General features: G+C 45.1%; 1 protein-coding gene across 1 annotated transcript; it reads right to left on the bottom strand.

Annotated features, from left to right (window-relative positions):
• Nucleotides 1–12,543: 12,543 nt before the first annotated feature.
• ASB1 (ankyrin repeat and SOCS box containing 1) lies at nucleotides 12,544–120,284 on the bottom strand. Its single transcript, XM_082260890.1, has 5 exons — nucleotides 120,148–120,284; nucleotides 69,908–70,049; nucleotides 37,711–38,013; nucleotides 15,534–15,913; nucleotides 12,544–12,957 (listed from the first exon to the last, which is right to left on the bottom strand). The coding sequence occupies exons 1-5, from the start codon at nucleotides 120,200–120,202 to the stop codon at nucleotides 12,821–12,823; spliced, it is 1,017 nt and encodes a 338-aa protein (XP_082117016.1). The 5' UTR covers nucleotides 120,203–120,284; the 3' UTR covers nucleotides 12,544–12,820.
• Nucleotides 120,285–123,289: the final 3,005 nt, after the last annotated feature.

Below are 123,289 nucleotides of genomic sequence, written 5' to 3'. Positions count from 1 at the left end.
TTTCTTGAAATTTACATTCAAGTATGTAGTACAAAGGCCTGCCTAATTGGATACAAGTGAAAGTGTTGTTTAGATTTGACCTCACATTATGTGGTTTGTGGTTAATCTATCAGAAAATTGTACAACAAAAATTGAACATGTAAGGCCAGCCTAAAGGTACATACACACTATAAAATTTTCTGAAGACTTTTTCCTTCAGATTTACCTTTTCTATGTAGTGCAAAGGCCTGCCAGATTGCATACAAATTGAAAGTGTTTAGGTTTGACCTCCTATTATCTGGTTTTGGTAAATCTAAAGGAAAAAGTCTTCAGAAAATCTTATAGTGTGTATGGCCCATTAGGCTGGCCATACATGTTCAACTTTTGTTGTACAATTTTCAGGTAGATCTACCACAAACCACATAATGTGAGGTCAAAGCTAAACAACACATTCACTTGTATCTAATTAGGCAGGCCTTTGTACTACATACTTGAAGGTAAATTTCAAGAAAATTTGACAGAAAAATGTAAGAAAATTGGATCATGTATGGCCAGCCTTAGTCTAAATGAAAAAGCCACTTTGTGCTCATGCTGAGATTATTGAAAGCATTTCTTATGTGTGTTGACTTGTAAGAAACTTGGATCATGTATGGCCAGCCAAACACTCATTCATTAGTGAACTGGTGATTTTGGTTTAGGACCCAACAGACCCAATTAATTACTTTGCTGGGCGTTTCCTATACTGGGTGGGTGTAGTTTAACCAAGGTTATATAAAGGGATGATTAAGAGCAGCTCATTTGGATTCTGGCAGCAGAGCCACATGTCTTTATGTCCGAATTTGCTTTTGGGGGTGGGGGTTTGCTGGCATGCCTACGGACCCATAGTGCAGTAAGTGTATTTTGTTGGATGAATACTTTTCATGCTCTAAATGTTTTGTATAGTTTTTGCAAAGTGTGTCTTTATGTACTCTATACATGTGTTTTTTTTATTTTTTTTTATTTTCATGCCTCTGTGTAGCTGTATGTTCTACTGATTTGATGGTATTTAAATGGAAAGGCAGGCTCATGCAAACAATAAACATAAAAGTATGTTGGGTATGTTTTATGCTTAATACTGAGGTGTCTACAACTTATTTTGCTTGACTTTTGGATATTGTAAGCTCTATTTATCCATCATATGTTGTATCTTTGCACTGTAATTTGAAAAAAAATTACTTGATTTGGGGTTTTTTTTTTGGGGGGGGGGGGGGGGCGCATTTCACATGCCTGCTTGAGTGATTACTGATGTTTTATACATGTTCAATAAAGCTTATTCATTTGTACACAGCTCCTGGTTTTTTGTTTTCTTATCTTCATATTTGTCTGGATGTAATTCAGATATCTTTTGTGTCTATTGAATGTAATCCATTTCTTGTATTTTTTGTGTGTGTGCAATGGCAGTACAGTATGAACATGGGTAGGGTTTCTCCCTTTACTCCAGCGAAGTGTATATGGGGGGGGGGTGTGTGGGGTGTGTGTGTGAGGGGGATGTGGGGGGTGTGTGTGTGTGTGTGTGGGGAGGAGTGTGTGGGGGGGAGGAGTGGGGGGGGTGTGGGGGGGCTAAATTGTAGGAAATAATTAAAGTGTGTATGTATATATTTAGCTAAAAATATATATAAATTAAGGAATAATACAACATTTCCATTCAGCCTCTGTGGATGAATGTAACTAATTACTAAAAATGATTATTAAATAAAAGATTGCTACAGCGCTCACTCACCTTTTTAGTTGGCCTAGGTCAGTGATGATGAACCTTGGCAACACAGGTGTTTTGTAACATTTCCCATGATGCTCACCTACACTGCAGAGTACATGAGCATTATGGGAAATGTAGGGCAAAAACATCTGGGGGGGGGGTAGGGTTACCATCACTGGCCTAGGTAAAACATTTTTAATACATTTTAGTTGTCTGTGTGCGCCATTTTTAAAATAAAGCAAAATCTCTTTACAATAAATTGCAAAAGGCACATTGGCGTTCGCCCTGGACCAGAAATGACACCAAATTGGCTTGCACACATTCCAGCAAGTGGTCACAATCAACTGGCTAATCATGGTGAGGGCCACTTTCAGCTGTGAAGAAATGGCATTCATATGCAAAGTAAGAGTGTGTGTGTGTGGGGGGTGGTCTGTGCTTGTAATCAGAGCATTGATTACCAGTGCAGACCCTTGGGGGATGCCACTAGAGCCACCAGGGATTGCTGACCCATGGCCACCAGGGATGCCCACCCATGCCACCATTGATGCCAATCAGTGCTCAGGGAACCTGTTAGTGCCCTCCTCATCAGTGCTGCCCATCATTACCATCTATCAGTGTTGCCCAGCAGTGCCAATCATTGCCCATCAGTGCCACCTATCAATGCCCATCAATGCTGCATATCAGTGTCTCATCAGTGCCTGCCAGCGCAGCCTCATCAATGCTCGTCAGTGCAACCAAAAACATATTGATTTACCAAATTTTATTACATAAACAAAAACACATTTTTTTAAGGGTCAAACATTTAGGTCTTCTTTTTGCCAATAAAAAAAAATTGCAGTGATCAAATACCACCAAAAGAAAGCAATATTTGTGTGAAAATAATGTCATACATTTGTGTTAGGTACAGGGTTGCATGACCGCGCAATTGTCATTCAAAATGCAACAGTATAAAAAGCTGAAAATTGGCCTGAGCAGGAAGGGGTGTAACTGCCCAGTAAGGAAGTGGTTAACTATTGAAACCTGGGAATAAATATTCCAGGGGTAATCATGCTCAGCTCAATGGTTTAGTGGTTAGTGTTCCTGTCTATAAACACTGAGAGCATGAGTTCAAATCCCAAGTGTGCCATCACCTCCTTAAATTTTAGACAGCTGTAAATAAATACTGAAACTTAGAAAATGTATAATTGCACCCTGCACATATGCATGTTTGTTTCTTGAATATACATGGCCATTGACATGCAATTTTAGGTGATGTAGTCCAGTGGTCCTCAACCCTGGTCCTCAGGGCCCACTAACAGGCCAGGTTTTAAAGATAACTGAAATACATCCCAGGTGATATCATTTGCTGCTCAGTGATTGCAATATTCTAGTCTGCATCTCCCCAAGGTAATACTTAAACTCTGGCCTGTTAGTGGGCCCTGAGGACTGGAGTTGAGGACCACTGATGTAGTCAATGTATTACTATGTGGCCAAAAAAAATAATGACACACAGCTGTGAGCAGACAAGGTGTTATCATAGTTGGGCCTTGAACTCATGACCTAGCAATCTTTGTCTATGAGCTTAGCCCACTACACCAAAGCGCTGAATACAATCAGATATGCCTGAAAATTTCAGATGAATAAAGAATGAAGATTGCTAATTAGACAGCTGTGTAGTCTGCTATTAGTAAATCTAAAGGTTAAAACACATAAGATACATAACTATACCTTAAAATTAAAATAAACCATAATAGATGACATTGCTGTGTAATAGTGATTCAGAATAGACAAATTTCCTTTTATGGAAAACACAAAGGTATTTTGGTTAACTCCAAACTCGAATTCAGCCTAAGTTAACTCCAAACCCGAATTCAGTCTAAGTTAACTCCAACTCCGAATTCACTAAAGCACCTAGTTGAAGGTTTAACTCCAGCCACTTACCTAATTAGGATGCTAATGAGTTTAGGCTGGAGTTATTTCTGGAGAAGTGAGCAGCTCTACTCCAAACTTATACTGAATTAGGCCCCCCGTCTCCAACCCCTATTATAATAATATCATCTATAGCCAGTTCCGGCCAAAATCAGCATTCTACCCCCATCATGTCAAAAGTGAGTTTATTAAAACTTACTATGCCATGGTATATGCTAATTTTTGTAAGATTTGTGCCCACCCTAGGGGGAAGATGAACATAAAAAAACCTATCCCAGGATGAGAGAGTAGCCCTGAGTTGCCTGAAGAAAAATGATATCACAATCCAGCTAGGTTGCTTTCTGATAACAAAACATATGAGGTGCTCAGTTACAATCCCCTACCGGAATACAAACTGGAACTACAGGAGCTTATCAACCATGCCTATACTAACAAGGTTATAAACAAATCTGAGAAACTGTTCTTTATCAACAACTACTTCAAAACCCCGTATTTTTACCACACGCCGAAGATCCACAAGGATCCGGTGTGCCCTCCGGGGAGACCGATTGTGGCAGCCATGGAGAGCATCACCAGCCAGCTCTCCCAGTATGTGGATCTCCATCTACAAGCACTGGTGACATCCCTACTGGCCTACATCAGGGACTCTACTCAGGTATTAGACATTTTACAAAAATATAAATGGGAACCCGGCTACCTGTGGTATCATTGTATGTTTGTTCACTATATACCTCTATCCCCCATGAGGGAGGACTGAGGGCAGTGGAGCATTTCTTGTCAGAAACAGACTACATGCATCCGTCCCAATCAGAGTTCATTTGCGCATGTACCAAATTTGCGCTAGAGAGGAACTATTTTGAATTCCAGGGAGCATATTACAGGCAAATATCAGGCACGGCTATGGGTGCACATTTTGCGCCCTGTTATGCAAATCTGTTTATGGGTTTTTGGGAAACATTCCATATATGGACCCAAAACCCTTTTGCCCAGCACTTAGTATATTACGGGCGTTGCATAGATGATGTGCTAATTATTTGGGATGGCACCCTTGAAATGGTTGACAAATTTTTCACATACTGTAATGCCAACCCATTCAGGATTAGGTTCACACATGTGGTAGATGCAAACTCATTGGTGTTCTTGGATTTGGAACTGTCCTGGAATCAGGAGGGAGACATAACACCAAGGACACACTTTAAGGAAACGGCTGGGAATTCCTATCTGCACTCGGAGAGCTGCCACCTCCCAAAGCGGAAGGAAAATATCCCTTATAGCCAGTTCTGCCGGTTACGCAGGAACCGCACGGACACAGTGGAGTACCTGTCACAGGCAGATATATTGGAGAGAAAATTTGTGGAAAAGGGGTACTCGAAAGAACATGTACACGGAGGTAGGGACCGCTACCTGGAAGGCTGCAAAAGGGTTGGAGAGGGCCCCTCGTGATATACTGTTTATCACCAGGTTTAACGACCTGCATTGGGCCATTAAAAGGGCTATCAATAAACATTGACAAATCTTGGGGCAAGACTCGGCACTTAGTCGAGTTCTACCCAAGAAACCTAAGATTGTCTTCAGGCGAGCCAACAATGTAAAGAGTATGGTGGCACCCAGTAAAATTAAGTCACACAAACGAACACAAAAAGTTGTCAATATCCTGATGTTTTTAAACATGATAGGATCATACAGGTGCAAGCAGAGTAGATGCTTGGCCTGTTCGTTTATGGAATATGGGAAAAGTAGCTTCACCTCCAAATAAGGTAGATCCTTTAAGATCCAACAATTTATTAGTTGTAGTACCCAGTTTGTGGTGTATTGCCTGAAGTGTCCATGTGGCCTGCTCTACATAGGGAGGACAGTCAGGCCCATGCGCACTAGATTTGGAGAACATCGTCACTATATAGAGCAGAGGAAGGATAAACAAAGCATACCCAGGCACTTCTGCAAAGCTCATGGTGGTTGTACTAAAGGCCTAGAATTGTTTGGCATTGAGGCCATACCGATGTCACTCCCTGAGGGGGAAAGATTCTCTAGACTATATAGGCAAGAGACCTTCTGGATATTTTTGCTCGGCTCTATGTCCCCAGGGGGGCTGAACGAGGAACTGGAGGTCAGTACGATCATCTAAGCACCTAAAAAAAAAATGATATATATATATATATATATATATATATATACAACTTTTAAGTACGATTCATGTATTTTTATAAATACTGCCATATACACATATATATATATATATATATATTTTTTTTTTTTAGGCTCTCCCTATGGTTAGTGATATTAAAGATTATAAGGTAAATCATCCCAAGGTTAACTTAAACTTTATTTTTATTTAAATTTAATTTATTTTCATTATTATAATTTTCAAATGATATCTTACTTTATTATAGTTGTCAATAAGTAATATTCAATTTGTTTTTATCGAATTTAACCTAAGGATTTGATGCCATCTATTTACCTATTTTATTTATTATATTAGGATATAGTAGATTTTAATATGTACCATTTTATAAGATATGCCCAGGCATGATTAATGGTTTATTTTATTTTATATCGATCAAATGTGGATACTAGGTTGTATATAAATCCCTTCCCCCTCCCCTCTCCTCCACAATGGGTTACATTACTTAAGTATTTGGCCCTTTAAATCAATTCGGTGATAATTGCGGCTGGATTGCATATAATAAGAGGTAGAAAGGTAGGAAGGGCGGGACCTGAAGAACGAGGCTCCATCTCCGAAACGCGTAGTCATGGCAACCATTCTGCAGTGCTGAATCCCTTTTCACACACCCTCCCATACACCCCCATGCCTGGAGGCAACTGAGCGGAACTTTGGACAAGGCTCCAGGCGCACTTGTGCAGTTGAGACTGTCGGCGGGCCAGTGCGCAAGCGCACTACGGTCCGTTTCACAGACGCTCGGCGGGGAGAAGTGGGAGGAATAGAAGGCGGTAGCAGCGTCCTAAGCTGACGATAGCTGCTGGGTGCACCGTAAACCTTCTAGGAGAGAGAGGAGGAGAAGGCCCTTGCAGATGTGCCTATCATTAAGAGAGAAAATGTGAGTGCAATTGTCTTATTGTGTATTGTGTCTTCTATTAAAACGATATTACCTGAGGTCAGCGTGCGCTGTTTCTCTCCTACCTTTGCAGCTGTAGCACTAGATGGGCAACCATGGGACGACCTCTAAAACAGGAATGGTTTAACAGGAGGAGGCCACTGACATTTTTTTCACTACTCATCTTTTCTGAATGTTTTTTACTAGTTTTGCATTTGGTTAGGGTCAGTATCACTACTGGTAGCATGAGGCAATACCTGGACCCTATAGAGATTGCACAGGCAGTCCAACTCCTCCAGGATGGCACATCAATTAGTGCCATTGCTAGAAGGTTTGCTGTGTCTGCCAGCACAGTCTCAAGAGCACAGAGGAGATTCCAGGAGACAGGCAGTTACTCTAGGAAAGCTGGACAGGGTTGTAGAAGGTCCTTAACCCATCAGTAGGACCAGTATCTGCTCCTTTGTGCATGGGGGAACAGGAGAAGCACTGCCAGAGCCCTACAAAATGACCTCCAGCCGGGCACTGGTGTTAATGTCTCTGACCAAACAAACAGACTTCATGAGGGTGGCCTGAGGGCCCGACGTCCTCTAGTTGGCCCTGTGTTTAATGCCCGGCACTGTGGAGCTCGACTGGCATTTGCCATTAAACAACAGAATTTGCAGGTCCGCCACTGGTGCCCTGTGCTTTTCACACATGAGAGCAGGTTCACCCTGAGCACATGTGATTAACGTGAAAGTATCTGGAGAAACCGTGGAGGACATTATGCTGCCTGTAACATCGTTCAGCATGACCAGTCTGGTGGTGGGTCAGTGATGGTCTGGAGAGATATATACATGGAGGGACGCACAGACCTCTACAGGCTAGACAATGGCACCCTGACTGATGAAATCCTTGGACCCATTGTCAGACCCTAAGCTGGTGCAGTGGGTCCTGGGTTCCTCTTGGTGCAGGACAATGCCCAGCCTTGTGGTGAGAGTATGCAGCCAGTTCCTGGAGGAATTGATACTATTGAATGGCCTCCACGCTCGTCTGACCTAAATCTATTAGAACACCTCTGGGACATTTTTTGGTCCATCTGACGCTACCAGGTTGCACCTCAGCCTGTTCAGGAGCTCAGTGATGCCCTGTTCCAGATCTGGAAGAAAATACCCCAGGACACCATCCATTGTCTCATTAGGAGCATGCCCCGACGTTGTCAGGCATGCATACAAGCACGTGGGGGGCCATATAAACTACTGAGTACCATTTTGAGTTGCTGCAATGAAATTTCAGCAAACTGGACTAGCCTGCTGCATCATTTTTTCACTTTGATTTTCTGGGTGTCTTTGAATTTAGCCCTCTGTAGGTTGATCATTTTCATTTCCATCAAATAGTGTGGCATTTTTTCATTCCTAACCAATCACTCAGTCCATATCAGTATAGATATTCAGCATGATATTTTTCCCTATTGGGATCTGATGTGTTTTCAAAGTGTTACTTTAATTTTTTGAGCAGTGTATATTGTAGACTTTATGAGACCATTAAGTCCATTACGACCCTGCTGATATCATAAATCATTTTAATTCTATTTAGCTACCCTTTCTCTCTCCCAAGCAAAGTAAATTCTAACATCAAGGAAGAGGAGATTTGACAGGCTCTCTCATCTATCTCTAAATAAAAAAACATGGCACATCCTATTGAGTGGTACTGACAATATATTACCTGGCCCAATATTTATTACTTTAAAAAGAGATACTTCAACAAAGTCTTTTCCCTCCCTTGATGAGAAAAGCTTTATTTTATTTAATTCCCAATCCTAATAAAGACCACTGTATCTTGGATATTTTACCAATCTCAATGATGATTCTTAGCACATTTAAATTGTGTTATGTCTATGGTTGTTAATTTGGACCAAACTAGGATCATCCCAGGGAGATCCACAAATATATCCATAAACCCATATTAGTCATTAATAGTGTCTCAGATACCCCAAATACACAGAGGGGTATGATGCAGGGCTGCTCTTTGCTCCTGCCCCTATTTGCCTTGGTTATAGAGTATCTTATAGGAATTTTCAGACAAACCTCTTTGATCACATTTGTCAAAGTGGGTACACTGGAAGAAAAAGTCTCTATATACGTTAATATATTTATCATATTTATGACAAACCATTGATAGAACCCATTGAGTTTATTTTTTTATATGAATACAGACACTAATTTGCTCCCCAATAAAATGCACAAATAAAATAAAATACTTAGGCATAAGATTTTATTGCCCCTAGCAACATATATATTGACAACAGTTTAGCTCCAGTTATCACAACCATTGAACATAAAATGTCTGTCTGGGCTAGGTCCCCACTTACTCTCTGGGGGAGATCTATATTCATCAAGATTTACAGGGAAGAGAGTGCCAACTCAAGGAAACACATCTCAATTTTTTTTTATGGGCTTTGGTTATCTGACAAGGGATCAGTCCATAGTGACCTTATGGTGTCTCAGCGGCTGCACATGCGTAGTAGCGCAACTGCATCTGCATCCTGGAAGTGACGTCAGATGCCAGCAGGATGGAAGGAGTATATATAGGAAGCATTTTCTTTGAGCCAAGGGACACCTGAATGGATTGTTACCAGTTGCTAAATCTGAGCGTTCACTTTCATTTTGCAATCTTCAATTGGAAGTTATTATTTATTACGGTAGTTATCATGGCCGTCCCTCTGGGGTTTTTTTTTTTTTTTTGCATTATTGCTGTGGCTGTCAGTTTCTTTTTTTTTTTTTTTTTTGATTTACTGGAGTGGTTAATTGTGTAGTAAAAAATGGGACTTCATATAAAAGTGTATATAATTTCTTGTAACTACTCTTTGGATTAACAGTCAAGTGATCAAAAAAACGGGGATCACTAGGCAGCTCTATGTGATTTGCACTTTAGTTTGAATTTTCATATTTATGTAAATTTCCCTTTGTTTGCCTCCTTAGGGACATTTCATCTGGGTGTTGACTTGGTTGATATTCAGGCACCCCCTAGTGGTGATTCTTTATTACTGATTTTAGTAAGTAAAAATCTCTAATATAGTGTAGTAACTAATAAGGTTTTGGGAATACCCTTTATTAATTAGTAATTTAAGGATATTTTTGCAGTCGTTATACACTTCCTTGTCTCCTCCTTTGGTCCCCTTGATGCTCCTCCCTTTTGGTTCAGCTGGGGTAGCCCACTCTTGGTGTGTTGTCTCCTGTAGGGTTTTGGGGGCTTCCGGAGGTGTACATGAGCATAGGCAGACAAGGTTGGTCTTTTCCTTTCCCTCTCAACCTTGTACACACACAATGCATTACAATACACAGAGGGTGCAGCCCCAACAAAGTGTTCATAAAAGTCCTAAAAAAACACTTCAAATAAAGTCCACCAACTGAAGATAAAGGTATAAATGATAGAAAATGTTCCCACACCAACTGTTGTAAAGAAGAATATGAAGGCACTCGTCCCCACTGTGAGGGAAGGGCCAATCCTGCTTACCAAATGGCATTGACCTTCAATTTATAGAAAGGTCAATGGTCAAATGTGTAAACACCAGGGTAGGATGCATTGACAGCTTGCACCCGCTATGATCATCACTATGATCAGGCACCCGCTATGATCATCACTATGCCTACCTAGGAATGATCTATTTTGCAAACATAAGACAGGAAGCTTGTGATCCAAGCGTGGCATGCATACACAATAGCATTTTACTTCAGAAGATACAAAGGACACAACAATGGTGCAGTATGTCTAAAAAGCTGTAACGCTACTATAATCCACTGAAATTTCACTCACAATCCTTAAAAAATAAACAAGCGTATCACAATGGAAATACAGATGGCCACGGCATTCCGTCCTGTCCCGTCTAATTTTTTTCCTTTACGCGTTTCATCATATTCTAATGTCATTATAGGCATAGCGGCTGGATGTAACCAGGCTATAAATATGACCGGTCGGAAATACCACATCCCCAGCTTGTGCTTCACGATGCGTGGCAAAAAACAGGAAGAAGAAATACAAATACTTAATGACCGCTAAGATATAAGGAACAGAAATAATTACTAAAGCCCAACCAAATCAAGGCTAGATTGTGATAGAAATGATCACTACACACAATGCATTAGTGATAATATGGATGTCAACATATAAGTTGTGATTCTCAACTATGTTTTTTTTTTTGTGCAGTTGTCTCCATTTAAAAGCAATGGTTTCCTGATAAAGCAAAAGGAGCAAAATATGTTAAAACCACAAGTAATACAATGGGTAAATGAAGTTCCTGTTTGGCATCTGGAGTCTATGAACTATTGTACAATGTTTCGCCAGTGTCTTTTATGACTGATTGTTTGAAATATAATTTTTGTATGATTTGTGTAATAAAATGTATTTTTAATTGTAATTTCTTGCTTGTGTTTAATGGCTCCTTAAAAGTCTCCACTTTCTTTGTTTGTAAATCTCTGGGGAAGAATTAACATATTTTAAATAGTGTTTCCTCCAAAGTTTTATCCATTTTCTCTGAGTGCTCAGTCTATTCCTAAACAAGAACTGAATCTGAATACTTATATTTGGCACTCCAAACCTATAGGTTGTCACTATCTACTCTACAACTCCAACATTCTCAGGGTGGACTTGTATTACCAGACCTACAGTGCAAAGATATTGCTATGCCTCCCAACTGATGTGTGTTGGTGGTAATAACATTTTCTCCAACCTCATACACTGGAAATCTCTCCAAATTTCTGAGGGCTCCAACATTTTGGCTACTGCCCTACAAATCTATTAAACCACAGACACTCCGGGCTGTCTCCCCAAATATTCCTATGTGGTGTAACCCCTGAACTCATTACTGTAGGATTGAAATGTGCATAAACTATATTGGCTGGGCTTCTTCAAGTCCTTTCCTGTGATGCAACAGGAATTGGTAGTAATGGTGGCTCCATTACTTTTTTTATTAGGTTTTTTCCCTCTGTTTTCACCTGGTGATGGCCAGTAACACACCCCCTACATTAGTGTAACTGTCCACTTATCACTTTAAATCTTTGTTCAGCACTTACTGCCAGGTGGAACCTTTCTGCCTTCCTCTTGTTTCCCTGGGGAATGTTTTAATCACCAGACCACTCCTCCTTTCTCTAAGTGTAGAGGGAAGGCTTTTTTGTGACTCAGATTTTATATGCAAAGCATGTCAGCAGAACCTCATGGGAAGGCGATTGCTATAGAGGATTTCGAAGGCTTAAAGTTGCACCCCTTGGCAAGCGGAGCGAGATATGCAGTAAAAGTGCATTATATATAAAAGTATATATGGTCTTAGACATAAATTGTGTCCATGCTGTTAGTTGAAAATATGCTATAGATAATCCAAATCATTTTACATGTAGTCATGTTTCCTTAGATGTTTAATGTAATTTAGATATGTGTGCAGACAACTGAAATCCACCTTGTAACTTCACATTTGTAATTAACCTTGTAACCCCCTTTTTTGGTGATCACTGTAAACAAATGTATTGTATGTCGTTTTACAGTTTTCACGGTGCTTGGTGCTATGGTGCACATGGTGCTACGGTGTTCATGGTTTACAGTGCTCAAGGTGTTAAAGAGATTAACGTTGGTGGTGTTTCAACCCTCCTGCACACCTTTGATGCAAAAGAATAAAAGTACTGCACCCGTCAGAAGCTCTCCTCTCATTATTTAATCAATGCCAAAGGGGCCGCTACAAATAGAGTGCCAACACTCTTTATGAAGGAGCACACAAACACCTTTGGACAGCAGCATTGCAGTCTGGGGGGGAGTGTTAGTTGGAATTTGGCTTCAATTTATTTGTGTAATTAAATCTAGTAGATCTAACACTTTTTAAGCAGTTACAGCAAAAACAATTTCCCCATTTTGGAAGCTCTTACCATAGCTCCACTGGAAATGTGCATAATAATTTATACTGGTTATCTTATTTACAGTATCAGTAGCCAGAAATGGACGTGTCTTTAGTGTAACACACAAACATGTTCAATTTGCCATTTATTCGCTTGCAACGTAAAATAAGGCACTGTTTTTATAATGACAATCCATCCTCCATAAAGGCTTGTTTTTCATGCAATGTGCAAGTAAGATACTTCCATATAGCAGAATTTTGGGTAAATGTAGAGATATATGGTAAAAGCTAGCATCCGTCCTCATAAAGTAGGTAGTGCAGAACACGGGATGGAACAGGGAGGCTATTAATACAGGACAATCTATGTTTTCCAATCGCTCTCCGCACAGCAATACGGCATAAACTTGATAGGGTTCGTGTACAACCTAAATAAGAATGGGCATAGTTAGTTTTTTCAGCTTTACATATAATGTTCACATCCAGTTCATAAAATAAGAATTTCCTACTTAAAGGGTAAGGAAACTTTTTTTCTCGTCCATTGAGCGAGCCACACAAGAAGTCTTTCAATTTACAGTTACACTGCCACCCACTGAATGATTGGATACTGGCAAATAAAAACAAATTGTAGGCCAGCCCTACAATATCCCCTATCACTAGCTACATGCTTCAGACTTTGTTTTTTTTTTTTTTTTTTACTAATGGTCTAGAGGAGGATGTATGTCTTTTATTTAGCTCTACTGTTAACACTACACTCATTTTTGCTAGCATTCCTTCCTTGTTTTTTTCTTTTTTGATCAGGACTCTTTATTTCAATGCTAAAGCTAGAGCCTACAATTTCCACTAGCCAGAGTGGCCTTTCTTCAGCATAGCTTTTGGAGTGCCATGTTTGGACCATGCTGGACTGGTTATTCCAGAGCTAGCTTGAAAGTGACTGTCTACTACTGGGTTTGACTCTTTCCTGCCATTCATCATCAGAGAAGTATCTAATTGCTGCTGCTTCTGCATTGCAAAGAGTCACATGACAGTCCCTGCACTAGGCTGGTCCTTATGTCAGCCTACAGTGACTGGCCAGATCCAGCCCCTACCTGTTACCAGCTGTCTGAATTTCAAGTAGCTAAAGGCATTGCTTCATTACTTGCGCTTAAGCTGATTTACTGCTATGGGACTGCAAATTGTCTGAATATAGACACAAAGGGGGCAATTATACTGCAATCGATGACCAGGGCTCACACTCCATTAACCGTTCCAGAGATGTTTCTTCCATGCTCTCTGAAGGTGCCAAAATCTGTCATCTCAAATCTTGTTACCCAGTAATACATCCCTAGCTCTTTGGATGAGACCAAGGACCTTGTCTTGTCGGCTGGGTCTCTACTACAGTCATGCAAGATTTTGTGACTAAATTCATCATGTTTCTGGCTGAGGTTGGCTGCCCCTTCCTTTGCATAATTGTTGCCCTGCAACTTTTTCAAATCAACCCCATTGTGGTAAACTAAGGCGGCCTCATGTAAAGAAAAAAACAGGCATTGACTTTTGGACTATTGGATATGGCATCTTGCTGTCGCCAAAAACAGCTTGGATCAGAGTACAGTATCATGCCTTTGTGACTCCTGAATTAAGCGACAGGCCTGAAGGACAAACACAAAAAAGGTTTGGGACTTTATATGAGGCACTTTATATGAGGCATCGCCTGACTAAAGCCCCGTACACACGTACCGATCGTCGGCCGACCGATCGGTCGTCTTTTGTCCCCGGGCTGTCGTGTCCGCTGAAAAGTGCAAAAGACTGCACACAAATTTTGTCCGCCGACTGCAGAAGTGAACCACCTCACCCAATGTTTTGAACAGCAAGCCCTCCCTGCCTCTATGTTCTATGTTGGATGCCCACATGTTACTACTCCTAAAACTGGGTAAGGACCCTATGGCTTGCTTGTCCTATAGTCCCATAGCGTTGCTTAAGATGGACTTAAAAATCCTAACCAAAGTACCAGCTACCCGTTTAGCCAAAGTCCTCCCCTCTCTAGTGGACATAGATCAAAGGGGGTTTATGCCCAGAAAAGCCACAGACAAACCTCAGGAGACGGTTTACACATCTTCAACTACCGGCTGTAGAATAGGCCACTAGGGTCATTGTATCCATTGACACAGAAAGCCTTCGATTCGGTAGATTGGCTGTATATGCTTCAGACCGAATTTCCGCAGGTGGATAAATATGTTGTACAGCTGTCCTTGGGCAGCGATCTGACTTGGGCTCTGTCTCTGAATACTTTGATATTGGTAGGGGCACTAGGCAGGGGTGCCTGTTGTTCCCCTCCCTGTTCGCTTTAATGATGGAGCCCCTAGCGATCGCACTTAGGTGATCACAGGCAGTGGGGGCTATTCAGGTGGGTTTAATGTCACTTTAAAGCGGAGTTCCACCCAAAAGTGGAGCTTCCACTTTAAGTGCTCCTGACCCCCTGACATGCCACAATGTCATTTTTTTTATGGGGAGGAGTGTGTACCAAGTTTTACCAGGTACCCGCTCCCACTTCCACTCGGGCTGCCTAGGCCGCTTGCGCGGAAGTTCTCTCCACCTCCCTCCCTGCAATCTTCTGGGACACGTCATAGGTCGCCCGGCCACTAAGGAAGCGCATGCGCGGTACGCACCAGGCTGTGAAGCCACAAGCTGTCACAGCTGGGTGCCCACACTTGTGAAGCCGGAACCGCAGAGAGAACCGAGACTGCCGCCGTGTGTGTGTATTAAGTCAGCAGCTACACTTTTTGTAGCTGCTGACTTTTAATAAACACAAAATCAGGTGGAACTCCACTTTAATGAAAGGAATGCATTAAGGTAAAAATGTTTAGGCTTTAGAACCACTTTAAATACATGGGGTTCTTTCCTGGCTGGTTTATATCTGTAAATCTTTCTGACTGAGTGGTTTTGCAAGAATAAGAAATAAAAATTACCTTTTCGAATGCCAGTGACACACATGCAAGCACCCACACGCACACGTATCAGGACTCACATCTTGCCTTCCTGAAGAGTTTTAGGGCCTCTTGGTTTACTTTTCTTCTGGAGCTTTCCTCAGCACTAGGCTCTTTGCGTACAAAACTCAGATTTGCCCCGTAGTCAATAAGCAGCTGAACAAATGGTTGATCACATCCATGCCGGAGAACTGCCTCCAGCAGACAGGATGGAGACGCCCGTGAAAAGTTTGTTTCGCATACCGTACTCCAGCTGTTATAGTCGGGGTTGGCACCAGCCTGAAGCAGGAGACGAAAGCAAGGTAAACTGTCATACGCTGCACTTATATACAACGGTGTGCACGACAATGATGTCAGACATCGAGGGGAAGATCCCCAACCACATGACAGCTGGTGATCAACATCCACATCTGCACCATATCTGGAAATAGAAGAGGGAAAAAAAAAAAAACGTTATTGTAAGAATACAGCAAAGACAGGATTGAATTCACATGTTTTAAATTATCTCAGCACATATCAAGTGTCTAAGAGCCCTCTCAGATACAGAATATATTTCACAAAAACATTGAACTCATTTCCTTCTAAGCCACGCATTGCCTCTGAACCCCTAATGGGTTTTTACAGCTATCTGGGGTTCTGTTTTCTTATCACTCACTTTCCTGTTGAATATGATTTTGCCAGTCAGGAAGAGAGGGAGAATGTCCAAACAGCAACATAAAAAAATAAAAATGCTTTAAAAATTTGGGAGTATGAGATGACTAGTGCCTTGTCAGCTTTTTATTGCAGTTTGTATTTCTGTTGCAGATTTTCTCTCATTTCTTACCTGATGAATTTGTTGTCCGCCAGCACAGTAAGAGCCTGTGCTAACAGCCTTTGTGCTTGTGTCAATGGCATCAGTTTGAGATCAGTCTAAGATCATTCAGAATTCATTAACAGGTACATTTGACAGTAACCTGTGCGTCTGCTTTTCACATGCTTTTTGGTGCATTATTAAAGTGTGTTTTTGATGTGTTTTCATACTTCATGCATTGTCTTTTTCTTTTTTTTTTTTGGAGAAGGCAGAGGAGACTGGTTGTTAAACATAAAACACTACCAAAAAAAAACACCAAAAATGCATGCACATCCGTTTTTCTATTTCAATAATGGTCACTGATTTTTCAAAAGAAAAGTACATCAGTGGTACAAAATACAAAAGATAGCTGGGAGTACGCTCAAGATTACATAAGTATACAGAATATAATCAATAGGAGAACAGCAGTCAGTTGACGATGGCTTAGCGCCGGTTCACATTGCAGCGACGCTACTTCCCACCGCGACCTCCAAGGTCGCGGTGCGAGCAGCGCGCCGCGACCTCGGAGCGGCCGCCACGGACTTCATAACATTGAAGTCTATGGCGGTCGCCTCCGGGTCGCCCCAAAGAAGCTCCGGACCCTTTTTCTAGGTCGGAGCGACTTGTGTCGCTCCTATTAGAACGGGTCCGCAGCTTCCCTATGGGAGGCGACCTGCGGCGACCTGTGAATCGGCACTTACTCTAAAAAACATTCTGTGCAAAATATCACAAAGTACATTCTTAGAAAAAGGGATAAACAATATCCTATGCTGAGCCAATCAAAAAGACCACAGCTGATCAGAGTTGAAAGTCAAATGGTTTTGTGTGCCATTGAGAAGGTGATTACCTACAACTGAGTTTATACGTCATTTTTAGGAGGGGGGATGTTTTTGAACTTAAAAAAAATGTTGGCTTTATATCTATCTTTCACTTGAATGTTTTAAGTTGCACAGCTGGATAAAACAAAAACTGTGCATCTTTATTTCAGGCTGCAAAACAACAAAATGTGATTATTTTAAAGGGGAGTGATTCTTTTCTATACCCACTGTATAACCTCCAATTGGCATATGAGTGTGAGCACAAGACTCAGAGTATAGAGTATAACAATGTTAACAAGAGAGAGAAACAAAAGTATAGGAAGGAGGATAATGAAAGAGCTAGGGAAGAAAACAGGGAAAAGATTGCATCTCCAAAGTTTGGTTTCTGCCACCCCCACAAGTCCGCAGTCATCCAGGCGGGAGTTGTAAATATGAAATCCAAGGGTTCCAGCACACTAACCATTTTTTCATTAAGCATTATCCAGTTTAATTTGTGCTTCATTAACTACTTGGCGTCTGCGCTATAGCCGAATGACGGCTACAGCGTGGACCTGAATTGCTGGGAGGGCGTACAATGACGTCCTCTTGGCAACGAGCGGCCTGTGCACTCCCTGCAGAGCGCGCCCGGTTTGCTCTGTGATCAGCGAGTCCATGAGACTCCAAAACGATATGGTGATGCCACCTTTCTCCTGCGCTTAGAATCCAAGCTCCCCGACTACACTACCCACGGGACTCACATATGGCGTCTCGGATGGCTAGAGTCTTGCTGCCCTAAAAGACTGGGGTAGTCCAACAGTACTACAAACAAAAGAAAACAAAGAAGGGCGCACCGACCTAGCGCATTATCCTCAATAGTATGGCTCGGGTCTGAGGAAGAGGCTGGGCCTCGAAACGCGTCAGCCGTCATCTCAACAGGATTATGGACATGGACTATTCCTGACACTCAAGCGATTGAGTCTGATATGATAATTTTTAACTTCTGTTTGTGAGTAGCCATTTTTATGATTTATTAATAAAGCCATACTATTGAGGATAATGCGCAAGGTCGGTGCGCCCTTCTTTGTTTTCTTTTGTTTGTAGTCCATGAGACTCGCCTGATCACAGATCGGAGATCGGGGTCGATCCCGCCCCCTTACCACGTGATCAGCTGTCAGCCAATGACAGCTGATCAGGTAAAGTAAACAGCAGGCGGCAATCAGCTGTTTTTTCTCCTCGCACGGTCAGTGTGAGGAGAAAAAAACAACAATCGCCGGCTGCTGTCAGAGGGACATTGGTCCCTGAAGAGGAGAGGGTTAATTTGTGCCCTCAGTGCCACCTACTAGTGCCCACAAGTGCCATCTGCCAGTGCCCACTAGTGCCACCTACCAGTGCCCACCAGCGCCACCTACCAGTGTCACCTATCAGTGCTCACCAGTGCCACCTATCAGTGCCCCATCATAAGTGTCCCCTACCAGTGCCTACCATTGCCCATCAGTGCCACCCATCAGTGCCACCATCAGTGTCGCCTATTAGTGCCCTTCAGTGCCGCCTACCAGTGACCTTCAGTGCGCCCATCATTGCCGCCTATCAGTGCAGCCTATCAGTGCCCAACAGTGCAGCCTATCAGTGCCGATCAGTGCTGCCTCATCAGCGCACATCAATGAAGGAGAAAAATTACCTGTTTGCAAAATTTTTTGTTTTTTTCAAAATTTTCAGTATTTTTTTGTTTGTTCAGCAAAAAATAACAATCCTAGTAGTGATTAAATACCACCAAAAGAAAGCTATTTTTGTTTGAAAAAAATGATAAAAATGTAATTTGGGTACAGTGTTGCATGACCGCGCAATTGTCATTTTTCAAAATTTTCAGTATTTTTTTTGTTTGTTCAGCAAAAAATAACAACCCTAGTAGTGATTAAATACCACCAAAGGAAAGCTCTATTTGTTTGAAAAAAATGATAAAAATTTAATTTGGGTACAGTGATGCATGACCGCGCAATTGTCATTCAAAGTACGACAGCGCTGAAAGCTGAAAATTGGCCTGGGCAGGAGGGGGTTTTAAGTGCCCAGTAGGCAAGTGGTTAAAGATAGGTCAACCACCATGGCCATCTAGACTGTTGTTCTCCCTATCTTAGCCCCTGGAACCATAAAATAAATCAACGTTTTTTATGCCTAGGAAGGCTGTCAACTGGCTTATTTAGAAAGGCAACCCTGACGATCTTAGTGATATTAACCATAGTTACTAAATTTATCAGGAAGTGAATTTGGTTTCAGAATCGCCTGACCTTGGGGAAAGTCCACCATATGTATAATACTGTTCCCACCTGACCACATCCACCAATGCAAGAGGTGCCAGTGTACATTTTAGAGAGCCTCTCAGAAACAACTGAATTTTTGTACTTACCGTAAAATCCTTTTCTCTGAAGTTCATCGACAGACGCAGCTCCATATCTTCTTTAGACCATTGGATTATTCTCCTCCCATCAGGAATAGGACACTAGGCAGGAAAAAGCTTTACCACGCCTATGGGGGTTGTCCCTGCAGGCATAACCCCACACACTCTGCTACAGCATCTAGTTTCTTTGCAAGCAGTGTTTAGAAGACAAAAATCCCGATTCACTCAGAAGCAGAGGGGCGTGTGCTGTGCCTGTCGAACTTCAGAGAAAAGGATTTTACGGTAAGTACAAAAATCCAGTTTTCTCTATTATTCATCAACAGACGCAGCTCCATATCTTCTTTAGACCATTGGGATGTCCCAAAGCAGTATTTTCATGAGGACTGAGAAGACAACGAAAAGAAGAACATAACTCCCCAAAGGCTAAACGTAGCCAACCAGGTAATATGAACTGGAGCTCACCTAGAAAAAACATACACCCTCAAGGAGAACAAAAAAATTCTCTTTAAACAGCAGCCTGCAAAACCTTGCGGCCAAAAGATGCCAACACATCAACTTTGTAGAATTGTGTGAACATAAATATGCACAGACGACCAAGTCGCCGCCTTGAAAAATTGCATCACTGACGCCTGATGGCTAAAAGCCCAAGAGGCACTTAGCGCTCTAGTAGAATGTGCCTTCACTGGGAAAGGAGGAACCTGACCCTTCAGCGAATAAGCCTGAACAATCATCTGCCTGATCCATCTGGAAATGGTCGCAGCAGACCCAGCAAATCCTTTTTGAGGTCCCTCAGTAAGGACAAAAAGAGCATCTGATTTTCTAAAAGCCTCAGTGGCCCCCAGGTAAAACCTGATCGCCCGAACCACATCCAAAGAAATGCATGGAAATTTCCTTGGGATGCATGGGCTTGTGACAGAGTGAAGGCAGCACAATGTCTTCATTCAAATGAAAATCGGAGACCACCTTAGGAAGAAAAGACTGATTTGGTCGGAGTACCACTTTATCTCTGTGGACCACCAAATAAGGCGAGCGGCATAACAACCCACCAATTCAGATACTCTGTGGGCAGAAGTGATAGCCACCAAAAAGGCAACCTTCTGAGACAATTGAAAGCAGAGGAATCTTCCGAATGTTCCCAAAAGGAGGCTTTTGAAGAACAGATAATACCAGATTTAGATCCCACGGAGGTAGCGGGGACCGCCTGGGAGGGGCCATATGGCGCACTCCCTGAATAAAGGTTACGAATAAAGGCATGCGTAGCTAGCGGACATTGAAAATATATAGCCAAAGCTGACACTTGACCTTGATAGTGCCCAACGCCAACCGCTGTTTCAATCCCTTCCTGCAGAAAGGCCAAAACCTCAGCAAATGAACACAAACGAGGTTGCACCTTCAGCGATTCACACCATGAAATGTACGCTTTCCACGTACAATGATATATCTTCCTGGAAGTCGACTTCCTAGCCTTTAATAGCATAGGAATCACAGAGTCAGAAAGACCTCTATCCCTCAACACCTGGCTTTCAACAGCAATGCCGTTAAAGCCAGCGACTGTAAAGAAGGATGGAAGATCGGACCAAGGAGCATCGGCAACCAACCTTACTAGGTCTGCATACCAAGACCGGCGAGGCCAGTCTGGAGCCACCAGAATAACCGGGATCCCTTTCACCTCTAGGCTGGCGTCTGTGGTTGAACAAAAAAATGCTATGCACCTTTCTCCTGCGCTCTGAGAAAAGACCTTCTGCCCAACCTAGACCACACACATGCGGCTACCAGAGACTGTGTAATTGGCTTCTCCTGGATGCTTCAGCCTTGCAGCCCCGTCAAGAACAGGATAGTCTGGGACCACTGCAAACAAAAAACATACACAAGGGCACACCAGCCTAGCGCATTATCCTCCATAAAAGGCTTTATTAATTTAAAAGCCTAGGCTCTGAGGAAGAGGCTCAGCCTCGAAACGCGTAAGCAATTTCCAGCCATCAAGGACGGTTCACCTTCCGTTTCTGACACTGATTCCAACTTATCATTGAGATATGCTTTTTTACCAAAAACTCGTTTATCCTCCACTTTTATGGAGGATAATGCACTTGGCCAGTGCGCCCTTGTAAGAGAACGTTTGCTGTACAAACACATGTTCCTGTCAGAAACCGGACAATGGCCAATGCGCATGCGCGAACTCTCGCAACCGCGTTCGCAAGTACACGAACGTGTACTGCGCATGCACGTTCGCGGGTACGCGAACGGACAGTAGACATTGGCGCCAAAGGGACTATTTAAACCCAGCCATTGCACTGCTCTAGTGCTGCTTTGTCTTCAGCCTTCGGATACCTGATACCTGTTACCTGTTTACCTGCATCTTGTTCCTAAGTTCCAGACCCGGCTTGTCCTGATGGTACTATCTCCACCTGCACCGACCTTGGCTTTTCCCGTGACCTCTCTTCCTGTCTACTCCTACTGGCTTCTACGTTACCGATTGGCTCCTGACCCGGCTTGTCTTACCACGCTTCTGTCATTTCCAGATCCATCCATCCTGCATAGGAAGCTCCTCCTTTTACCCAGGAACCCCTGCTTCCAGCACCTGCTGCCTGCTCAACACCCTGCTCATCGGACTTCTCTGACAACCTTCACCAGTAGCCATCGTCCACTCCAAGCAAGTCTCCAGGCACTCGTGCTACTCTACACTCAGGTGTCCCCTGTCTGCACTATCAGGGGTCCCGAGTCGGAGGCGCAAGGGAGGCCTTCCTCACAGTGTCAGGCTCATCTCCAGGTACGTGATAGCCCTTCTGTTTGTTTTTTGTTTGCAGTGGCGACTGTGGTTACCACCGTCCAAAACCGGAGGAAGGACTTGCCCTGGCATAGTGCTGGAGAATGAAGCCACCAAAACAGAGCAGATCTCGTGTTGTGGCTCAACCGAATCAAAGTGTCAAAGGACTTTGGATTCTTGTTCCATTTGACAAGAATCTCTCTTTGCAAAGGTCTGGTACGGAACTGAGCAAACAGAACTGCCTTGAAGGTTGATACCATCAGACCCAAGGCCCGCATGCAAGTTCGCAGAGAGGACAGATTATTTTCCAACAACAACCGGATCGCCCCCTGCAACTTCTGCAGCTTGCCAGGGGGAAGAAAGACCCCCGCCAAAGCTGAACCCAGAGTCAGGCCCAGATAATCCAGTCTCAAGGAGGGTATCGGAGGATCTTTCGAAATTGATGTTCCACCCGAACTCCTGCAGGGAGCTGCCTGTAATCATCAGGTCGGTCATCAGGGCTGAATGAGAGTCTGCTCTCAATAGGAGATCATCCAAATACCCTAGTACTGCAATCCCCCGTTGGCGCAACAATGCCAACACTGGGGCCAGCACTTTGGTAAACACCCTGGGAGTGGAGGCAACACCAAAGGGTAATGCCACAAATTGATAATGCTCTTCTGCTACGGCAAAGCGAAGAAACCGCTTGTGTCTAGCATATATAGGGATGTGTAGATATGCGTCCTTGATATCTATGGAGGCCAAAAAGTCTCCCTGGTGTAGTGACGCCACTACCGTTCGAATGGATTCCATGCGAAACCTCTAAACCCACACAAAGCGGTTCAGAGCCTTGAGATCCAGAATTGGACGCACTTTGCCTGGTAAAGCTTCTTCCTGCCTAGTGTCCTATTCCTGATGGGAGGACCATAACCCAACGGTCTAAAGATATGGAGCTGCGTCTGTCGATGGACGATAGAGAAAAGCCTTATGACCAGCTTCAATCAAAGGTCACATTTATAATACCTTTGTTGAATTTGAAACGTCCAGGCCCTCCAAGCATCTTCCTCAATCTCCTTGCCTAGATTCCTTTCCCATGCTAACTGATACGATAACTAGATATACATAGAAATGAACTTATTAAGCATTGAGATGCCAACCCCCTGTACTGTGTCTCAAACGCATCTACTTCAAAAAACAGTTCTCAGTGTAATATCAAAAGTAGATTTCTGTAATGAGTGCAAATAGTGCAAGATTTGTTGTATTCTGAACAGCTCCGAGGGTGGCATATCAAGTTTCTTAGAGAACTAGGAAGATTGGAGTATACCTTTGTGGTCAAGGAAATTTCCTATGCAATATAGACCTTTATTCAACCACCAGTGAAACTGATAATGCTGTGGGAGGTATGAGGTGATAGGAGGGGCCATCTCTTACAGTCCGAATTTTACAAATTCAGAGGGAGATAGCGTAAGGCTTAGAACTGCTTTACAGAGTTTAGGATAGACCCACAGTACTAGATCTAGAGGTAGTGGAATACAGACCTGAGCCTCCAAAGAAACAATCTGGAACATGCATTTTTCAGATACATCCACTGAATTCTATGGACCCAAAAATGCACCTTACGCCATGAAAAAAAAAGTGCCTGCACCTCTTCAAAAAAAAAAAAAAAAAAAAAACACTGGAGGATACTGCATAGATGTGAACGGGACATTTTCAAAAGAAACAAAATGGCTGAGGGTGTGATTGCCAACATTCCTTATTTTGTTATTATAAACCAACTCCTCTTTGAGTGGAGTTTTAGGGGCAATTATGCAACAATATGTATATAAAAAAAAATATATAATTTATTAATCACTAACAGTTAAAAGATTATTTCGCATATTCAGAAAGCTGTGAAGCTATACTGTGTTTCATAGAATCCATTGTGTATAAAGTGCCAAAACAAGACATAATATATTATATAAAATGAACAGAAATAGTGGTGTTTCCCAACCACTTAGGGCTTGGCTCCATTCATGAAGATAGCAGCCAAAAGGACTCAAAAGTAAGTGGGGAGTATCCAACGCATTTCAAGTACATACAAAAAAAAACCTTCTCGGCGAAACGCGCGTAAAAAAAAAAAAAAAAACCTTCTTAAGGGAATTCATCATAACCACTGTCTGTAACATAAAACAAACTGACTTTAGAAACAAAAAAAAAAAATATATATATACATTAACTTGAGCCATAACTTCCTGTGTCAGCAATGATATAGTCTCCAACATGGCACCCTTCAGGTCTCTGGATATTCTTGTCCGGGAAACCGGAAGGGACACATCCGTGTCTCTTCATTGTGGGTACGCATGACGTCATTATGACGCCATGACGTCATTACAACACGCATTCGCTATATGGTTGGGACGCCGGGGACCACACTCTGACGCCTTTTTCTCCACATACTTGCTGGGAGAAGACAGATATACTTTACTGGAGAGACCCTTTTTTTACAACATGGTGGGAACTTTACACTGAGGAATGGATTGTTTCTTTCCTTTACCAATTGATGGACAATGTGCATGTACTTCTACGGAAGTTTACCCACTTCTTTTCAAGCTTGTGGCTCTTCTTATGAGGACGCTTGGATTTAAATATTTATATTTCCTTCAAGTTAGTAATCTCCTTTTTCTTTTTTATAGTTAAGAGTGTCAAAACCTTTTTTGGATTAATATCCAGTTTTCCTGCATGGCAGGAACATCATTCTGCTTTGAGAAAATGCTGACTCTATAAGGCTCTGGAAACACTTTAGCTGGGGTCAGCACATACTGCAAAATAATCTGAAGTGAATGTATATTTTATTTTTTTGTTTTGTTTCTAAAGACAGTTTATTTTATGTTACAGACAGTGGTTATGATATCCCTGAAGAAGAGGTTTTTTTGTATGTACTGGAAACACGTTGGATACTCCCTACTTACTTGGGAGTCCTTTTGGCTGCTATCTTCATCGATGGAACCAAGCCTTAAATAGTTGGGAAACATATTACATAAAATGAACAGAAATAGTGATGTCATGTTTTGGCACATTATACACAATGGATTCTATGGAACACTGTATAGCTTCACAGCTTTCTGTATATGCGAAAGAATCTTTAAACTGTTAGTGATTAATAAATTATATATTTTTTCAATACATATTGTTGTATGGGCCAGGTATATAGATGACATCCTCCTCCTATGGGATGGAGCTGAATATGATTTGGTTTCTTTCCTTGATTCCCTTAATATCAATTCTAGGGGGTATCAATTTGAGTTATGACAAGAGTCAATCTGTCATTAACTTCTTGGATTTATCTATTGCCATCAAAGATGGTGTATTTGTCACTTCTACTTATTTCAAAGTGACTAATAGAAACGCATACATACCAGTGGATAGTTGCCACCACGACTCTTGGTTGCGCTCAGTTCCCAAGGGTCAATATATGCGTATCCAGCGCAATTGTACTGACCATGCAGAATTTGTGAATCAGGCCCAGGTTTTCATGGAGAGATTCATTGATAAGGGGTACAATCGTGACTTCCTCCGTGAGTCCCTGGAGCAGGTCAGTCAGGTAGATAGGACTCAGTTATTACAAATGCGTCCCCAGAATAAACGTGTGGACTCTTTATCTAGTCCTCCTTTCATTACCACATTCTCAAACCAATTTATGGGTGTTAAGAGATTGCTAATACGCCATTGGCATATCTTAAATAATGATCCAGTCCTTAAAAAGGTTTTACCAGATAAACCATAGGTTATATTTAAGGGTACCTCTACTTTACGTGACTTAGTGGCCCCTAATGTGATTGAGACACCTCAAGTTAAACCTACTTTTTTACACCAACTAAACGGCTTTTATAAATGTAATAGATGCCAAGTCTGTACTTTGAACCACATCAAGCAGAAAAATACTAAAACTTTTGTTTTAACCAGTACTGGGAAATCGCACAAAATGAATCCCTTTATTTCCTGCACCAGTGTTGGAGTCGTTTATCTCCTCCAATGCTCGTGCGGGTTCCAATACATAGGGAGAACGAAACGTCCACTGTATGTGCGACTTAATGAACATATTGCAAATATACGCAAAGGTTTTAAGAACCACTCAGTATCCAAACATTTTTTGGTATCCCATAATAAAGACCCCAAAAATATCACCTTTCTGGGTATAGATAAATTTAGTCCAAAATGGCGGGGAGAACCTCTAATAAGAGGTCTGTCCAAATTAGAGATGGCCTGGATATATAGGGTTAGGACATACACACCATTTGGACTCAACGTGGATGTTGATGTTAATGCGTTTATAGACAATGCGTAATAATTCATGTGCGTTGTCTGCCAGCACATTTTGCGTATTGTAGAATTATTTTGCAATGATGCTTGTTGGTATAACATTGTGACATGGTATATGATGTAAACTCTATGTGACATGTGGGTTCAATACTACATTTTTATTCGCCATATTAGTTGAATACATTCACCATAGACTTTTACAATTTAATATCTGGTCTCAATGATACTTTTACTTTCATAGGTAGACAGTTATGATATAGTCTCCTTAGTTTAACTTGCTTAATTATCCGTTACCTATTTGAGCCAATTTCGCTGAGCTTTGGGTAAATCAGCAGTTAATCCTATTCAGCATGGTTCATTTTACCTTCTTTTTAATATTTTGTCCAATATATTTAATATAGCTGTTGGCCGCAGCAGATTGTGATGTGCTATGGGCAAACCTGTAGCTATTCCTTCTCTAATATGGCCGAATCTGTTGGTCCCGGATGTCAGAATGGGTGGATCTTCTTTGTGTATGTAATTAAAGTTGTCGTCAGCACGCCGCCCGTACCTTGATAACGTCATTTCTGACGAAACGTACGTCGGTCACGGCGTGCTGACGTCACCAGAGTGAGACGAAGGGCGGGCGGAAGAGCTGGCCGGCCGGCGGCTTGTGTGTTATACTATATGCGCACTTCCTTTCTTCAGTTTGTAAGTGCTTTACCTCTTATTGCTTTTAATAAAATGATCAGTTTTACACTATGGGACCATTTATCTTTATTCACATGTATGCGGTTTGATGGTGGATGTTCCCAATATCTATGATCATGGCCAAAGCCCTGGAGGTGTAGTGGAGTTTTCATTCCTGGATTGCCATTGATGTCCTGAGATCCTGAGTGATACCCCCCCCCCCCTTTTTTGGCTTGCATTCATTTATTTCTGGTAAGCAGTTTGTACCACTGGTGGCAGTCACGTCACAATTGGTGAATTTTGGTGAATATCCGAATCTGCATTCACTATCCTTTGGGATCCTCTTGAATAAGAGACTTTATGGACTTTATTTCAATAATTATTTTTCACCTTATTTTTCGCACATCCATTATTCAGGATTGGGTGATATTATCTCATATATTTTGACATATTATTTATTCTATTATATGATTACTCTTTTTGGTGTTAAATCATTTGCACAATTTATATAAACATTTTTATTTTTTATTTATTGCTATCACTCATGATTGGGTGATATCATTTCACATAATTAGCGCAGCTTGTTTACAGTGCCTTGCGAAAGTATTCGGCCCCCATGAACTTTGCAACCTTTTGCCACATTTCAGGATTCAAACATAAAGATATAAAACTGTAATTTTTTGTGAAGAATCAACAAGTGGGACACAATCATGAAGTGATAAAATTTATTGGATATTTCAAACTTTTTTAACAAATAAAAAACTGAAAAATTGGGAGTGCAAAATTATTCAGCCCCTTTACTTTTAGTGCAGCAAACTCTCTCCAGAAGTTCAGTGAGGATCTCTGAATGATCCAATGTTGACCTAAATGACTAATGATGATAAATAGAATCCACCTGTGTGTAATCAAGTCTCCGTAAAAATGCACCTGCACTGTGATAGTCTCAGAGGTCCGTTTAAAGCGCAGAGAGCATCATGAAGAACAAGGAACACACCAGGCAGGTCTGATATAATGTTGTGGAGAAGTTTAAAGCTGGATTTGGATGCAAAAAGATTTCCCAAGCTTTAAACATCCCAAGGAGCACTGTGCAAGCGATAATATTGAAATGGAAAGAGTATCAGACCACTGCAAATCTATGAAGACCTGGCCGTCCCTCTAAACTTTCAGCTCATACAAGGAGAAGACTGATCAGAGATGCAGCCAAGAGGCCCATGATCACTCTGGGTGAACTGCAGAGATCTACATCATTTTATACATCTGCTGCATTTGTCAAAGCCCTGTCCCGCTTTCCCTATGTGTCACAGTGAAAAACAGCTGTCCAGCTGTGGTATACACACGGAACAAGTGGCTGGAAGCACATCCCTGCTGACACAAGGTAGGTATACTAAGATTTATATCCTCCATATACAGTTGTGCTCATAAGTTTACATACCCTGGCAGAATTTATGATTTCTTGGCCATTTTTCCCAAGAATATGAATGATAACACAAAAACTTTTCTTTCACTCATGGATAGTGTTTGGCTGAAACCATTTATTATCAAACAACTGTGTTTACTCTTTTTAAATCCTAATGACAACAGAAACTACCCAAATGACCCTGATCAAAAGTTTACATACCCCAGTTCTTAATACCGTGTATTGCCCTCTTTAACATCAATGACAGCTTGAAGTATTTTGTTGTATTTGTGGATGAGGCTCTTTATCTTTTCCTCAGATGGTAAAGCTGCCCATTCTTCCTGGCAAAAAGCCTCCAGTTCCTGTAAATTATTGGGCTGTCTTGCATGAACTGCACGTCTGAGAGTGACTCAATGATATTGAAGTCAGGAGACTGAGATGGCCACTCCAGAACCTTAACTTTATTCTGCTGTAGCCAATGACAGGTCAACTTGGCCTTGTGTTTAGGATCATTGTTATGTTGGAAAGTCCAAGTAAGTCCCATGTGCAGCTTCTGGGCTGATGAATGCAAATTTTCCTTCAGTATTTTTTGATAAAATACTGCATTTATCTTGCCATCAATTCTGGCCAAATTTCCTGTGCCTTTGTAGCTCACACATCCCCAAAACATCAGCAATCCACCTCTGTGTTTCACAGTAGGAATGGTGTACCTTTCATCATAGGCCTTGTTGACTCCTCTCCAAATGTAGCATTTATGGTTGTAGCCAAAAAGCTCAATTTTGGTCTCATCACTCCAAATGACTTTGTGCCAGAAGGTTTGAGGCTTGCCTCTGTGCTGTTTAGCGCATTGTAAATGGTATGCTTTGTGGCATTTGCGTAGTAATGCAGATCATGCAGCCCATCTTTCTTCAAGTCCCTCCTTATTGTACATCTTGAAACAGCCACACCACATGTTTTCAGAGAGTTCTGTATTTCACCTGAAGTTATTTGTGGGTTTTTCTTTGCATCCTGTACAATTTTCCTGGCAGTTGTGGCTGAAATTTTAGTTGGGTCTACCTGACCGTGGTTTGGTTTCAACAGAACCCCTCATTTTCCACTTCTTGATTAGAGTTTGAACACTGCTGATTGGCATTCAATTACCTTTTCCCGCAGATCCTTTGACAATTCTTTTGCTTTCCCCATGACTCAGAATCCAGAAACTTCAGTGCAGCACTGGATGAAAGATGCAAGGGTCGGTCAGGAGTCCAGAAACGTATTGACCTTTTATACACACACACTAAATTCACACTAAATTCAAGAAAACAGATCACAGGTGAGGATGATTACCTTTAATAGCCATTCAAACCTCTTTGTGTCAACTTGTGTGCATGTTATCAGGCCAAAATCACCAGGGTATATAAACTTTTGATCAGGGTCATTTGGATAGTCTCTGTTGTCATTATTTATGTCATTGTTATGATTTAAAATTAGTAAACATAGTTGATTGAGAATAAATGTCTTCAGCCAAACACTAACCATGAGTGAAAGAAAAGTTTTTGTGTGATCATTCATATTCTCTGGAAAAATGGCCAGGAAATCTAATTCTGCCAGGGTATGTAAACTTATGAGCTCAACTGTATGTAATCTCAACTATAAAGGAACACAGTATATTTTCCTTAACCTACCAAACCAATCCCATAAAAACCCCTCTTCTCTGCAAGAAAACCTGGAAACCTTTGCAGTAGTGTATTCTACATGCAAAAAAACTGGTTGATCCTGTTATTAGTCACTTACATTCCCTTTCTTCCCCACTAAGATGCGGTGTGAACCTCAGAAAGTTGTCTTCACCACATCTAGATGCCTAAATGCATTGAGTTGCTTCAACATGTTTGGCTGATGATTTGTGTTACCAAGCAATTAAACAGGTGTACCTAAAAAGTGGGCGGTGAGTGTATACTCTGAATAAATGGCAAAATTGTGTAGTCCTGGTGCTTATAATCCAAAGGACCCCTATTGGACAAAATAATCGATTGAACCAGTGGTCAGTTGAATAGGTCAACCACTACCAATGCTGCCAATCCCTAGCATGGGATGTGAATGCAAAACATTATAAACAAAAACGCGGATAGTGCACAGTAGTGGTATAGATGGAAAAAAACCCAAATCCATGCACAGTCAGCAAAAGGTAAAATGAAATTCACTCCTCACTCTACACGGGACTTGTATCCATCTATCTCGGGGGTCCTCATACCCCATCAGAGAGAGCAATAAGGGTGACAACCAGTTCAGTTGATGCATTCACTCAGGAACTCATCAACATCCTCGCCGGCATCCAGGACCATGTGGTAACCACCTACCTTTTTTATTGTTCCACCCTTTACTGTGAATAAACTAATTTCATTTTACACTTTGCTGACTGTGCATGGATTTTTTTTTTCCCCATCTATACCACTACTGTGCGCTATCTGCGTTCTTAATAAATGACAGCCCATTCCCTCCCTCCTCCTCCATGCCCAAAAAACAGCGAAACATAATGGGGGTGGGCTATTACAGGTTGATTGATGGAGGAATCGGTTCCCTGCGACACAGGCTGGAGGGGAGTGAAACAGGCTGTGATTGGCAGAATCTCACCCTAGATAGTTCACACCATGTTTTTGCATAAAAATAATAAAGATTTGAGTTCAAATATATGTTTCTATTTCTGATTTTTTGTTTTGTTTGTTTTTACATGTGACCAGAAGCAAAAGACTAGAAGCTCCTCCCGCCAATATTTCCCTGCAGATGGGCTGGGAAAGAGCTGGGACGCATGACAGCTGCATATCGATTATGAAAAAAGTTATAGTTTTTATTTAAAATAAATACAGTGCCATCATGCATATACATAATGAGAATATATATTCTAAATAAACAGTATGTGTTCAGTATAACTTTAAGTAGTCTGAAGGAAACCCCATTGTTCTTGTCCTAAGCTGCCAATGAGGAGGTTTCCCCCTTATGTTTCTGGCACACTATTGAAGAATGACTGTGGATTACATATTTTTCTTTAGACACTTTTGATCATCAAGGTTATAGTCGTCATCCCCTTATTCCCTACTGAAAACCATTAAAGTGGTATTAAATCCAAAAGCAAATATTTATTATATTGCAGCTTACCATATTTTAAACATGATGGCTGCATTCATTTACTTTTTTTTAGGATTTCTTTCTTCTATTTTCATCTGGTGATTCAGCCAGTTAGGGCTCTTTCACACGGCCGCTCCGTGTGAAAGCTCCGCTGCGGTCCTTTTTTTTTTCACGGAGCGGATGACATTTCTGTCATCCGCTCCGTGTGTCCGCATATCATCCCATCCATTTGCGGATGATATGCGGACCTAATGTAAGTCTATGGGGATTGCGGATGTCAGCGGATGACACCGCTGACATCCGATTTTCCTTCCTTTCCGTTTTTTGAATGGAGGAAAAATAGGGTTCTGTTCCGTTCCAAAAAACGGAACAGAACTGAAAGGAAGGAAATCGGATGTCAGCGGATGGTATTCCGCTGACATCCGCAATGCCATAGACTTACATTATGTCCGCAAATCATCCGCAAAAAAATAGGATGATTTGCTGACATACGGAAAGCTCGTGTGAAAGAGCCCAAAGTTTGTTTTTCAAAAGTACAAGCTCTCAGGCAGAATGTATCAGTTACATTCTGGTATCAGGTGGGACAAATTATTTAACACTAACAGGGATGCCTACAATGATCAGCTTTCATTTATTTATGTAAAATCTTTATCCTAAAAAGGGAAAGAAAACTGTTGCTGTAACTGCTTATAAAGTATTAGCTGGAGTTTGGATTCAATTGATTAGTGCATTTAAATCTGTTAGTATGTGTAACGCTTCTCTCCCCCCAGACTAACATTACTGCTGTCCAAAGGTGCCCCCTGTTCTCAATTACCCAGAGTGGGGGCACTCTAGTTCAGGAGGTGTGTTACTGTCTGGATCACCAGGGGAAAACAGAGGGGAAAAAAGCTCAAGAAAAGTAATGAATGCAGCCACCGCATCCAATGATTGGTAAGCTGCAATATATTACATTTTTGGTTTTGCTTTTATTATCACTTTAACCTCTTTATGCCTTTTCCTGCTTCTTATTCTGTTTCCGCTAACGTTATATTTTCTTCATTATGGTTGCTGCACATTATTCTAAATACACAAATGTTATAACTTCTTCATTTAAATCTGCAATTGTGTACATAATCTTTGCTCAATTTCCTGCATTAAATACCTTTTTAACAGCATGTCAATTCAGTGTAAAGTGTATGCAGTAGTTCCCCCTTAATTTAGTATTTCTCCAGATAACTTCCTGTCTCCCTTTTGTTTATTACATTTATCCTACTCATTCTGTTTAATAGTATCCTGTCCAAAGTCTAACTCCACTTTGAAACTGTGCAACATATTACACTCATATTTAGGGCGTAACATTTATCATGGTGATAAGTGGATCCCCTCCCACCCAAAAAAAAATGCCCCCTTCACTTGGCCAGCGTATAAGGATTCTTCCTGACCGCACAGATCTCGTGGCAGCAGATCTGTAGTTCCTAAACAGTGTGGTGATCAGTGTACTCATATTTACACTTTCTCCAGCTCTCTAACTGAAAGTGAAAGAAACTGAAGAGGGTGTAGATGACTCCAGGCCCAACAGGTCATAGAGCTCAAATATAACCGCTATTATATTTTCACTAGTATATATTTTGTGCAACCTCCCTCTAATGCTCCAGTGTGAAGATGAGGCTGCAACATATCAACACAATGGCATGCAATCTCAGATTTAGGGGTCATTTTTAAAGAAAGAAGGACTAATTTCTAGCAAGGATTGAGCTAGTTGGGTAGCTACACTGAACAAAATTATAAACGCACACTTGTTTTTGCCCCCATTTTTCATGAGCTGTACTCAAAGATCTAAGACTTTTTCTATGTACACAAAAGGCCTATTTATCTCAAATATTGTTCACAAATCTGTCTAAATCTGTGTTAGTGAGCACTTCTCTTTTGCCAAGATAATCCATCAACCTCACAGGTGTGGCATATCAAGATGCTGATAAGACAGCATGATTATTAAAAATTATTACAGGTGTGCCTTAGGCTGGGCACAATAAAAGGCCACTCTAAAATGTGCAGTTTTATCAAAGAGCACAACGCCACAGATGTCGTAAGTTTTGAGGGAGCGTGCAATTGGCATACTGATTGCAGGAATGTCCACCAGAGCTGTTGGCCGTGAATTGAATGTTCATTTCTCTACCATAAGCCGTCTCCAAAAGGCATTTCAGAGAATTTGGCAGTACATCCAGCCGACCTCACAACTGCAGACCACGTGTAACCACACCAGCCCAGGACCTCCACATCCAACATCTTTACCTCCAGGATCGTCTGAGACCAGCCACCCAGACAGCTGCTGCAACAATCGGTTTGCATAACCAAAGAATTTTTACACAAACTGTCAGAAACCGTCTCAGGGAAGCTCATCTGCATGCTCTCCATCCTCATCTGGGTCTCGACCTGACTGCAGTTTGTTGTCGTAATCGACTAGAGTGGTCAAATGCTCACATTCAATGGTCAAGCAAGGGCTTATTCAGCGCTATAATCCATAAGAATAAGAAAAAGCAGCTGAACACCGGTATTGGTCAATACTAACAAATCCAAAATAGGCAAAAAATATATAAAAAATGGTGCAGCGCTAAAATGTTAAAACCAATAAACAAGAGCAATGTCCATATTATTCAATATATCTGGGAAAGTCCATAATATCCAAAGCCAAGAATGAGGTAAAGGTGACCCGTGTTGAAAAGTTGAACAAATCACCAAACATGCGTGATTCCACCACCACAGTTAATGCCAGCCTCTCACCTCCATACACTGACCACAAAGGCCGTTGCGCTTTATCATAGACTCTGGTGAACTCCTCCTGTCCCAGTCTTACAATCATGGATACCTCAGCAGATCGATATTGGTAATCCACATGAAAGGATAACAAGGACATCTAGTGCTCTCCGTTTTAAAATGGTACATTTATTAGGAATAAAAGCATACTACTCACAAAGATGGCACTATTCCTAGTGCATCAGGAACAGCATATATTACATCTGAACGGTGTGCTCGAGCGTGTGGTCCTCTCGGAGCGTCGCGGGTGACGTCACAGCTCCTCCCCCGTACGCGTTGCGTCAATGGGCGTGACTTCTTCAGCGGGGTACGGAGAGGGCGGCACCCGCGCGCCTTAAATAGATAATGCCTAGCAACCGGACGATAATTCCCCAAGCGGAAATGGCGTTACGCCGATCTCCATCTTAGATGAGGGAAGACTCCCAGCTTCCGGGAGGCTCCGGAAGGCAGAAAAATAGAATAATAGAATCCAGACCGATACACAGAGGGCTCATGACACGGAACCAAGACCCTCCTGGTCTATAAATATAAGGCCTACAAATTGCACATATTCCAAATAGTGTAAAACAACATTATTAGAGATGGCAAATAGCCTAAAAATATAAATAAAAATAGAGGGAACAGAAATGGATAAACATCTCAATCTGCCCTCAATCAATAGTGACGTTTACCCACAAAGCTCCGAAGGTGTCTAGCACTTTGAAGAAATGTTCTCTTCATGGAAGAATCCCAGTTTTCTAAGATCTTGAGTTCAGCTCATGAAAAAAGGTGGCAAAAACAAGTGTTTTATTTATAATTTTGTTTAGTATATGTGTATAAATGAATGTCAGGAGTCAGGACCAAATGTAAGAGTTTTAGGTTTGTCTATGGATGTTCAAATAGATTTTTCACTCATTGGAAAATGAAAGCCTGCTACACACAATTTTCTTATAGTGTAGCTGCCTCTTATGGGCCCTCATGCTGTCCACCAAGAGTTCTGTCTGGACACATTGTTACTTGTCCCCTTTCCACCAGGTTCTTTGCTGTGTGTCCTGATTGGCACCACAGAACCTCTTCCTTAAAAGGCCAAGTTCACTTTTTTAGAAAAAATAATAAATGAACATATTTTTGCAGGAAAAAAATGTGCATTTATTATTTTTTCCTACAGGAAACTGGAAAGCTTTGCACTCATGATCAGTGGATCAGGGATGCATTGCATGGCTTCTGCAGACAAACCCCTGCAGCTTTTAGCCAGTACCTGCATACAGGCTGTCAGTTTGAAAGCTGCAGGGCTTCATTCAGAACTACAAGCCAGCAGCTGCAGTGGATGACGGTAGTTGTAGTTGCTCATTCACAGGAAACTGTGAATGAATAACATAGCCGTGTGGGCGGGCCCGCTGTCACACCAAGGTGGATCGGGAAAACTGACTGCCGAAACTGGAACATGTTACATATCAGAGGAACATGTAACATGTTCCAAAAGGTAAACGTACCCTTTATAAATTGTCCCAGTTAGGCTCTGTGCCTTCCACATCACAGTCTCTATTCATTTGCATTCAAACTGTACACCATCTTGAATGAAGTCAGGTGATGTATGGACATTATACTAAAATAAATACAGTCCAGGAGAAATGTTTGGATGTTGCATTGAAGTGAATAGGGTCCAGGAGGTGCATGGACATTCCAATGAATTAAATTAAGTTTAGGTGGTGTATGTTTCACTAGAATAAATGGAGTCCATGTGGTATATGGGTGTTCCATTGGAGAGAATAGGGTATGTGTCGTACATGCATGGAAGTTGTAGGGCTTGACTGAGATTATTTTAAAGGAGTTGTAAAGTCAGGTTTTTTTATCTTAATGCATTCTAAAATCATTACATTAAGAAGGGGTGAAAAATCAACAACCTACTTTTGTGACATCCTTAAATTTTTTTTATATGGGTTTAGAAACTGTCCAGCTGCAGTACAATTGGTACAAGTGACTGAATACATACATACATACATATACAATATATATATATACTGTACATACATATATACACACACACACACAGTATATACATACATACACCTATAATATACACACACACACACAGCTCAGAAAAATTAAAGGAACACTTTGAAAACACATCAGATCTCAATGGGGAAAAATATCATGCTGGATAGCTATACTGATATGGACGGGGTAATGTGTTACAAATGAAAGGATGCCACATCGTTTAATGGAATAGAAAAAATCAACCTACAGAGGGTTGAATTCAAGGACATTCCAAAAATCAAAGTGAAAAAATGATGCAGCAGGCTAATCCATTTTGCTGAAATGTCATTGCAGCAAATCAAAATATTACTCAGTAGTTTGTATGGCCCCCTCACGTGCTTGTATGTATGCCTGACAACATCGGGGCATGCTCCTTTCGAGATTACGGATAGTGTCCTGGGGTAATTTCCTCCCAGATCTGGACCAGGGCATCACTGAGCTTCTGAACAGACTGGAGGTCACACCAGTGGCTTGCTGGAGGTCATTTTGTAGGACTATGGCAGTGCTCATCCTGTTCCTCTTTGCACAAAGGAGCAGATACCAGCCCTACTGATGGGTTAGGGCCTTCTTTGGCCCTGTCCAGCTCTCCTAGAGTAACTGCCTGTCTCCTGGAATCTCCTCCATGCTCTTGAAACTATGGTGGGAGACACTGTAAACCTGGCAATGTCACATATTGCTGTGCCATCCTGGAGGTTGGAATGCCTGTGCAACCTCTATAGGGTCTAGGTATCGCCTCATGCTACCAGTAGTGACAAGGACCCTAGCCAAATGCAAAACTAGTGAAAAACAGTCAGAAAAGAAGGAGTAGGGAAAAAAGTCGGTGGCCTCCACCTGAAAAACCATTCTGTTTGAGGTTGTCTCATTGTTGCCAATCTAGTGCCCCTGTTCATTTCATTAACACCCAAGCACCTGACACTGATTAACTACCCCCTCTGCTACTTAACTGACCAGATCAATATCCAAGGAGTTTAATTGAATTGATGCCATACTCTGATTAAAAAGTGTTCCTTTACATTTTTTGAGTGGTGTATATATATTTATATTACACACACAAACACACACACACACACAGCTAATAGGCCCTTCCAAATATAAAAATAGACCAATCTGTTAACACCCCCATTCCACATCACACAGGACAGGCATAAGTTATCATAGACAGTGTGTATTAAAGGCTCTTACCTGATCAGTGCTTCTAATATATCAGCCCTGCCCATACGAGCCGCATGATATACTGGTGAACTCCGATTATGTGGGCTGCCATTAGGGTCTGCTCCAGCTTTCAGAAGAACCTGCACACATTCCAAGTGTCCATTTTCTGTGGCCACAAACAGAGGTGTTTGCCCTTTTACATCCACTAGTTCCAGCTCAGCCCCATGATGGATCAGGAGAGAGACACAATCTGCATGGCCAGCTGTTGCTGCAATGCGTAGGGGAGAGCAGGGGAGCCATCCGCTGCACCACACTGACTTCTCATTTATACGTCTGTGAGAGAAGGGAAAGGGGAATAAGACACTTATCAGACAGTCATTTTAGGAGAAACTGCTCGTCAAAAGGCAACTATGTCATCAAAACAACTAATTCAAATGAAAATTTAACAAATAGTAGGAATTGTACTTTCCTCACTAAAAGTGTGTTCCTGCCACAGTATGATCTTGTATAATTAGTTCAATTTTTGCTATTTAACATGCAGCCTGTCTTTACCTGTTATATTCACTTGGTTAACCACTTCCCAGTCACCCAAGGACATATCCGTACGACCTTGGGTTTCAGTAGTTATACCAACCCCTTCCCGCTGCCGCTTCTCCTGGGCTCTCCAGTCCCATTGCGGAGGCTGGGAGCGATGTGGCCGACGGCGATGGCTGCCTGGGACAGAGAAACAGGAACTGACGTCATTCCCCTTTCTGTAACCCTGGAAACCGGGAGCAACGAGGATTCGTCACTTCCAGTTTCACCCCTTTGTTTATCTGGCCACCAGGGGCCAGAGAAGCAGCCGATCAGGCCGATCTCGGTCTGATCGGCTGCATGGGGAAGCCAAAGAGATTTGGGGTCTAATAGACCCCAAATCTATCCATAAAGAGGATCTGTCATGGTCCATGCTATCACAAGGGATATAGTTCATCCCTTGTAAAAGCAATAAAGTTTGTACAAAAAAAAAATGTATAACATACATTTTTTAAAGCGCCACTGTCCCACCGTGCTTACGCACAAATGCGAATGCATAGGTTACTCCCGCAGGCATATGTAAACCGTGATCACACCACACGTGAGGTATTGTTGTGAATGTCAGAGTAAGAGCAATAATTCTAGAACCAGACCTCCTGTTCCACTCTAAACTGGTAACCTGTAAAAGGCGTTTAAAGCGTCGCCTATGGAGAATTTTAAGCACCGTAAATTTCGGCCATTCCACAGGCAATTTTAAAGCATGACATGTTAGGTATCTATTTACTCAACCTAACATCATCTTTCACAGTATAAAAAAAAAATTGGGCTAACTTTACTGTTTTGTTTTTTTTTATTCGTGAATGTGTTTTTTTTCCAAAAAAAATTTTGTTTGAAAAACTGCTGAGCAATTACTGTGTAACATAAAAAATTGCAACACACACCATTTTATTAATAAGGGTCTTCGCTAAAAAAAAAAAAATATACAGTTGGGCAAAAAAGTATTTAGTCAGCCACCAATTGTGCAAGTTCTCCCACTTAAAAAAAAAATGAGAGAGGCCTGTAATTATCATAATAGGTAAGGTATACTTCAACTATGAGAGACAAAATGAGAAAATAAAATCCAGGAAATCCCATTGTCTGATTTTTAAAGAATTTATTTGCAAATTCTGGTGGAAAAATAAGTATTTGGTAAATGACAAAAGTTCATCTCAATACTTTGTTATATACCCTTTGCTGGCAATGACAGAGGTAAAACATTTTCTGTAAGTCTTCACAAGGTTTTCACACACTGTTGCTGGTATTTTGGCCCATTCCTCCATGCAGATCTCCTCTAGAGCAGTGATGTTTTGGGGCTGTCGCTGGGCAACACGGACTTTCAACTCCCTCCAAAGGTTTTTTTATGGGGTTGAGATCTGGAGACTGGCTAGGCCACTCCAGGACCTTGACATGCTTCTTACGAAGCCACTCCTTCGTTGCCCATGATGTGTCTTTGGGATCATTGTCATGCTGAAAACCCAGCCACGTTTCATCTTCAATGCCCTTGCTGATGGAAGGAGATTTTCACTCAAAAGCTCACGATACATGGCCCCATTCTTTCTTTCCTTTGCACGGATCAGTCGTCCTGGTCCCTTTGCAGAAAAACAGCCCCAAAGCATGATGTTTCCATGTTACCATGCTTCACAGTAGGTATGTGTTCTTTTGATGCAACTCAGCATTCTTTCTCCTCCAAACACGATGAGTTGAGTTTTTACCAAAATTTTCTACTTTGGTTTCATCTGACCATATGACATTCTCCCAATCCTCTTCTGGATCATCCAAATGCTCTCTAGAAAACTTCAGATGGGCCCGGACATGTACTAGCTTAAGCAGGGGGACACATCTGGCACTGCAGGATTTGAGTCTCTGGCGGCGTAGTGTGTTACTGAGGTAGCCTTTGTTACTTTGGTCCCAGCTCTCTGCAGGTCATTCACTAGGTCCCCCCGTGTGGTTCTGGGATTTTTGCTTACCGTTCTTGTGATCATTTTGACCCCACGAGGTGAGATCTTGCGTCGAGCCCCAGATCGAGGGATATTATCAGTGGCCTTGTAGGTCTTCCATTTTCTAATAATTGCTCCCACAGTTGATTTCTTCACACCAAGCTGCTTGCCTATTGCAGATTCAGTCTTCCCAGCCTGGTGCAGGTCTACAGTTTTGTTTCTGGTGTCCTGCGACAGCTCTTTGGTATTGGCCATAGTGCAGTTTGGAGTGTGACTGTTTGAGGTTGTGGACAGGTGTCTTTTATACTGATAACAAGCCATCAATACAGGTAACGAGTGGAGGACAGAGGAGCCTCTTAAAGAAGAAGTTACAGGTCTGTGAGAGCCACAAATCGTGCTTGTTTGTAGGTGACCAAATACTTATTTTACCAAGGAATTTACCAATGAATTCATTAAAAATCCTACAATGTGATTTCCTAGATTCTTTCTCCTCATTCTGTCTCTCATAGTTAAAGTGTACCTATGATGAAAATTACAGGCCTCTCTCTCATCTTTTTAAGTGGGACAACTTACACAATTGGTGGCTGACTACCTTTTTTGCTCAACTGTATAATGTTTGGGGGTTTTAATTAATTTTCTAGCAAAAAAAAAAAAATGGATTTTTGTAGGAACTTACCTTAAAATCCTCTTCACTGAAGTTCAATGACAGACACAGCTCCACCTCTTCAGAGACCATTGGGTTATGCTCCTCCAATCAGGAATAGGCACTAGGCAGGAAAAAGTTTTATCCATGCCTATGGGGCTGTCCCTGTAGGCATAACCCCACACACTCTCTTAGCAATCAGTTTAGTTGCAAGCAGTGTTTAGAACACAATAAAACCCCATTCACTCAGAACCATAGGGCCGGGTTCTGCGTCTGTCGATGAACTTCAGAGAAAAGGATTTTACGGTAAGTTCTTACAAAAATCCAGTTTTCTCTATCGTTCATCGACAGACGCAGCTCCATCTCTTCAGAGACCATTGGGATGTCCCAAAGCAGTATATTCATGAGGGGTGGGAAGACAACACAAAGAAGCCATAAGTTCCCAAAGGCTAAACTCAGCCAACCAGGTAACATGGAGCTCAACCAGAAACAACTGGAGCTCACCTTGAAAAAACATATACCCTCAAAGAGAAACAAAAAAGATTCTCTTATGAAAAAGCAGCCTGCAAAACCTTGCGGCCAAATGCATCTGAAGATGCCAACACATCTACCTTGTAGAATTTTGTAAACGTATGCACAGACGACCAAGTTGCCGCCTTGCAAACTTGCAGCACTGACTCCTGATGTGGAAAAGCCCAAGAAGCACTTAGCGCTCTAGTAGAATGCTTCTTCACGGGGAAAGGAGCAACCTGACCCTTCAATGAACAAGCCTGAACTACCGTCTGGCTGATCCATCTGGGTATGGTCGCAGCAGACGCAGCCAATCCTTTACGAGGTCCTTCGGTAAGGACAAAAAGAGCATCTGACTTTCTAAAAGACTCAGTAGTCGCCAGGTAAACCCTGATCGCCCGAACCATATCCAAAGAATGCAAGGCAAATTCCTTTGAATGTTTGAGCTTAGGACAGAGTGAAGGTAGGACAATGTCTTCATTCAGATGGAAATCAGAAACCACCTTAGGAAGAAACAACTGATTAGGTTGAAGTACTACTTTTTCTCTGTGTGCCACCAGATAAGGTGAGCGGCATGACAACGCCTAAATTCAGATACTCTGCGATTAGAAGTAATAGCCACCAAAAAGGCAAACTTCTGCGACAATGAAAGCAGAGAAATCTCCCGAATGTTCTCAAAAGGAGGCTTTGGAAGAACAGACAACACTAAATTAAGATCCCACGGCGGTAGCGGGGACCGTCTCGGAGGCGCCATATGGCGCACTCCCTGAATGAAGGTATGAATCAAGGCATGCGTAGCTAATGGCCGTTGGAAATATATAGCCAAAGCTGACACTTGGCCTTTGATAGTGCCCAAAGCCAACCGCTGTTCAACCCCTTTCTGCAGGAAGGCCAAAACCCTAGCATACAAAACAAGCGAGGGTGTACCTTCAGTGATTCACAACATGAAATGTACGATTTCCACATACAATGATAAATCTTCCTGGAAGTCGACTTCCTAGCCTTCAAAAGCGTAGGAATCACTGAATCAGAAAGACCTCCATCTCTGAACACCTCACTTTCAACAGCCATGCCGTTAAAGCCAGCGACTGAAAAGCAGGAGGGAAGATCGGGCCTTGAGACCGCAGATCTTCCCTGAGAGGAAGTCTCCAAGGAACATCGGCGACCAACCTTATCAGGTCTGCGTACCAAGACCGGCGAGGCCAGTCTGGAGCCACCAGAATGACCGGAATGCATTCCACCTCTATCCTGTGTAGAAGCCTCGGCAGGAGTTTCAACGGAGGGAAGGCATAAATCAGTCGGTACCGACCCCAAGGAGCCACCAGAGCGTCTGTGGCGTTGGCCAGAGAATCCCGAGACCTGGCTACAAACCTCTGAACCTTCTAGTTGAGGCGAGAAGCAAACAGATCGACCTTGGGTGTCCCCCACCAAACACACAAGAGATGAAACACCTCCAGGTATAGGGACCAGTCCCCTTGATCCAACACCTGACAATTCAGGTAATCCGCCATGTCCTCCACACCTGGAATGTGCACAGCAGAGAGGGCTGGAACAAACCTTTCCACCTACGCCAGAATCTCGGTCACTTCTTTGGCCGCCAAGACACTCTTGGTGCCCCCCTGGTGATTGATGTAATCCACAGCCGTGGCATTGTCCGAATGAATCAAAACAGGCAAAGCTTTACTGCTCTGAGCTCCAAAATGTTTATCGGTAGTTTCCACTCCTCCACTGTCCAGGAACCCTGGGCACAGAGCTTCCCCAGTACCCTACCCAAGCCTGACAGGCTGGCGTCCATGGTTACCACGGTCCAAAACAACTGGAGGAAGGACTTGCCCCGGCATAGTGCTGGAGACTGAATCCACCACAACAGAGCAAACTTTGTGTTGTGGCTCATCTGATTCAGAGTCCAAAGAAGGGGGCGTGGCCGAGCAGCGGATGTAGCCGTACGTGTGCAGCTCTCGCTCCGCTGACTATCCTGTTCGTTCATCCTGGAGGACACCCGATCCGGTAACAATCTCACCTGTTATATCAGCTCCGTGGTCCCCTGCGCCTCCGGTTCCCTCGGTGAGTCCTCCATCCCTGCTGCCTTATGTCTTAAAGGCAGACGAACGGCCGCCAGGCTCCTGAGCCGCAGGCCCATGATGGCGCCCAGCCGCAGCGTGCATCTCAAAAGGAAACCTATAGAGAAGCGGCGCAGAAATTCTTCTCTAAACCTAATGCCAAGCCTGCCCCTGTAGCGGCGGCCACCCCTGCTACTTCTCCTGCCTCTCATTCGGACACTGACGATACTGCCCCGCTGGGGGATCTATATGCACAGCTTTCTGACTGGGACATTGCCTGCACTCTCCAACCCCCTCTCTCCGGTGCATAATGCTGAGCCCACTCTGAGAGACATAATGACTGCAGTTACTGCCTGTAACTCCATTACTGTGCTTACAGTGGAGTTGAAGGGGTAAAGACTGAAATTACATTCCTCAGACATGACATGCAAAAACTCAGAGAACGTACTTCTGCAGTGGAGGGCAGGGTTAGCTCTATTGAAGATGATATGCCTCCATTGCAGCGGGAGGTTAAGCATACAGCGCTCCTGGCTGCGCAGCAGGCAGCTAGGCTGGAAGATTTTGAGAACAGAATGAGGCGCAATAATGTCAGAGCCATTGGCATACCGGAGAGGGCTGAAGCTAAAAACCCTGTTCGCATTATTGAAAACTGGTTAATTGACACGTTTGGCCAAGAGTGGTTCACCCCTATGTTTTCTGTAGAGAGGGCGCATCGAGTTCCCATGCGTCCTCTCCCTCCAGGAGCACCGCCACGCACTTTCATTTTTAAACTGCTTAACTATAAGGATCGAGATGTCATCCTGACAAGGCCCCGGGCCTGCAAGGAAAACTGGTGGTGGATAATTCTAAGGTCTCCCTTTTTCCAGACTAGTCAGCGGAGGTACAGAAGCAGAGGGCAAAATTTGGAGAGGTGAAGAGGAGACAGAGAGTTAAATCTACAGTATGCCATTCTTTATCCTTCTAAACTTAGGGTGGTGGCACGGGATCGAGTTAAGTTCTTTGATAACCCTGCTGCGGCCCAATGGCTGGAAGTGGAGGGTCGGGCCCAGCGCCCCGCTCTGTCTCCGAGACGAGGGGTCCCTTGAATTGCTTGTTTGCTTTGTGACTTTGTTTTGCTGCTGTTCTTACAAGTTTTGGGATCGCGTGTTCCCTGAGACACCTTACTCGGGGCGGGGGGTGTTTTGCAAGTACAGCTTTCCTCACAACACGTTACTTGTTTTGTTGCACGCTGTTCCTGTGGAGATTGCTGAGTCAGCTGCGTCTCCCACCTTTTCCCCCGATGGGTCCTGGTCGGATGAACTTTGGCCACAGCCGACTCCCACCTAACCATGTTGGCGGTGGGTCTGCCGTGGATCCCCGCCTCCTGTGTATGGATATCCATGGACATGTTTGACTTTCTTATTTTTTTCTGGTTTTTTTTGCCCCCCCTTTTTCCACCGGAGGCTTGTTATACGCCCTTGTCTTCACCTGGGATGTCCTCCCCCATGAAGGATGGTGCTGCCTATGCGAGTGTCGGGAACTTGGACTGCTCTGCCTCTATGGATCCTCCTGGACTGACCCCCTCCCTACGTGTGCTTCCTCGCCCCCTCGGGGGGCACTGAGGTTTCTTGCCCATCTGCGAGCTGACTATCCTTACCCTTGCCCATTGTCCCAGGACCTGCTATGGCTGATACCTTAAGCATTGTTTCCTGGAATGTTCGTGGACTGAACAATCCGTTGAAGAGAGCTGCTGTACTTCGGAATCTCAAACGCTTACAAGCTGATGTGGTATGCCTGCAGGAGACTCATCTGTCCCCTGATCCTCCGCCTAGCCTGGCCCCTACTTTATATAGTCACCAGTATCATTCTACTTTTGCTACTTACTCCAGGGGGGTCTGTGTTTTGGTGCAGAGGGGGGTTAGATTTGCTTGCTCCTCCAGTTTCTTGGACCCAGAGGGTAGATTTGTACTTTTGCTATGCAATGTTGGGGGGTTGACTTGTGCACTGCTTACGGTCTATGTCCCACCTCCTTTCTCTGCTGGGGTGATTGGCTTGCTGGCGGAATGGATTGCCGGACTGCCGGCGGTCCCTCTACAATTTGATTGGGGATTATAATGCAATCCTGGACCCCTACTGGGATAGGTTTTCCCCTCGCTCTGGGTCCCCACCGCCGACCGGCAACGGGACTCCCTTTGCTCGGTTGATGGGGGAGCTTGGACTGATGGATGTCTGGAGGCTGGGTCACCTTGGTGACCGGGTGTACTCCTGCTTTTCGGCAGCGCAGGCAGGCCTCTCACGTATTGATATGGGGTTCGGTAATGAGGCCCTTTTGCCTCTTTTAGTGGGAGCGGAGTATGGCCAGAGACTGGTTTCGGACCATGCTCCGCTTTGGGTCAGACTGTAACTCCCGACTAGGTCGGGGAGGCCCCTCTGGAAACTAAATCCCTTCTGGTTAACACCCTTCCCTCAGCCAGATCTGATACCTGCTTTACTGTCCTCCTACTTTGCAACTAATCTGAATACGACTGATCTGGGGGTGGTTTGGGATGCGGCAAAGGCCTTCTTACGGGGACAATTTAGTTATCGGATTACCAATATTAAGTCCTCTACTAAATTGTGGGAGAACACCGTGTTAGCTGAAGTGACGAGGACAGAGGCAGCCTATGTGAATAACCCGTCTGATGACACCCAGCGTTCTTGGTTGGCTGCCCAATCCAATTCTAAGACAGTGGCGTTACAACTAGCTGAAAACAAACGTTTCTTTCTTCAACAAAAACATTTTGAGGAGGGTACGGGTCACATGCTGGCCATGTTGGTACGTACTCAACAACCGGCTGCATTTATTGCGGAGCTTCGGGACCCCTCGGGTGTTCAGTGGAGTACCACTCCTGAGATCTCTAGGGCTCTCCGGGACTTTTACTCGGACCTGTATTCGTCCAAGGTGTCGGCCGCCCCATGGGTGGTGGAGGACTTCTTGGATGCATGTGATTTGCCCGTGCTGTCTTCCTTGGAGGCCCGGGGTCTGAACGCTCCCTTGACTGAGGATGAACTGCTTCTGGCCTTAAAGACTGCTCCGAAAGGTAAATCACCGGGGGTAGACTGCTTGCCGTCTGAGGTATATGGACGCTACTCTGAACAACTGGTTCCTATCCTCTTACAAGTATTTAATGACGCTCTGCAGAGGGGGTCACTGCCCGACTCTGAATGAGGCTATTATTGTCCTGATTCCTAAGCCTGGTAAGGACCCATTGTTAGCTGACTCGTATAGGCCCATCTCCCTGCTGACGGCAGACGTAAAATTACTGGCCAAGATGCTGGCTTCCAGACTGTCCATGGTTATACAGACCCTTATCCACAGAGCCCAGTCGGGCTTTATCCCCACACGGGCTACGGCCCTTAATTTGCAACGTTTATTCCTTAACCTTCAGCTCCCTGTAGACAACCCCGGTAACAGAGCGATTTACTCATTGGATGCAGCTAAGGCCTTCGACAGTGTCGAGTGGCCTTATCTTTGGGCAGTGGTGAGGCGTTTTGGTGTGGGGGAGACCTTTATTAGCTGGGTTAAATTGTTATATGCCAATCTGCCAGCCAGATTAAGGGTCAATGGAGAACTGTCGGAAGCCTTCAGCTTGTTCCGGGGCACTAGGCCCAGCTGTTTGCCATAGCCTTGGAGCCGCTGGCGGGGCGTATCCGGGCATCTCCGGGGATTGTTGGCTTCCGACAGGGTCCCCATATGGATGTTATTTCTTTCTATGCAGATGACACCCTACTGTACCTGGGGGACACTGGGGAGTCGCTGAGCGAAGTCATGTCTCTTATTGACTTTTTCGGTTCCTTCTCCGGGTTCTCCATTAATTGGGACAAGTCGTTCCTTATGCCGTTGGACCCTATCTCTACCCCCCCTGCCAGAGAAAGCTATAGATGTGCGAGTGGTAGACCAGTTCAAATACTTGGGTATTCATGTGAACCCAGACGTAGGAAAATACCTGGAGCTTAATCTAGTGCCCCTTCTTCATAAATTTCGGCTCAAATGTACGGCTTGGTGTAAACTACCTCTGTCGGTGGCGGGCCGAGTTAACTTGGTTAAGATGATCTGGGCCCCCCAGCTCCTCTATGTGCTACACAACGCTCTCCTCTGGATCCCGAGGCGATGGTTCCTCCGTGTGGAATCCATATTTTGTGATCTAATTTGGAGGAGGAAGGTGGCTCGTATTCAAATTACCACACTCCAGATGAGTAAGGACAGTAGGGTGTATTTTGTTGCCTCCCAGGTTCCACACCTGGGCGGCTGGGAACTGCATGACCTTTCTGACCCTATCCGCGCCCTCCTAGTTCCCCCAGGCTCCCCATACACGGCGTTCACACACTTAGAGGCTGGGTTCACGCATTTAAAAGCCTCGCTCCCGACAGTCAGGCTCCTCATTACATTGTGGCAATGTGTAAGGCGAATGCTACGCATCAAGGGGTTCTTTCATGGTACTCTGCATTGGAGGAACTCCAACTGTCGAGAGTTGCTTCGATTGGAGGGAGTGGAGAGCTGGGAGTCGTGGGGCATTGGCCTTATGGCTCAGGTTTATGGAGGGGAGGGGGTACTGAAGTCCTTTCAGGAACTCCGGCAGGAGTTTGATCTTCCCAGGCATTACTTTTTTCGTTACCTGCAGCTGCGCCATGCTTTGACAGTCCAGGCACGGACGGTTCCACTTAGGCTGACTGAACATACTCTGACACTAGAGGTTTTTAAGACTACTGATAAACGAGGCATGATCTCTCGAATATATCTTATCCTGCTGGCTGCCTTCCAGGACCCGGCTTCTCTTCCGGCCCGGGCTGGCTGAGAGAGAGACCTGGGCCCTATTGATGGAGAGACTTGGGATTTGTGTCTTTCTTCTATACCATTGGTCTCGGTGTCCGCATCACAGAAAATCTTTCATTTATATCTCTTTCATAGGGCTTATCGCACCCCGGTTCAGCTGTTTAAATGGGGGAGTAGGGAAAATGACGTGTGTCCCAAATGTAATAGGGATCAGGGCCCTCATATATATGCTTTGGAGATGTCCCAAATTGTTCTGATATTGGAGCGAGGTTATTGAATCTATATCCAGGGTCTATAATTTTAGATTGCCCAGGGACCCGGTTGTGTGTCTGCTTGGCGCATTGGAGGAAGAGACCTTGACACCGCATGCTCAAACGGCGGTCCTCCGGTTGTTGTAGGTGGCTCGCAAATTGATAGCTAGATATTGGATTACCTCCGGTGTGCCGACGGTCGCGCAATGGGTCGAACAAGTTAATAATTTACTGATTAGAGAAAAAGTTACTTATCAACATCGTAAGGCACACAAAAAGTTCTATTCCCTGTGGCAACCATGGTTGGATGATCCATCCCAGGCACCTCCCCAGCTGGTGATGTACAGATTGCTGATGAGTTAGGCGTTATCTGGTCTCCTCATGTTATCTGAATTATTATCTGCTTCTTCCGGTGGAAATGTATTCCCTTTCCATTTTCCCTTTTGACCTGCTACTTGTTTTATTTCTTTCTCCTCTGTTAGGAGTGTTTAGTTTTCCTGAAACATTACATTGTGATTGAGCTCTGATATTACACATTTTTATTGTGTATTCAACACTCTATGATATTTATTGTTGAATCACTATATTTGTTTATATGCACTTGGTTTGCACATGGCACTTTAAGATTACTTATGTTATGTGATTATTATCATTTTTAGTATGCGCTGTATTTTGGCACTTTATATTGAGAATCTGGTTATCACCCAGTTTTTGCACAGCTGCACTTGGGTTATTGTATTACTTATTCTTATCCATAGCGCGGTATATACCTTATTTTTCTGATATTACACTGCTTATGCTGCCATACAGTTGCATTTCTTTCTGCATATGCTATGACCATATGTGATATTTCTTTTTTATTTTGCCTTGTATTGCGGCTGAGATATGTTTATTCATGAATCATTCCATTGTAGATTTTGCTTTATGTTTTGGATTATTGTCTTGTTGGAAGACAAATCTCCCTCCCAGTCTCAGGTCTTTTGCAGACTCCATCAGGTTTTCTTCCAGAATGGTCCTGTATTTGGCTCCATCCATCTTCCCATCATTTTTAACCATCTTCTCTGTCCCTGCTGAAGAAAAGCAGGCCCAAACCATGATGCTGCCACCACCATGTTTGACAGTGGGGATGGTGTGTTCAGGGTGATGAGCTGTGTTGCTTTTATGCCAAACATAACGTTTTGCATTGTTGGCAAAAAGTTTGATTTTGGTTTCATCTGACCAGAGCACCTTCTTGCACATGTTTGGTGTGTCTCCCAGGTGGCTTGTGGCAAACTTTAAATGACACTTTTTATGGATATATTTAAGAAATAGCTTTCTTGACACTCTTCCATAAAGGCCAGATTTGTGCAGTATATGATTGATTGTTGTCCTATGGACAGAGTCTCCCACCTCAGCTGTAGATCTCTGCAGTTCATCCAGAGTGATCATGGGCCTCTTGGCTGCATCTCTGATCAGTCTTCTCCTTGTATGAGCTGAAGGTTTAGAGGGCCATGCAGGTCTTTGTAGATTTGCAGTGGTCTGATACTCCTTCCATTTCAATATTATCGCTTGCACAGTGCTCTTAGGGATTTTTAAAGCTTGGGAAATCTTTTTGTATCCAAATCAGGCTTTAAACTTCTCCACAACAGTATCTCGGACCTGCCTGGTGTGTTCCTTGTTCTTCATGATGCTCTCTGCGCTTTAAACGGACCTCTGAGACTATCACAGTGCAGGGGCATTTATACGGAGACTAGATTACACACAGGTGGATTCTATTTATCATCATTAGTCATTTAGGTCAACATTGGATCATTCAGAGATCCTCACTGAACTTCTGGAGAGAGTTTGCTGCACTGAAAGTAAAGGGGCTGAATAATTTTGCACACCCAATTTTTCAGTTTTTTATTTGTTAACAAAGTTTGAAATATCCAATAAATTTCGTTCCACTTCATGATTGTGTCCCACTTGTTGATTCTTCACAAAAAATTACAGTTTTATATCTTTATGTTTGAAGCCTAAAATGTGGCAAAAGGTTGCAAAGTTCAAGGGGGCCGAATACTTTCGCAAGGCACTGTAGGTTAACTAGCTGGTAGTTGGTGTCTTTAGGTTCCATTATATATCTCTGCATCTAATATACATGCACTGGCACTTTAAATTATTACAGTTTGATTAAATTAGTCCATCCAAAGAATTATTTTAGCCAGAGTTGGTTCTAAATAGAATTTGCGCTAGTTTTATTTTCCTGGTTTTTATATATATGTAGTCTATCTACAGTTAACCAGCAGAATTTTTTATTGACCCCCACTTATATGTAAATTGATCTTATATGTGAATTGTCCTAAATTTTGTCCAAAGTTAACATCCAATGCGCTTGATTATATATTTCCCTATATAATGCTGATGTGGCCCGGGATGAAATTGAGTTTGACACCCCTGAACTAAACCATGGTACTACTATACAGGAATGAGGGGAGGTTGAGTAGCCATATATATCAAAGATAGCATAAAGGTAGGGCTCGACAAAGCCCAGAAGCCAGGTCGCCATGGGGACCAGAAATCGGGTCTCGGTGCCGGGCTCCCACCAGCCCATCCACCGCTGCCAGTGGAACCAGACACAAGCAACTCCTCGGGCAGCAGTCCACTCAGCGCCTCACCTTTTTTCTTCCCTTACGTGGGGAAGTGATGATTGGGCAGCCTGTCAGCCTCTCAGCCCCTCCCCTCTCCATCAGCCAGAGCTTCCCACTCCCTTTTGGCCCTCCCCCCAATCAGAAGGGGAGATGGGAACAGCGACTTCTGCGATTGGCTGGCTGGGAAGATGACGAGGACAATGTGTGGAGGAGCCTCATCATCTTCCCAGGTAAGATCTCACCCTGCCAGATGGCAGAGAGTGACCTGGCCGAGCCCTGCAGGGAGGGCAGCCCGAGATGGGGCGCAGCAGGTGAGAGGAGACACTCCATTTTCCCCACCCACAGTGTAAAAGGAGGGGGGATATGGTGTGAGAGGAATGTATGGGGGAGGGGGGGACAAGGTGTGTGAGGAATGTATGGGGGGAGGGGGGACACTGTGTGAGAGGAGTGTATGGGGGGAGGGGGGACACTGTGTGAGAGGAGTGTAAGGACTCTTACCACATTGTCCTAGCAATAGGTGTTCTCTGCCTGATTTGTCCTGCAATTCTAGGGCAGGCAGCTTAGAGACCCCTCCCCCTCCAATTAGATCAGAGTCCCTTTATACTAGCACCACCCTTAGAGACCCCCCCACGTTAGATCAGCACCCCCCTTAGATTAGTCCCTTCATATTAGCACCCCCCTTAGAGACCCCCCCCCCCCATTATATCAGAGTTGCCTTTTATCAGTGACCCCCTTTACCCCATTAGAGATCAATGGTTGGCCATCTCGGTTGTCGAAAACAAAGCCCTGCCAGTCAAAAAAAAAAAACGGCTCCTAACTTTTTTAGCTGGCTCCTGTATTCAAAGCAAATTTGTCAAGCCCTGGCATAAAGGTAATATTAATTCAAAAACGGGAAATACTTGAAACCTTCTGGGTTTGCCTGCCCACCAGAGAGTGATCTTCCCCTAGAATTGGTATAGTATAGAGACTCCCTGGTCAGTCTGAAGAATACAATAACTTGTTGATTAAGGAGATAACTAAAATGGCAATGAAAAATCCAATCCGAGGAGAATATATTCCAGATCTAGCACTGACAAACGGGGATAAATTGACTGATTTTGAGGTAGGAGAATGTTTGGGTTCTATCGATCACCTTTGTCTTTGGTTTAAAAAATCATATTCAAAAACTAAAAGTTTTATATTTCAAAAGGACACATTTTCCTAAAATAGGTGAATTACCAAAAAATAAAAGTTAAAGTAAAATAAACCAGTATGAGTAATCAGTGTGCACTGTTAAAGTCTACCATCCTGGAGGAAACTAGATTATATGTCAGTAAAACTAGCAAGACTAAACCGAAGAAACAAGTAATATGCTTCACTAAAGAAGTAGGATAGTAAAGGAGAAAGAAGAAAAAAAATCAGGATATAGGAGATTCAAGGAAACAGAAAGGTAGCTGATCAAAAAGAAAAAAGTACCAAAACCACAGAAAGTGGAGGAAATGGCTTTTTTTTTTTAGGTACATCAGTCATAAAAAGGAAAAACTACAATGGGATCACAAAAATGAAAACTGGGGCGTGTCTAAGATGGCCGACTGAGTGGACGTGCTTCCCGGAGCTCTGTTGGAGATAAATTGAATCCTTCATTTATATGGGCCCCCTTTCGTCCTGCTACAGCTTTACCCTAGCTCTACATGCCTTATAAGAGCTCCAGCAAACAGAGGAGGGGAAAGAAACTTAAATTTTCCCCAGGAGCAGACATGGCGGTGAGTCCTGGACCTCCCCCAGCAGAGTCTCCTACGCGCCATTCTAATATGGCATTGCCGTGTTGACTAATAGGATTTAGGCCGTCTAGTTAGATGTCGGGCTGACCTAGACAAGATGCACTGGCGGCTTGCATCGGAGGAGCAGCGGGTTGGCCATGTGGAAGATACTGTGGCAGAGGATACCTCCTCAATCCGCTCCCTGAAGACCAAGATGAGAGCCCTGGAATATCAGGCAGTGGATGTAGAGAATGGGAGTTGCAGAAACTATCTTCAGATCGTGGGGTTACCAGAGGGTGCTAAAGGCAGGAACCCTATTGTATTTGTGGGGGAAATGCTGCGCTCTTTGCTGCCTACGGCCCAGGTCTCTCCTCACTACACAGTAGAGCAGGCCCATCGGATTCCACCAAAGCCTGGGTCGGAAGGTTCCCCACCTCACACCCGGATACTAAGACTGCTGAATTTCCGAGATCATGATGAAGCATTGCAGGCAGCCAGAGCTACCAGGGATCTGTGTCATCAGAATGCCAAGCTTCTATTATTCCCTGATTATACCTTGGAGACACAGAAGATCTGATATTCCTTCAACGCCGTGAAAGCAGCCATGAGGGCCAAGGGCACAAAATATAGTATCCTCCTCCCTGCCAAGCTCCGAGTTGTGGATTTGTTTTTTCACCTCTCCTAAAGATGCAGCTAGCTGGCTGGAGACTCTGCCTCCTCATCGTTGAGGTCGGCTATGTGGTGAAGCTTCTTCTACCTTTTTAAGCTGTACTAATTCCTGTTGGGGATTTAGAGGGCCTGCCTGAATTCTCTGTTTTGTTACTGATTCCTGTCATTTTTTCTCAATGCCGGTTTTATTTTTACTAGAGGCCTATGCAATTATTTACAGTACATGCTAGCGCTTACCTCAGCCATGCAGCTTATACTGGTCACTTGCCTAATTAAGAACGTGTCCCTGACTTGCTCAGGTGATTCAGCAAATCCTTTGTGCAAGTATTGCTCCAGCATCCCCCTTTTGAGATGACGTACTTTAATATTTTTCCCTTATTTTTTCCATGTTTGTAACTGTTTCTGGATACACATGAAGTCTTGGGCATTTTGAAGGTTTTTTGACTTTATGCCCTCCACTTGTGTTGTGGCTCCTATGGGGACTAGTTTTGGGACTAAGCAATGCCTTAGGCTCCCCCCACTGCGGGGTGGGGGATGGGGAGGTTGACTACTGTCGACTCTGTTATGGATTTTTTATACAGTTTTAATTATTTTCAGTGGCGGCTGGCGCTCAAAATTTTTTTTTTTTGGGGGGGGGGGGGGGGGGCGCAAACAGAAAAATGTAATAGGCATTGCTTTGCGGCAAAAAAAGCTGCAAAAATTGCATGATTTTGAGGTCACAAAAGTGTGAAAGGGGCCTTCAGTAATCAAAGTATAGTGTGCCCCTTCAATGCAGAGTGACCACAGCGCGCCCCCTTCAATGCAGAGTGACCACAGCGTGCCCCCTTCAATGCAGAGTGACCACAGCGTGCCCCCTTCAATGCAGAGTGACCACAGCGTGCCCCCATTAATGCAGAGTGACCACAGCGTGCCCCCATCAATGCAGAGTGACCACAGTGTGCCCCCTTCAATGCAGAGTGACCACAGCGTGCCCCCTTCAATGCAGAGTGACCACAGCGTGCCCCCTTCAATGCAGAGTGACCACTGCGTGCCCCCTTCAATGTAGAGTGACCACAGAGTTCCCTCATCAATGCAGAGTGACCACAGCGTGCCCCCATCAATGCAGAGTGACCACAGCGTGCCCCCTTCAATGCAGAGTGACCACAGCATGCCCCCATCAATGTAGAGTGACCACAGCGTGCCCCCATCAATGCAGTGACCACAGCGTGCCCCCATCAATGCAGAGTGACCACAGCGTGCCCCCTTCAATGCAGAGTGACCACTGCATGCCCCCTTCAATGCAGAGTGACCACTGCGTGCCCCCTTCAATGCAGAGTGACCACAGCATGCCCCCATCAATGCAGAGTGACCACAGCATGCCCCCATCAATGCAGAGTGACCACGGTGTATCCCCATCAATGCAGAGTGACCACAGCGTGCAGAGTGACCAGTGCACTTACCTGATGCAGCTGCGGCTTCTCCTCAGTCCTCCGCGTCTCCCGAGTCCTCCTCCTTGGCCAATGACAAAGGTTCGCCTTTCGGCCAATCAGGAAACAGGTCTCGGATCCGCTTCCTGATTGGCCAGGAGGAGGATCCGTGTGACAATAGCGAATATTCATTCGCTATTGTCACACAATGGGTGGGCTCAGGGCGCACTGCTCTGTGCCCCGGGTCCACCCTTTTCTGAAGCCTATTAGAGCCTCTAGCTCTAATCACGTGCTTCAGAAGAAAAAAAAACCCATTGAACTCCATGCGTCCGGCGCCCCGCATGTAGATACGCATGGATAGAAGGGGCGGCACCCCTGCGCCCCCAAAGCACCGGCCGCCACTAGACTTATTTTAATTTTAGTCTTCTATGGATTGCTTCACTTCTATTAATATCTGCTGCTCATATTGTGTGTGGTACTTGATCATTGTACTGTGGGGATCTGGGAAGAGTTGCACTACACCCCCTCTAGGAATCTTGGTTGATGGCCTGCCTTTATTCATAATCCTTCCATCGTAGGTTATCTCATGGCTAACATTTCCCTTATATCATGGAATGTCCGTGATCTTATTTCAGCTGTAAAGATGTCTCTGGTATACAATTACCTCCATGAATTAAAGCCCCATCTCTGTATTCTTCAGGAAACTCATTTACTAAGCTTGGGTTGAGTGTGCATTACCAATCTACCTACTCCACCTTTGCTAGGGGGGTAAGTGTCCTCGTCCACAGATCTCTACAGTTTCACCTTATGGGAGTTCAAACTGACCCAGGGGCCAGATTTGTAATTCTTCATGCCTCAATATCAGATGTTGAATTTGTTATTGTGGTCCTTACCTTCCACCCCCTGTGGATACTGCATACAATATGGGGTCTCTAATGTGCTAGTCCTAGGTGACTTTAACTTAACACTCACTAGGGACATGGACAAACTCCACCACTCTGCCGCCTGGACGCCAACTCTCTCTCACTGGGCATCCTCCTTCTCCCTTAGTGGCGCGTGGTGTCAATTCCACCCGTCTGACAGAGACTTTATCTGCCACTCTACAACGTAACGTACAATCTCCCGTATTGATCTGTGTTATTCTTCCCCATCAGCATTACAATGGGGGCTCTCAACAGAAATACTATCCGGGGGGTGGGGGGTATCTGATCACACCCCACTTTTGGTAAAGTTACAGTTGGATACTCCGGGTGGTGGGGGCATGTGGAGACTGTCCAGGTTCTGACTCTCAGACCCTACTGTACAAGAGACTATTCCTGAGGCATTATGTAATTTCTGGTTAGTAAATGAAGACACTGCCAATTCCCTAATTGTGTGGGAAACCTTTAATTCTTGGCTAGGGGGTGAATATATTTCCTGCATCATAGCAGTTCGGAGGGAGTCTGGGTGCAACCTTGAGCATCTAGAAGAGAGCCTCCGCCAGGTGGAGGCTATTTAGGTAGTGAACCTTGAAGCTGGTCATGACGCTTGGAGGCATGCCCTGCGGGAGGTTTCCCTTTTTAGGGTTGAAGGGACGCAAAAATCTTCTCTCACTGCGGCCCAAAGGGTCTTTGATTTGGATGGTAAAAACAGCTGGCTGTTAGACTGGCTGGCTCGTGGCCAGTTTCTGGCCATGCACATTGGGAGGATAAGGAATTCTAATGGGCAATTGCTGTCGGCGCCGCAGGCCATCAATCAGCGTTTTTTAAGCTTTTATACCTTCTTCTACTACACTACAGCTAACTATGATGCCTCTGAGCTCTGCGCATACCTAAACAGAATCACTTTCCCTTCCCTTGACCTAGAGACTCGGGAGCACTTTGACAAAGACCTCACTCCTGAGGAAGTTCAGATTGCTCTTGGCCATATGCAGCCAAGTAAAGCCCTGGGTCCAGATGGGATCCACAATGAATTTTACTCTCAGTACCAAGAGCTGTTGGCACCCAGACTCACTGCCCTCTTTAAGCAGTTTACCTCCCAGAACTCTCTGCTGGCATCCATGTCAGAGGGACTTATTGTGCTGGTGCCCAAACTCTGCAAAAATCCTGAGGATTGTGCCTTGTACAGGCCAATCTCACTGCTTAATGTGAATGCAAAGTTGCTGGCAAAAATCTTGGCCCTCCGCCTTTCCACAGTAATTGAAGAGCTAATTTAGGTTGATCAAATCGGTTCATGTCATCGAAGGGCACTGATATCAATATTCGCTGCCTCTTCCTAATTTGACCACATCTCACGACAATGCTGGCACAAGGAGTTGTGACCTCCCTAGATGCAGAGAAGGCCTTCAACTCTGTCCAGTGGCCTTTTCTTTGGGAAGTGTTGCAGAGGTTTGGCTTTGGGTCTCAGTTCCTTCAATTCAAGTTGGGTAGGTTATATCATGCCCCCTGTGCCATGGTACGCACTAAATGATTGAACCTCGGAGTTGTTCTCCTTGGAACGGGGGACTCGCCAGGGATGCCCCTTTCTCCGAGTCTTTTTGCCCTGGCCCTTGAGCCCTTGGCTATATTAATACGGGGTTCTCTGCTTGTTGAGGGCTGGCGGGTTGGCCCCTTAGAGGAGAAAAAAAAAACTGGATTTTTGTGTTACCGTAAAATCCATTTCTCTGATGTTCATTGACGGACACAGCTCCTGGTATTCATAACCATTGGGCTATACTGACCCCTATAGGAATAGGACACTAGGCTACACCCATGGGCAGTCCCATGGGGTATACTCTCTCTCTCTGCTATACCCACTCAGTTTTGTAACAAGTAGCGTCAGGAGAATAACTCCACAGAGGGGTGGGTGCTGTGTCCGTCAATGAGCATCAGAGAAATGGATTTTACGGTAAGTCAAAAATTAAATTTTCTCTTTCGTTCATTGATGGACACAGCTCCTGTTATTCATAACCATTGGGACGTCCCAAAGCAGTGTTAAGCATGAGGGGTGGGAACAACCCAAAAATTCCCAAGGCTAAACAGCCAATCAGGCAACAGGGGCTCAACCAAACAACTGGAGCCCACCTGAACAAAATACACCCTCAAAGAGGATCAGGTCTTCTTAACAGCAGCTTGCAAAACCTTGTGGCCAATGGAAGCACACGCAGATGCCAACACATCCACTTTATAACACTTTGTAAAAGTGTGCACCGACGACCAGGTGGCCGCCCTGCAAACCAGCTTCACTGATGCCTGATAACGGAAGGCCCAGGAGGCACTAAGCGCTCTAGTAGTAAGTGCCTTGACAGGGAAAGGGGAAACCTGACCCCTGATGGAAGAGGCTTGAACCACTGTCTGTCTGATCCATCTGGATATGGTCACAGAGGAAGTGGACAACCTTTTTCAAGGTCCATCTGTGAGCACAAATAGAGAGTCTGACTTCCTGAAAGACTCCATAGCTGCCAGGTACACCCTAATTGCCCAGACTAGTTCCAAGGCATGCAAGGCAAATTCTTTCGGATGTTTAGGCCTGGGAAACAGGGAAGGCAACACAATGTCTTCATTCAAATGAAAGTCAGAGCCAACCTTAGGAAGGAACGATGGACAGGGGCGAAGAAACAACTTATCCCTGTGAATCACCAGGTTAGGTGAACGACAGGATAACGCAGCCAGTTCCGACACCCTGAGAGCAAAAGTGATAGCCACTAAAAAGGCCACCTTCTGGGACAACTTAAGCAGGGAATATCCCCCAGATATTTTCAAAAGGAGGCCTCTGCAGAGCTGAAAGCACCAAATTAAGATCCCAAGGTGGCAACAGAGCCTGCACTGGAACCAAATGTCAAACACCCTGGAGAAAGGTACGCACTAGAGAGTGTGTGGCCAAGGGTCATTGGAAGAAGACCGCAAAAGCCAACATCTGGCTCTTGACGGTACTCAAGGCCAATTTCTGTTCAACCCCCCGTTGAAGGAAGGTTAAGATCCGAGCCACCGAGAAGGAGCGAGGAGGAACCCCAGAGACTCACACCACACAATGTACGTCTTCCACGTACGATGGTAGATCTTCCTATCAGATTTTCTAGCTTTCAACAGGGTAGAAATCCCTGATTCAAATAAGCCCCTATCTTTAAGCACCTGGCGTTCAACAGCCAAGCCGTCAAAGCCAGCGACTGTAATGCAGGATGGAAGATTGGTCCTTGGGACAGCAGATCCTCCCTGAGAGAAAGCTGCCAAGGAACATCGGCGACCAGCCACATCAGATTGGCGTACCTGGCCTCGCTGGGCTTGTTCAGAGCCATTAAGATGACCGGAATCCCTTCTGCCTTGATCCTGTGTAGAAGTCTAGGCAGAAGCTTGAGAGGAGGTAAGGCGTAAATCAGCCGCATCTGTGGCTTCCGCCAGAGGATCCCTTGACCGAGCTAAAAACCTCTGAACCTTTCTGTTAAAGGCGAGACGCCAACAGATCCACCTTGGGGATGCCCCATCGGAGATACAGCTGATGAAACACCTCAGGATGAAGGGACCACTCCCCATGGTCCAACACCTGCCGACAGATAATCTGCTTGCCAATTTTCGAACCCCGGGAATGTGTACGGTGGAGAGGGCTTGAACGAACCGTTCTGCCCATCTTAGAATGCTGGACTACCTCCAGAGCCGCCAGGACACTTCTTGTGCCCCCTTGTTGATTGACATAAGCCACAGCCGTGGCATTGTCCGATTGAATGTGCACTGCACAACCCTGAAGACGATCCGTCCAATGATCTAGACACTGATCGCTCGGAGTTCCAAGACATTGATCGGTAGTCTGGACTCTTCCAGCGTCCAGATCCCCTGAGCAGAATGCTTGCTGAGGATGCCTCTCCAGCCGGACAGGCTGGGATCGGTGGTGACCACTGTCCAATACAAAGGAAGGAAGGATTTTCCCAGCCGAAGTTCCAGAGAACTAAGCCACCATATCAAGGACTCCCTCGTTCCCCGACTAAGCCGGATCTGATTTTCTAGAGACTGGGGAGTCTTGTCCCATTTGGTTAGAATCTCTATTTGCAGGGACCTCGTTTGGAACTGTGCAAATGGGACCGCCTTGAAGGTATACACCAGGGGTGTCCAAACTATGGCCCTCCAGCTATTGCAGAACTTCACATTCCATGAGGCATTGTAAATCTCTGACATTCACAGACATAACTTGGCATGATGGGAAATGTACTTCCTGAACAGCTGGAGGACCAGAGTTTGGACACCCCTGGTATACACCATCATGCCATGCACCCACATGCAAGTCAGAAGGGACGACCATCTGTTGGACAGCAGGAGGCAAATTGCAACCTACAATTTTTGGAGTTTTTCCAGAGTCAGGCCCAGATAGTCCAGCTTTGTGGACAGAACCAGATCAGACTTCTGAAAGTTCAGAATCCAGCAGAACTCCTGCAGAGGTCATATTGTGATCTCCACCCACCAGAGAAAAGGGAGACTCTGTTCGCAGAAGGAGATTGTCCAAGTAGCCCAGTACCGCGATCCCCATTGGCATAGCAAGGCTAGCACCGGGTCTAACACTTTTGTGAAGACCCGAGGAACAGGGGCGAGACCAAAGGGTAACGTCACAAACTGATAATGCTCCTATCCCACAGCAAAGCAGGGAAAAAACGCAGATGACACATATTGGAATGTGAAGGTAGGAATCCTTTATATCGATAGAGGCGAGGAAATCCCACTGACGCAGGATTGCCACCACTGTTCGAATGGACTCCATCCTGAACTTCTGTACCTGCACAAAGAAGGTTAGCGCCCTGAGGTCCAGGATTGGACAAACTTTGCCTTCCTTCCTGGGGACTGTGAACAGGTTTGAGTAAAAACCCTGAAAATGTTCCCGAAGTCGGAACCGGGACAATCACCCCTTGAAGGAACTGGTCTTGTACTATCCCAAACAGGCCCTGTAAGCGGTCTGGGGTCAAGCGCAAGTTAGAAGAAAAAAACCTTGCCGGAGGACAAAAGTGGAACTCGATCTTGTAGCCAGAACGAACAACTTTGTGGACTCACTTGTCCACGAGTCCAGAAACAAACAAAGACGTCCCCCCACCCGTGATTCGGGTGAGGGCACACCTTCATGCTGAAGGAACCTTGTCCACGGGTCTGGAGAAGCCCGATCTTGGCTTGCCAGACTAGGTTCGTTTGGATCCTCCTGAAGAGGCCCTGAAAGGCTTCAAGCCCTCATCAGTCGGCCCTAAGGGACGAAAAAACTTCTTATGAGCTGAGAAGGAGAGCCCACGTCTACGATGAGGTTCCTTGCCCTAAGTAGCCTGTGCAAGAAAAGTACCCCCCCCCCTGTAAGACCTTTAACAATGTCATCTGAGGTAGCTCCAAACAGGTGATCTCCTTGGAAAGGAAGACCAGTCAAGGCCTTTTTTTGAAGTCTGATCTGCAGACCAGCACTTGAGCCAAAAGATACACCAAAGGACCACTGTCAAATCAGAGAGGCGAGCCATCAGGGGAGCCGCATCCGAAGAGGCATCACAGATAAATTGCAGCCCCTGGAGTAGCTGTTCTGCCAGCTCAGTAAAGACAGAGGGGGCTGTTCCCCCTCCAGTTCACGGCGTATGAGCTTAGCCCACTTGGTCAGAGTTTGCGGTACTAGGGCAATGGTAAATACCGGCCTCATTGCCGAACCAGCCAGAGTGTACATATGGCGGGCCACAGCCTCCGCCTTCTGGTCAGCCAGATCCTTAAAGGTCAGGGACTCTTCAACCGGAATCATGGTTGCCTTGTTTATTCTGGAAACCGGAGTGTCCACCACTGGCAGCACAGTCCACTTCTTAAGAAGGAACTCATCATAGGGGTAGAGCCTAGTAAAGCGCTTAGGGACCCCACGGGGACGCTTCGGTCGTCCCCAGTCTTTAGCGACAATTCAGTCAAAATAGTCAGGGAAAGTAAACACCTTGGCCGCTCTGGATGGCTTGTGAGTGCCAAAGGGTACCTGCGCCTCAGTCGCAGCTTCAGTTGCGTCCTCCAATCCTCCGCATTATATTTAAAATTATTATATCCATGACAGTCTCAGATTTTAGTACTACTTTGATATAAAAATGTTATTTCCCCCCCCCTCCACCCTTCATGTTTGACTCCCAGTTAAAATATCCTGCATATCTGACTTCTGGGCATATTTTTTTTTTATATACAATACATGCATGATACAAGATATAATACTTTCACTGTTTCAGAGTAGAAATTATAATTATTACAGTAGCGATATCTGCTGTTTTTTTTTTACTATAAAGGGCTATTTTTTTTTCTTAAACCCATCATGACAGGTGATTAAAAAAAAAAAGCATGCTGCTGCTACTAAATGTTTTCTGCTGCTCATACATGTATTGGATTTTTGGACAAAAATATTTGCATCTATATTTGTACAAAAATTATTTGTATATGTGTTGAATGGACGAGAGTTGTTTAAAAATTCCACTTGCTTTTAATTTTAAAATGAATATAAATTCTGAGCAAAAACCACATACACTATTTGAAGAGTCGTTTGATCGAGAAGTTTTCTATTCTGCTCCTTCAAATTTTCCTGTCACTGTGGTTTACAATGAACACCGAAAAGACCCCACTAATGGTTAGAAAATCGGATGAATGTTTTTAAAAAATTTCTAAAAAAAAACGGAATTTTTGTAAAATCTTACCTGTAAAATTCCTTTCTCTGAGTCCTCCGACGGTCGCCGCCTCTTCATATTCGTCACATATGGGGTATTAGACTTTGCTCCGAAGGAGTAGCTAGGCAACAGAATATGTTAACATTAAAGCTTTTAACATATCCCACCCTCAAGGGGTGGTCCCCTCAGTCAATACCCTCCTACTTCCTGCAACCATATCTCAGTTTCAGTGGAAAAGCAGTAGAGTATACAACCAAACCCCAAAAGAGGGGCGTGGGCGGCGACTGTCGGAGGACTCAGAGAAAGGAATTTTACAGGTAAGATTTTACAAAAATTCCGTTTTCTCTTACGTCCTCCGACAGTCGCCGCCTCTTCATATTCGTCACATATGGGGACGTCCCAAAGCAGTGCAAACATGAGGGGTGGGAAACGCATCCGCGCCGAAAGGCAACGCAGTCTCCGCATCAAAGAAAGGAACCTTACCAAAGGAAGGAAACCAGCTGGGCTACAGGAAAAATAATTGCTCAACAGGAGCAACAACCCAGGAAAAGACAAAGAACCAGGGGATAAAAAAACTTATCCCAACAGCCAGAGGTCCCCAACAAGGGACCCTAGGGAATTGCCGCACTAAGAACCTTGCGGCCAAAAGAAGCATCCGCCGATGCCTGAACATCTACTTTGTAGAATTTTGTGAAAGTGTGTACGGTCGACCAGGTCGCCGCCTTACACACCTGGGCTACAGAAGCCCCATGACGACAGGCCCAAGACGTACTCAGACATCTAGTAGAGTGCGCCTTCACAGGCACAGGGGGAACCTTCCCCTGCAAGGCATACGCCTGTTCAATGGTCTGCCTGACCCATTTGGCGATGGTAGAGGCCGACGCCGCCATGCCCTTCCGAGGACCCTCAGGAAGAACAAACAAGGAGTCCGTCTTTCGAAAAGACTCAGTCGATTTAAGGTAAACCCTTATCGCCCGAACAACATCCAAAGAATGTAGTCTCACCTCTGGATGTTTAGGCTTCGCGCACAGCGAAGGCAAGACAATATCCTCATTAAGATGGAATTCCGAAACTCGCTTCGGAAGAAAAGAAGGATTAGGTCGTAAGACCACCTTATCCAAATTAATAACCAGACACGGAGACTTGTAGGACAAAGCCGCCAGCTCCAACACTCTGCGAGCCGAAGTGATCGCAACCAAAAAGGCGACCTTTTTGGACAACATAGACAACGAGATCTCCCTGATCTGTTCAAAAGGAGCACGTTGTAACACAGATAGAACGAGATTCAAGTCCCAAGGGGGCAGAGGATCCCTCCTAGGAGGAACCAGATGCCGCACTCCCTGAACAAAAGTGCCAACCAAGGAGTTGGAAGCCACGGGACGTTGAAACAGAACGGCCAGCGCAGACACCTGACCCTTTATCGTAGCCAGCGCTAAACGCTGATCGACACCTGTTTGAAGGAAGGACAGCACTCGGGAAACCGAGTACGTGCGGGGTGAAAACCCCCTGGACTCACACCAGGCAAAATAGGCCTTCCAAGTACGGTAATGAACCTTCCCCGAGGAAGACTTCCTCGCATTGATCAAGGTATGAACGACCTCTGGGGAGAGACCCTTCTCCTTCAGGACCTCGGTCTCAACAGCCAGGCCGTCAAAGCCAGCGACTGTAAAGCAGGATGGTATATCGGCCCTTGAGACAGGAGATCGTCTCGAAGAGGCAGACGCCACGGGGCGTCGACCGCCAGATTCACGAGGTCTGCGTACCAGGACCGGCGAGGCCAGTCCGGTGCCACAAGAATCACCGTGCTGCGTTCCGAGTGTAACCTGCGAAGGAACCTGGACAGCAACTGAATCGGTGGAAACGCGTACATTAGCTTGTACTGATGCCACGGGGCCACTAACGCGTCCGATGCGTCTGCCCAAGGGTCGCGCGTCCTTGCCACGAATCTTCTCACCTTGTTGTTGAGACGAGACGCGAACAGGTCCACATCTGGAAGACCCCACTTCGCGCACAACATCTGGAAGACAGCCGGGTGGAGAGACCATTCCCCCTGATCCAGGGTCTGGCGACTCAGATAGTCCGCCTGCCAGTTCTCCACCCCCGGAATGTGCACCGCCGTTATCGCCGGGACATGAGTCTCGGCCCATGACAGAATGTCGGCCACTTCTCGAGCCGCTCGGGCACTCCTGGTGCCCCCTTGGTGGTTGATGTAGGCCACCGCCGTGGCATTGTCCATCTGCACCCGAACCGGGCAGCCCTGCAGCCGGTCCGTCCAGCGATGAAGACAGAGATTTATCGCACGCAATTCCAGAATGTTGATCGGAAGGGAGGACTCCCCCTCCGACCAAGTTCCCTGGGCGGACAGGACGCCCAGAACACCACCCCAGCCCGACAGGCTGGCATCCGTGGTGATTACCGTCCACAAGATAGGACGAAACGACTTGCCCCCGGACACCATCGGGGACTGGAGCCACCACAGAAGGTCTCTTCTGGTGCGATGACTCAACGAGATTTGAAGATCCAGAGATTGAGGTCGCCCGTCCCACATGGACAGGATCTCCGCTTGGAGACCCCGCGTGTGAAACTGGGCGAAGGGAATCGCCTCGAAGGCCGAGACCATCAATCCCAGACATCTCATGCACGTCCGCAGAGACGAGTGCGGAACGTCCCTGAGGGACCTGACTTTCTCCTGAAGAGTTCTGAGTTTGTCTTCCGGCAGGAAGACCTTCGCCCGCACCGAGTCCAGGATCATTCCCAGGTAGGGAAGACGAACCGACGGACTCAGTGTCGACTTTGGAAAATTTATCGTCCAACCAAACTCCTGCAGAGTTTGCATCGTGACAGACAGGTCCTTCTCCAGACCCTGGCTGGTCGCAGACCGAACCAGAATGTCGTTCAGATACCCCAGGACAGAAATGCCCTGGGCTCTCAATAATGCCAGAACCGGTGCAAGCACCTTGGTGAAAATCCGCGGAGCCGAGGCGAGACCAAAAGGCAACGCCACGAACTGGTAGTGATCCTCCGCAATGGCGAATCGAAGGTACCTCTGGTGACCCTCGAAAATGGGGATGTGAAGATACGCATCCTTCAAATCGATGGAGGCCATGAATTCCCCCGGAACCAGGGCAGCCACCACCGACCGCAGGGATTCCATGCGGAACTTGCGAACCCGCACCGAGCGGTTTAGAGCCTTCAAGTCCAGAATTGGACGAACCTTGCCCTCCTTCCTGGGCACGGTGAACAGATTGGAATAAAACCCCCGAAATCTGTCCCGATGAGGCACCGGAACCACCACTCCCTGAGCCCTCAGGTCCCGCACCGCCAGGTGCAGGTCCCGTAAACGCTCTGGAGACAGTTGAAGATTTGAGGAAAAAATCTGCTCTCCGGCCGAGAGAGAAACTCGATCTTGTAACCAGATCGAACGAGCTCCTGAACCCATCTGTCCCGCACGCGGGCCAACCAGGGTTGAAGAAAACCGAGCAAGCGTCCCCCCACCCCAAAACTGGGTGAGGGCGCCCCTTCAGGCCGCACTGTTATGGGCTGCGGATCCGGATTGACCGGACTTCTGTTTCCCAGACCAGGGCTTCTTCTGAGAGCCTTGACCTTTGAACGGTTTGCCCTTGTAGTGCGACCGAAAGGCACGAAAGGACCCCTGAGGGGGCCGAAAATTAGCATGCTTCTTCCCAGAAGCCCCCTTAGCCTTGGGGAAATGGGGCAAGAGAGTGCTCTTACCTCCGGTGATCCCCTTAATCAACACATCCATGGACTCCCCAAAAAGGCGAGACCCATCATAAGGCAGATTGGCTAAGGTCTTACGTGAAGATTGGTCCACCGACCAACATTTCAACCAAACCAGGCGGCGAGACAACACCGCCACGCTGTGCACACGTGCAGCCAACAGGACTAAGTCCAAGTCCGCATCACACAGATACATGACACCCTGGTGGATTTGATCCACCATATCCAGGGTCGCCGGCGAGGCCGAATCGGCCACTAGGACGCGCCTAAGCATCTGCGTCCAACTTGCGACAGCCTGGGCCGCCATGAGAGAGGCAAACAGAGCCTTAAGCATAGAACCAGTAACAGAGTAAGTATGACGGGCAAGAGACTCCAATCTCCTATCCGTGGCATCACGGAACACTGGGGAATCCTCTGCAGGAATCGCAGTGGATTTGTTCAAAACCGCAATTGCGTGATCCACCGGGGGTAGCACACACCACCTTTCATCAGTGGAAGGCGAGAAAGGATAACGCAGCTTGAACCTACTTGGCACAGCAAAAGGTTTGCGTAGATTGCGCCATTGTTCCTTAACAGCGCGCTGAAAATCATCATTGCAGGGAAAAACCTGCGGCGTCCTGCGTTTTCTCTGCGTCCCATAAGCCGCCAAGGCAGCGGGGGGACACACTTCATCCTGCAAACGCAGCGTTTGTTTTATGGAAGCAATCAATTCATCCATGATTGCAAGCTCTTCAGGCGAGCCAGGGGGAGAATTATCAACCCCTTCAACTTCAGCCTCCACCTCGGACCCCACTAGATCCAGGGAGGAGCGGGACCCCGATAAGGAGACCCCCGCCATAACAGCCCCATCACCTTCACCCTCAGAATCAGAGGAAAGAGAAACTCTGGGTCTCTTAGTAGATTGAGCAGCCACCAGCATCTGCACCTGAGCAGCAAGGCCAGCCACAATAGTGGCTAAATCCCCCCCCTGAGGGGGAAACAGCGGTCCCCTGGCTTTCCACCAAGGCGGTAGGAAATTTGCCCTCCTGAGAATCCATTGCCCCAATATCAAATGCCGGATAATAAAGGGTTAACTGCCCCTTTAACCACACACACAAGCACAATGAGACCCCCACAGGGACAATAAAACTGACACAGGCAATGGATAAGAAGGATATAACCTGAGGAGACCCTCGCCGCTGCTGCTGCCTCGATCGGTGTTCCGGGAGAAGAGGAAGTGATGAGACATTGAAACTGAGATATGGTTGCAGGAAGTAGGAGGGTATTGACTGAGGGGACCACCCCTTGAGGGTGGGATATGTTAAAAGCTTTAATGTTAACATATTCTGTTGCCTAGCTACTCCTTCGGAGCAAAGTCTAATACCCCATATGTGACGAATATGAAGAGGCGGCGACTGTCGGAGGACGTAAGAGAAATTTAGTTTGTGTATGGCCAGTGACAGCAGACGCAGGTTGCTTGTATCAAACTACATGCCTGTTAATAAGGGAGTCTATTGTGAATATTATATATCAATCCGGTCTGAAAATTTGCAAAACAATGTTTTAGGTTTTTTAGAAATATTGATCTCTGATTCTGATGTACCACATTTAAACCTCCAAAAATACATATACCGTATATACTCGAGTATAAGCCGACCCGAGTATAAGCCGAGGCCCCTACTTTTACCACAAAAAGATGGGAAAAATGATTGACTCGAGTATAAGCGTAGGGTGAGAATGCAGGGTGGAGGGCATGGTACAGGAGAATGCAGGGTGGCTGGCATGGTACAGGAGAATGCAGGGTGGCTGGCATGGTACAGGAGAATGCAGGGTGGCTGGCATGGTACAAGAGAATGCAGGGTGGCTGGCATGGTACAGGAGAATGCAGTGTGGCTGGCATGTACAGGAGAATGCAGTGTGGCTGGCATGTACAGGAGAATTCAGGGTGGCAAGCATGGGGCACAAGAGGATGCAGGGTTGCGGGCATACTAGTGCGGCTGGGTTTCACTTAAATGTTCCAGAGGCGCCTTCATTTTAAAAATGGCGCCGCCTGGCGCCGACACGTCATTGCGCACGCGCCGCCGCCGCTCGGGAGAGCTGGTATACGTTCGGCTATTTCCGACCTGTCCCGAGCTGTGGCGGCGCATGCGCGGTGACATGTATATGCCGGGTGGCGCCATTTTTAAATCTTAAACACGTCAGAGCGGCCGGGAACTTTTTTTTTTTGTTGACTCGAGTATAAGCCTTGGGGTACGTTTCAGCACAAAAAAATGTGCTGAAAAACTCGGCTTATACTCGGGTATATACGGTTTCTGTCTCAGTGGATTAAATATCCAACTATATAGCTGGATATTTATATTTACCACTGCATATAGATATTCAAGAATATTAACTAAATTATACACCGACCGTTTTTTTTTTTTGAGGTTTTAATCCGATTAGTCGATTAATCGAAACAATCGGCCAACTAATCGATTATGAAAATAATCGTTAGTTGCAGCCCTAGTCACATGCTGATAGAAATTTGTCCAGTCCCTGCTGAACTGACCAATTTGCAAGCAGTGTATGGCCATTTTATAAAAACTGCAGTAGATAGAGTTCTCAGTCTTATCAGACAGACTGTACTGGGTCAAAAGACTTTGATGGGCAAATGCAGCAAGCTTTTCACATCAGCTTGTCGAACTTGCTTCGACTGCTTATGCATTCTCAGTCTTTTATGCGGAGATAAGCAGTTCTAGAGCAAAAAGGTCCATCGACACTGGCCCTAAAACACACTTTTCAAGTAAATGTAATACATACATCACGAGTGCTAGAAGCTATACAGGTCTACTTATATACACTATATTACCAAGAGTATTGGGACGCCTGTCTTTACACACACATGAACCTTAAAGCCATTCTAGTCTTAGTCTGTAGAGTTCAATATTGAGTTGGCCCAAACCTTTGCAGCTATAACAGCTTCAGCTCTTCTTGGAAGGGTGTCCACAGGAATGTTTAACCATTCTTCCAGAAGCGCATTTGTGATGTCAGGCACTGATGTTGGGACGAGAAGGCCTGGCTCGCAGTCTCCACTCTAATTCAGCCCAAAGGTGTTCTATAGGGTTTAGGTTAGGATTCTGTGCAGGCCAGTCAAGTTCCTCCACCCCCAGACTCGCTCATCCAGGTCTTTATGGATCTTGCTTTGTGCACTGGTCCAAATCATTTGGAGGGGGGGTATGGTGTGGGGATGTTTTTCAGGAGTTGGGTTTATGGCCCCTTAGTTCCAGGGAACATCAGGGAAAGCTTCAGCATACCAAAACATCTGGAAAAATGTCATGTTTCCAACTTTGTGGGAACAGTTTGGGAATGGCCCCTTCCTGTTCCTACATGACTGCGCAACAGTGCACAAACATGGTCCATAAAGACATGAATGAGCGAGTTTGTGTTGGGGGAACTTGACTGGCCTGCACAGAGTCCTGACCTCAACCCGATAGAACTGGAGCACTGGGCTGTGAAGGGGGCAGGAGCAGCCGGCTCCAGCACTCAGAGGATCACGGTAACATCAGCCAAAAACGGGTCAAAGGAGTGCAGAAGGAACTGCATTCCTTTGATCCATAGGAGAACTACAAATAAAACAAGCTTTGGCACAGAACCAAACTTCAACTTAAGATTTCAATAATAAAGAAAGCCACAGTCTTGTAGGGGGAACCACACCGCCAGTGTGTACAAATTCTCTGGCAGCTCATTTTACTTGTCTATACTGTCTCAGGCATACCTTAGAAATCTCTCCTCTTGCAATAGTGTCCTCAGTGTAACAATATCCCCCACACAGGCAGCATTATGTAGCAGTGTGTCCTGACACTGCTCCAGTTCATGGTCACAGTACTGGTCCTGCAGCCAGGCTTTTAAGTTGCGTCCTGCAAAAGGCCCAAATTATTAATTTAATTATTTTGATTAATGACAGTAAAAACACAAATCTTTTATACTCAAATGAGGAGCATTAGGGAATGTATACATAGACACGCATACAAAGACACACACATAGACACACACACACAGACAGTGCAAACATTTTGGGCAGGTGTGAAAAAAATGCTGTCAATTAAGAATGCTTTCAGAAATAGAAATGTTAACAGTTTTTTATTTATCCATTAACAAAATGGAAAGTATATGAACAGAGGGGAAATCAACATGGCAGACGGATTCCAGGAAGCAAATGCTACATGAATCATTTGCCTTACTCAAGATGGTTTTAGCCAGAAATGCTAGGGGAGTGTTTTTTAAAGTGATTCCTCAACTAAATAAAGCATTGAGACATGGATGGTTGGGGGTAGTTTGCTTTGAATATATAAAATGAATTAAATAGTGTTTTTGGTTTGTTGTGCTCAGATACAGTGAAGTCCCGCTTAAATTTACTGCATTTTTTCATACCTGCCTAAAACTTTGGCACAGTAGTGTGTGTGTGTATATACCGTATTTCCCCCAAAAAAAGACCAGGCCTTATATTATTTTGGCACCAAAAGACACAGTAGGGCTTATTTTCGGAGTAGGTCTTGTCGTGCAATGTGCTATCTTCTCTCTCTCCCTGTCTGTCAGGAATCCCCTGGGCGAACCTAGTAAAAGTGGTTGTAAAATCCTATAATCTACTCTATTACGGTTTTATATAATGTCCAGTGTGTTTCTGTAATATAATTGTGTGAAATACCTTCGGTACAGTGCCGCTCGGTGCTCAGCTGATCTCCCGCTGCTCTCCTTCTCTTCTCATAGCTCTCAGAGGGGGATATCAGCCCCTCCCCTCTGCAGTGCTCAGAGTGGGTCACGGAAGAGCCGAGTATTATATTATGAAAAAAGGGGAACCCCCAGGTTTGTGGGACTATAAATGCGACTGATCACTCAAAATGTTGACGTAAATAAAATTTTAAATGCTTTATTATTGTAATAAAATAACAAAAAACAAAATAAAAAATATATATATACACAGATATTTTCCATTAGATCGTCATAATGGTTTAATACATACCACTTAGTTCTTCAGTAAACCGAGAGGAGCTGTATATGACTAAAACCTGGTGGAGCACACCAGAGGAGAAGAGAATGCCTGGTTACAGGTCAACATGTGTTGTAGGCAGAGTATTTAGAAAATAGTGGAAACAAGCCGTGGTAGAGCACATCAGTGGGCACCACAATGATCACAAATGGTCCAGGTAAATTCCCGAAGGGGGATTGTTCAGGTAAGTAGTATATGGTAAAGTCAAGACCTGGGATATAAAAAGTATACATCAGTACACAAGCAGGATCAAAAGGATAGAAAAGAAGCCAAAGGAAAAGAAGGCGGGATACTAATATAGTCCAAAATTACCTGGATTGTACATAGGTTGCCAAGTGGAGAGAGGTTGTATAAATCAAAATTTGCGTATTCAAAGTCAATCCCGAGTAGTGGATATGTATATATTTAGGCCCCATGCACACGGGGCGTTAGAAAAAACGTGCGTCAAAGTTAGTTCTGACGCCGGAAAAAGCAGCTGTAAAAACGTGCTTTCAGTAGCTTTTTCCATTGGCGTTATTGCACATTTTGCCACGTTGCTTTTAGCAGCGTTTTTTTCTGCCTCCATTCAAAATCAATGGTTCCCTATGGGAGCCTATTGATTTGAATGGAAGTCGCACCGCAAGTGAGAATCTTAAGGGGGAACTCCACGCCAAAATGGGAAAAAAACGGCGTGGGGTCCCCCCCAGGTTTCAAACCAGGCCCTTCGGGTCTGGTATGGAATTTGAGGGTAGCCCCACGCCGAAAAAACGGTGTGGGGTCCCCCCCAAAATCCATACCAAACCCTTATCCGAGCATGCAGCCCGGCAGGCCAGGAAAGGGGAAGGGACGAGCGAGCGGCATGGGGGGGTGTTGGTGCTTTGGGGCAGGGGGGGGCTCTGCACCCCCCACCTCAAAGCACCTTGCCCCCATGTTGATGAGGACAAGGGCCTCATCCCCACAACCCTGGCCGGTGGTTGTGGGGGTCTGCGGGCAGGGGGCTCATCGGAATCCGGAAGCCCCCTTTAACAAGGGGGCCCCCCAGATCCCGGACCTCCTCCCTATGTGAATGGGTATGGGGTACACTGTACCCCTACCCATTCACCCCATAAAAGGCAGTGTGTGGAAATAACGACAGGAGACGTTTTGGAAAGTTTATTAAAAATCTTCATCTGTTCTTCTCTGGTCTTCTCCCTCTCCTGGTCTTCTGCTCTTTTGCTGTCCGTTCTTCTGCTCTTTTGCCCTCGGCTCTTCTCTTCTTCTTCTTCTTCAGTAAGGATATGTAGACTATCCTAACCAAAGTTTGTGAAACCAATTAGATGGAAAGTGTGAGTAGAATAAGGAGATGTACCACCACTCCCAAATCTCATCAGCGTCTATATGACCGTACTTAGATTAGAAAACCAGAATGATATAGAGGAGAGTCGGAATTCTCAACTGACAAGGAGTTGGAACAGTTTATTGTTGTATCAACCAAAGATAGGTAGCTATCCTTTGTAAAAGTATTATAAAGAGTACCAAAATTAGATATTATGTAGCAGGGAAAAGAAAACAAATTCAAATGGTCAGATGGTCAACGCTGTGAGATGAGAGGAATGTGTCCATGAATCTTACCACCCAATTATTTAACCATACTAGAGAGGGAGGAAGGAGAAAAGAAGTGTCCGCCAATGTGATCATAACTGAAAAGTATATAAGAGTACTGGAGGTAATGCTGAGAGTTGTAGATAAGCCTAGATTAAGTTACCTGTATATTGGTGTTGGGTACGGCATCCTCTGCATACATTGCAGGGACTCGCCGGTAAATAAGGCGTCCGATGGATGCCGGCGCATGCGCACCAGTGTAGGAAACACGGCGCATGCGTGTGCTGGAGCCAATCCGATCACTCGTCCGAGGAGCGCACGACACGCCCCCACAGGGTCGCTCCGACTTAGAAAAAGGGTCCTGTACTACTTTGGGGCGACCTGGAGGCGACTTGCATTGACTTCAATTATATGAAGTCCGTGCAAGTCGCGCCGAAGTCGCGGTGCACGCTGTGCACCGCAACTTCACAGGTCGCCCCACAAAGTCGGATCGCGCCAGTCTGAATGGGCTGTTAAGAGAGTATGATGTAAAAAGGTGAGACCAATACAGGAAAATATATATGTGTCCCAATAATCCACATCATAGAATGCAGTATTAAAAAAATTTTCCACCGAATCCTTGTGAATAACCAAGTAAGTAGAATGGCAAGACAACGCTGCCAGTTCTGATACTCTGCGAGCCGAAGTGATCGCCACTAAAAAGGCAACCTTCTAAGACAGCAGAGGCAACAATATCTCCCGGATGTTTTCAAAAGGGAGCACGCTGTAACACGGACAGAACCAAGTTCAAGTCTCATGGAGGCAAAGACTCCTACCTGGGAGGAGCCAAATGTCGCACACCTTGAATGAAGGTGCGAATTAAGGAATGAGACGCCACAGGGCGTTGGAAAAAGATAGCCAGTGCAGACACCTGGCCCTTTATTGCAGCCAGCGCCAGGCGCTGGTCCACCCCAGACTGGAGGAAAGCCAACACTCTCGACACCGAGTACGACCGAGGGGAGAACCCCCTGGACTCACACCAGGCGAACTAAGCTTTCCAGGTCCGGTAATAGATTTTACCAGAAGAAGTTTTCCTAGCCTTGATCAGGGTAGGGATGACCTCAGGGGAGAGACCCCTGTCCCTCAAGACCTGGGTCTCAACAGCCAGGCCGTTAAAGCCAACGACTGTAAAGCTGAATGGAAGATCGGACCCTGAGACAGTAGATCTTCCTGCATTGGCAGGCGCCACTGCCAGGTGAACAACGTCAGCGTACCAGGACTGGCGTGGCCAGTCCGGCGCCACCAAAATCACCAGGTGCGGTTCCGAGGCTAACCTGCGGAGGAACCTGGACAGCAACTGAATCGGAGGAAAGGCATACATCAGACGATACTGATGCCAAGGGGCCACTAACGCATCCGAGGCGTCCGCCAGCGGATCGCGTGTTCTTGTCACGAACCCTTCCCACCTTGCAGTTTAGACTAGATGCGAACAGATCCATGTCTGGGGATCCCCACTTCGCACACAGCATTCTAAAAACCTCCGGGTGCAGGGACCATTCCCCCTGGTCCAGGGTCTGGCGGCTCAGATAGTCGGCCTGACAATTCTCCACACCCGGAATGTGGACTGCCGAAATTGCCGGGACATGAGTCTCGGCCCAAGACAGAATGTCGGACACCTCCCTGGCTGCTCGAGCACTCCTGATGCCCCCTTGGTGGTTGATGTAAGCCACCGCGGTAGCATTGTCTGACTGTACCCGAACAGGACAGCCCCGAAGTCGTTCCGACCACTGGAAGAGACAGAGTCTTATCGCTCGCAATTCCAGCACATTTATCGGGAGGGAGGACTCCTCCTCCGACCAAGTGCCCCGGGCAGACAGGTTGCCCAGGACTCCACCCCAGCCCGACAGGCTGGCATCCGTGGTAATCACCGTCCACACCAACGGACGGAAGGACTTGCCTTCCGCCACCGAACGGGGACTGGAGCCACCACAGAAGAGCCAATCTGGTATGACGACTCAAGGAGACACTCAGATCCAGGGACTGAGGTAGTCTGTCCCACCTGTCCAGGATCTCCGCTTGGAGAGCCCGCGTGTGAAACTGTCCTCCGGAAAGAACACCTTTGCCTGAGCAGAGTCCAGAATCATTCCCAGATAGGGAAGATGAAACGATGGAGACAACGTTGATTTCTGAACGTTGATGGTCCACCCGAACTCCTGGAGCGTCTGTACTGTAGTGGACAGATCGCGCACTAGGTCCTGGCTGGCACGTGATCTCAGAAGTAGATCGTCCAGGTAACCCAAGACCGCAATGCCCCGAGCCCTCAGCAGGCCCAGAACCGGCGCCAGCACTTTGGTAAAAACCCTTGGTGCCGAAGCGAGACCGAAAAGTAACGCCACAAACTGGTAGTGGTCCTCTGCGATAGCAAACCGTAGGTACAGCTGATGACCCTCGAAAATGGGGATGTGCAGGTACGCATCTTTTAGATCTATCGAGGCCAGGAGTTCTCCTGGACCCAAGGAGGCCACCACCGAACGGAGAGACTCCATACGGAACTTCCGAACACGCACAAAGCGGTTCAGCGCTTTCAGGTCCAGAATAGGACGCACTTTGCCCTCCTTTCTGGGCACAGTGAACAGACTGGAATAAAACCCCCGAAACCTGTCCCGATGAGGCACCAAGACAATCACCCCCTGAGCAAGAAGGTCCTGTACCGCTTGGTGCAGGTCCTGCAGACGCCCCGGAGGCAAATGAAGATTTGAGGGAAAGAATCTGTCCCCGGCCGGGAAAGGAATTCGATCTTGTATCCCGATCGAATGATTTCCAGAACCCACCTGTCCGATATCCGGAGCAGCCAAGGTTGGAGGAAACCGCACAAACGTCCCCCCACCCCTAAAAACGGGTGAGGGCGCCCCTTCAGGCAGAGACGGACAGACCCGCCGAGCCAGCATTGCCTGACTTCTACTTACCCGCCCAGGGCTTCTTCTGACTGCCCTGGGCCTTGAAGGGCTTGCCCTTGGATTGGTTCCGAAAAGGCACGAAAGGACCCCTGAGTGGATCTAGGCGCAGAACCCTGCTTGCCTCGAAAGGACTTGTTCTTCGGGTTCTGGGGCAGCAAAGTGCTCTTGCCCCCCGTGACGCCTTTTACCAGGGTATCCAACGCCTCGCCAAAAAGGCGAGAGCCAGCATAGGGAAAATCAGCAACTGTTTTCCGCGAGGACTGGTCAGCCGACCAGTTCTTCAGCCACATCAGTCGCCGGTTAAGTACCGAGACACTAGAGAGGCGTGCTACTAAAGGGGCCTCATTCAAGGCCGCATCACACAGATACATGATTCCCTGGTGGATTTGATCCACCATTTCCAGCCGGGCAGGCGGAACATCATCAGACACGAGGTTGCTCCTAAGCACCTTAGTCCAATCAGCCACCGCCTGAGCCACCAAAACGGACGCAAAACCGGGTCTGAGCAACGAGTCCGCCACCGTATAGGTGGACCCCAACAGGTCCAAGGATGAGCGAGACCCTGAAAAGGGCACGCTCGCAGCAGCCATATCACCATCTGAATCAGAGGAGAGAGACAATCTGGGCCTCTTTTTAGCAGCACGTTCAGCCATAATCATTTCCATATTTGACACCAATACAGCGGCCAAATCAGGTCTCAGAGGGGCCACAGGAGAACTGGGGACCCCCACCAGAGCTGGGGGGAATTTGCTGCCCTGAGAATCCATTGCTCAAGGTGACAAAAAACAACAGTGCAATAAAGTTAGTACTGTACCTTTAAGATCGCTGCGGAGTGCGCAGCCCACCGCTTCAGCTACAGTGACAAAGACCCCCAAACAGGAGAGAAACTGAGCCAGAAATTACAATACAGAAAGATATTGAGAGCAATAACCTGCAGAGCCCCGCAGAGTGTTGCCACCGAGTGTCCTGCTTCAGAGGAAAAGGAAGCGCTGCTAGAGTAGGCTGAACTTATAGGCTGCATGACCCAGGGAAAATGGCTGCCCCATAGGATTGCATGGAAGGCTCCGCCAAAATGGCCGCCGGACATGCGGTCGGAACGATCGTTCGGCTACCGCAAAATGGCGGCGGATGGCGCCAAAAACAGCATGTAGATTGCCCATAGAGAAGTTAAACATGCCTGCCCATACCTAAAATGGCGGACCGCGCGGTTTTTCCCCGCCGCGGCCGCCACACACACAGTCTGCACCCCCAACAAGCACCGAAATGACACAGGGAAGGGGACCCCCAAAAACATACAGCACCGCAGCGCATGCACAAGCGATCCCCACAGGGACCGCATCAGGGAGTCACACAGGTACAGACATGGGGTACACACAGCAACACAGGACTGCCACCCCAGACAGAGGCCCCACACAGAAGTACTTACCTGTACCAGATGGCGTGGGGTGCCTCTATGAACGGAAAGCGACTGTCCTCATATGACAGGAAGTGCCGTTTGCCAGGGACATGACACTGCAGCATCGCAGATGTGTCCTGTGAGGTAGCCACCTCACGGCTGCATCCCTGCTGCGAACAGGGATGGGTCGTTCATAGTGCCAGGACGAACCATGGCTGAACACTCGATGGTGGGCTGGGGGTCCATCTGACCCTCTGCCCTGGAAAACCAGGGCGGTCAGTCCGAATCCCAGCACCGCAGGAATCCATCTTCTTCCGAGGAATCGACTAAAACTAAAGCTGATAAAATAAACAGCTAGCAAAGTAAGAGAAAACTGACATTTTCAAAAGAAAATCAAATAAAAAAGAAGATTAGATAGGCTGAGACTGTAGCCCCAGCACAGGGAAGCCTAACTACTCCTGACGCTAGGCAGATTAAAACTGAGTTGGGAGTGGTCACTGCAGGGGGGTATTGACCAGATGGGACAGCCCCCATGGGTGTGTATATGCAAATGCCTTTATTCTTTTGACTAAGTCTTTATGCCTAGCTACTCCTGCAGAGCGGAAGTCAATACCCAACAGTGATGACTGCAACACAGGACTGCCACCCCAGACAGAGGCTCCACACAGAAGTACTTACCTGTACCAGATGGCGTGGGGAGCCTCTCAGAACGGAAAGCAGCTGTCCTCATCTGACAGGGAATGCCGTTAGCCAGGGACATTACACTGCAGCACCTCAGATGTGTCCAGTGAGGTAGCCACCTCACGGCTGCATCCCTGCTGCGAGCAGGGATGGGTCATTCATAATGCCAGGACGAACCACGGCTGAACGCTCGATGGCGGGCTGGGGGTCCCTCTGACCCTCTGCCCTGGAGCCAGGGCGGTCAGTCCGAATCCCAGCACCGCATGATCCATCTTCATCCGAAGAAACGACTATAAACTAAAGCTGACAAAATAAACAGCTAGTATAATCAAAGAAAAAACTGACATTTTCAAAGAAAATCAAATAAAAAGATTAGAAAGGCTGAGACTGTAGCCCCAGCACAGGGAAGCCTAACTACTCCTGATGCTAGGCAGAAAGAAACTGAGTTGGGAGTGGTCACTGCAGGCGGGTATTGACCAGTTGGGACAGCCCCCATGGTTGTGTATATGCAAATGCCTTTGTTCTTTTGACTAAGTCTTTATGCCTAGCTACTCCTGCGGAGCGGAAGTCAATACCCAATAGTGATGACTTAGAGGAGGCGGCGACTGTCGGAGGACGTAAGAGAAATCTTGTTTAAAAGATGAAGATGAGATAGATGAGTTTAGGGAAGAGTTCGATCTGAATTGTTCCACTGAGTGTCTAAAACCCCTTTGGGTGTGGTAAGTTTGTCTATTTGACCATCTATATGCTAGATGGTCCCTGAACCCAACTCTATCTCTGCAAATTTTCCGTTCTTTTTTAATGATGTTTTCACATATTATTTTATCCAATTGGATTTTGATGTTATTTTCCAAATTCTTGAATCTAGAAGAATCCCCCTAAATCTATCAAATATAATTAAATATACAGGCATCTAACAAAAATATGTGCGTTCTTATGCTAATTAGATATATAGCAATGTACCCTTATTGTACCCTATTTACCTATGAGATATATATATATATATATATATATATATATATATAGCTAATATGCACCATACATTCTCCAATCATGCCCAATACCTAGATTGTAATCCTTCATTACGGCATCAGAGTATTACAAATACATCATATATAAATTAATTTTTCCATTGTCTTATGTTCTCTTCTTTTTTCCCTTATTTTTTATTTCAGCATTTTCCTGCTCTCATCTGTGCTTTTTCTTTGCCGTGGTTTGCGTTTAGTTGTGGGTTCCCGCGGCACGGGTAGGGGGCGCCAGCTTTTTCTGGCATCCCATCACTGACAGGACTCCACCTCACTAGGCACTATGTGCCTTCCGGGTTGGCTGGTTCTGTGGTTTTCCCGTGTTGGCGTCTGTGGAGCGCAGGGCGAGCCTCCCCTTTCTGTGGGAGCGTGTCGTGCGCTCCTCGGGCGAGTGATCAGATTGGCTCCAGCACACGCATGCGCCGTGCTTCCTACACTGGTGCACTGGCGTCCATCAGACGCCTTATTTACCGGCGAGTCCCTGCAATGTATGCAGAGGACGCCGTACCCAACACCAATATACAGTACAGGTAACTTAATCTAGGCTTATCTACAACTCTCAGCATTACCTCCAATACTCTTATATACTTCTCAGTTATGATCACATTGGCGGACACTTTTTTTCTCCTTCCTCCCTCTCTAGTATGGTTAAATAATTGGGTGGTAAGATTCATGGACAAATTCCTCTCATCTCACAGCGTTAACCATCTGACCATTTGAATTTGTTTTCTTTTCCCTGCTACATAATATCTAATTTTGGTACTCTAATACTTTTACAAAGGATAGCTACCTATCTTTGGTTGATACAACAATAAACTGTTCCAACTCCTTGTCAGTTGAGAATTCCGACTCTCTTCTATATCATTCTGGTTTTTTATCTAAGCATGGTCATATAGACGCTGATGAGATTTGGGAGTGGTGGCACATCTCCTTATTCTACTCACACTTTTCCATCTAATTGGTTTCACAAACTTTGGTTAGTATAGCCTACATATCCTTACTTTCAATTGGAGTTACCTCTCCTTGCCTTAGCATTCTTTATTGCTTTTTTTCATCCTTTTGAGATACTTTACATAATTTTGTCAATAATTATGTATGTGTGTTGGAATCTGATATATACATATATATGTATACTCTTCCCTTTCTTTTTTTTTTTTTTCTTACCCCATAATCCAGATGATCACACTACTAAGTATATACATATCCACTACTCGGGATTGACTTTGAATACGCGCATTTTGATTTATGCAACCTCTGGCCACTTGGCAACCTATATACAATCCAGGTAATTTTGGACTATATTAGTATCCCGCCTTCTTTTCCTTTGGCTTATTTACTATTCTTTGATCCTACTGGTGTACTGATGTATACTTTTTAAATCCCAGGTCTTGACTTTACCATATAATACTTACCTGAACAATCCCCCTTCAGGATTTTACCTGGACCAGTTGTGATCATTGTGGTGTCCACTGATGTGCTCTACCACGGCTTGTTTCCACTATTTTCTAAATACTCCTGCCTACAACACATGTTGACCTGTAACCAGGCACCCTCTCCTCCTCTGGTGTGCCCCACCAGGTTTTAGTCATATACAACTCCTCTCGGTATACTGAAGACCCAAGTGGTATGTATTAAACCATTATGATGATCTAAGGGAAAATATCTGTATATATATATATATATATATATATATATATATATATATATATATATATATATATATATATATATATATAGATTATAGTACTGTTTTTCTACCTATATAGGTGATACTACATGGTCTGAATCTTGTTTGACCCCTGAAGAAGGGTTCTTACCCGAAACGTGTAGGGTCTCTTTTTTCTGCACCATATGTACCCCGGAATCTTCTGTACCCTGTATGAGCTGTAATTTGCATGCAGATTTTTTAACGAACCATTGTGATTATGTTTGTTTTGTTTTTTGTTATTTTATTACAATAATAAAACATTTAAAATTTTATATACATATCAACATTTTTCTGAGTGATCAGTCGCATTTATAGTCCCACAAACCTGGGGGTTCCCCTTTTTTCCTATTGCATAGGGATAATGGCCACTGACACTTAGATACTAAGTGATGGGCAAATCTAAATATCGAGTATTATATTATAATTGTGTGAAATATCTTTGGTACAGTGCCGCTCGGCGCTCAGGTGATCTCCCGCTGCTCTTCTTCTCTTCTCCCCTGCTGACAGCTGGGGGTAACGGAGTGGCGCATTAACAAAGGTATTTCACACAATTATATTACAGAAACACACTGGACATTATATAAAACAGTAATCAATTGAATTCTAGGATTTTACAAACACTAAACCAGGGCTTATTTTCGGGGTAGGGCTTATATTGCAGCCCTCCCCGAAAATAACAGTAGGTCTTTTTTTCAGGGTAGGTCTTATTTTCAATTTTTTTTATTCTGTCATTACGAGAATTTTCGTAACTTTAGTAAACTCTTAATTTTCGATATGTAACTAGCATGCAAAGAAAAATGGACGATCTGTCGTCCGATTTTCGGATCGTGTGTGCAGGCCATTTGCAACAACACTTGAAATTTAGGTCAGGGGCCTCCCATTTCTTTTGATCATCGCTGAGATGTTTCTATACCTTGATTGGAGTTAGAGCTGCGCGATTCTGGATAAAATGAGAATCACAATTTCTTTTTTGCTTAAAATAAAGAACACGATTCTCGGCTTAACATCATCTTTCACATTATACAAAAAAACTGGGCTAACTTTACTGTTTTTTTTTTTTTTTCTCATTGAAGTGTATATTTTCCCAAAAAACTGCATTTGAAAGAGTGCTGCGCAAATACAGGGTGACATAAAATATTGCAACGACCGCCATTTTATTCTCTAGGGTCTCTAATAAAAATATAAATATATATTTTTATTATTTATTGCCAGATTCAGCCCCATGCCACCATGACCTCGGTTCATCCCGCTCTTGACCCCATGAAGGACATCCCTTACTAGACATAAAATGCCGTCAGTACCTGGAGTACCTGTTCTTTTTCTGTCCTGTCGGTCCCCGCAGTAGAAAGTCCTTTGTTGGGAGTAAATCCCCCTGAGAGTGGGCGTTCCTGGTGCCAGAGATAGCGCAGGCATAAGGTGCTGTAAAGCATGTTCATTCTGGGTTGGTCTTTTTCTCTCTTTCCCTCTCTGACTCTCTCTTCTCCCTTGGCCCAATTGTAGACTTCCTGGTTCACTTCTGTGGGTGCCGTCATCGCCAGGTGCCCTGCAGTCCTCCTGCGTTCAAGCAGCAGGGGCGCAGGCCGCTGGCAGTATCCGGCCCAATCAGATTGGCTGTTGGCTTCAGCTCAGCCGCGATTGGTCCAGGAACCGCCGCTGCTGATTGGGCGGTGGGAGGTGTCGGGTTTAAAAGCCTGGTCACTGCTGGGCACATTGTGGCCAACAGTACATGCTTTCCTTAGGCTTAAACAGTAAGCGACTGGATGGTGGTCTGTCTGGGGGGGGGGGGGGGGCTTTTGTGACCTTGGCATGGTTTTATCCCCTTTTGTTGCAGCTGCCTACCTGTCCTTCTGGTGGTCTCCTAGAGCTGGCTCTGCTTTTTTTCTCTGCTTGGACCACCCAGGATGATTTCGCTGATTTCTACTCAGAAGGCACCGTAGACTGCTTAAAGGTAAGGGACGCCTGATGGGTCTGCTGTTCCTTTTTATTTTCCAGGAGGTTTTATTATTTCCTCCTTATTTCAGGGGGAGAGGTCCTTTTCACAGAAGTTGCAAGAGGACAATTTCATTATCTGGCGATAATCGCTCCCCATCTTCTCAGATTCTTTTTTCTAAAGCAAAGGCTAAACGGCACCATATTCAGTCAAGCCCTTCCTCAGCCTCTGCAGGCCCATCTTCAAGACTATCCTGACATGTTCCAACCAGTCAAGATCCCTCTCTTCCTGTGGATATGGTCTCCAATACATGCTGGACTTGTGGCTCTGTGCCGTTACCATCTAAGTGCCTATGTGAGTTGTGCTTGAAAGAAGCTTTCCAAAACAGTCAAGCCATCAATGAGGACATCAAGTCTTATATTAAGAAGGTGGTAGAGGAGGGAGTAAAAGCTTTCTTGCTTGGGCCTTCTGGTCAAAGAGGTTCTGCTCGTCTGAAAAAAAAAAAAAACGGGAAGAAATTTTGCCGGAGCTGGGGGCGTAGGTTCAGGCTCAGAAGTGGAGTCTGATTACGGTCAGGAGGAATTGGAGATCTATTCTTTTGATTTTTCCTTAGTGCCCGCTTTCAGATCTGCAGTTTAGCAGGCCATTGACCCAGGAGCCAAGAAAGTATTACCCCAATCTTAAGAAAGAACTTCCAGGAGGAGGAGAGGAGAGGTCCAAGCCAGACAAGAGGCTGGCGCTGCAAAACAGGGTGAACAAATTGTATTAGTTTCGCCAGTCAGATGTGGAGACTTGGGATGTCCCTCAAAAGGTGGATGCATCTTTACAGTGCCTCGCGAGACATATCACTTTGCTGCTGGAGGAGACGGTGTCCCTTCGTGATTGCTATGGAGAGGAAGGGGGATTTAGAGCTTAAAAAGGTTTTCACTATGGCTGGAGCAGCATGCAGACTGGTGGTGGCCTCTATTGCTAAAACGATTAAAGTTTGGTCCTCAAATTTAGAGTCAACCTTAAGGTCCCGTTTCATCTTCAAGTCTTCAAGCCCTTAAGCTATCCACTGATTTTATTGCAGAGGCAGCAGTGGACCAAGTTAGATTTATGTCCCGCATTATGGCTCACTCAGTCAAGGCTAGGCGGGCTCTAGGGCTTAAGCATTGGTCCGTAGAGGGGGCCTCAAAGCAGGCTCTGTGTTTTATTCCCTTTTCAGGCAATACTCTCTTTGGCAAGACCCTCGAGGAAGCAATTTCGCCAGGTGACAGGAGGAAAATCTGGCGTTCTTCCCCAGGATCTGAAGCGTCGTCCCCAATCCTTTCGTCCCAGTAGAAGGTTTCGAGACCAGTCCAAGGATGTCCTATCCTATAGGCCTAGCAGGGAGTTCTCCTGCTTCGCATGGCAGCCTTGTGGATCCTACACAGATCAGTCCAAAGCCAAGAGCTCCCAGGTTTCCAAAGCTACAGCCAAGTCCTTCTGAACTTCGGCCCGCCCAGAAATAGCCAGGTGGAGCAAGGCTGGCTTTCTTTTACGATGTCTGGGTGGAGAAGACAAAGGATTCTTGGGTCTTGCAGGTGGTCCGCTTCGGCCTTCGCTTTCTAAGTTCCCCGTCAGGAAACTTCTGCATTGCAACCAAAGTTCCCGCTTCAGCAGAGAAGCAAGCATCGCTAAGTTCATACATTTCAGAATTGCTCGAGCTTCAAGCCATCGTGCCGGTACCGAAGTTGGAACAGGGCCAGGGGATGTATTCCCCTATTTTTCTCGTTCAAAAAGTCTCTGCCAAGTGGTGCCCAGTCTTGGATCTAAAAGGTCTAAATGCTTTTGTAAAGCCGCAACGCTTTCGGATGGATTCCCTCAAGACCATCGCAATGGTGATCCGTCGAGAAAACTGAATGATTTCAAAGCCTCGAAAATGCTTATTTTTATGTGCCAGTGAACGAAGCCCCATCAGCGTTTTCTAGGATTTTTATCAGTTCAGAGGTCTTCCTTTTGGCCACAGTTGGCTCCAAAGACCTTCTCGAAGGTACTAGTCACATTGGTCACATTCCTGCGTAGAAATGGCATTCGGATTTTTCACTACTTGGATGATGTTCTGGTTCTAGCCCAGTCCAGGGATCTTTTGTTACAGCACAGAGAGCAGGTCCTGCATACCTTGGCAAAGTTCAGATGGATGGTAAACCTGGGAAAAAGGCAGTAAAATCCGTGTCAATCCTTGTGTATTTGGGCATGCGTTTTGACACATTCCAATACAAAATATTCCCGAAGGCAAGGTAGATCGCATTTCGTCAGAAGCCGCGGAGATCAGGGCCTCGCCTTTTATCACAGTTCACAAGAGAATGAGTTTCCTAGGAAGCCTGACAGCTTTTATCTCAGTAGTCCCTTGGGCGCAGCGGCACACAAGATGGTTTCAATTTTTCCTTCTGAGCCAGTGGCGTCGTGGTTCCCTCCATCAGAAGATTCACTTGCCATTTTTAATTCGCAACAACCTTCGATGGTGGAGCAGAGCAGGCAATCTGTCTATAGGCAAGCCCACCAACCCTGAAGGCTGGATAACTATCATTTCCGATGCAAATCTCCAGGGTTGGGGGCCCATTGCCAGGGATTGAAGGCACAAGGAGTTTGATACCCTAAAGTTACGTGCTCTTCCAACCTGTTAGAGCTCAGGGCAGCCAGGGAAGCTTTGAGAATGTTCCTTCCAGTCATCCAGGGCAAGCGAGCTAGACTTCTGATGGACAACAGGACAGCGGTCTCTTATGTGATAAAGCAGGGAGGTACGAGGAGTTTGTGCCTTCAATTCTCTGGCAGACCAGGCAAATTCTCCAAACTCACAGAGTGGATGATGAACCCAAAGTATCTAAAAGAAATTTTCTCCTCATGGGGGCTACCCATGGTCTTCAAGCAATTGCCCCAAGTCCCTCGGTTCTTCTCCAGTTTTTTCTGCCCGCAAGCCCTGGGCCAGGATGCCCTCTCCCAGAGGTGGAACTTCTGTCGAGTTTACGTATTTCCTCCGACTGCCCTAATACTCAGAACCTTAAATAAGATTATGGAGGAGCAGAGCGAGCAATAATGATCGCTCCATTCTGGCCGAGGAGGCCGTGGTTTCCCCTCCTTTGTCACCTGGTGACTTGCCCTCTATTCAGGTTACCCCAGGCCCGGGATTTGCTTTTCCGAAACGGTCAGTTCCACTTCGACCTCTAGCCTTGACTGCATGGCTTTTGAAGGGGACAGGCTAAGTGATCTCAGCCTCTCTGAGTCGGTCATGTCAACCCTGTTGTCAACCAGGAAAACATCAACCAAGTCTACCTATCACTGGTTGTGGCAAATATTTAAATCATTTTCTTCTCAGCAAGGATTTTCCTTCCAAGCCCCCTCAGTAGCCAATATTCTTGGTTTTCTACAGTCCGGGCTGGCCTAAGCTTCAACACTCTTTAAGTCCAGGTCTCGGCACTGACAGCGTTAGCAGATCTCATGGGCCAAGAAACCACTGGTGATCAGGTTTCTTAAAGTAGCGATTAAGATTCGCCCTCCAATTCTTCCTTTTTTTTCCGAACTGGGACTATTAGTCCTGAGGGGACAATTAAAGTCGCCCTTCTTTCCAGGTACGACTAGTCCATTATTTCATCTTACCCTGAAGATTGCCTTCCTTACTGCAGTGGTCTCAGGTAGACGGGTCTCAGATATCACCGCATTCTGCTGCAATGAGCCTTATTGCATTTTTTTTCCACTCCACGGATGCAATGGTGCTTCGCCCTTCTCCAAATTTCCTACAGAAGGTATCCTCGGAGTTCCACTTTAACTGGCATTCAGTCCTCCCAGCTTTTCCGCCTTCAGAACCGGGTGTTGAGAAATCAGAATTGTGCAAGTTAGATATGAAATTAATTCTACAAACATATTTGGAAAGAACAGAGCCATTTCGCAAGTCTGAAGCTCTTTTTGTATATCCAAGAGGTCCTAGGATGGGCATGCCGGCATCCCCAAGGGTCATCTCAACATGGGTCGTGAAGGCAATCCAGATAGCTTACTTGCTAGAAGGGCTCCCCCCTCCTCAGGAGGTTCGTGCATGCTCTTTCCTGGGCAGCCTGGTCTAAGGTATCAGCAGACATGGTTTGTAGTCCAGCGAGTTGGAGCTCTCCGAATACTTTAAGGCATTACAAGCTTGACGTAGTATCTTCTCAATCCAAGTAGATGGGATCTTCCCTTCTGTCATCTGCTTTGTCTATTTGTAAATAAGTTTACTTAGCAGCAACTGGTTTTGGATTTTTTGTTCCCCCTGTTACTGTTTCTGGTCCAGTTAATTACAGAGGTCATGGTGGCATGGGGCTGAGCCAGGAAAAAACGGAAAATTGTTATCAATACTTGCCGTAAATTTTCCTTTCCTGGCTCTGCCTCAAGCCAGCAGACACCCTCCCTGGTCCATCTAGTTATAGAACAGTTATAGAACAGGTACTCCAGGTACTGACGGCATTTTATGTCTAGTAAGGGATGTCCTACATGGGATCAAGGGGCGGGATAACCCGAGGTCATGGTGGCATGGGGCAGAGCCAGGAAAGGTAAATTAAGGAAAATTACGATAAGTATTGATAACAGTTTTCCGATAGAGATATATATATAGGTTTGAGGGTTCTAAGTAATTTTCTAGCAAAAAATACAGATTTTTTCTTGTAAGCAACAAACGGCAGAAAAAGACTTAGTCTTTGAGTGGTTAAACTGACCTCATTTACAGACCGAAGTTCATCCCTTTGATCTAAAAGAGCGAAATTATACAATGTTTCTCTCTATCTCTAAACACTGAGCAATGTTGTGATAAACTTTTCCGGCTGATTTTTTTCTTTATCCGTTTGAAAACTCTGAGCAGAGAATGGCTCAGCACGGTTATATAATTAGTGGAAATGCCTGATTTAGATCCTGGGATGGGGGGGGGGGTGACAGCTTAGCGGTCCCTTGGGGCCTCAGAGTTGTCCCCTACCCCTGTTTTTTCTTACATGCAACAAACCTCCTCTACCAAGGGATTTATATCCACGTTATGCCATGCTTATGAGGGTATACTTGGAAAACTTCCCAAATTCTGCCTGAATTCGGCGTGTGAGAAATGGGAACGGGATGTGGGTGATATACCTAGTGAACGGTGGGAGGAGGCTTTGGAGGCGGTAAGGCTCTGCTCTCTTAACGTGGCACAGAGACTCTCCCAGTTGGATACTCTACAGAGACTTCATCGCACCCCATATAGGCTTCACTCAATGGGCCTGCGCCCTGATCCTATGTGTACAAGATGTAGGAGACCTAATTAATTTGCTGTGGAGATGGCCGAAGCTACACAAATATTGGGGCTTGGTTGCCTCCACGGTGAATACCGCCCTACAGGTGTCTATCCCCTTAGACCCTAAGCACTGCATTTTAAGTACGCTTGATGCCATAATCAATGACTGGTATGCTAAAGAGGCAGTGACTAGAGCCTGGTTTCAGGCCTGCAAGCTCCTTTTGCTACATTGGACCTCTCCCCCCAACACTCAATATGTGGATTACACAGATGGGTTCAGTGCTGAGAATGGAGAAATTTTATATATCAACACAGAGGCAGCTACTCAAAGTCTGAAAGAGTGTGGGGAGGTTGGCTAGCTACCCTGGGGCTAGCACCGACTGACTTTGTGTTGGACAGGATCCTACAGCATTGCCTTGGTGTCTTGTGTGGGCGCAGCAGAAGGCTGATCACATTGGCAGTTATATTTCCTGTGCTTACTGGGTTAATGTATACATGCTAAATCTTCTCTCTCATGTTGATTGCCTGTATTATTCTTCTAGGGTCTTCAGGGTTATGTACTATAACAGGGGTCCTCAAACTTTTTAAACAGGGGGCCAGTTCACTGTCCCACGGACACTGTTGGGGGCCGGACTATAGTTTGAAAAAAATATGAACGAATTCCTATGCACATGTTTTATTTGTAGTGCACAAAAAACAGGAAAAACAATACAATATTTAAAACCATGGCCTCAGGAACTAATGTGCAAGCAGTGCCATGGGGATTTTACACCCCGGACCGGTAAAGCCATGACCCGATGTCCCACAGCGGGTGATCGCAGGACTCCGGGGTCAGTGGGACTGGGGGGTGTAAGATCACCTAAAAGATTTTCAGTAAAGTTGAACTTACACTTACCTGTGGACATGGTACAGGGGGGAGATGTCTGAGGCTGCAGACATGGTACAGGGGGGGGAGATGTCTGAGGCTGCGGACATGGTACAGGGGGGGGGAGATGTCTGAGGCTGCGGACATGGTACAGGGGGGGAGATGTCTGAGGCTGCGGACATGGTACGGGGGGGAGATGTCTGAGGCTGCGGGCATGGTACGGGAGGAGATGGATAGAGGCTGCGGACATGGTACAGGGGGGAGCTGTCTGAGGCTGCGGACATGGTATAGGGGGAGATGTCTGAGGCTGCGGACATGGTACAGGGGGGGAGATGTCTGAGCCTGCGGGCATGGTACAGGGGGAGACGTCTGAGGCTGCGGACATGGTACAGGGGGAGGTGGTCAGAGGCTGTGGAAGGGTCTTACCTGGCCGTGATGAGAGGCACGCGCCACTGCAGTTCTTTACTTTAGATTTAAAAATGGCACCCCGCCGGCGCCATTACGTCACTGCTGACAGAGAGGAGGCGGGATCAATTACTTGCCGAGAGGAGACAGGACGGAGAGGAGGCGGGACGAAGTGCTTAGCTGGAAGGAGGCGAGACGGAGAGAAGACATCCTCAGGTCTGAGAGGAGGCGGGGCAGAGGCGGGATGAACTGCTTAGCTGGGAGGAGGCGGGACGGAGGTCGAGCATAATTGTAATAATGCAGAGCTGGCTGATTACATTTTTTCTCTACCTCCGTTCCGTCTCCTCCCAGCTAAGCAATCCATCCCGCCTCCTCTCAGACCCGAGGATGTCTTCTCTCCGTCCCGCCTCCTCTCAGCTAAGGAACCAGTCCTGCCTCCTCTCTGTCAGCTGTGTTCTAAATTTTAGAACACCGGTGTCTCTGTTGGTGATTGCATGCACTATGGTGACGAAAGAACGGAGGCGGGGCAAAAGCAGGAAGCGATGGGAGTCGCTGCCTTGTCTCTGATATGATTGGCTCATGTTGTATTTATTTTCGTCAGCGAGGCCGCCGATTGGCTAGTGATTACTTGATACGGCAGAATGTTGTTCAGCCGATTTCCTGCACTCGCAAAAAAAAAAAAAACAGCAGAGAGCGGCTGTTTTGATTATAGGTTAGGCAGCCTCGGCGGGCCGGGTTCCGGACCCTGGCGGGCCGGATGCGGCCCGCGGGCCGTAGTTTGAGGACCCCTGTACTATAATGTAATTACGTTAACTGTTTTTTATGGGGAATAGTACTGGTATTTGGTATATTGCAATGGAATGATTGTACAATCTTTTCTTTATTCTTGTCATATGTCTATGGTTGTGACATCTCAATAAAATCATACTTGATTAACCACTTCAGCTCCGGAAGGTTTTACCCCCTTAATGACCAGGCCATTTTTTGGGATTCGGCACTGCGTTACTTTAACAAAAAATTGCATGGTTGTGCAACGCTATACCCAAATACAATTGATGTCCTTTTTTTCCCCACAAATAGAGCTTCCTTTTGGTGCTATTTGATCACCTCTGCGGTTTTTAGATTTTGCGCTAACAAAAAAAGAGCGACAATTTTGAAAAAAGATCATAAATCATATTTTAATTTGCGCAAAAGTTATAGCGTTTACAAACTACGGGATAGATTTTTGGACTACTTTTTTTTTCGTTTATATTAGTAATGGCGGCGATCAGGGATTTTTAGCGGGACTGCGACATTGCGGCGGACAGATCGGACCCCTAACTAACATTTTTGACACTTTTTGGGGACCAGTGACATTAATAAAGTAATCAGTGCTAAATAATATGCACTGTTACTGTATAAATGACACTGGGGGTGATCAAAGGTGTTAATAATTTATGCCTAACTGTGCTTACTGACTGTGGGGGGGAAGGGCTCTGTGACAGGCACAGAGAGATCGGGGTTTCAGCATAGCTGAAACTCCTGATCTCTCTCTGCTTGAGTGACAAAAGACCTGCCTGCTTTGTTTACATAAGCAGGCGGGTCTTCTGTCAGTTTCTCTGATGATGGTGGGAGGCCGGCAGCGAATGAGACCTGCCGAGACCGCGTGCACAAACTCACGTATATCTACATGATTTTGCGCAGCCAAGCCGCCCTGCCGCAGTAAAAAGGAAGAATCGTGAGGGGGGTTGAATCAAGATCGCAATTTTTTAAAGATTAACCCTTTCGCTGCCAGGCCCTGTGCTCCACTTTTTAAACTTAGCTGGCCGGGCCATTTTTAGAATTTTTCCTCTGTTTTTTTTATTTTTCCCTTACATCTTACAGAGTTTGTTAAAGACCCCTCAAACCATATATTTTCTGAAAGCACATGACCAGTAGAATACAAATAAGGTTCTACTGATTTTTAGGGCACAATATTTGGGTAAATGTTTATCAAAACAATATTTTTGCTAAAAGTACAATAAAATCATTATTAGCAGATAAAAACAAACCACATTTTACAAAATTCCTGCTAAATATAAAAGCTAACCTGTATTGAGTTAATAAATAACCACTATTTGTAAATTTTAGATTGCACTTTTTTGCGAAATGGTGAAAATCGAACATACGCAAAAATGGAAATATCTAAATTTCTCAAAAAATCTACAGGTTTGTATTGTTCCCTTACAGCTTTCAGAGTTTAAGACCCCCCCTCCACCCCAAACCATATACTTTCTGAAAGCACATGACCTGTAAAATAAATAGAAGGTGCTACTGATTTTAAACGCCCTGCAATATTTGCACAAATGTTTATCAAAACGATATATTTGCTAAAAATTCTCTAAATTAATTTTAGCAGATATAAACACAGCACATTTCACAAAATACCTGCTAAATTCCTACTAAATATAAAAACTTTAGCTGTATTGAGTTATTAAAAAACAAATATTTGTAATTTTTAAATTATGCCTTTTTGCAAAATTGTGAAAATTGAATGTGTGCAAAAATGTAAAGAACCACATTTCTCTAAAAATCTGAAGGTTTTCATTGTTCCCTTACAGCTTTCAGAGTTTGTTAAATACCCCCCACACAATATATTTTCTGAAAGCTTAGTAGAATAAAAGGAAGGTGCTACTGATTTTAAAAGGCCCCACAAATATATATTTCCGCTAAAAATGCACTAAAATCATTATTAGCAGATACAAAACAGCAAATTTTACAAAAATCCTGCTAAGTTCTTTCTAAATATAAAAGCTAAACCTGTATTGAGTTAAAAAATAACAAATATTTGTACATTTTAAATTGTGCCTTTTTGAGAAATCGTGAAAATCAGACGTATACAGAAATTTTTCTAAAAATCTGGAGGTTATCCTTTTTCACTTACAGCTTTCAGAGTTTACAAAAGACCCCCCAAACCATATATTTTCTGAAAGCACATGGCCAATAGAATAAAAAGAAGGTGCTACTGATTTTTAAAAGGCACCAAGATATTTGAGCAAATGTTTATCAAACCAATATTTTTGCTAAAAATACACTAAAATCAATATTAGTGGATTCATACATGGCAAAATATACCAAATTTCTACTAAATATAAAAGTTAAAACTGTATTGAGTTAATAACTAAGAAATAATTGTACGCTTTAAATTGTACATTTTTGCGAAATGATGAAAACTGAATGTATGCATAACTGTAAAAAAACAATTTACTCTAAAAATCATCCAGAGGTTACCATTTTTCACTAACAGCTTTCAGAATTTGAAAAGTCCCCTCAGGCACGGTTCACACTGGGACAATGCAGGAAACCCTGTAAATCCAGTGCGAGTTCCCACATTGCACCTGAATCGTTGGCAGTTCACTCTGCCCTCCTCTGCGAACCGCTGCGGGTGTCAATACAAAATGAATGACACCCCTAGATCGGTTTGCAGATCGCAGTGCGAACGGTGTGGACACCCATGCAATTTGATTCTGGTGCAGACAAAAAAAAAAAGGGTCCTGCACAAGTTTGGTCCAAATGTGTTTGTATGGCTGAATTTGCATTGCACAGACACTGCATGTGATCTGCACAGCAATGCAGTTTGAACCGGCCCTCAAACCAGGCATTTTCTGAAAGCACATGACCTGTAGATTAAAAAAAGTGCTACCGATTTTTTGGGCTCCACAATAATTGCACAAATGTTCATCATATCGCTATTTTCACTAAAATCATTAATAGTGCATATAAACACAACATAGCTTGCAAAATTCCTGCTAAATTATTACTAAAGCATCGTTCATATGTGGCATACTAAAGTGTACCCCCATGGAGGGCCATGTTTACCCGCACAGGTATTCCGTACATCCCTGTACAGGCAATCCCATTTAGGTCAATTGGGATGCAACAGCTGCACAGGCATAGCTGATGTTCCCAATCTGACATCCGTGTGGGTGTGGGTGCATGACCCCGAACGTAGACAGTGAACGCTCAGGTACATGCACGCTGACGTACATGGATGCCAAATTGGGAGCAACAGCTCTGTTCATGCATTTGCTACATCACGAATGACATCAATGGGACTGCCTGAACAGGGATGCACAGAATACCTGAGCATCCCTGTAAAGGTATGCTGTGTATGCCCGGTGTGAACAAGGCCTTAGGCCCCTTTCACACAAGCAGACTGATCGGGTCTGCCTGTCCGTTTTTCAAGCGGGCCCAATCGGAACCACCCATTGTTTTCTATGGAGAGGTTGATGTAAATGGACATCCGTTTACACCTGCCTGCATCCAATCCGATCTGGTCCACAAAAAACATACAGATGAGGATCCCATTCTCCATCCATCTAGCAGATCGGATGGGATGAAAATGGACAGGTGGCCTGTTTCCATCCAACCGCCCCATAGAGAACAGTGGGCTGTGTCCGTTCTTCATCAGACCCCCATATATCTCTTTTTTTTGAGACAGAGAAAGGGTTTTAACCTTCCTAGCGGTATTCCCGAGTGTGGCTCGGGGTTAAATTTCAGTGCCAAAAGCGGTAACCCCAAGCCACACTCGGGGCACCGCTAGGAAGATCGCTGGATGCTGAAAGCGGGGTTACTTACCTTGTCACCGGGATCCAGCGATGTATCCCGGCGGTGTCTGGCGGGGGATCTTCCTCTCGATGCTCTCCGTGCCCCGCTTCCGTCTCCTGCGACGTGACGTTCGCAGGGGGGTGGAACCGGTGGCAAATTCAAATGTAAAACACACCAAACACACTGATACATTGCAAAATAAAAAAAAAAAAATCACATTAGTTTGCCCCCCAGTGCCCTTTCCTGCAGTTTTACTGTACTTTTTATGTATATATATACAGTATATATATATATATATATATTTATACATACTTTAACTTATTTATAGTTTTTTATTATATTATAATTTATGATTTTTTGTGTTTCAAACTTTATCATACCAGAGATGTTATAAAAAAGAACGCACAGTAAAAAAAAAAAAATCATATGTAAATAGTTGGTTTGGGCTGCTCATTCTTAAGAATTACATGCAAAATAATGGTACCGCTTTCAGCACCTAAAATCGGAAAGAATCATACCGCCAGGGAGGTTAATAAAGTCCCTTTCTCTGCAGCACTTTACATGAGTGAAATAAGGAGTCTTTACAGACTCAAGACTACTTATTCATTCATAAACTGACAGTCTGACATATAGTAAACACTCGGTTTACTATGTGATCAGCTGATCATCCGAGCTGTCAGCTGTCAGCATTCCGACTGGTCCTGGACACAAATCTCTTTAACTTGTTGTTGACCCTGGATGCCAATAGATTGACATATGTGACCCCCCAGTGTTGGCAGATCAATGCAAAGATCTCTGAGAGACGGTCATCTGTAGTCACTACTTTCCAGACTACTGGAATAAAGGAATTCCCATTCTCCAAATTTCTTTCTCCAGTTCATCAACCACCAACTTAGACTCTGACGTACTCTTGGTACCAGAGACACACACCAGTCTAGGGACTGGACCTTTCTGGTCCATGCTGACAGAATGTTGTTCTGTAAATGTCTGGCATGGAATTGAGCATAGGGAACTGCTCCAAATGAGGACACCATCTTCCCTAATAACCTCATGCAAAGACGTACCGAAGGATACTTTTGCCTTCTTACGGATTGAACCAGATCCTTCGGGTCTGTGATCTTTCTTGATGGCAAGAATACTGTATCTTTGCCCACATTGGCCACAAACTAAAAATTACTACTGCAAAGCGTAAAAACCTTTGATGGGCCTAAAAAATAGGCACGTGAAGGTATGCATCCCTTATGTATATGGATGCTAGATATTACTCCCCCTGCAGGGAGGCTATGACTGAGCAAATTGACTCCATTCGGCAAGTACAAATGTTTAGAAACTGGTTCAGAGCTTTGAGATCCAGAATAGGTCTCACCTCTCCGTTTGGCTTGGGGAGTATGAAAAAGGTTTGAGTAAAACCCCTGAATCTTTTTCATTCTCCAGAACCTCTGCAATCACTCTTTGAGACCTTAAATGGTCCAGAGCCCAAAAAAAGAGCTATCTTCTTCTTTTTAGAGGATCTGCAGGTATGTTTGAATTTTACAAACCGAAGGATTTGGGAAAACCCGAAATTGCAGTTTGTATCCCTGAGAGATAGTGGAAATAACACAGTTGTCCTGAATTATTTCTACCCAGACCTTCGAGAACCATAGCAGCCTTCCCCCTACCCGATTGAGTGGGGGCACCCCTTCACAAGGTAGGCTTAGAGGTAGACTTGGTAGATCTCTGGGCCCAGGGTTTCTTCTGCCCTTGCCTTGAAGGCTTCGCTCTAGATCCAGACGGCTGGGGCCATCGCAACTGACTGGGATTAAAAGCACTGGGAGTCTGAGTGCCGGGAATCTTAAAAGAAGTTTGCTTTTCCGCCTAACAGGTAGCAACGCACTCTCCCCCCACCCCCTGCAATCTTTTGTATATATTTATCCAGATTATCACCAAATAGGTGTTCTCCGTGAAAGGGAAAGCCAGCCAGCAGCTTTTTACACGGCAGTTCCGCAGACCAGCTTTTTAGCCATAGGATTCTGAGCATATGCACTGTTAAAAGAACAAACGCTGACATTTGTTGTATGGAGTCTTTAAGAGCATCCACTGCAAAACAAAGTGCGAGGTAGATCTGTCAAATCTTCCACAGACTCTCCTTGAGAAGGAACTGTCCTGGAAACTCGCTTAATGCGGTCTTTTAAAGACTGAAACTCCTATAGCTGCTACTGCTGGTTGTATCGCAGACTCTGCAACAGCAAAGGAGGCCTTTAGCAAAGATTCCAACTTCTTATCAGCTGGATTTTTTAAAACCTGGGCATTATCCACAAGACAAGTTAAACTTTTGTTAACAGAAGAAATAGCAGCATCCACAGAAGGTATACTCCGTTTTCTCGTGAATTTTTCCTCCATAGGATACAATAGTGAAAACCTTTTGGAGGAACAAAAATCCTATCAGGATGATCCCAATCAGCATACATTACGTGCTTTAAGAGCAGATGTAAGGGAAAAGCCTGAGGACTATGAGGAGGGCGAAATGAGCCTAGAGAGGAAAAAGACTTCAGACATCTCCAAGGGAGGTAATTTGTATCCAAACCGAACCATTTCAGTGAGAGACTGAAACAACCTCTGGAATTGAGAGGCCCAGTATGACTCCTCGGGTCCTGACTCCCCAGAAGTGGAAACCTAAGCTTGAGCTTCTACAGGGACACTTAAGACACTACTTCTTCCACATCCTCTGCCCAATCCTGAACTGAATCAGGGGGTGGCTCAGGTGAGGGGGATCTATCACGTTTCCTCCCTTCTTGCAATGCTGCAATCATGCCAGCAATCTTACCATCAAGGCCAGCCAATGCCGATGCCAAATTGTCCTTGGTGATGTATACTGCAACAGAAGCACTAGATTTGGCTACTATGCCTGACAAATGTAATGGCTCAGATTGGCTAGTCGCCTCTGGCCCTTCAGGGGAGGTAAACACAGAGGAAGCACGACTAGGATCTTCAAGTCCTGTCGGCGGCACCACAATTTCCCTTCCAGTTGTGCCCTCCCCCTCACTCCTCTTTCGGGAGGACATTGCTCTTAGGCAAGACAAACTTGAGGTACTAACTTTAGCGTACTCCAAGCTTGTGCCAAGCTATACAGCTTATCACACACAGCACTGATTATTCCAAAGTAACAGAAAAAGACTGTGCCTCTAAACATGCACAGTGACTCTTCTTAGGCACTGGACCCTGGGATCCGGACCCTTGGAAAAAGCAAACCCCAAAGACGCTCTGGTAGGGTCTGCTGCTCTGTGTCCTCTCCAGCCTCTGACAGAGGCTTGCACACTGGAAAAACTTCCTTAAGAAATAGCGCTTGTACTGCGCATGTGCGACATGCTACATGACGTCCACATGCACGCCAATTGCGTCATGACACCCCCCTCCTGGCTTCATGCGTACACTTGTGCCTAAATGGCGAATATTAGCGCGAGGACGATCCTTCGCCACAGACACACCACTGAAGGCGTTTCATCGCCGAGCCTTTCGAGGAGACGAACGCACGGGTACTTTCACTGTGCACCAATTAACATGGGGTGAGAGCAGATTAAGCAAACAAAGTGAGTTTTGTCACAGCGGATACACCTTACAGGTGATCAGCACAGGGTGAAAACAATATGTTTAAACAAACAAGGTGTGCTTTAACATAGCTGATACACCTACTGTTAAGAATTATTTAAACAAATAACTTGTGCTTTGACACAGCTAATACATTTCTTTATAGAGACCAACATGGCACACGGTATCTGTTATGCCTAAAGAGAAAAGTGCATAAAAATATTTTTACAAATATTTTTAAAGTGGACTTACCAGTCCCGCTGCAGGATTCTTGTAACAAGAATTAAATCTTCACCCATCACTGTGAGTTTCTGTCACTTGACAACCTTCAAGGACTGGGTCCCCTGGTTTTTGAGGAGCCACTCCCTTGGACCTGTAGAGCACCCTACCAGAGCGTCTTTGGGTTTTGCTTTTTACCAAGGGTCCGGATCCCAGGGTCCAGTGCCTAAAAAGGACATTACAGGCAAAGCCTTGTACCGCCTTTCCCGAGGCTCAGGTACCATCCTTTTAGTCTGACTTTTTTTGGATGGATCTGATTGCTTGCCCCTTAGATTCAGAGATCTTTGATGGGGGTTTGTAGCATAATCTTCTTTCTTCGTCTTTATAAAAAACATACAAAAATGTGGAGAGCTTTTCCACCGTGACCGTCACCTTTAAGACACTGGCGAAAAAACTCAGTTACAAAAAGGGCACTTCCTGTCTGATTGGTTACCAGTATCCATTCACCTATCGGTGGCGTATAACCCATATGGTAATGAATATGGCTCTGTGTCCATTGATGTACGATAACAAATAACAAAAAAGAAAAAAGTTAAAGGGGGTCTGAATACTTTATGAATGCACTATAGAAATATACAGTATCTCACAAGTGTGTACACCCCTCACATTTTTGCAAATAATTTATTATATCTTTTCATGTGACAACACTGAAGAATTGACACTTTGCTACAATGTAAAGTAGTGAGTGTACAGCTTGTATAACAGTGTAAATTTGCTGTCCCTCAAAATAACTCAAACACACAGCCAATAATGTCTAAACCGCTGGCAACAAAAGTGAGTACACCCCTAAGTGAAAATGTCCAAATTGGGCCCAATTTGTCATTTTCCCTCCCCAGTGTCATGTGACTCGTTAGGGTTACAAGGTCTCAGGTATGAATGGGGAACAGGTGTGTTAAAATTTGGTGTTATTGCTCTCACTCTCATACTGATCACTGGAAGTTCAACATGGTACCTCATGGCAAAGAACTGGGTATCTAAGAAAAAGAATTGCTGCTCTACATAAAGATGGCCTAGGCTATAAGAAGATTGCAAAGACCCTGAAACGAAGCTGCAGCACGGTGGCCAAGAGCATACTGTGGTTTAACAGGACAGGTTCCACTCAAAACAGGCCTCGGCATGGACCAAAGGAGTTGAGTGCACCTGTTCAGCGTTATATCCAGGAGTTTGTCTTTGGGGAAATAGACGTATGAGAGCTACCAGCATTGCTGCAAAGATTAAAGGGGTGGGGGGGTCAGCCTGTCAGTGCTCAGACCATACGCTGCACACTGCATCAAATTGGTCTGCATGGCTGTCATCCCAGAAGGAAGCCTCTTCTAAAGATTATGCACCAGAAAGCACACAGTTTGCTGAAGACAAGCAGACTTAAGCCCCGTACACACGTACCGATCGTCAGCCGAACGATCGGCCGTCTTTTGTCCAGGGCTGTCGTGTCTGTTGAAAACTGCAAAAGACTGCACACGAATTTTGTCGGCCAACAACAGCCGACTGCAGAAGTGATGTCATGTGATGGTTAACTTTCCGTGTCTTTTTTCTTTTCTGAGCATGCCCAGTCTTGCAAATCTGCTGTCTGTCGGCCGAAATCTGTACTGACTGGCGAACAATCGGCCGTTCTGGTGTTGGCCAACAAAAATTTTAATGCCTGCACGACAGATTCTGTTCGGCCGAAAATGCGCTGTCGGAAGCATCATACTAACAAGCCTACAATCGGCCGATCGGTCGTCGGCCGAATATTTACGGCCGACAATCGGTACGTGTGTACAGGGCTTAAGGCCACGGATTACTGGAATGGCTGACATCCCAATATGATGCACAAGAAAGCCCACAAACAGTTTGCTGAAGACAAGAAGACTAAGGACATGGATTACTAGAAACATGTCCTGTGGTCTGATGAGACCAAGATAAACTTTTTTGGTTCAGATGGTGTCAAGCGTGTGTGGCAGCAACCAGGTGAGGTGTACAAAGACAAGTGTGTCTTGCCTACAGTCAAGCATTGTGGTGGGAGTGTCCTGGTCTGGGGCTGCATGAGTGCTGCCGACACTGGGGAGCTATAGTTTACTGAGGGAACCATGAATGCCAACATGTACTGTGACATACTGAAGCAGAGCAGGATCCCCTCCCTTCGGAGACTGGGCTGTAGGACAGTATTTCAACAGGATAACAACCCCAAACACATATCCAAGATGACTACTGTCTTGCTAAAGAAGCTGAGGGTAAAGGTGATGGACTGGCCAAGCATGTCTCCAGACCTAAACCCTTTTGAGCATCTGTGGGGCATCCTCAAAACAGAAGGTGGAGGAGCACAAGGTCTCCAACATCCACCGGCTTCATGATGTCATCATGGAGGAGTGAAAGAGGACTCCAGTGGCAACCTGTAAAGCTCTGGTGAACTCCATGCCAAGAGGGTTAAGGCAGTGCTGGAAAATAATGGTGGCCACACAAAATATTGACACTTTGGGCCCAATTTGGACATTTTAACTTAGGGATGTACTCACTTTTGTGGGTTTAGACATTAAACCCACAAAAGGGAGTACATTAATGGCTGTGTGTGGAGTTATTTTGAGGAGACAGCAAATTTACACTGTTATACAAGCTGTACACTCACTACTTTACATTGTAGAAAATAATTTCTTCAGTGTTGTCACGTGAAAAGAAATAATATTTACAAAAATGTGAGGGGTATACTCACTTTTGTGAGATACTGTACAAACATATGGGGTGTAGTAATATTTTTGGAGAATTGGAAGTGCCAAACCGCCCATACATGTTAGAAGTTGTAATGTGGAAAAGGAAAACCTGGGGGTCTTAGAGTGCCAAAGAAATCAGGTAATAAGGGAGTTTCATTCTTAGAATATGCATTAAAAGCAAAATAAGGGGGAGTTTAGACCAGATATTTTATGTTTAAATGCTGAAAGGTTAGAAGTTAGGTTAGAGGAATAATATTTTACACGTTATTGTAAGGTTCAGCATTTGCTGCCCTTATGGAATACGTGACCTACAGTGCCTTGCGAAAGTATTTGGCCCCCTTGAACTTTGCGACCTTTTGCCACATTTCAGGCTTCAAAACATAAAGGTATAAAACTGTAATTTTTTGTGAAGAATCAACAACAAGTGGGACACAATCATGAAGTGAAACGAAATTTATTGGATATTTCAAACTTTGTTAACAAATAAAAAACTGAAAAATTGGGCGTGCAAAATTATTCAGCCCCTTTACTTTCAGTACAGCAAACTCTCTCCAGAAGTTCAGTGAGGATCTCTGAATGATCCAATGTTGACCTAAATGACTAATGATGATAAATAGAATCCACCTGTGTGTAATCAAGTCTCCCTATAAATGCACCTGCACTGTGATAGCCTCAGAGGTCCGTTTAAAGCGCAGAGAGTATCATGAAAAATAAGGAACACACCAGGCAGGTCCAAGATATTGTTGTGGAGAAGTTTAAAGCCCGATTTGGATACAAAAAGATTTCCCAAGCTTTAAACATCCCAAGGAGCACTGTGCAAGTGATAATATTGAAATAGAAGGAGTATCAGACCACCGCAAATCTACGAAGACCTGGCCGTCCCTCTAAACTTTCAGCTCATACAAGGAGAAGACTGATCAGAGATGCAGCCAAGAGGCCCATGATCACTCTGGATGAACTGCAGAGATCTACAGCTGAGGTGGGAGACTCTGTCCATAGGACAACAATCAGTCGTATACTGCACAAATCTGGCCTTTATGGAAGAGTGGCAAGAAGAAAGCCATTTCTTGGCGTAAAAGCAACACAGCTCATCACCCGAACACACCATTCCCACTGTCAAACATGGTGGTGGCAGCATCATGGTTTGGGCCTGATTTTCTTCAGCATGGACAGGGAAGATGGTTAAAATTGATGGGAAGATGGATGGAGCCAAATACAGGACCATTCTGGAAGAAAACCTGATGGAGTCTGCAAAAGACATGAGACTGGGACAGAGATTTGTCTTCAAACAAGACAATGATCCAAAACATAAAGCAAAATCTACAATGGAATGGTTCACAAATAAACATATCCAGGTGTTAGAATGGCCAAGTCAAAGTCCAGACCTGAATCCAATCGAGAATCTGTAGAAAGAACTGAAAACTGATGTTCACAAATGCTCTCAATCCAACCTCACTGAGCTCGAGCTGTTTTGCAAGGAGGAATGGGCAAAAATTTCAGTCTCTCGATGTGCAAAACTGATAGAGACATACCCCAAGTGACTTACAGCTGTAATCGCAGCAAAAGGTGGCGCTGCAAAGTATTAACTTAAGGGGGCTGAATAATTTTGCACGCCCAATTGTTCAGTTTTTTATTTGTTAACAAAGTTTGAAATATCCAATAAATTTCGTTCCACTTCATGATTGTGTCCCACTTGTTGATTCTTCACAAAAAATTACAGTTTTATATCTTTATGTTTGAAGCCTGAAATGTGGCAAAAGGTTGCAAAGTTCAAGGGGGCCGAATACTTCTGCAAGGCACTGTATATACATTACATTTCGTCTTGGTTTTATAACTGTGTGATGACTTGCACATATTATCTTCCAGCCATATGTTGTGTCGCTTATTAACATGTTGGTTAACACTGGATAATGCCCTGTGGTGTTCTGCCAGCCACAGAACAGAGATTCTGTCTTTGCACATATGCCATAGTACACATTGCTGTGTTTCTAACAATACACTTGGTGCCTAACACTGAAATTAGCCAATTCCCTGGCTAAGAATTACATACAATTTCAAACACAACTTCAATATTATACTAAATTGGTCTTCTTAAAGTGAATGTAAACTCTCCCATATACCCAGTGAAGAGAACAGCCTCAGATAATACACAGTGATGAAACAAATCTCCCTATATAGGTTTTACTTCTGTTTGTGCTGTCTTCAGCTTTCTAGACTGTTTAGAAAGTGCACGTCCTGTTCGAATTTTCTCATCCTGATTCACGTGTAGAAGGGAAGTTTGGCCATACACTGTGAAACAGCTGATTGGAGGAAAGGCACACACCCCCTCTTCACATAGGCAGAAACATGAAGAGCTGTTCTGTGAATAGACTAGCTCTCTGCTAATTTATAGCACCCACCCCGACACAAAATTCAGCCTTGTTTTATCTCAGTTGACAGAGAACTCGTCAGAAGTTATCATGCTGATAACAAAACAGAGCAAGAGAAAGATATGGGACTTAGGGCATTGAAGAGAGATAGGTAAACACTACAGATAGATGTGCCCAGGTCAAATTTCATGAATCAGGTTTACATGCACTTTAAGAGACACATTTCTGAAAAGTTTGGAAGCTATTGTTCCCCAATGCTTACTGGCCGCCTCTCTCCACCTCTTCTCCTAACTGATGTCAGCAGGGGGATTCATGGCCCCTCCCGCTTCAGCCGTCATATCAAGAGAGGGGAAAGGCAGCCAGTCATGTGAGCGGAGAGTGACACTCTAAAATAAGTTATATAGCGTCATTTTTTTTTTTTTTTATATATAAAGCACACACACACTGGGGCACCCATCATTATAAAACAGAGGATTGTATGAAGTTATCACAGTGGCTTAACAACCACTTTTAAATAAGAATGATCACCAATGCAGTCTCTGGAGTTGTGTGTGCTGCTTTTCAGAGCTTCTGGCCAGAAGAGCATACTCAGGACCTCTTGAAAGTCCCTCTGACCCCCCTCCTCTAGACTACATGTGCCTTGGTGCTAGAAGCTTATGAGCTTCTGTGCCCAAATCAGCCTACTCTGGCTGACAGTGTATGTCGGATTACACATGCACAGGTATCAACTTAGGATTCTTCTAAGGCACAGTGACACCCAAAAACAGGAAAGCAAGGGCAGAGAAAATAGGACCCACTGAGTAGGAGGAAGAAAAGTTTTCAATGAAAGATAAGCAGAAGGTAATGTAAGCCAGGATCTCTGCTGCAAGAAAAGTATAGGGCTCATGCAGATGGACGATTAAGATCCTCTTCTGTGCAGACCCACTGGCAGATGCATGTGCTTCCACCCTGGAGCTGCATGCAGGCAGCGCACAGAAGCTCTTAAAATTGGATGCACATACAGTGGCTGCATGAACACAATTGAATGTCAAAGTGCGCACTGCATTCGGATCTGTGCACCTGCTCCTGCCCAAGTGTCAAACTTTGACATGCAATGGTGTCTATGCAGCCGATGCGTGTGCGTCTACTTCTTATCCAAGCCTGACTTAAGGAAGATTAAAACCCCTCCCCTAGAGCATAAAGTTCTGTCCAAGTGAGAATGAGCTCTGTTTCTTTGAATGAGGTCAAACTCCAGGTGCTGTCTTGGTGATTCATATACACACCATCTTGGTGGTGTCAAATTGAACCCTGACCAGCAGTCCTCAGAGCAGAAGGGTCCAGTGTTGAAGGGCAAGCGGAATTGCTCTGGGCTCCAGGACTATGATCAGCATTCCTGCCTTCTCCAAAGACCATGTCTGTGTACTGGCAAGGAAACCAGGACTCCTCCCCAATCTGACAATCTGGGGTCTATTGTCAGCACCGTCAGGGGAGAAAGGATTTCCCAGGCTCCAGTGCCAAACTGGATAGCCACAATTCCAAGGATAATGTGGTTTTGGTGCTCAGACACATGAAGCGATTCAAGGAAACAGCTCACTTATGCCATGATGTCAGGATGTAAAGTTGCAACAGTGTTGAAGGAAATTGCTCATAGAGGAATGCTTCAAAAGTAAGCTAACAACCCCAGCACCCTCATGCAAAATCGTATAGAGTGGTGCTCCAGGGAATGCAACTCCTGACACATGGACCAAGCTTTGTCCGAAGCTATTCTTGAGGAAGGAAAATGCATACCAGAGCCATATCCAAGACTAGGCCCATATACTCTAAGCACAGTGATGGTTCTAAGGTCAACTTTTGGAGATAGATGACTTAAACAAACTTTTGTAATAAATGCACCATCTGTTGAAAATTAGACTATCCATTGATTGTTCCAATAGGAGCAGATCATCCAAATATCCCAGAATAAGTATCCCCTGGGTTCACAGGAGAGCCAACACTGGGGCAAGCCCCTTTGGGAATACTTGTGGTGCTGTGGCCAGGCCAAAGGGCTCAACCACAAACTGAAAATGCTGTTCCTCCACTAAAAAAAAAAAAAAAAAAAAAAAGGGAGGTAGTGCTAACAAATGCTGAAAAATTAGGATGTGGAGGTAGGCATCCTTAATGTCAAAAGAGACCAGGAAGTCCCCCTAATAGAGAGAAACAAACAATCAATGACTGCAAAACTTGTATAGATCTTTTAAGCATTCAGAAACATTTGCAAGCATTTTGGATCAAGAATGGGCCGTACATCACCATTTAGCTGGGGCACTATGAAAAGTTTGAAATAGTAACTGTGAAACCTTACTCCCCAGGAACAGGGGCAACCCCCTAGGTCAAGTCCAGTGCAGCAAACAGGAGCTGCTCTTTTGTTGGATGCCATAGACACGTTTGACGGCATAAAGTATGAAGGAGGCAAGACTTGAAACTCCAGCTTGTAGTCTCTGGATACACTGTTTTGAACCCAGACATTTGAGACAGAATGGCTGTGCAGAAGGGGCATGTCAGAACAAGTTTAATAATTTGAGAAGAGCAGGTTAGGATCTCAGCACAGCTAGAAAAAAACTGGCTATGAAATGCTATTATGCCTCAGTTTTTAATTGGAAAGCAGAGGGACTGGCAGGAACACCAGGTATTTCACACAAAGCAAGCAATACAAAGAGAACAAGATACTTTTTCATACAGGTACATGGTACAGCAGGCACATATCAGGAATAGGAAATAATGTGGGTAACATTCTTTAGGAGTCCCCTTCTATTTAGCTATATGATTTGCCCAAACCGATAAAGACCGACAGAACCCAATAGAAGAATAGTGGGTTGCATGGCCATACTTCCCAATGAAAAGGCCGCTTTAAAGGGGGACTGAAATTGTTTTTCCATAAGGTTCTTTAAACACTGGAACACAGTCCAATGGTACCACAAGGGTCCCCTATCAGATAACATGCCGCATAGTCCACAGCTGGCAACACACACGTTTTGTGGAAGCATTCTCCATAAGGTATTGTTGAGTTAACTGCTTAGGGAGCAGGAGCACTTGTCCAAATGGACCCAGACCTTGTGCTGATCCTCTTCAGCATGCAGATACAACAGAAAGGACTTAGCTGGCTTGGGTGCTTTCCATGACAACAACCACATCACCTTAGGTGTAGAGGATTTCAGAAGGGACATCTAGGTCATTGACTCTGGGAGTTATTTGAGGCCTGAGTGTCCTCCACAGATGATTCATCCAGCTCTGAGAAAAACAGTTCTGCTGACCTTTCCTCCTCCCCCTTCTTTATACAACTTTAAAAAGGTGGAAGGGGACCATTTACAGTCGACTTCTTTTTCTTAAAGGATGTCTGACAACTTTTCCACCACAGTGACAAAGGCAGTTGTACATTCCTCTTTGAACAGAGGGAGGGCAAAACCAGATACAGCTGAAGCCAAAATTGCTGCCCAAAACCCACGCAATGCGATCTCCTTGCTGTGCTTGTGCACTAGCACAGGAAGTCATGCCAAGGATTTGCAACCTTCAGTCCACTGGTATCTGGATATGGCCTCCAAAGCTATTTCTGAGGACACACTGATTCGGATAGCTGTATAAAGAAAAACGTTTAAGCAGCATGTAGCAAAATCTTGACTGAAATAAATCAATCTTAAAAGGAGGTGTGGATTAAAAAAAAAAAAGCGAACACACATACTCACCTCATACTCATGTGATGCTGCAGCTTTCTCACTTTGGCTTCAAGACCAATTACTACTGTGAGTGATCTTATGACCATGGACTGCTTAGCTCTTGGTCAATGCTCTCTGTTCTGCTCTTCCAGCGCTCACTGGTGTGCCGAGGAGAGGGAAGGAGCAGCTGGATCTGGCTCTCAGTGGCGTGTCCGAGATGGAGCCAGCTGACGATTAGGCAGCTAGGCTGATCCTGACAATATAAAAAATATTAATAATTCAGGATCCTTTAAGGGATTGCAGCAGCTCTGGCACATCAGCTGATAGTGGGCAAGAGGTTGCTATTAGCTGACTGTAGGTTCAGATACAGCAGTGATTTTGAAAGCAACGAAAATTCAAGGAAAAAAACTGAGAAACTGTCCAAAGGGAAAGGAGCAAATATAATCTTGTTATTGTAGACTTCTCAATCTAGAATATTTACTGGCCCTGACAAACTGGAAGTGAGGACTACTTTGGAGAAGATTGTAACAGAGTTGATACGGAGGATCAAATGTGCAGATTCACCTTGAAGCCTCATTTGAGAACTAATAGCATGCACCAGCAGCTAAGCAAGATTAGGTCTTAGAAGAAGCCTCTGAGGAAAGACCCTGAAGGAGTATTCTTGAACATTCCTCAGGAGATTTAGTGGTCCAAGTACAAATAAGCACAAGTCTAAGTGTGAAACCAAAGGCATAAAATATGTACTCAATGAAGGGCTCCAAGCTTTTGTCTACTTGGTGCTTAAAAGAAGAGACAGGAACTGGTATGATGGTAGTTTTATTATTGCAAGAAAGAAGGAGATATACAAGAGAGATTGACCATACGTGAACTAAGTCTTTGAAAAAAGAGCAGATGGTGTTACAGTATTTGGGGAACAAAATACAGTAGTTATCAGGTTGTTTCCATTCCTTTTAAAAGCTCACCTCTAAAACACAGCCTAGCCTTTAGTGTCTTACGAACAGCCTGGATTAGGCAGCCTATGATTTGCTTTTTTTTTTTGCTCCTTACTGTGATTATTATATATATATATATATATATATATATATATATATATATATATATATATATATATATATAAATCTGAGGCACACACTCCATTTATTAGGATGTGAGTAAAGGACAGGACCAGGCCAGTATCTACTAAGCATGTGCCTGGAAATGCATGTGGCTACCCCACAAGACACTTTGGATAACTTTTATCTGAGGTACTAATGCCCGGTTCAGCCTGGACACATATGAACTTGTAGCTTCAGAAGAGACAAATGTTCCCTGTGTCCTTGCCATGAGCTCCAAGTGAGGATCAATATCCTCCACAAAGACAAGCTGGAAAGTGAGGCCATCCAAGGAAGAGAATCAGAGGAGACCAAAAGAAAACAGGACACAAAATCCACAATCTGCAGAAGAGGGAGCAGCCATGCCAGAGGTAGACCAAAATTGCAGCTGAATGCAACAGTTTAAGAAAAATACAATTAATGTAAGATCTTACCGTAAAATCTTTTTCTCTGATGTCCATCGACAGACGCAGCCTCATCGTCATTAACTGAGTGGGTTTATTCTCCTCCTGATTAGTCTAAGCAGGAAAATTTGAATACACACCCCCAGGGGGCTGTCCCTCCAGGCATAAACACCCACTACACAACTCAGCACATCAGTTTTGTTTAAAAGCAGCGAGTACAACAGAACCAACCCCAAACAGAGGGGCTGGTGCTGCGTCTGTCCATGGACATCAGAGAAAAAAGGTTTTACGGTAAGATCTTCCAAAAATCGTATTTTCTCTATCGTCCATCAACAGACGCAGCCTCATCTTCATGAGCTGAGTGGGACGTCCCAAAGCAGTATAGGCATGAGGAGTGGGAAAACGCAACCAGACAGTAACAACAACTCCGAAAGGCTAAACGTAGCCAACAAGGCAACATGGAGCTCAACCAAACAACAGGAGCTCACCCAGATAAAAGACCCAGAAGAGAAGTACAAACTAACATTCTCTTATGAAACAGCAGCCTGCAAAACCTTGCGGCCAAAAGAGGCATCCGAAGAAGCCAACAAATCCACCTTGTATAATTTGGTAAAGGTGTGCACAGACGACCAAGTCGCTGCCTTACAAACGAGTACAACAGAGGCCTGAGGCAAAAAGCCCAAGAGCGCTCTAGTAGAATGCACCTTCACAGGGAAAGGAGGAACCTGACCCTTGATCGAATAAGCCTGAAAAACCATCTGCCTGATCCATCTCAAAATGGTCGCAGCGGACGCAGCCAAACCTTTGCGAGGACCGCCTGGAAGTACAAAAAGAGAGTCCAACTTCCTGAAGGACTCAGTAATCATCAGATAAACCCTTATCGCCCGAACCACATCCAGAGAGTGCAAAGCAACATCCTTGTGAAGTTGAGGCTTAGGACTTAAGGAAGGCAACACAATGTCTTCACTCAGGTGAAAATCCGATACCACCTTACGAAGAAAGGGCGGATTAGGTCGGAGGACCACTTTATCTCTGTGGACCACAAAATAAGGCAAACGACAGGACAACGCCGCCAACTCAGAGATTCTGCAGGCAGAAGTGATAGCCACAAAGAAGGAAACCTTCTGCGACAAAATAAGCAGAACAATCTCCCTAATATACTCAAAAGGAGACTTTTGAAGAACAGACAAAACCAGATGAAGTAGCGGTAACGGGGATCTCCTCGGAACGAACGAAGGTGCGAATGAAACTATGAGTAGCCAATGGACATTGGAAGTAAATAGCCAAGGCCGAAACCTGGCACTTGATAGTACCCAACGCCAAGTGCTGCTCAACCCCATTTTGTAAAAAGGACAAAAGCCTAGCTACAGAAAACAAGCGAGGGTGCAGCTACAGATATTCACACCAAGAAATGTACGATTTCCACGTATGATGATAGATCTTCCTAGATGTCAACTTCCTGGCCTTCAAAAGTATGGGAATCATTGAATCAGAAAGACCTCTATCCCTCAACACCTTGCTTTCAACAGCCAAGCTGTTAAAGCCAGCGACTGTAAGGCAAGATGGAAGATCGGTCCTTGAGATCTTCCCGCAAAGGAAGACACCATGGAAGATCCACGACCATTTTTACCAGCTCTGCGTACCAAGACTGCCGAGGCCAGTCTGGTGCCACCAGAACGACCGGAATGTCTTCCATCGCCACCCTGCGAAGAAACCTTGGCAGGAGAATGAGTGGAGGGAAGGAAGAAAATCAGGCGATACTGACTCCAAGGAGCCACCAGAGCGTCTGTGGCTTCAACCAGAGGATCCCGAGACCTGGCAACAAACTTCTGAACTTTCCTGTTGAGTCTCGTGTGAGACTGAGCAAACGGGACTGCTTCGAAGGTCGAGACCATCAGACCCAGGGCCCTCATGCAAGCCCACAAGGAGGACTGATGGGTCTCCATCAGCAATTGAACCACCCTTTTTAACTTCTGAAGCTTGTCCAAGGGAAGGAAGACCCTCGCCAGAGCAGAGTCGAGGATCAGCCCCAGATAGGTGACCCGCACAGATGGATTCAGGGCAGGTTTGGTGACACTGATCGTCCACCCGAAGTCCTGAAGGGTCCGAATTGTGATGGAGATGTTTTCCAGCAGATCCGGATGGAAAACAGGAGATCCTCAAGATACCCCACAATGGAATACCTCGTCGACGCAACAAGGCCAGCACAGGGGCAAGGATCTTGGTAAAAACTCTGGAAGCCGAGACCAAAGTGTAATGCCACAAATTGAAAGTCTTCCTCTGCCACCACGAAGAGGAGGAATTGCTGATGTCCCTCGAATATGGGGACATGGAGATAGGCATCTGTGTGATAGATGGAAGCAAGAAAATCCCCCTGATTCAAAGATGCCACCACTGACGGAATGGACTCCATTCAGAATTTCTGCACCCGCACAAAGTAGTTCAGAGCCTTGAGGTCCAGGATTGGACGCACCTTGCCTTCCTTTCTGGGCACGATGAACAGGTTTGAATAGAAACCTTGAGAGCGTTCCTGTTGGGGAACTGGCACAATCACCCCTTGAGCCAGGAGATCTCGCACAGCCTCTCACTGATCCTTCAAACGCTCCGGAGACACGTAAAGATTTGACTGAAAAAAACCTGAATTCGATCTTGTACCCAGAAAAAAACAGTTTGCGAACCCATTCGTCCTGAATGAAGGAAGTCCAGGGTTCCTGAAAGACGGGTGAGGGCACCCCTTCATGCTGAAGAGGACTTGTCTGCAGCATCGGATTGACCGACCTTTGACTTGCCCCAGGGTTTCTTAGCACCTCCAGAAGTTCTGAACGGCTTACCTTTTTCTTGCGCCCCGGAGGCACGAAAAAACTGTTTATGAGCAGAAAAGGAGGGACCCCGCTAAGTACGGGGTGTGTTACCCTTGGAGGTTTGAGGAAGAAGAGTACTCTTCCCACCAGTCAGGCCCTTGATCAACTCATCCAATGAGTCGCCAAACAACCTGCCTCCCAGAAAGGGGAGATCAGCTAAGGCTTTTTTAGGAGCTTGGTCAGCCGACCAGCTCTTCAACCAGACCATGCATCTTAAAACAATGCCCACAGCCGAGACCCTGGCCACCAGGGGAGCTGCATCCATAAACACATCACACATGAACACCAGAGCCTGGATCACCTGGTCCAACAGTTTCAGCTGTTCCGGAGGAACAGTCTCGGGGTCCAAAGACTCCCGCAAACCCCTAATCCATTCCGTCACTGTCTGTGAGACTAGCACAAAATCAGGTTTCAAAATGGAACCCGCCAGCAGGTGAAGATGGCGGGAAAGGGATTCCACCCACCTGTCCACTGGATATGTAAAAACTGGGGAATCCTCCACAGGCATAAGAGTAGATTTGTTTAATCTGGAAACAGGATAGTCCACTTTAGGTGGCACTGTTCAATGGTTGGAAACCTTTGCAGCAAAAGGATACCAGCGTTTAAAGCGTTTTGGCACCACTAACACGTGCTTAAAGCGGAGTTCTGGCCTCGGGGGTCAATTTGAGCTAAAAATACCCCCGGGACAGTCAGGGCTAGTACATTCCATAATGGATAGCCTCTGAACTGTCCCAGGTCGAAATTACCTGTAAGAAGAAATACTTACCTTGAAAATTTCTTCTCCAGCGCTGCCATCTCAGGTGTGGGCAGCTGAAGCCGCAGCGTCCCTCTTCGTGTCCTCTTCCGTGACGTCAGAGTCCCACAATGCACTGCACCAGCCCCGCTCGTCACTTCCGGTGCAGGCGCGGAATCCCTGCATAGCTTCTGGGCATGCCCAGAAGCTGTTTAGCAGTGAATGCCGCGCTTGCACCGGAAGTGATGAGCGGGGCCGGTGCAGGCGCATTGATTCCTGGGAGCAATGACGTTCATCTCCCAGGAATCATCGCAAACTGGAAGTGACGGCGCGGGAGGGAGGAAGTGGAAGGAAGGTGAGTATATTTTCTTCTATAATAAGGTAAGTGACCAAAAAAAAAAAAAAAATCGCCAGTATCCATTTCCTTTTCAGGTTGCCCTCAGCAAGCGGATGGCCCAAAATCGATTTTATCAATTTTGAGGCCGGAACTCCGCTTTAACGCGCCGCCATTGGTCAAGTGTCGGGACAAGGGAAAACCCTGTCAGCTATTGGAGACTTCTGGGAGCCAAAAGCCACCCACGTCACTGCGTGGGCTCATCAGCCAATTTTAAAGTATTCCGCACTGAAATAATCAGGACTTCCACCAAAGCGCGTTCCCGCGCTGCAGCTGAAGAAGACAGGTCCTCTTCACTATCTGACTGCGAGGAGAGCGATCTCTCAGAAAGGGGAGCATACGGAGCAACCACATCAGCCTCTGAATCAGAGGACACCTGCACAGATGGAGAAGGCAGCGGACGTTTACGTCTATCAATCTTTTTCATGGCTAAATCAACTTTAGTTGCCAGGCTTTCCAGGGCAGCTGAAATCGAGGCCAGCGACTGCAATCCGGACTGTCTGGGAGTGGCACACAGTGGGTCTGAGGGCGAAATTCCAGTTTGGAACTCCATAGTGCAATTTGCAAAAAACGGAGTACTGTAGCTTTAAAAACGCTGATCGCGATATCCACCACCGATCACAGCGGTCTGCAGGGAGCCCCTTTAAACCAAACTGATAGCAGAAAGTGCAAGGATATGCCCACAGGGACCCTCAACACTTTACCACCTCAGACACACAGCCTCCTGAATCTTCCATAGCATGGAGAGAGAAGCAGGAAGTGACCTTGGCTCAGCAGCAGGAAATGACCACACAGGAAGTGATGTTGCCTGATAGGGATACACTGCCAAGTATAGCACCAGGGCTAAACAAAGATAGATGCCCATACAAAACAATAGGAAGCTGCAGGGAAAATGGCTGCCCCATACAAGTCTATGGGGAAAAAATTCCATTGCCCACACCTAAGATGGTGACGCCCACGGCCTCAGGAACCACAATAGGGACCAGCAAGCCCAAGATACCATGTCACCCCCCCCCCCCCCCCGAGCGCCAGAGCACTCCAGGCACACAGCCCCCGCAGGGACAGGGAAGGACACACAGACCAGGCACCAGGCAGACCAGGGGGGTGCTGCCAGCCAAGGGGTACGCTGCGACTCAGGGCATTCCAGGTTGTTGCGTCCCGGCGAAGCATCCGCTCGCAGTCTCGTCCCCCTCCGGACAACGGGGCACCGTCGTGGCTAGGCCTAGGTCGGAACTATAACCTGCCCATGCTCGCAGGCCAGACTGGGGGGACCATAAGGATCTAGATTATCCAGTATGAAACCCCAGCCGGCATTGTTGCTTGTAGATCACCAGGAAATTCTTCCCTGAACACTAGCTAGCAAGTCAGTAAAGAGAAATAAAGGAAAATATTCTGAAAAGAATAAAAAAACTGGGACCTGAGTCCCAGCAGGAAACCTAGGTCTACTCCTTCTCTAGGCAGAAAACAAACTGACATGCTGGGTTGTGCAGTGGGGGTTTATGCCTGGAGGGACAGCCCCCTGGGCGTTTGTATTCAAATTTTCCTGCCTAGACTACTCCTGATGGGAGGAGCATAAACCCACTCAGCTCATGGAGATGAGGCTGCGTCTGTTGATGGATGATAGAGAAAAGAAGATTTCCTCTCCTTCCTCTGAGCTGCTGAAGAGAGGTAGTGAAGAGAGAGGACCGGGCACCTGCAACAACAAGTGGCCACGAGCAGTTGTGGGAAACAGTGATTACATAGCGAAAAAAGGTAAACATCCTAAAGAGAGAGAAGGGCCCACCAAACTTCTAGAAGAAAGTGGACCCTAGGACCCCACCATTGGCAGAGCCTTGAGACCAAATTTCAGAATGCCTAGGATCCAACAGGTACTTGTCCCAGGAAAGGCTCACAGATATGGTTTCTGGCAGCAAATCTTTGCATTTGAGAAGCCAGCAATATGCTGCTTGATGCCAGAATACACTAGGGCATACTGACAATAAACAGCTTCCATGTATGTGTTTCGTATATGTATTTAGCAGTCAGCTTTAATAACTTACCTTTACAGCAGGTAATGAGTCATATCTTTCTTTTCTTGAAGAGCTCTGGGCGCTGATGGCATATGACACTTCTCAGTGTGTCGCATAGTGTCCCATGTGGTTCCTCATTTTATATGTAATGCATTGTTATATGATTTTGTAGTGATGTAGTGACTGCCAGAAGGATGCAGCAGAGAACCAGGTAAGTGTTAGATACCAGCTGTGCCCAGAAGTCGAAACAAAATGTGATTAAGGCCAGCCATAGACAGAGGGATTTTCTTTCCTGCAAAAGAATATTGTTTGATTCCTGTGGAGCCATTGTGTTCTTCTGGCAGGGGAAGCTGTCACCACTGGAGGAACAAAGTGATTACTGCTAGCGGCTATAAAAGCCACTAGCAATAATCGCATGTAAAATCTGAGAGGCTGGTTGTACCGGAGTTGATCGATCAACTTGGGTACATTCAGTCGGCCCATACATGGTTCAAATCTTGGCTGGTTCAGCAGGAAACAGTCTATGGCAAGCTTTACTGCCCACCTTTTACAAAGTGGCTGCCATTTATTTGTATTTTTTTACTTTAGCCATAAGGTTACTTTAAAACAGAACATACAAAATGGCTAATAGGTAAAGAGACTTTGTATGTTTCTACAGCCTAAAAAACTATTTTACCTACTAGCAATTTTTTTTCTTTTTTACTGTAGCAGGTTTTCCAGGCCTGTGGCCTGTTGTGGTCTGCCATCGGTACCGGTTACCTCTCCAGCCCATATGAGCTGCGACCCTGGGTGTGAGCACTGAGACATCGACAACTCTGGCATCTATATTTGTTGTTTTTATTGTATTTTAAGGGGATGGGAGAAGGGAATGAGTGGGATACTCCTTTAGGCTTCAAATATATACACTTGGGAATTTGTTCCTGAAAAATGCCTGTTGGCGCTTCCTTGACGCCAGCCAATGCTCACTAACTCTGAGAGCACTCTGTAACTCAATAGAAGTGCTGAATCCTCGACTTGAAGTCCATAAGATCCATGACTGCGAATTGTAGAACTACTGACACTGTTGAACTGCAAGTCACTGAATACTTTCCTCCCACCTTGCACTGGCTTAAGGTAGTATGTGGTAGGAGCTGTAACTTCCAACAGGCACACTCTGTCCAATTCAGGGCCCAACTGCAGGCGCCCCCTTTAACCTTGAACTCTTCAGGGTCCACTGACTATGTGTCCCCTTTCACCACTAGCTGGCACTGGATCCCCAAACCTCAACCGGAGTGGTCCCCTCTAACTTGAGCAATGATTAAGCACATGGTGTGAAACGCGTCTGCTGACCCAGTGTCGTCCTGTATGTCGGGTGTTGGAACTATGTATCTGCAATAAATCTTCGTTTCCCTGAGTGCTGGAAGTGCCGCTTCTTTCTTTTATCACATGGATTTTCAGGCTGCGGACTTCGGCGAGCACCCAGCGCTCTAGGATTACTACAGCCTTCCCTGGACATTTAGCTTGCAGCAAGCTTTGGAGCGGTGTATCCAATTTCCCTCCCCCCCCCCTTTTTGTCTTCCCCTCTAACTTCAGGCAGACCCCCAGGGGCAATCCTCAGTACTCACAACCTGTGCAGGCTTTCCTGGGACTGGACCCCTCTGACTCTTCGCAGGTTCTCGGCACACTGGATCCCCTCAGCTTAGTTCAGCACTCTCTCTGAATCTGCAGGCAACACCCCAAGATCCTCTTCCACAGACAGGAGGAGAGACAGCCGTTCTCTCCCTCCTGGGACTCTGCTCCCGCCAAAGACATTGTGTCATGCACCACCCCCAAACTTATACCCACTCCCAGAATCCTTTACAGCATAATCTGCCTTCTGGGGTAGTTACAAGCCTGGATGTGTCCCCTGATTGGGTTTCCTCCACTGCCCTATGAGAAGCCACTCACAGGAGCCAGTGGGGAGACTTCTCCTTCAGCAGGCACACCTGGAAACCATGACACTCTGACTAAACAAATCACAGCCCTGTTACGCAGACAAGGCCCGCTATACGTTTACCTAGCACCTACCTGTAGGGTGCTACATTACATATTTATTCGGGATCTAAAAAGATGAGACTTTCTTGTTCAAACAAGATAGACAAGATTTTCTTGTTAAAAAAAAAAATAGAAAACCTCCATATACACTATTCTATAATCAAAGCCGATACAGATGAAGGCAAAGAAAAACCCCTACAAAGCATGATCCAATTTTCTCTAGGAGGGGAAAAAAATTCCTTCCTGATCCCCCAGGAGGCAATTTGAAATCTCCCTGGATCAACTACTTGTGGAGTTATTATATTTAAATGTTTTAAAAGAGAACTGTATACTAACAATCTACTGAGCTGGACAGAACTAGCTCTTGTGGGAGTCTATTCCACATTTTCACAGCTCTTACTGTGAAGAAGCCTTCCCTTAGGTGGAGATTTAGCCCCCATTCACACTAGGGCGACTCACGAGGCGACTTGTGTCGCCCCAGGTCGCTTGACATGACCAAACCAATGTAAATGAATCAGTGCCGTCTTAATTGCCGCTATTAAGGTCGCTCCGACTTCAGAAAAGGGTCCTGTACTACTTTCAGGCGACCAGTGATCCGACCTGTCCCATATACTTCAATGGGAGTCGCCTCCTTATCTTAATTGAAGCGACCTGTAATCCGACTTGTCATCCGACTTTGCTAAAAAATGGTAGTGAACAAGAAAAGAGCATAATTTTCTTGCAGGCATTAGCGGTCATTTTTTTAGGCAGGCATGTCATTTTTTGGATTTCGTTTCTGGGGGGTCTAAAAAGTGTCCCTGTCAAGTTTCAGCTCTGTAGCATGTCCAGAACCCCTAAAAAAAAATCATTTTTCTTTTAATTTTTTGTAGTGTCTTTACCAGCTGTCTTTTATTCTTGCTGGCATTCATGAGTGGTCATTTTTTTAGGCAGGCATGTCATTTTTTGGATTTCGTTTCTGGGGGGTCTAAAAAGTGTCTCTGTCAAGTTTCAGCTCTGTAGCATGTCCAGAACCCCTAAAAAAAAATAATTTTTCTTTTAATTTTTTGTAGTGTCTTACCAGCTGTCTTTTTTTCTTGCAGGCATTTAGCGGGCATTTTTTTTAGGCAGGCATGTCATTTTTTGGATTTCGTTTCTGGGGGGTCTAAAAAGTGTCCCTGTCAAGTTTCAGCTCTGTAGCATGTCCAGAACCCCTAAAAAAAACATTTTTCTTTTAATTTTTTGTAGTGTTTTACCAGCTGTCTTTTATTCTTGCAGGCATTTAGCGGGCATTTTTTTAGGCAGGCATGTCATTTTTTTGTATTTAGTGTCTGGGGGGTCTAAAAAGTGTACCTGTCAATTTTCAGCTCTGTAGCATGTCCAGAACCCCTAAAAAACATCATTTTTACTATATTTTCAGGGATACGGCTTTTCTGCGGCTGGCTTTTTTTCTTGCAGGCATTTAGCGGGCATTTTTTTAGGCAGGCATGTCATTTTCTGGATTTAGTGTCTGGGGGGTCAAAAAAGTGTCCCTGTCAAGTTTCAGCTATGTAGCATGTCCAGAACCCCTAAAAAAAATCATTTTTCTTTTAATTTTTTGTAGTGTTTTACCAGCTGTCTTTTATTCTTGCAGGCATTTAGCGGGCATTTTTTTAGGCAGGCATGTCATTTTTTTGTATTTAGTGTCTGGGGGGGTCTAAAAAGTGTACCTGTCAATTTTCAGCTCTGTAGCATGTCCAGAACCCCTAAAAAACAGCATTTTTACTATATTTTCAGGGATACGGCTTCTCTGCGGCTGGCTTTTTTTCTTGCAGGCATTTAGCGGGCATTTTTTTAGGCAGGCATATCATTTTCTGGATTTAGTGTCTGGGGGGTCAAAAAAGTGTCCCTGTCAAGTTTCAGCTATGTAGCATGTCCAGAACCCCTAAAAAAAAATCATTTTTCTTATAATTTTTTGTAGTGTCTTACCAGCTGTCTTTTTTTCTTGCAGGCATTTAGCGGGCATTTTTTTAGGCAGGCATGTCATTTTTTTGTATTTAGTGTCTGGGGGGTCTAAGTGTACCTGTCAATTTTCAGCTCTGTGATTGGCCAAATAAAAAGTTGCCTCGCGATTAGGTCGCGTCAAAGTCGCGCTAAGTCGCGCTAAGTCGCGCCAAAGTCGCGTCAAAGTCGCGCCAAAGTCGCGTCAAAATCGCGTCAAAGTCGCGCTGGAAGCGACGCTACTTTAGTGGTAGCGGCAGTGTGAACCAGCACTTAAGCTGCATTCCCACTTTTACATTGTGGAAACAACCTGCTTGTGATTTTGGTTGAGCATTTTTCACACGATTTCACACGTCGTACATAGGGCAGCCTATTCACTTCAGGGACACGTTTGTCGCCCGAAAAAAGCTTATGCTCCTTTTTAGGTAACAAGTGTATTTTTTTTTTAAAACTCACGTTTTGCCACCATCGCAGCAGAATCCCATCATGTTTGGGGTGCCATTAAAGACTAATGGCACCCAAAAGCGCATCATGATTCTGCTGTGATTCCAGATTGTGGCAGAACACAAGGCCTTAATCTCTTTTCCTCCGATGTAACGAGTGCCCCCTGCACTCTGTGATGAACAGAAAGTGGATAACCTAAAGTGGAGCTCCAGGCTCCTTCAGAAAAAATTAAAAGTCAGCAGCTACAAATACTGTAGCTGCTGATTTATATTATAAGGACACTTACCTGTCCAGGGATCCAGTGGTGTCTTCACCCAAGCCGACTTTTTAATCGCCTCTCGGGTGCTGCCGCTGCCATTTCGTGTATGGGAAACCAGCAGTGAAGGCTTGCGGCTTCACAGGCTGTTCCTTACCGCGCATGCACAAAGCGCGCTGCATTGTGTGAATGGGCCGGAGGAGGGGGGAGAACTTCTGACTGAGTTCCCTGCAGCAAAGTCAGCCTGAAGTGGGAGCGGGTACCTGCTCCCCCCGAAACCGTGCCAAATGTGGCAGAAAAGGGGGGGGGGGGGCAAAGAAACGGAGTTTCCCTTTTTGGGTGGAAGGCCGTATTAACCGGTTGCCGACCACCGCACGACTATATACGGCGGCGGTCAGCCCCGGCCAGGCAAAGTGATGTATATATACGTCACTAGCCTGTCACTTCCTTGTGAGCCAATAGCGGGCGAGCGCGCGCCCGCCACGGCTCGTTCCCTAGGAAGTCCATGCGTGTGACCGGCGGACCAGATGTCCGCCGGTCGCTCGGCGATCGTCGGTGGAGAGGGAGAAAGGCAGGCGACTGATGTAAACAAGCCGCCTGTCATTCTCCCCTGTTTAGTAATGGTGATCATACGGTTCTACTTTGTAGGACCGTTGATCACTGTTCCTACACTAGTAGTCATGTCTAATCACAGTAAAAAGCACGCCCCTAGGGACACACTTAACCCCTCCTTCCCCAATAAAGTTAACCCCTTTCCTGCCAGTGTCATTTTGCAGTAACAGTGCATATGTATAGCACTGATTACTGCAGTAATGTCACTGGTAACCCCAAAAGTGTCAAAAATGTCAGTCAAGGGTCTGATCTGTCCGCCGCAATGTCGCAGTACCGCAAAAAAAAAAAAAAAAAAAATCGCAGATCGCTGCCATTACGCGTTAAAAAAAAAACACCAAAAATGACAAAAATCTTTCCCTTAGTAAACACAATAACTTTTGCGCAAACCAATCAAAATACGCTTTTTGCGATTTTTTTTACCAAACATATGTAGCAGAAAACAAATAGGCCAAAGATGTTAAAAAAATTTGATTTTTACATTTTTTGGGGGGGGAATTTCATATAAAAAAAAAGTGAAAAATATTGTTATTTTTGAAAAATTTACGCTCTTTTTTTGTTTATAGCGCAAAAAGTGAAAATCGCACAGGTGATCAAATACTACCAAAAGAAAGCTCTGTTTGTGGGGAAAAAAGGACGTCAAATTCGTTTAGGTACAGCGTCGCACGACCACGCAATTGTCCGTTAAAGTCACGCAGTAAAAACAATCGCTAAAAAAACCCTGGTCAGGAAGGGGGTAAAAGCTTCCGGGGCTTAAGTGGTTAAAGCGTGTACTCTGTCTTCACTGCATGCACAGTGCAATGTACACTCCTGGCATCTACAACACAGGAATGGAGTGCGGTGCTGACATGGGTTCACGCCTGAATTACATCATCGGTGGTCGCAGTGAATGACGGGAGAAGATGGTATCAATGCTGTACGTGCGTAAGTATGATGTCATAGCTAATGCACCTCAGACTGACTGCGGCTTTATTCAACTGAAATTATTACTAACTACTGATAGATTGGATGTTCATACTAAAAGTTTACTACACAGGCAGAAGTATCCCCCAGCTTCCACATGCTGACATACAATACAGATAACAGGTGGGCCATTACTAGTCACTTCTATCAGGCATGCTCTTTTCTCTGGTCACTAAATATGAACTATTACATTTATTATAGACCTTATTTGATGAATTGGCCGGAGCTGATATAGTAGAACCCTTATAAAAAAGGATGGTGCACCAGGGCCCTCATTTACACATGTGGGGTGTTCCTAAGTAGCAGTATAGGTGGGTATGGCCGCACACTGCACAGGACAGGTGCTCTTACCTACGCTACGGGTGTCTCTCACACCACCGTCTGCCCCCTCAGAGTCCTCCTCCATCCGGAATCTAATCTTCTAAAGCAGCCCCGCCTCCCGCCGCCGATTGGACGGTTCTCGTGTCACTTAAACAGATGACTGGCAACGTCATTAGGCGAGGACAGCAGGTGAATGCTGTGTCATTTGTCCGTCCAATCAGCGGCCGCAGTCATTCCGCCTATAGGCGAGCTGATGCAGGTCCATAATTCTTCTTCTAATCCCTGTTTGTATGACAATATGCGTCGTGGTAGTAAAAATGGAAAACGCTGGCTTGTAAAATAGAATAATTGTCAGCTCTAAACCCCATCAGTACAAACTCATCTATTCAACTTCATGCACAAGCCAACTCTTTGCTCAAGAGTCACCTCCCAAGATGAACGCTCATCTCTATGTTGTTAGAAGTTGGCAGAAACAATGCCTCTAATGTCACGTTTAGAAGCGCCCCTATTGGCTACAACAGTGATCTCCAAACTTTGCTTGCCTGTGGGGGCACTATTCCTCAGAAACAAATCACGAGGCACCATTCCACTCATTGACACCATGGTACATCAACAGGGCACTATTCCTCCAACTGACACCATTGACCGTCTGTCCGCTCTCATCCGATCCCATCCGATCCGATCCCCTGGACGGATGGCAAATAGGGTTTCCATCTGTCCGGATTTCACGGACAGGATCGGATGCCGATAGCAGCGGGTGTCAGTGGACATGTCTCCGCTGCCCCATAGGGATGAATGGGGGATCCGATCAGATCTGCCTAAAAAACTGACAAACGGATCTGATCGGATCGCTCATGTGAAAGGGGCCTTCGTGTGCACAGCCACATAGATTTAGGGACCTTTCACACATGCGGACCGTTTGTCCCTTATTCCATCCGTTGACAGATGAAAAACAGACATCAATGCATCTCTATGGAATAACAGATGTAAATGGATAATTATCAACAGCTATTTTGTGGAACGGATCAAAGCCCTATTTTTCTTCCATTAAAAAAAAAACAGATCGGACGAAAAACAAATGTAAATGGACAAGCGGTCTGTTTTTGCATAAGAAAATGGTTACGAGGCTCAAGTGGTTAAGCATTCTAGCTGGCGGATGTATAAAACCGATGAAAACTTGATAAGACTTCACCTAAATCATACAGAGCATAGAAAGGCTGATAGGGAGCTAACCTATCAGTTCCCCATCAGGCTCCACCCAGTGACAAGTAATTTCCCAAATATGGGTAAGAATGTCACCTGTATCCCTGTTTACATTGATCTCACTCTGACCATAGACTCACCATTGTCTCCTACTTGGTCTTGGAGATTAATCACTCACACAAGATCCATCCATAATAAATTATATATCTTCTGACCTACATAATTATTTCCCCACCAATAAAACCCCTGGTATTTCTCCTCACATGATCTGGGAAGCTCATAAGCCCTATATACGGGGATCCTTCATTTAGCTGGGAAATGCCCTTAAGAAAAAAAAAAAAGGAATGAAAAATTTCAGGAATTGATAAATAAAATCCAGAAACTTGAACTTCTTCATAAAAAATCCTAAACTTCTGATAAATTAGAAGAATCCACTCGCTTATGCTTTGGCCTCAAGACTCTTTGTTTAGATAAAGTGAAAACCATCCTTACTAGATGCAAGCATCATTTTTATGAATATGGAAACCAATGTAGTAGATCTTTTCCAATGCTTTGCGCAAACAGAGAGTCAATACATTTGTGCCTATGATTTTTTTTTCTCGTAATGGTTCTCTAGGAAATGAATTCCATGGAAATAACTGATACTTTTATGGGTAATTTGTCTTCCCTCTATTCAGCTATGCTGAATCCTGTGATCTCCTCCTGTCTGTCATTGAGAAGATCCGCCTGCCTTGTTTACATAAGCAGGCGGGTCTTCTTACCGTTTCCACAACGATCAGGGGAGGGAGGCGGCAATCTAAACACAGCGGGCGCGTGCCGCCGGAATCACATGAACTCCAGCGACGTAGGTCTACGTCTACATCGCTGGACCCAGGAGAGCCGCACTGCCGCAGTAGGATTACTGTGAGCAGTCGGCTAGTGGTTAACCACTTGCCGACCAGTCACTGGCACTGTACTGCGGCAAAGTGGCTCGATTCCGTCCAGTGACGTAGACCTACGTCGCTGGACTCCTCCCCTTGTGGGCGGCGCTCGCCCGCTGCCGGAGGCTCGCTCCCACTGTTTTCAGTCACAGCGGGAGTCGGGCCAGGGGAGGAGCAGCGGCGATCGCCGCCGCTCTTTCCCGATCGTCGGGGAATCGAGTCTGGAGATCCGCCCGCTTGTGTAAACAAAGCGGGCGGATCTCCTAAGTGACAAACAGTGACAGATTGCAGGGTTCAGCATAGCTGAACATGCGATCTGTCCCTGTGTCACTCAGTCACCTCCCCCCACACACGTTAGTAAGCACCAGGCATACATTAACCCCTCCCTCTCCAATAAAATTAACCCCTTCCCTGCCAGTGTCATTTTTACAGTAACAGTGCATATTTATAGCACTGATTACTGTAGTAATGTCACTGGTACCCCCAAAAGTGTAAAAAATGTCAGTCAAGGGTCCGATCTGTCTGCCGCAATCCCGCAAAAAAAAAAAAAAAAATCGCAGATCGCCGCCATTACTCGTTAAAAAAAAAAACACCAAAAATGACAGAAATCTTTCCCTTAGTTCGTAAACGCAATAACTTTTGAACAAACCAATCAAAATACGCTTATTGTGATTTTGTTTTACCAAACATAGGTAGCAGAAAACAAATTGGCCAAAAATTTTAAAAAAATTTGATTTTTACATTTTTTTTTGGGGGGGGGGGGGTTCCTATAAAAAAAAGTGAAAAATATTGTTATTTTTTCAAAATTTACGCTATTTTTTTGTTTATAGCGCAAAAAGTAAAAATCGCACAGGTGATCAAATACCACCAAAAGAAAGCTCTGTTTGTGGGAAAAAAAGGACGTAAATTTCGTTTGGGTACGGCGTCGCACGACCGCGCAATTGTCAGTTAAAGTTGCACAGTGCTGAATCGCAAAAAGTGGCCTGGACGTAAGACAGCAAAATCCTCCGGTGGTAAAGTGGTTAATGTAGAAATTTAATTATTTGCAA

Source organism: Pelophylax lessonae (assembly GCF_965119305.1).
Source record: "Pelophylax lessonae genome assembly, chromosome: 6".
Lineage (NCBI taxonomy): Eukaryota > Metazoa > Chordata > Amphibia > Anura > Ranidae > Pelophylax > Pelophylax lessonae.
The sequence above is the reverse complement of the archived record's forward strand: the minus strand, read 5'-3'. Positions and strand labels throughout refer to the sequence as shown.

Bases quoted from the DNA above. Each gene is read 5' to 3' on its own strand.
- ASB1 (XM_082260890.1), bottom strand. From the start codon at position 120,202: ATGGAGGAGGACTCTGAGGGGGCAGACGGTGGTGTGAGAGACACCCGT. The intron at 70,050-120,147 runs GTAAGAGCACCT...GGCCTTTTGCAG, and splicing joins GAGAGACACCCGTAGCGTAG to GACGCAACTTAAAAGCCTGG. The intron at 12,958-15,533 runs GTGAGTCCTGAT...ATTCTTATTTAG, and splicing joins ACTCTTCAGGAAGGCAAGAT to GTTGTACACGAACCCTATCA.